We start from the raw sequence: 144,179 nt of genomic DNA, 5'->3' as shown, positions 1-144,179 counted from the left end.
CTTCTTGTTGGCCTAGGACTTTCTCATATCCTTTACTTCTCTCCCTATCTCTTTGACTACTGACTCGTGTTATACCAAGGTAGACATAGTAATGTTCTAGTTATCTAGGAACTTCTTCAATGTATCTTTAAATGTCAGGGGGAAACGGAGGTATCTGAGTAGTATATTGTGCTGCAATAGTACTGGATAAGCTAGAAAGGCTTGCAGTTGCTTTATGCATCCATTTGTTGAGGCTCACCAACATCTGGGAGACTTGCAGTGCAGAAAGTGGGGCAGTAGGTATGGGCACCAGCTTCAAAGCCGGAGTGGATGTTGTGGTGGGAGCTGCAGTAGGGGTTGTGGATGATGGAGGAGGCATAGCTGCGACACTGGAGGTGGGCTCGGCTGAAGTGGATGGAACATCAACTGCCTCAGCAGCTACCATAGTTGGCTTATCAGACTGGCCCATACCCATTTAGGAACAATGAATTATTCTCAGAACTTTCCGTTGATACAATGAGGCTGAACTTTCTTCTTCGGATTGTTTGTATCCATCAGTGAATACCAAGTGAAAGGCTTATTTGGCTTCACTTTTGTGTCATAATCTCTTAGCTCTACCCTTGCATCCGTGAGATATTCTTTAGTAGTGTTGGGATATTTGTAGGACGGGTTATCTTGCCGAGCAATCACTAAGATTTTTGTTGACATCATGACACCCACATTGACAGGGTACCCGGCCATAATAGAAGCAACCAAGACATCCCGAGGAATTGGAAGATAAGTCTCATTCTTGCTCGGGTCCAGTCTGTTGTAGACAAAGGTTTGCCACCCCTTCGCCTTGAAACTCAAAGTGCTTCTATGGATAGGAATCCCAGTAGAAATCCATGGTGTTGGTGGCCTTGGTGCTGCTAGAATCTCGGCAAACCAAGGCCGAGTTGGGTCTCCCATTTCAAACTTGTCCAAATATTTGTTTGGCTCAACATCTTCGATGCCCAAGTACGTGTTGAGTGTAAGCTGATCAAATCGCACTTTGAGGTTATGCACTTTTGTTACCTTTGTCCCCTTTTTATATGTTCCATATTGTCATAGAATTCTCAAGGTACTCTTTGGAATCCACTACACTCTAGGTGAACCACATCCACCCCTTGCATTCCTTGAACTGCCACACAACTGCTGGATTGTACCTCTCCAACTCTTTCAACTAAAACTATTGCTCAAGAGTAAGAGACCTCACTGGCCACCAAGTACAAAAGCTAGTAAAGTTGGTCAGCCTAATAAAATGGTCATCCAAAACCTCTTTCTTCTTCAATCTTTCAACACCGGAAGTTGTAGCATCTTCCCCCAGCCATCATCGGGGATATCCTGAACTGTTGTATCTTGTGTATCAGGGAAAGGTATAGTCGACGGATCAGAAGCCTGACTAGCACTTTCCACTCCCTTAGAAGTGTTGTGAGATGAGGATGACTCATCCCTGAGTTGGTATATCCATTACGACCTTGTTTGTACGGCCATCTGCTCCTAAACAGAGGCTGAGTTGCTCTCTGATGCCTCCCTAGACGGGAAATAAGAGCTCATCCCTAAGAGATTTGCACCTCTCCCTCGGTCAACTGTAGCTTTTTGTGTAATTGTCCTTTGTTGGTTGAGGGGTACGGGACTCTTGCCTCGACCACAAGAAGGTTCACCCCTCCCATTAAAAGTGTCGCCTCTGCCTCTATATCGAACCATTGTCTGTAGCAAGCAAAGGCGATTGTTAGTTGAAATTCAATGTTCAGATATACAAGAAGATATGCAAGTATACACCAGGAAACACAGTGAGGTTCACAATTAAAATATGCTTGCAGGATAAGGATCTACGGTCTGTACAATTTTCTTGCGGCTGCATTTGAGGCCTTGCGGACCGTACAATTTTATTTTGTGGCCGCAAAAGTGAAGTGCGGTATGTAAAATTTCACTTTCGGTTGCATCTCAGAAACCTAAAATATGCCAACTCTTTGATGACAGAGAATTGTCTAATGTGCAACTACCACATAATTTCTGCGGTCCGCACAATTAGACCTGTGACCGCACATTTGAGTCACTAAGTGTAGACTCTCTGATGATAATAAAAGGGTTGTTCTGTGGCCATAATGGTAATTCTATGGTTTGCATATTTTACCTTGTGGCCGTAGACCCCTTCTTCACTAATGATGCCCTAGAATCAATTTCTGCGGACCGCACAATTTCAGGTGCAGCCGCAGAATTCAAAAACTTTAAACAGTTCAGTTTGGTCATTCTAGGTTTATCAATTTTTTGTGCAATTTGACATGTTAACATCATAAAGGTATGAAAATATGTTGACTCGGTCCCCATAGATCATGTATTAGTTAACCTATTACAGATTTACCCCCACATGAATACAAAATTGAATTCTATTGACAAATGGCCTAAAAATGACTAAAAATCTACAAATTAAAAGAAAACTATTAACAATAAGTTGAAGCATACCTGATAAATGAGTGTGATGAGTGACTTAACAAAGATGTTGTGTTTGGACAGATAGATTCACCAAGAAATTTCAAGAGAGTGCTATTTTTTGTGCTCAGAGAGTGAAAACTGTAATCGTTGCCCTTGCCCTTCTATTTATACTTATGGTCTATGAAAGGGGGAAGAAGGTCGAATGCAGCCGCATATTTTCATGTGTGATCTGCACTCTTTTACATAGGGCTTAATTTTTTGTTCTCCATCTACGGTCTGCAAAATTTTGTATGCGGCTACAGATTTCTTGTTGCGGCTGTAGATTTCCTCTTGTGGTCGCACATCGACCTTTTCTTTGACAAACCAAACTTCAGAGAGTTTGCATTTTTAAACCTTCATTTTTTTCGTCTGCAAGTTAATTATGCGGCCGTAGTGCACTTTTGCTGTAGTAACTATTAATGTGTGGTCCACATAATTCAATTGCGGTCCACAATTCTTGCAACACTTATCCAGATTTCTGTCCACAATTACTGTAAGTCACATTCAATCCAGTAGCACACTTCAAATCAAGTTAGCACAAAAATAACACCTAACTGCAAAAGAATAAAGGAAAAGAAACATGGGTTGCCTCCCAAAAAGCGCCTGATTTAATGTCGCGGCACGACGCAGAATATCATCAACAGAAATGAATGACTACCACGACGTGGCTATCTCCAACTTTTCCCAAATAGTGCTTCACCCGATGACCATTGACTCGGAATACTTCATCATTTTTTTTCTACAAGTCCAATGCACCAAAAGGTGTCACACCTACAATTTCAAAAGGACCGCTCCATTTAGACTTTAGCTTCTCGGTAAACATCCTCAACCTTGAGTTAAACAACAACATAAGATTGCCCACCTTGAAATCTTTGTTCAAAATATATTTTTCATGAAGATATTTCATTTTTTTTCTTTTTACAAGGATGAACGTGCATAAGCATGGTACCGAAACTCATCCAATTCATTTAAATGTGCAACCCACAAGTTAGCAGCTATATCCCAATCAAGGTTCAACTTATTTAGAGCCCACATTACCTTGTGCTCAAGTTCCACCAAAAGATGACAAGCTTTTCCGAACACCAACCAGTATGGCAACATTCCGATAGGTGTTTGGTAAGATGTCCGATAAGCCCATAATGCATCATCAAGCTTCTTGGACAAATATGTCTGGTTAGCATTCACAAATTTAGACAAAATACTCTTTATCTCTCGATTGGAGACTTCCACTTCACTGCTAGCTTGTGGATGATAGTGAGTTGTGACTTTATAAGTAACACCATACTTACTAAGTAAAGTGTAGAAAGCCTTGTTATAAAAATGTGACCCCTCATCGCTTATAATAGCCAGCGCTGTGCCAAACCTTGTGAAAATATTATTCTTCAAGAATGCCACCACACTTCTCGCCTCATTGTTGGGTAGAGCAACGACCTCAACCCATTTAGACACATAATCCACTGTGACCAAGATGTAGGTGTTTCCACAAGAACCCATAAAAGGACCTATGAAGTCAATACCCCATCCATCAAAAATATAAATCTCCAAAATGGTAGTGAGAGGCATTTCATTTTTCTTTGAAATTCCACTAGCCCGTTGACATTCATCACATTTTTTCACTAGATCACTAGCATCCTTGTAAAGAGTGGGCCAATAGAAACTGCAATTTAGCATTTTGGCCGTCATTCTTGCTCCACCATGATGACCACCATATAACAAAGAATGACAAGCCCCAAGAATATCACCTTGCTCTTCCTCCGGTACACGTCTTTTAATCACCCCATCACTATAAATTCGTAAAAGGTATGGCTCATCCCACTAATAATCTTGACAATCCCATTTGAGCTTCATCCTTTGGTTTGAAGAAAACTCATTCGGGATGATTCCACACATAAGGAAATTTGCTAGATCTGCGAACATGGCACCTATTTCATTGAAATAGTCAAGCGTCTCTCATCCGGGAAGGATTCATTAATTTCAAGGCCATCATGCGGCCTCCCCTCCTTCTTCAAACGAGACAAGTGGTCCGCTACTTGGTTTTCACTCGCTTTTCTATCTTAGATGTAAATATCAAACTCATGCAAGAAAATCACCCATCTTATCAAACAAGCTTTGGAGTCCTTCTTGCTCATAAGATACTTGCATGATCCGTGTGGACAATGACCTTTGCACCCATCAAGTACCGGCGGAACTTCTCAATTGCAAACATTAGGGGAAGGAGCTCTTTCTCCGTAATGGTGTGGTTAACTTGGTCATTATTTATGGTCTTACTAGCATAGTAAACCGGGTTAAAAATCTTATTGATGCACTGCCCCAAAACAGCCCCAATTTCTACGTCACTTGCATCACACATGAGTTCAAAAGGGACACTCCAATTTGGAGCAGTGATGACAGGAGTAGTTGTCAACTTGAACTTTAACAATTCAAAGGCTCTCATGTAATGATCATTGAAGTTGAACTAAGCATTCTTCTCAAGAAAGCATGCACAACGGGTTCACCACCTTAGAGAAATCTTTGATGAAGAGCTGGTAGAAACCCGTGTGGCCTAAGAAACTCCGCACACCCTTCACTGATGTTGGAAGTGGAAGAATAGAAATCACCTCCCAATTCTTTGAGATTTTGTGGCCAAGGACAATGCCTTCCTCGACCATGAAATGACACTTCTCCCAATTGAGCACCAAATTTATTTCTTCACATATTGCCAAAACTCTATCCAAATTTGCAAGACAATAATCGAAAGAATCTCCAACCACTGAGAAGTCATCCATGAAAACCTCAAGGTGGTCCTCCACCATGTCCGTGAAAATAGCCATCATATACCTTTGAAAAATCGCCAGTCCATTGCACAAACCAAATGACATCCGCTTGAAGGCTAAAGTACCATAAAGACAAGTAAAGTTTATTTTTCTTGATCCTCCAGAGCAATAAGAATTTAGTTGTAGCCCGAATACCCATTAAGAAAGCAATAGAAAGCATAGCCAGCCAATCTATCGAGCATTTGATCTATGAAAGGAAGTGGAAAGTTATCCTTCCTTGTGACTTTGTTGAGCTTGCAATAGTCCATACATACTCTCCAACCAATCATCGTTCTTGTAGGAATTGACCATTGCCATACCCCTTTCTTCGGGACACATTAAACCGAAGAAGTCCATGAACTATCGGAGATGTGGTAGACACCCCCGGCATCCAACAACTTGATAATCTTCTTTTTGAAAACTTCTTGCAAAGCCTCATTGTGTCCCTTTTGATGTTTAATAGATGGTTTGGTGCCCTCCTCCAAGTTGAGTTTCCACTGAGAATACTAATAAAATAGTAAGTAAATAAGACAGGGAGTTTTACATGGAAAAATCCCTCCCCAAGTGGATAAAAAACCACCACCTAGACTGGTAGGATTTCAACTTCACTATGAGAAACTTTTAGATTACAACCTATTCTATCTAGTAATTAAGCTCTTAATCTCTCACTAACTCGTAATACACTTATTACAAGCCACTTTGCAATACACCTATTACAAACACTTTAACTCATGACTAACTCTAGTCACGACACAAACACAAGGGGTTTATGGTTTAACAAAGGGGTTCCTAAGCAATGCTTATAGCTAAGCAATTTAGGAATTACAATGAAGAAAAATTACAAAGTTACAACTCAACTAAAGTTAACAAATTACTAGTTTAGGAACTGGTCCGTAGTAGCGTTAAACTTTATTCTTGAGGCACTTGAGAATTGAATTCACTATCTTAGAAGGCTTGAATGCTTGGAGTAAATTCTCTAGTGTTCAAATGATGTTTTGTTTTAATACTCTTGTTAATACACCTTTGATTACACACTTGAATGATGTAAGCACTTGGTTGGTCAAAGGAAAAGTGACTGCAGAATTGTGCTGCACTGTGTGCACTATTTCTGTGGCACTCACTTTCAAGTTGTACACAGTTGACTTTTTGTACTGCTGACAAGTAAACACAAGGGATCAGGTCCATGTGTTGGTTCTCTATCTTCCACAGTTGCAACAATTCACATTAGCTGGAGTCCGTTGATTAGCAGTGTATACCAAATGTGTCAGGTTCCCTTTCTGGTTCTTGATAATAAGTTTGTTAGATCGTCAAAACATAAAGCTAAGACATTGAAAACCCATCAATTTTCCCATTTTTGATGATGACAAACTTAGATATTGATAACATATTTTTAGAACAGAAATAACCAGATGAAGCAACATGAACTTCATATGTTCCTGCTGACTTTATGCTTACCCCTTAGTCAGATCCATGTTTCAATTATACTTCCCCCTTTTGGCATCATTAAAAATACACAAGCAGGCAATCAGTATAAAGAAGTCTAGCCCTGCTAACTCATGCCACGTATGTGCACACAACATGATAGAAAAAAGAAATAGAGAACATAAGCATTTACATAGAAAGAGAGGATAGTTTTTATATACCAAACATATGTCGTTGCTTATAAAGCAAAGGAAAAGATTGGACTATTGAAATCGAGAGCAGTACTAAAACATCTCATCCACATCAAAACAAAAGAAACAAAAACAACTGCCAAGTCATTAAAAGAAAAACAGAAAATCCAGAAATTGGTCACTGAAAGGGTTGCTTAGAGGGCACTAGGAGTAGAGGGCTTGGAAGCTACAGAAGGGTTTGGAGAATTAGGTCTATTCGGGCATTTGCCGACTTTTTCTGGGTGAGCAGTTCTGCTTTCAGGTTCTCCACTTATGCCCTGAGATCAGCATTTTCTTTTGTGAAACGAGTTATCTCCACATTTGACTCTGGGGCCACTTGGGCATACTGACCTTCCAGGATAGCGTTCCTCGCCTTCATTCTTCGAAACTCCTTAGTTGCATTGTTTTGTGCATTGATGAGCTGAGAGATTGTCAATGTGCTTCCTACCTACCCACCCCCACTCTTCTCGATGCACTCACATTCCTCCAAAGTTGTGTGAGAGAAAGGTCTGCTTCTTGGTACCTACTTTGCACTGTCATAGTGGCACTTTGAAGAACTTAAACACATTGCAATCCTTGAAAGTGTCTACCTTCTGCATGTGCTCAATCATGATAGCAAGCAGATTCATAGGTGAAAATCCTTCTAGTGCCTCCATTAGATACGGGTCTGATTTTGAAGTCATGGATCTCCCCTCAACACGGGGTAGGAGAACTTTGTTCACTAGCTCAAACAACATTTGATAAACAGGAAAGAAAGCTTTCTTGTGAACCCGTTCCCATTGCTGGTTCACCCCTTCCTTTACAATTACATTCCTAAAGTTTGCACCACCCACATCCTTTACAGAAGACACACCAATAGTATGGACTTTATGAATATCCCCAAGCAGAGCCACATCATAGACAATATCCACCCCATTCACTAAGGCACAAATGTGGTCGGTATCAACAGGAAAGAGGTCAGCATAGAAGCTTCAAACCTCATCCTCATACATTTTGGGCGTATCTATTTGGAACAGATGCTCCCACCGTTGAAATTCAACCATCTCAATTACTTGTCGCATACCAGCCATATCAATGATTGTTGGGTCAAAAGTGTGACCCAACAAGAACTTTTGGTGCCTCAAACGTTCTGAAGCAGAACTACTTTCACTTCTCACCCTCTTTACAGAAATAGCTTCCTTCGCAGGTTCCAACTTTCTCTTGCCAGACTTCACAAAACCTAATTTTTCTTTTCTACTCGACTTGACCGAAACATTCTCATCAGAAATTGATGGGTCACGCACAACATCTTTTAATTTTCCACTTTTCGCAGCAGATTTCAACTTTGAACTGGGGGTTGTAACATTTTCAACTGAAGTAGATTGCTTCTTCTTCTGGGACTTTTTCACTAAGTAACTAGGTTCCTCTATTGCTTCCTCATGAACTTCCACCACAGGGACATCCGTCTCACACACTATTTCACCATTTTTCACCAACCTCTTCTTTTTCTTCTAAATGCTCTTTTTGCCCTTTTGAATGACAGAGTCATAAGCTTCCTTCGCTTGCAACCTAGTAGTAGGTCACTTAGTAGAAGACTCACGAGTGATTATTGCTCTTCGCTTGACTATAAATGCATCAAAAGCAATGTTGTCTTAATCTTCCTCATAACTAGACCTCATCTCAGGAACCAGAATGTCCAAGGGCTTAACAACAAAGTGTGGAGAAGGTGCAGGAGCAGAACTATCCTAGGAGTGGAAACCTTGACCTGTTTCCTTCGAAAGGGGTCAGGTCCATCATGACAAGGCCAGTAGTTTCTGCTGGTGGAGAGCCTTCAACAAGAAACATGGCTCCTTCTTCCACTAGCCCCTGTGTTTCATTCATCTAAGATCTGGGTACACCAGAAATTACCTCATGCAATATTCCATCTGCAGATACAACAAAGATGGTCGTGACGGTTTCATCCTCGATATGCTCCATGGACACCACAGAATCTGAAGTAAGAATGGAGGATGGTTGATCAACCCTGGCCCCTGAAACTTCTATAGACTTTGGGACTTATCCCTGTTCTCCACTTTTGCCTTGGTTGGTGAGAATCTTAGTCGATAGAGACAAAGGATCATCGATTTTAGGGTTTTGTGAGTCCTCAGCACTTAGAAAGACTTTTGGGGTTTCTGAGATAGTTGCATTAGGATAGGAGAGTGAAGGGAAATCTAGGTTAGAGGTTGTTTCAGTGGTTAAGACTGAAATGGTAACAGAGGGTTCATCGGGGACGAAGGATTTAAGGGTTTTCTATAGGTTAAACTTGACTGAGGAAGGGATTTTGGAGTGATTGTCAGCCATTGAAAGGGTTGAGTAGAGGATTCTTTGGAGATGGTCTAATGAGGGAGTATGTCCAGTGAAGAGAAGAGAGGGTTTTAATGAGAGAAGATAATTATGAGGAGAGAGATAGGAACCGGTTCTGAAACGGCGGTAGTGCTTGGGGAGTTGCAACATTTCAGAAGGAGATGGAAAGGATTTGAAATGAAAAGATGTGACAGCAGAGTCTGAAAAGGTGGATGACATGGCAGTTGAGATTTTTACCTTTTCAAAATGTGTATTAAAGAATGCACAAAACTACTAACCTTTGGTACAAAAACCAGGTTCTTGACCTGTCTTTGAAAATTTCAATCCTCTTTCACCACCCATGAAATGCATCTACAGCTTCAAAAATCATCATGCGTGTTTACCTACAATTGTATTGAAGTGAGTTAGACTTGGCCAGAAAACACTTTAGCTAATTTTACATGAAGGTGATTTTCATAGCCAACTGATGGGAATCAAGTACTCAATAATGCTTCAATAGCCCCAACATCACCTTCTTTCTTTCCAAATGCTCCATACTTAATTCTTTGGTGAAGATATCTGCACTTTGGTCTTCTGTACTTCAAAACTTCATACAGATAAGCCCTTTTATCCACATTGTCTCACATCAATGTGCTTGGTTATTTTGTGTTGAACTGGATTCTTGGCCATGTTGAGAGCACTGGTGTTATCACATAGAAGAGGCATACAATCAGTGTATACACCAAAATCTTCCAATTATTGCTTGATCCATAGGAGCTGAGCACAACAAGAAGTTGCAGCTACATATTTTGCTTCAGCTGTTGAAAGAGCCACTGAGTTTTGCTTCCTTGTGCCCCATGAGATGAGACAAGATCCTAGAAAGTGAGCCATTCTAGAAGTACTTTTTCTGTCTACAAGATAACAAACATAGTCAGCATCAACATACCCAACAAGATTATAATTGTCATATGAGGGGTAGTACAGGACCAGGTCCTATGTTCCCTTTTGATATCTCAAAATTCTTTTGGAAGCCTCCAGATGAGATTCCTTGGGATTCGACTGAAACCTTGAACGCCCCACACTAAAGACAATATCATGTCTTCTGGCAGTGAGATAGAGAAGAGACCCAATAATGCCTCTATACATAGTTTGATTCATAGGAGATCTAGACTCATCCATGTCCAGTCGAGTAGCCATTGCAATGGGAGTGTCTATAACTTTTGATGACTCCATATCAAACCTCTTCAAGAGCTCTTTGATGTATTTCTACTAGCAAATGAATGTACCCTTTGTGGACTGCTTCAGTTGAAGACCCAAGAAGAAATTTAACTCACCCATCATGCTCATTTCAAACTCACTTCCCATGAGTTTTGCAAATTCTTCACACAGTGAATCAGCTGTTGCCCCAAAAATGATATCATCAACATACACCTGAACAATGAGTAGGTTCCTCCCCCATTTCTTCAAGAAGAATGTATTGTCTATTTTCCCTCTTGTAAAGCCGTTTTCTAGGAGAAACTTTGACATCCTTTCATACCAAGCACAAGGAGCGTGCTTCAATCCATACAATGCCTTTTCCAGTTTAAACACATATCTAGGGTGTTCATGACATTCAAACTCTAGTTGCTTTACATATTCTTCTTCCTTAAGAAGTCCATTCGAAAATGCATTTTTGACATACATTTGGAGCAGAGTGAATTCCATATGAGATGCAAAAGCGATTAGGATTCTAATAGCTTCCATGCCAGCAACTGAAGCAAATGTCTCATCATAATCAATTCCTTCCTCCTGAGTGTAACCTTGAACCACTAGCCTAGCCTTGTTCCTTATAGTGTTTCCATGTTCATCAAGCTTATTCCTGAATACCCACCTGGTTCCTATAATGGTTCGATCTGAGTCTCTAGGTACCAGGTTCCATACATTGTTCCTTTCGAATTGATGCAACTCATCTTTCACGGTTGTAATCCAGTCTGCATCCTTCAAGGCTTCCTTGATGTTTTGGGTTCTATTTGGGAAAGAAAGGATAAGAAGGCAACTGAATTTCTGTCTTTTGATCTGGTTTGCACTCCAGAATCTAGAGGGGTAATTATATTGTCAAGAGGATGAGAGCTTTTGTGTTTCTAGTTGGGTATTTGAGACTCATTTATAGAGGAGCTAGGTATATCTAACTGGTTCCCTTGTGGTCTTCTCCCAACTACTTGTGGAGTACCACTTCATCAACCACTCTTTCTTCAACTTCAGTTGTTGTAATTGAGGTACCTGGTTCCCTTGAGGAAGAAGTTGCATTGTCTCCACTTGGATCCTTCACTTGACTCACCATGTCTGCCTTTCCATTTGTAATGTCGATGACTTCACCTAGAACCAGTAAGGGCTCCCCATTTTGATCATCCTTGTTGATTTTCTCATAGGAGGGATAGGACTCGTCAAAGATTACATGAACACTTTCCTCAACACATTGAGTTCGCTTGTTGTATATCTTGTAAGCTTTGCTTTGAGAAGAATACCCCAAAAAGATTCCTTCATCACGTTTGGCATCAAGTTTAACAAGGTGATCCTTTCCATTGAAGAGAACATAACATTTGCTCCCAAAATGTTCTTAGATGAGTCAGCTTGGGTTTCTTTCCATTTAGCAACTTATAGGGGGTTTTGTTCAGGAGAGATCTGATCATGCACATATTCACCAAGTAGTAAGCAGTGTTGTCAGCTTCAGCCCAGAAGTTCTTTGCAATCCCACTATCGATCAACATTGTTCTTGCCATTTCCTCAAGAGTTCTATTCTTCCGTTACAGAACTCTATTTGTTGGGGAGTTCATGGGTTTGAGAAGTTGTGGGTAATGCCATTTTCATTATAGAGCTCATCAAATTTGGCATTATCAAAAATTCTGTTCCATGATCTGATCTACTACATACTACTCTAGACTCCATCTTCACCTGGATTTCCCTCATAAAGGTCACAAATACCTCAAGGTTTCATCTTTTATTCTATGAAAGAGAGTTCATATGAATATGGAGTAGTCATCCACTATCACAAAGATGTATCTTTTTCCTCCCCTACTTTGCACTCTCATAGGTCCACACAGATCCATATGAAGAATATTGAGTGGCTTTGAGGTGCTGACATCCTTTTTAGACTTAAATGAAGACTTCACATGCTTCCTAGTAGTACTTGGATCATAGACTTTCTGTTCTTTGAACTTTGAAATGGGCACAACACGGACCAGGTCCTTCTGAATTAGTTTATTCAGAAGAGAAAAGCTTGCGTGCCCCGGTCTTTTGTGCCATAGTTCAGCATCATCATCAATAGCTTTCAAGCAACTCAGATCACCACTTTGTATAGACTAAAAATCAGCAACATAGATGTTCTTGTATCTATTGGCCACAAGTACCACTTCACTAGTTACCAGATTAGTAACTGTGAATATTTCGGACAAGAACTCCACCTTGTTTCTTTTATCAATGATCTGAGAAACACTCAAGAGAATGTACTTAAGACCATTGACATATTACACATTCTCAATTGAGTGAGTGAGTGATTTCCCGACTTTTCCAACTCTGAGAATGTACCCCTTTTCCCATTACCAAAGGATACACTCCCTCCTTGTAGGGCTTTTAGTGAAAGAAAGTCCATGGTGTTCCCAGTCATGTACTTTTAATATCCACTATCCATGAACCATTGTTGATTGCTTTCTTTCACTATTCCCTGCACAAGGAAATCAAGAGTTAGTTTTAGGAACCCAAAAAAGTTTGGGTCCCTTGTAGTAGGCAAGAGGATGAATAAGAGCTCTCTTAGTCCATGCAAGTAGCATATGTTTTTTTATAGGTGGCACCCGCTCCCTTTTTAGTAGTTACCTTTTCAGCAAACACTTTATTTTTCTGAATAGACTGGACCCTGCCTTGGCAATTTTCCTTGAAATGCCCATTGTTCCACAGTGGGTACACATCTAGTTATTCGGTACAATAACATACTTGTTATGGGGTTGTAAGGAGTTTTCTCCTTTTGAAACCCTATTCCCTGCATGTTTCCACCATTATTAACATACATGGCAGTAATAGCTTTTGAGGACCAGGTCCACTTAAGGGACTTTTTAAGATCATTTTTCACTCTTTCCAATTAAGTTTGGAGATGCTTGTTTTTCTCAGTTTCAAAACACATGCTGGTTTTCACAGCTTTCAACTTGTTTTCAAGCCTAATGTGTGCCTCACTGGCTGCATATTTTCCTTTCTCAGAATTTCCAGGTCTAGACTCAGTTCCTGGTCCCTCTATAGTTTCTCTCAGGTCTGCAATCACTATCAAGAGATCATCTTTATCCTCCTCAATTTTAGTCACTCTCTTCACTAAGACCTCTTTTTCTTTACTGAAATTCTCAATGGTTTCCTTATAGTCAATAGCTACAACAACCAAGTCATCTCTTTCATGTTCTATGCAAGCAATTTTTTCAGTTAAAACAATTTTATCATTTTCCAAATCAATTATGGTTTCCTTCAGATCAACTACACACACTACCAAATCATCTCTAGTTTGTTCTGCTTCTCCTAGCTCTAAGATCAAAGCATCTTTATCCTTTACAAGACTATGATAGGCATCAATTAATACACTAACTAAAGATATGAGTTTCTTATAGGAGTAGGATTTTAGATTTCTCTTAACATCCCTGAAGTTTACCTCACTATGTGAAATCCTCTATATGCTTACAACTTGAATTGCTCTCGTATGTGCCCATTATCCTAAATGGCAAGGTTAATATCAAAAGTGGAAATGATGTAGAACGTAAGTTATAAAATGTGGCCTAGTGCCACGTATGATATGATAATTGTGGCCCCAAGTGCCGATGAACTGATATATATGTAATAAAGATTGAAATGAGATGACTGATGGAAAAGGGAAAAACGTCTTGATAAGATGGTCTAGCCGATCGGTTCGTGATCGGATGCCATGCTGCACACATAGTGGTATTGTGCTGATATTGAAACGAAAAAGTAATAATGAAATTGTGACTGAGGTACATGTCTCAAATGAGGCAACCTAGCCGATCGGGTCGTGATCGGACTCCGTGCAAGAAAGTGGTGGTATTGTGAATGATGATGCAATAGTATGAAATGTCCCAACCTAAAGTTATGGAAATTCTATTAAAGCTATGTGAACCCTCTTACTTGATGATGTGGTGATTGTTTGAAGCTTCTATTAGTCTTTATGTTTCCTTTATTCTTATATGGTTGTTCTTTCTAATGAGATGATATCTAGTTATACATACTAGTACTATTTTTTTTTCAATCCGCTAGGCAAGCGCCTGGGGCTAGTTTTTTATTAAAAATAGAAAAGAAAATACAATAATTAGGAAATTGTCATTGTCTTCCTTCAATGAAAGGAAATAGACTTTGCACTCTAATGTAACGTACTTTCAAAATTGAGTATAATACTCAAATTTATATCACATTATGCCTACTAAAACTTTGTAGTTGTCAAAACAGCCCAAGCGAGTCCATGTCGATGTTGTATCTACAATCCAAAGCGTCCCAGTTGTAGAGTTAAATTTGATTTGCATGAATAGCCCCTTTTCAGCAACTTCACGTCGACTCCACCAATTTGGTAGCTTGGCTATGTAGCATACGGCACTGTAGCGTACAACACTGTAGCATACGGCACTGTAGCATACAACACTGTATGTGCCCATTCTTGAAGACTTTAGGCTTGCTTCCCAAAGCACATGCCTTCCTCTTGCTTCTGCCCATTCTTTCTCCAAGGAGCATGCTGTGATTCTTCCAAGGATCATGCTTTGAGGCTTGTGTATACCAAGATTGGGAGATGATCCATGTATTAAAAATTGTACCAACTCCTCCACCCAATGTTAGCTTTTTTAAAATTCCAATATGGCCTTGTTTGTACAGACCAAGTGGACTCCAATCCTCCTTCCCATATATTATTATAGGCGTGCAAATTAATACTAGTATGGGATTTATTTAATGTTCATTTGACTCCTCAAAATTCCTCCAACTCCACATGTATCATGCTTCCTTCTCGATCATCAACAATTTGCAGATTCCAAGCTTGCAAACTTATGTGATGGTGTGAGCATCACCTCGATCCAGCGTTACCATTGACTCCTTGTCGAGACATCTTTTCCAGTAGCTCTATTTTTCTGCGTGACATTGCCAAGCTTTTGTATACTTTTGACTGTTTTTGTGCCTCTATGCCTGCCTTGATTGACGAAAGCCCATGTAGAATCATGCTTCCATTAAAAAAATCCATAAACAAGCATGCAAACTAGCTGTTGGACGAAGGATGCTTTAATATAAAAATCAAAAAACTGCATTGGCCTTTGTTGCCACCTTTTCTCGAAGACATTCTTTCTGCACATGCTAGTTGTGTTTCCAATGCGTTTTGGTTCTTGTTGTGCTCAAAAATTCTTAGATCCTTTCTCGAACTGAACCATGCGTGTGTTTTGCCCCTTTAAAATTGCATTTCCTGCTTCTGTACAAATGTATGTAAAGTAGTAAATCTCGGCTTTAGTCCAAGCTATTAAAAGATGTGTTTGCTTTTGTTCAAATGGCATATTCTCCTCGAAATTAAGCACTTCTGCACCATGCTGGTTGTATATCCAAGGAATTGAAAGCACGCGATCACCCCATACTGGTTGGGTTTCCAATGCCATTAGTCTTTGTTGTTGTGCTCGATTTATTGATGTGTTTTTGTTCTTTAGCAAAGGTTATCTCGAAAAGTTGTTGCATTGAGTGCCATAAGCAAATGTAGTGGCACCTCCTACTCATCCTTTTCTCTTTGCTTCTTATCTCCTGTCCACCTTCACCATTAGCCTTGGGCATTGCATCTTATCTTCATTAACTAACCTCCTTCCCTGTGCATCTAGATGCTAGAATTGTTGGCATTCTATTTCTCCATGATCTAAAGCATAATTAGCCAAGTGATCTGCCAGCTTGTTTCCCTCCCTATGAATATGAGTAATTGTGTAATTGCCCCCATTCATTAGTTGCATCATTTCCTCTACCTGCTAAAATATGATCCATGGTGGTTTTCAGATCCCATCCATTTTCTTTTTTAATAACATTGAGTCAGTTTGAAGCCATACATTAGAGTATTGTTGAAATCAGCAGAACCTTAGTGCTTCTACCATGGCCTTCGCTTCAGCTACTATGTTTGTTATCTCCTCAATCTCCTTCCCTACTAACTTGACTATGTCACCATTTTCATTTCTTATACAAAAACCTATTGAGCTCCTGCCTGGATTTCCCCTCGATGCACCATCCGTATTAACTTTTAGCCATCCTGCACTTGGAAGTTCCCACATGACTTTGGTAACCTTAAGTTTAGGAGTGAAATTTTCCATCATAGCTAATAGATCTTGCCATTTGTGAGGTACCATTTCTATCCCAGGCTTTCTCACTTTCACCAATGCCTGTAGACTTGATAAAACTTGATAAATCACCCTGCTAGTTGTCACAGCATCACCATACTTCATACTATTTCTTCTTTTCCAGAGTTCCCAGACTACACACGAGGGGAGTGCTTGCATTACTGGTTGAGACTTAAGTACACATTTACAGTCCAACATTTTGTGATTGCTTGGTGCAAAGTAAGTCCCTCCACAGCTATTCCTGCCCTCGATAGAAAATACTTCCAAGTTGTCCTTGCAGTTTCTGTTCTAAAAAACAAGTGCTGAAGAGATTCCTCGTCAGGCTGTACACAACACCAACATTTTGATGGCATGCAGTAGCCTACCCTTTTCAAGAAATCATCTAAAGGTAGCTTTTCTTTCCACACTTTCCACATGAAAAATGATATTTTAAAAGGCAGTCCCTTTACCCAAATCATCCTATAAGCTGTTCTTGGTTAGGCTCTTCTTCTCATATAATCCCATGCTTACTTAACACTGAAATATCCTCTTGTTTCCAGCATCCAACAAGGCATGTCAAGAACCTGCTGAGGTGAAGGTGGTTTGATTTTCTCCAGAATGTGTACTGCTAAATCTTCAGGAAGCATTTCAAATAGTCTGTCCACATCCCACTCACCATCTAAGGTTCATCATGTACATTATGTACAGTTTCATCAATGCCAAAGTCCTGAGGAACTAAAATAGTGAGGATCCCTTTTTTGTTTGCCAAAAGATTTGATGTTCAATAAGATCTCTGCATTCCAACATTTTTCTCCAAATGTGAGACACCCTTTTCCATGGAACAATTACAAAATTCAATTTTTTACAGTAATTTTGACATACGAAAGAGCTCCATAGGCTTGGTTTTGTTCTGAAATTCCACCACAACTTGCTGAATAATGCCTTTTCTACATCATGCAATGACCTGAAACCTATTCCTCCTTACTCAACTGGCATGCATAAGGTATTCCATGAAGCCCAATGCCTACTAGTTCCTCCTACAGAGCTGCTCCAGAAAAACTGAGCGAACAATTTGTGCAACCTATTTATCACATAATTTGGAGGGTTTACAGCTGATAATAGATGCATAGGCATGCTTTGCAGTACATGGGATATGAGAACTGCCCTGCCCCCTACTGATAATAACTTACCCTGGCATGATTGCAGTTTGTCCATTACCTTAGTAATTAGGGGCTGATAGTATTCCAGCTTTCTCCTTGCATAAAATATAGGACAACCTAGATATATGATAGGAAAATCATTCCTATGAATGCCTGTGATCCTTTCCACCCTGCTGACCACTTCCATGTCTGTTAAATGATGCAGGTACACAACTGATTTGGTCTTGTTAACAAGCTGCCCAGATGCATCTTCATATGCATTCAGCACTTGCATAATCAGCATCAGAGATGTTTCATCTAAGGATGAGAAAATAATCATGTCATCTACATATTCCAAATGATTGATCTTTAGACTCCACTATGGCATCTCAAATCCACAAAAATACAGGTTAGTATGTAGTGCATTGAGACCCCTAGATAATGCTTCTGCTGCCAAGATAATCAAAGTTGGAGATACCGGATCACCTTGTTTACTCCCCTTGAGGACTTAAAGAACCCATGAGCTTGACCATTGATTAGAATAGAATACCAATTGTTGGAAACTAATCCAAAGACAATCCCTATCAACCTTTCTGTGAATCCCATCTTTCTCAGTACCTTGGTTATGAATAGCCAAGATAATCTATCATAAGCTTTGGTCATATCTAGCTTTAGGATGACAAATAGGTTCAGCCTTAGTTCTAAGCCTACTGTCAGTCACTATCTCCTGAGTTAGAAGGATGTTTTCTACTATATTCCTGCCCTTAACAAAACCTGACTGTTCCTCCAATATCAGACTTGGGAGAAATTTCACTAGCCTTTCATGTACCACCCTCGATATAACCTTATTTGAAAAGTTACTGAGGCTTATTGGTCTTAAATCAGAAAAATGGCAGCTTCTTTTTTCGTTCGTAGCAGAACTATGTTGGTGTGTGTTATACACTTGGGTAGATCATGACCATTAAAAAAATCCCTCACCATGTGGTACATGTCATCCCTTATTATGTCCCAACAAGAATGATAGAATTTTCTTGTCATACCATCTGGGCCCCCAACACTATCACCATTAAGTCCGAGTACTGTCACTTTAACCTCCTCTTTTATTGGTTGCTTAATCAATTCTGCATTCTGCTCAGCGTTAACCAGATTAGGAACATGCTCTATGATATCAAATGACGAAGGAGTAGCTGCTTCTGTGAACTGTTCCTCGTAGAATTTGATAGCCTCTTCTGCAATTTCTTGTTCTTCTTCAATCCAGGTTCCTCCACTATTTTGAATTCAGTTAAGCTGAAGTCTATTCCTCCTACCTCTCACTTGTGTGTGGAAGAACTTAGTGTTCCTATCCCCTTCCTTGAACCAAGTCATGCCTGCCTTTTGTTGCCAATATTTCTCCTCTAGTGCAAGACATTTGATCAATTCTGCCTGAACCTTTTGTAGCCTTTCCCTGTTCATCCCTGTAAGATTTGCTTCAAATCCTGCTTCATGAACCATCACTACCTCCTCCATGCTTGCTATATTTTGGAAAATATCTCCAAATGTAGCCTTTCTCCACAATGAAAGGGCCTTCTTTAATTTTTTTAACTTGTGATTAAAAAGAATATAAGGATTTGCACTGAAATCAGCTGTCCAATTCTCTTTCACCACATCTTTAAAAGTCGCATGCTCCACCCAAAAATTCAAGAACTTAAAAAGCTTTTTTATTGGTGAAGTCTCAATATCACACTTCAGATACATTGGACTATGATCGGAACCAGTCTTTGACAAATGTTGCACCTCTATTCCTGGAAATATTTGTTGGAACTGAACATTGGCCAAGCATCTGTCTAGCCTTTTGAATATACAGTCTTCCTCTGCTCTCCCATTCCACCATGTAAATATGCTACCTTTAAATCCAAGGTCGAAGAGAATGCACGTGTTGATGCAGTGTCGAAAATCATCAATTTCATTCAAAGACATCGGTAACCCACCAAACTTCTCTTCTTCGTCCCATATTACATTGAAATCTCCTCCTACAAGCCATGGTGCATCCATATCCCTTGCCATTGCATATAATGAATTCCATAATTCTATCCTCTTAATTGCATCACATTTAGCATATATCAATGCTAGGACAAACTCCACATGCTTTTCAGTATGAAATAATCGTAGTGTTAATTGTTGTACGATATTGTACATAACAGCTACCTCAAATACCTCATCTATGAAAGCCCAGATCTTTTTGGAAACATTTGAAATTGCTTGTGCAAGTCCTATCTTGTTTCTGTACCTTTCCAGTTCTTTTGCTTGTTGTTTTGGCTCCATTAATCCTACAAATTCATTGTGATTTTTCCTGTGCATTTTTGTCAATCTTTCAAAGGCCTGCTGTGTGTTGACTGACCTTATATTCCAAATGAGAGCATTCATCACTGATTGTTTGATTTAGTTAGTGTTTTCCTTGTGTGAACCCCATGTTTTGGTGCTCCAAAATTATTTTTTTGTTGCTTCTTCTTACCTTTTACTGCTAATTTTGCCTTTTCCACTTGCGTAGGTGATAAGTCATCTTGCCATACAGCATTCATAAGGTGTTGGGTAGTTGATTACTAAGGTAAATGGATGAGCCCCATGGTACTAACGTCATTTTTTTCGGGGGCGCTACATCTTTTAAATGGATGTAGATAGTTCCATAGTAGACAGTGTCGATCGAAGGTAGTGGAGCATCCTTCTCTCAGAAATCTTGGTGAGCCCCTTTTCTTCAAGAGGTTATATTGTACATCTTTTGAAGTTGGGTCCACTCGATTGAGCGCTGATCGCGCCTCCCGAGGTTGGGCGTGACAATTGTATTCAACAGGTCCTATTGCACTCACCAAAATTTTCTAGGCAAGAAAAGTTTTCTCAACAGCTTTCTTGTCTGCGTCAGTATATTCTTTTCTGGTCTTTGGCATTGACAATGGAAGGTCTCCGACATTCTTTGTTGGGATGTAAGGACCATCACATATGATGTCCCATAACTCAGAGTCTTCAGTCGTGATAAAATCATGCATTCTTGTTTTTAACCATCCATAGTATTGCCTATTAAACATGTGTGGTCTATACGTAGACTGACCTTCTTCAAAATTTGGTGGAGCAGCTATAAGGATCCGTCCTAGGTGTTAGCCTGATAGGAGGAACCCACTCTGATACTAATTGATAGTTATATGAGTCCACCAAACTATAGAGCCAAGTCTTCTATGAGTTTCCACTAAGAATACGAATAAAATAGTAAGTAAATAAGACAAGGAGTTTTACGTGGAAAAATCCCTGCTCAAGGAGATAAAAGATCACGACCTACACTAGTAGGATTTCAAATTCACTATGAGCAACTTTTAGATTACAATCTATGCAATCTAGGAATTAAAATCCTAATCCCTCACTAACTCGTAATACACCTATTACAAGCCACTTTGCAATACATCTATTACAAAGACTTCAACTTATGACTAACTCTAGTCACGACATAAACACAAGGGGTTCATAGTTTTACAAAGGGGTTCATAAGAAATGCTTCTAGCTAAGCAATTTAGGAATTACAATAAAGAACAATTTCAAAGTAACAACTCAACTAAGGAGAACAAAATATTAGATTTAGGAACTGGTCCGTAGTAGCGTTAAACTTTGTTCTTAAGGCACCTGAGAATTGAGTTCGCTGTCTCAGAAGGCTTGAATGCTTGGAGTAAATTCTCAAGTGTTCAAATGATGTTTTGTGGTAATACTCTTGTTAATACACCTTTGATGACATCACTTGAATTTTGTAAGCACTTGGTTGGTTAAAAGACAAGTGACTGGAGAACTATGCTGCACTGTGTGCACTATTTCTATGGTAGTCACTTTCAAGCTGTACATAATTGACTTTTCGTACTGATGTCAGGGAAACACGAGGGATCAGGTCCTTGTGTTGATTCTCTAACTTCTACAGTTGCAGTATTTCACTCTAGCTGATGTCCGTTAATTAGCAATGTATACCAAGTATGTCAGGTTCCCTGTCTGGTTCTTGACAATAAGTTTGTTAGATCATCAAAACATTAAGCTAAGACATTGAAAACCCATCAGGGGCTTAACCCCCAATATCTGCCAATGTCCACCAAATAACCTTCTTTCTCTTTTGTAGCACCACCAAAGTGGAGTCTACCTACATGTTAGTCAAACAAGAGAAAAGAATAACCGGAAAAAGTAGAACAAGGACCAAGAAATTTATACCGAAGATGTGGACGCAATGGCTTCAATTCCAAGGTATGAGGCTCTTCAATAGAAAGCTTTGTAGTAGGAGTTGTCCTATTTTCAAAGATTTCACCCATTTCATGAATCCATCCATCTCATCATCATCAAAGTTGAGCAAGAAGGCCTCCAACATATCACCAACATTGATTGTGGCACTCGTATCATCAACAATAACATCGGTCACCAAGTCCATAAAAGAGCACACATCATTACTATTTTGTTGATGAATGGACTTACATATATGGAAAACAATTTGTTTATCACCAACCCAGAAGGTAAGTTCTCCAACTTCAATATCACAAAGATCCTTCCCCATAGAAAGGAGAGGTCATCCAGAATAGTCAGCCCGTCATAATCAACTTCACAATCTAGAATGACAAAATCCTCCGGAAGAATGAATTTATCAACACAAACCAATACATCTTCAATCACTCCAAAAGGTCTCTTTATAGTATGATTGGCCATTTGCAGTCTCATAGAGGTGGGTCTTGGTTTCCCAATTCCCAAGGTCTTGAAAACCGAATAAGGCATCAAATTGATACTTGCCCCAAGATCACAAAGATCTTTAGCAAACTCGACGCTTCCTATTGTAAAAGGAATCATGAAAGCACTGAGATCCTCCAACTTAGGAGCCACTGAATGCACAATTGCACTCACTTGATGAGCGACTTTGATGGTTTCAAAATTTATTGAGTGCTTCTTTGTCACAAGATCCTTCATAAATTTTGCATAGCTAGATATTTCTTCCAAAGCTTCAATTAATGGCACATTGATTGAGAGACTCTTTATCATTTGAATGAACTTCTTGAATTAATTCTCGCCATTTTTCTTGGCAAGTCTTTAAGGGTATGGAGGTGGAGGCTTAGGTAATGGTGCCTTAGCCTTTTGCACTACCAGCTCCGGTATGTCTATATTGTGATCCCTAGAAGGGTTTACCTCCTCTTGAATCTCTTCTACACTATCATCAATATCAATCCAAACTCTATCATTTGATTCCACCACATTGTTTGGGACCTCTTCTTCTTGTACAACTTGCTCATTGCCAACAAATTTCCTTTGATTTGAGGTGGGTTCATTCCCACCTCTTCCACTTCTTGTAGTAACATCCATGGCATGCCCCGTGTTGTTTCCACCCTTTGGGTTTACTACCGTGTCACTTCCTAGTGCCCTATAGGACTAGAATAAAAGCTTGAGAGATTTTCCCCATTTGAATTTCTAAGTTGCGGATCGATGTGTTGTGTGAGGTAAGTTAGGCATCCGAATCAGCAATATTTTCCATCATTTCTTGACCATATTCTCAATACACCCCATCTCATTATTTGAAGAACATGGACCATGGGAAGGATAAGGAGGCGGGTTGCTTGGTTGTTGATAAATCGGGGGCCTTTGAAAACCCGACCCCTGGTTGCCTTGATTACTATTCCATCCACCTTGACTATTAATCCCCCTCCCCCCAATTTCCTTGATTATTCCACTCCAATTCCCTTGATTTTTATTGTTATGCCAATTCCCTTGATTTTTGCCACCACTCCAATTTCCTTGGTTGTTAGAATTCCAATTGCCTTGATTGTTTTGAGGTCGCCATTGTTGTTAGTTTGGGACTTGGAAGTTGTTTCTTTGCCCTTGAAAGTTTTTCACATATTGCACATCCTCTTCTTGTTCATTATAAGAATCATCTTGATCAAAATCACAATCCTCTTGCACATAAAGCTCCACTCGATTTTGCACTTGTGGACCCTTGGTCCTTTTTTTATTTACCATCATGTCAACCCCTTCTGTGGAATTAAATTGCTTAGGATTTTGCATTTGTTGAAGTTGAGCCTTTGTTAGCTGAATCATGGTGGTAGTCAATTTGGCAATGGCTTGCCCATGGTCATGCAACTCTTTTTGAAGGTGGATCACGTTCAGATCACCTTGTGGACCATTAGTCCGGGATTGACAAGCCAATGATATTTCTGCCATTTCATCTAAAATCTCACAACACTCCGCATAAGGCGTACTCATAAAGTTCCCACCAGCAAGTTGATTCACTACACATTGGTTGGTTATGTTAATCCCACAATACAAAGTTTGTTGAATCATGTTATCTATCATATCGTTGTTGGGACATTTCTTAACCATTGTTCTATAACATTCCCATATCTCTTGTAGTGTTTCATTAAGCTCTTCCTTGAATGCCAAAATCTCATCCCTAAGTGTAGCCACATGCCCCGGAGAGAAAAATTTAGATATAAACTTTTCTGCCAACTCATCCCAAGTGTAAATTGAATGATTCGGCAAACGTTCCAACCAATATAAAGTTTTCCCCCGTAGAGAGAAGGGAAAAGCCCTTATCCTCAATGCATTTTTGGATACATTTGTTTGTATGCTCCCCCAACAAGTGTCCAACAACACCTTCAAATGTTTGTATGCATTTTGACTTGGAGCACTGGAAGAAACCTCATTTCTCTAGCAAAGTGAGCATCACATTGGTGATTTGAAGTTTGCCCGCCCTAATACGGTGAGGGACTATAGCACTAGTATATCCTTCATTGGGTAACACCCAGTGTGGAGCCTCTTGTGGTGGAGGTAGGGGTGGAGCAGGACATTGTCATGAGTCACTCGGCTTCTTCTATTGGCTTGAGGTTCAAGAGGAACCTCATCAACTTGCTCATCCTCGATGTCCACATCCTCTAAAGGGAAAGTTTTGAGCTCATTGTTCACCATAGTTGTACCTACAATTTCCCAAACAAGTTAATAACACGGGAGGAAAAGAAGATATTCCATAAACACACCCAAATATATAGCTAACAAGGTTTTTATCTCCCATATAATGGCGCCAAAATTGATCATATCACCTCAATAGAGATATGAAATGGTCGTATACAATAATAAATACCCAACTAGGAGTCGGGGTCAAATCCACTGGGAGTTCGGGGTATATATTTTAAATGAGCAATTAGACTATCTAGATTGCACTTTCACAACAAGGTTTTGCTTTATATTTCTTCTGTTAATCTTCTGATTGCAAGATAAACAAAATAGACTAGAGATGAATATTTTTAAGGTTTTTCTAAAGGGGTAAAAGGCATAGGGATGTGACCATAACCTAGGTGTTTTCCTAATGGGATAAAGACGTTAATGCTTGTTTTATTGATTGAGGTGTATTATAGCACTCAACTCCACGTTACCCACTCAATATCTTAGAGAGTGGTTTTGCGCAATTTCGCTTTCTCAAGACCAAATCGGTATCACGCAAAATAGTTGATAAGAGCTCAAGTCGGGTTATTACTATCTCTAAGTTAAACGCTTTAATTGGGTCAATTAATCTCTCAATTGACCCAGTTTCTTGTTAGCTAAGTTATCCTAGACTAGGTCCTTCTTTCTCAAGTAGAGACTAAGTCAAATAGGCATGAATTAATGTTCATAATCGTTAATTATATAATTAAAGCATGAACTAAGCTAAATAATCAACACGTAATTATAAATAAGCACTAAATTAGATACGCAGAAAATTTACACACTAGGGTCGGGTCACAACCCTAGTAAAAGTCTAGCTACTCGTGCTGGAAGTTGAAGAAAATAAGGATGAGAAACAAATTAAACTCATAATAAAAGATTAAAATGATGAAATCTAATATAAATATACTAAAATAATATAAAACTTCCTAAAGTGGTAAAGAAAAATAGCTACAGCAACTTTAGATGTTCAAAACTTGACCTAATTTTGTGAAACTCGCCTATTTATACATGGCCAAAAATCTCGGACAAAAATGCCCCTCGGGAGGTTATGTAGCCGCACAATTCCATGTGCGATCCACATATTTCTTCATCTGGAAGGAAGTGGAGTTACCTGGCCTGGACAATTTTGAACTACTGTCGTGAGGCAATCTTCTGCGACCTCACATTTCTAGACTGCTGCCGCAAGGCTATCTTCAGCGTCCATACAATTCTTGTGTGGTCCGCAATTCACAAAGGATCCTAGACTTGATCTTTTTGCATATCTCAAATCTTTGACCCTTAGCTCGGTTATGCAGCTGCACAATTCATTTGCAATCCACACATTGCTGAAATCTCTGGTAGATTTTCCTTCTTGGTTTGCGGCCACAGATGGAATTCTGTGGTGCGCAATTCCTTTTGCAGCCGCAGAATTCATTTTGCGGATCGTACTCTTGTGCTTCTGCGCTTTATTGCTTTGTGCTTCAGAACACTCCATTTGGTGTCAAATTTTATCATGGGCGGCCAAACTTCTAGTATTCCTGTAATTTGCACAATTTTATTAGTTTCGGGAATATAATTCACTACTTTTGGACTGAAACAAAAGCTAAAAGGTGCTAATAAGTAGTCAAAATCCCCATCTATCAACATACGAAAGGAGGAAACAAGATACGATAGCTACAACAGGAATGAAAATAAAAAGAAAATTAATAATGGATAAGCAAAATGAATAAAGACGCACGACATCACCCATCGAGCTTTTACTCTCAGCCTCACTATGAAACGATAAATATGGAACGACATCACCCTTCATGATTTTACTCTTAGCCTCTCCATGAAACGATAAATACGGCACGACATCATCCTTAGTGATTCTACTCTCTTCCTCAATATGTATTAATCAATAAATGAAGCAATAAACGACATGAGATCACCCTTCGTGCTTCAACACTCTCCCTTACCACGTAATAATGAATATAAAAATTTTGGGAGATAGATAAGAATAAATCTTACATCTATAATGGTTCCACGATGCTAAACCTCAGCTTCCAAATATACTCAACCATCACAATTAAATTCATAAATGAGAAAGAACGATCAATTAAGAAATAAAATAATCTATGCATGAATATCATAAGCAAAGAAGGCAATAAATTACAAGAAAACAAGTCCCACCCGTATGCTTTAACCCAACAATAATGCATAACTACTCATCACCTCACATATACGTTGTACCCACACATTTAAACACATATCAAATAAGCAAAAAGTCCTAATCCTTCAAGTCAAGGTTTTGACATTTACCTCACTCCTAGCCAACTCAGAGCTCTACCAAGGCCTTTCCTCAAGAATCCGCCTCCAAACCAATCGTACCAAACAAAAAATTGACTCGATTACGTTACTAATGCCAAGGGAATCAATTTCAATGCATAAAGTTAGGATTTTTACACTTTTTCCAAAAACTAAAAGAAAGTTAACCCCAGGCTCGCTTGGTTAAAACCCTAGAACCAGACCAAAACCCATTTACCCATTCAACCCGGAGCCCGATTATGTAATTAGTTCCAAAATCCGACTCTAAATTTAGGTCTAAATCACGAATTTGTAACCTCCTCCCCCCAACTCTTCCTAAATCCCTAGTTTTCTACCATGGAAGAACAATGATTAAGGCTAGAAATTAATTTGTGATGTTAGAAATGGAAGAAAATGAGTTAAAGTAAACTAACCTATGAATTGGTGATGAATTTTCTTTTCAAAATCGCCTCTATGCCGAGCTCTAATGGAAAGATGGTGAAAATGGGTGAAATCCCGTATTTGAAATGTTTAAAAGACTAGGCGTTAGGTGTTTAGCATGATCACGAGAAACCTGACGCGTTAGAGAAGAGCACAACCTATTTGGCTTATGCAATCCCGAGGTACTCTACGCGTTCGCGTAGGTTTAGTCCCCCACACCTCCGCATTCATGAGCCTGGGCTCGCGTTCGCGCAAAGTAAAACACTAGCCCATTCCCATGTCCAAATCCCTACGCGTTCACGAGAGCGGGTTGCATTCGCGAAGGGTAAGTCCCCCATTGCTCAGTGTTCGCGAATAAGGAAGTCCACCCCAGCCCTATTTACTCTTCGCGATTGCGGGAGTGCCTTCACACCCGCAAAGAAGAAGACACCAAAAGCTAAAGAAAACCAGAATTTTCTAAGTTCAAACCATTTGTAGTCTACCCAAAACACACCTGAGCCCTCGCGTCTCCAACCCAAATATGCACACAAGTCAAAAAATATTATACAAACTCGCTCGTGTGATGAAAACACCTAAATAACACCTAGAACTATGAAGCGGACTCCAAAACGAATAAAGTTTTCAATAAAACATATGAACATTCATTTTAGCAATCGGACGTCCGAACCATATCAATTCAACATCGTTTTTTACCAAATTTTGCAAACGAGCCATAAATATACTAATGAACGTATACCATGTTCGGAAACCAAAATCCGGTCCTGGTAGGAACAAAGTCAAACTTCTGTCAAATTTATAAATTCTTTAAACCTTTAAAGTTTAAATTTTCAACAAATTCTGGTCACTCGAGCTAGGGACCTCCGAATTCGATTTCGGGCCTACGCCCAAGTCCCAAATAATGATATTTACCCACTAGGACTGTCAAAACATAGATTCGGGTCCGTTTGCTCAAAATGTTGACCGAAGTCAACGCAAATGAATTTTAAGGCATAAATTCATATTTTAATCAATTTCCACATAAAAGCCTTCTAGAAAAGGACATGGACTATGCAGACAAATTAAGGAAGGTAAAAGGAGCTATTTGATGTTACAAAACACAAGATTAAGGGTTAAAACTCTAGATGACTTATCGAGCCATCACATTCTCCACCTTTAAAACAAATTTTCATCCTCAAACAGACATATAAAAGTACCTGGACTAGTGAAAAGGTGTGGATATTTACTCCGCATGTCCGACTCGGACTCCTAAGTGGCTGCCTCGATCGGCTGACCTCTCCACTACACTCGAACTGAAGAATAACTCATTGACCTCAACTGTCGGACCTGCCGGGCTAGAATAGCCACCAGATTCTCCTCATAAGTCAAATCCTTGTCCAACTGGTCTGAGCTGAAATCTTACACATGAGCCGTGATACTTCTGGAGCAGAGACACATAGAACACCGGATGGGATGCTAATAAAATATGTTGCAATGCGAGCTTGTAGGCCACCTCACCCACTCTCTCAAGAATATCAAAAAACCCGATGTACCTAGGGCTCAACTTGCCTTTCTTTTCGAACCTCTTCACACTTTCCATGGGTGAAACACGTAGCAACACCCTCTCCCCCACCGTGAATGCAACATTATGAACTCTATGATTGGTGTAACTCTTCTTCCTAGACTGAGCTATGCAAAGTCGATCCTGAATAATCTTGAACTTATCCAAAGCATCCGGTACCAAATTTGTACCCAACAACTGAGCCTTCCCCAGCTCAAACCATCCAACTAGCGAGCAACAACGCCTCCCATATAATGCCTCAAAGGGAGCCATCTGAATGTTTGAATGGTAGTTGTTGTTGGAAAACTCTGCAAGTGGAAAGAACTGGTCCCAAAAACCCTCAAAATCCATAACACAAGCGTGAATCATGTCCTCCAATATCTTAATAGTACGCTCGGACTGTCCATCTATTTAGGGATGAAATGTTGTGATGAAATGCCGCAATATGTCCCTGAGGACAAGCAAATGAGGGTCATCATACTTTCACTCTCTGATACACTCATAGAAGAAGACTGAGCGACTATACTAGCTAGAACACGACTGGGCTCTGAAACATCTAATATCACGAACTGATCGGCCAAAGCCTGAACATCTGATTCAAGCAATCTCTCTCCAACTAGAATGTACGCAAGGCTGCCTATACTCATTGCCTATCTACTCAAGGCACCGGCCACCATATTGGCCTTCCCGGGATGATAGAAAAATGGTGATATCATAGTCTTTAAACAACTCCAACCACCTTATTTGCCTCAAGTTGAGATCCTTTTGCTTGAAGAAATATTATAGACTCCGATGATCCGTGAATACCTCACACGACACATCGAAAAGATAGTGCCTCCAAATGTTTAGCACAAGAAAAATAGTTGCCAACTCTAAGTCATGAATAGGGTAATTCTTCTCATGAACCTTCAACTGTCGTGATGCATATGAAATCACCCTGCCATCCTGCATTAATATTGCACCGAGCCCAATACGAGATTCATCACAATACACCGTGTAAGATCCTAAGCCTGTGGGCGACACCAACACTGGCATTATAGTCAAAGTAGTCTTGAGCTTCTGAAAGCTCATCTCACACCTACCTGACCATCTGAACGGGGTACCCCTCTAGGTCAATCTGGTCAAGAGGTCTACTATAGATGAAAACTCTTCCATGAATCTGCGGTAATAACTCGCCATATCCAGGAAACTCTAGATCTTTGTAGTTGAAGTGGGTCTAGGCCAGTTCTGAATTGCTTTAACCTTCTTGGGATCCACCTTCATGCCTTTTGTCGATACGACGTGTCCCAAAACAACGACCGACTCTAACCAGAACTTGCACTTTGAAAACTTGGCATATAACTAGCCATCTCTTAGAGTTTGAAATACAATTTGAAGATGTTGCTTCTGTGCCTCTCGACTGCAGGAGTAGATCAAGATATTATAAATAAATACAATCACAAAGGAATCTAAGTAGGTCTTGAACACCTAGTTCATCAAATCCATAAATGTTGTTGGGGCATTGTCAGTCCAAATAACATCACTAGAAACTCATAATGCCCATACCGAGTTTAAAAAGTTGTCTTAGGGACATTGGATGCCCTAATCCTCAACTGATAGTAGCAGACCTCAAATCAATCTTTGAAAACACCTTGACACCCTGAAGTTGATCAATCAAGTCATCAATCCTCAGCATGGATACTTATTCTTGATGATCATTTTGTTCAATTGACGATAATCTATGCACATCCTTATCGATCCATCTTTCTTCTTCACGAACAACATGGGCGCACCCCAGGGCAAGACACTAGGTCTAATGAATCCCTTATCAAGTAAATCTTGCAACTACTCCTTTAATTCTTTCAACTCTGGCGGGGCCATACGGTATAGCATAATAGAAATGGGTTGAGTGCCCGAAGCCAAATCAATGCACAAGTCAATATCTTTGTCGGGTGGCATCCCCTGGAAATTTGTAGAAAACACCTCTGGAAACTCAAGAACAACTGGTACTGAATCCATGGAAGGAATCTCTATACTAGAATCGCGAATATAGCCAAATAAGCTAGAGACCCCTTCTCAATTATACGTCGAGCCTTCACATAAGAGATAACTTTACTGGTAGAATGGCCAAGAATCCCCCTCATCACTAATCGAGGCAACCCCGGAAAGGCTAAGGTCATCGGTTTGGTGTGACAATCCAATATAGCATGATAAGGTGACATCCGATCCATATCCAAGATGACATCAAAATCTACCATATCTAGAAATAGGAGATATACACTAGTCTTAAAACTCCCAATAGAATTCACACACGAGCGATAGACACGATCTAGTATAATAGAGCCTCTCATAGGTGTGGAAACATACATAGGAGAACTTAAAGAATCACGAGGCACAATAAGATATGAAGAAAAATAGGATGACACGTAGGAATAAGTAGAGGTCGGATCAAATAGAATTGAAGTATCTCTATGGAAAATGGAACAATTACCTATGATAACAGCATTAGATGACTCAACCTTAGGTCTAGCTGGGAAAACATAAAATTGAGGTTGGGCCCCACAACTCTAAACCATATCTCTGGTCTCTAACAGGCTGGCCTCCACCTCTAACGGCCTGGCCCTACCTCTAGCGGCCTGACCTCCACCTCTGGCAGCTTGAACCTTCCTTTAGCTGGTTGAACAAGCGGTGAAGCAATCAGTGCCTGAACCATGGCATGAGGACCATGCTACTGTGTGTTGCCCGTGCTAGTGGGCAAAATCTAGTAATATGACTCGGATCACCACAAGTATAACTAGCCCTCGGCTATTGTGACTGCTGACCCCGGAACTAACCATATTAACCTGGGTAATCACCCTGAAAACTATGGAGCGGAGGTGCACTAATAGGAGATGGTGGTACACTATAGGCTAGTTGGTCGGGATGAGACATATAAGGGCCATGACTACCTGATGCACTATGAGATGCCTAGAGCGCTGACTGGAACTTCCTCTACTAAAAGGTACCCTTGCCTCCAGACGAGGCACCACTGAACCCACCGAAATGATGAGGCCTCTTATAAGACCCATGCCCCCATTCCTGTGCAAGAACTATCTGTGAGCACATGATTTTTGCCTCGCATGAATTACTCCTACAAAATCTCCAAAATTAGGATTTTTCTTTTATTATTTGGTTTTTAGGAATTAATTGCTCAATTTTCGTGTTTTGTTTACATTTTGTGTGCATAATTAATTTTAATTAAATCATGAAAAATAACAAAACAAAATTACGCACTGCATTTAGGATTTAATTTTACATTTTTTAGATTAATTAGTAAATTAGTTTGTTTTATAAGATATGAAAATCACAAAAATAGTTCATTTTGCATTTTAATTCTTTAATTTTGAATTTTATAGTTTTTCTTTGAATTTAAGGTTTAATTAATTATTGTAATTACTATGATGAGTGATTAATCTAATTTGATAGGTTAATTTGGTTTTAAAAATTAATTTTAGTTTATTTTAATTTTAAACGAAAAAGGATTTGAAATTGAAAAAGAAAAAGAAAAGAATTTGAATAAAGAGTCTGTTTGGGCCATTTTTATTTAAAATACCCCAGGCCCAAACGATTATGCCTCATTACCCGTCTAGAACCGGCCCAGATCCGGGTCCAACCCGGTCCAAAGCCCCTAGTAACCGAAACGACGTCGTTTAATCACCATTTGATCACGACCGTTGGATCTCCTTAATCCAATGGTCCGGAACTGGGAAATCAATAATATATATATATATGTCCAAACGTTACCCTACCCCCTCGTTTCATCTCCCTACCTCACCCTTCTCTGGAGACCCTAACCCAAAACCCTAACGCCGCCGCGAAATCCCACTGCCTCAGGCTGGCGGCGCCGGTCCCAATCAACACAAGTTCAACATCCCAGACTCCCCTTCACCTCCCCGTTCCGAATCCTCACTTCTTTTCTTTCAAATCTGTCCGAAACGCCTCGAATCTTGATTTAAGAGGGAAACCCTAGTGCAGCCCTTGTTCTCTCCGGCGGCGGCGCCACCCTTGTTCAACCCCAAATTAACACCATGCAACTCCCATGACCCTCTCACACCAAATCCATAACTATTTTCCTTCAAATCACCCCAGAACTCTTCGAATTTTAAATCAAAGGTTTGAACCCTAAAATCCCAAACCCAAGTCAGTTGAGTTTAATGAAGGTTTAAGGCCGAAATTGGTTTTATTCGTGTGTTTTCGTTTGAGAACACACGATTAAGGCCCATTTCGTTCAAAAATCGAAGTTTCCTTTGATGATTTTCAGGACTTTGTCCACCGGGTGTAGGTATTTTTCTGTTCTTTTCCGTTCTTTCATTTTGTTCGCTTAAGTTCTAGTCTCCATCTCCTCTTATTTCGTCTCTTCTGTTTTGTCTACATTTTTAATTATTTCTATTTGTGTGTGTTAAAGTCGAGTTTGTTCATGCATGTCGTTTTAATTTCTGTGTTTCTTTGTGTTACTTCATTTTTTGGTTTTTAAAGAAAAGAAGCTAAAGAAGAAAATAATGATTAGCTAATAAAAGTGTAAAAAGATCATTTTTTGTTAATGTCTCACCAATGTTCATTGTTGGGATTATGAGTATATCTAGTCAGTTTACACACAACATAGGTTATATCAGGCCTTGTAAAATTTATTAAATGCATCGGACTCCTAATAATCTGAGCATATTCAGACTGAGCAACTGGATCACCATTATTCTTTTTCAACTGAGAGTTAGCATCAAAAGGAGTGCTTACAGATGTGACATTAAAATATTCAAACTTCTTTAGAAGTCTTTGAACATAATGGTCTTGTGATGAGATTATGACATCTTCACTCCTTATAACTTTAACTCTCAATATTATATTTATTTCACCTAGATCTGTCATATCGAAATAAGCAGATAAAAATAATTTAATACTTTGTACAATATTTAAACTTGTACCAAACATAAGCATATCATCAACATATATACATATTATCACATAATCATTGTCTACCACTTTAGTATAAACATATTTATCCACATCCATTGAAGAAAAATTGTCTCTCAGTAAGACTTGTTCAAATTTCGCATACCACTGCTTAGGATCTTGTTTAAGGACATATAGAGATTTAATTAATTTATAAACTTTATTTTCTTGTCCATGAATAACAAAACCTTCAGGTTGAACCATATAAATTTCTTCTTCTAAATCACCATCTAGAAAAGCAGTTGTGACATCTATTTGGTGGATAAAAATACTTATGAATTGAAGCTAAGGCAATTAAAACTCGTATGGAAGAAATTCCAGTCACCGGTGCAAATTTATCAAAATAATCTATATTTTATTTTTTGAGAAAATCTTTTTCTACTAACCGAGCTTTATATTTATCTAAAGATCCATCAGGATTAAGTTTTCATTTGAAAATCTATTGACAACCAATAGGTTTTGCACCAGGAGGTAAATTTGTTAAAATCCATGTATTATATTTCATGATAAAATCAATTTCAACTTTTACTGCCTCTTTCCAATAATTAGCTTCTGAAGAAGATATAGCTTCAAAATAATTTGATGGTTCATTATCGACAAGAGAAGTTTGAAAATCATTTCCATAAGAAAAAAAATCCTTTGCTAGGCCTTTTGCTCCTTCTCAATTCCTCGTTAGAGGTAATCTTATTATTTGTTTCAACATGTGTATGAGAATTGATTTTCAGACAGTGGAAAAGTATGTTCAAAGAACTCAGCATTCTTTGTCTCAATTATAGTATTGCAATCAAGCACATCACTTTTTAAAACAAGAAATCTCTATGCAACACTATGTTCAGCATATCCAATAAGCATACAGTCATTAATAGTTTTAGAACCTATTTTTCTCTTTCTGGGTTCAGGCAAAAGAACTTTTTCAAGGCACCCACACTTTTAAGTATTTCAAGTTAGGTTTATAACCCTTCCATAATTCATACGGAGTTTTGCCAATTTTTTTATGTGGTATTCTATTTTGTAAGTGTCAATGCAGATAATGTAGCTCAAAAATTATCAAGAGCATTAGAACTAACTAATATAGATTTCATCATCCCTTGTAATGACCTATTTTTCCTTTCAGCTGCTCTATTTCATTTAGGTGAATAAGGCGGAGTTACTTCATGAATTATTCCTTTTTTTCACAAAAATCATTCAAAAACAAGTACTTTCCACCTCTATCAGATCTAATTCTCTTGATTTTTTTACTAAGTTGATTTTCAATCTCAGTTTTATAAGAAATAAAAGCATTAAAGGCATCATCTTTATTTCTAAGCAAATACAACTTAGTAAATTTAGAAAAATCATCAATAAAAGTCACATAATGTCTTTTACCACCTCTAGTCATAGTCTACTTTAAATCACCAAAATCAGTGTGAATCAAGGATAAAAATTCAGTTTTCTATTTATAGAAAAATAAGTCTTTCTAGTAATTTTAGCTTCAGCATATATTTCACTCCTGTCAATAATATTTGATTCTAAACCAGATATTAATCCTATCGATTGTATTTGGTAAGCCTATATTTTTAAATTGAATAATTGGGTCAATTTGAACCCATGTTCTATCCAGGTTCTTAAGTTAAAATACAGGGGTAACTAAGGGTTATTTTGGGTAATGTACTGAGAGAATATCTCAAGTAACTGCCTGAGAAGCTTCCCAGAAGCTGCATAATATACTTACTTGACCAACAAGTCAATAAATGAAGGACTAGGCAGCAATAAGGAAAATTTGAAAAGGACTAAAATGATAAAACTGAACTCTTAAGGCTGCCCTAGTAACTTGCCTATAAAGTCATAGTTACTTGGGTTTCCATTCAGATAGAGAGATTTTTAGAAGGTTAAGAAAACTCAGAAAAAGAGAACGGCTAAAATTTGAAGAAAAATCACTGTTCCATTGAGTTCCACTTCTGATTTTTGAAATTTCAGCTTGCTAAGGCAATTCTTGGTTCAGCTAGTGTGTGAAATGGCTAGAACATGTTCTTTTTTTTAGAGTTTGGGGTTGAGTTATGGGTCAAGGTCACTGTTTCATTGGTGTTTGAGTTTGAATTCACCATGTATTTGGTTGAATCTGGGACCGTGCTTGCTGCTGTTGAGTTCTACTATTTTGGTTTTTGCTGTTGTTGGATCTGTTGCATTACTGTTGCAGATGTTTGTTGCCCTCACCTTTTTTCCTTTGTGTAATTTCCAGGTACATATTCTGTAACCTGCGTAATGTGAACTTCAAGTTGAAAGTGAAATGAAAAATAAAAGTTAAGAGTTTGATGTTCAGTCGTGTATGTTGTCCATGTGCCTAGTTTACTATTTGAATCCTTACTCTGTGTAAATCTTAGGTTGTTATGCTGAATAGCAAGTTTGTTTAAGATCTTGTGCATCTAATATGCATAATGTTTGAATGGCTTTTTCGATTGTTGAGGTTATACAGATTCTACTGCTGCTATAGATGCAGCTTTGGTATTGCCCACTTAGTAGTTTGTTAGAGATATGTTTAGTTGTAATAAGGGAACTCATGTCACTTTTGAAGTTCGGAAACTATGAAGTATTAATTATAGGCTACATTGTAGTATAGCATCAACTTTCTAGTTCATAGTTTTATTTTCCTGTCTTTCTGAACTCCCTTGTTATAATTCGTTTGATGCATTGTGCTTGATTGGCTGCTAACAGCACACTCTTAAGAACAATATTTGGCTTGTGTTTAGTGTGGAATTCAATCTTCTATCGAGCATATTATAGCTAGGCAATCATTGAGTTTTTTTTAAATTGTTCGAAGGTTTGTAGATGTAGCTGTAGTTTTAAAATCAGATTTGAAAACCTGTGAGTTCTATGTTGAGCCCTTTGCATATGTGAGGTCAATTAATTATGGACATAAGTTTAAGGTTAGGCATGTTACATTGATGATCGTACAAGCTTGTTTTATGGGTGAGGATAATAGTGCCTAAAGTAAAATTGGGAATCGATAGCAAGGTGTAGTATTAAATGGTTTGCTTTCGTCAAGTGATAAATAACACAATAGGCATATCTCTTTGGTTCGCACACCTGTTTGCCTCTATTGGGGTTCGATTCCAAATTCTACGCCTGCAGCCTATTCTCACCAATATTTGGGCACCTTTCTTGGGATTGAGTATCGAATTTTTTTTAAGTTGAAGGGAGGCCCATTGCACTTGGGCAACCTCTCGATTTGAAGACCTGAAGTTGGGCGTCATTTTACGAACAGTTGTAATTTCTTTAAGTAGTCGGTAGGGTTGAGCCATATTAGCAACACGAATAGTCTACGGCCCTCCGAATTTTGGTTTGAATACCCTTTTAAAATAGAATCGAGGTGCGCCGCACCAAATAGAATCTCAAAATGCGTGGCCCTCACTTAATTATATCTTTGAAAATTCTTAGAAATCGAGGCTTGCCATTTAGCAAATTTTCATGGCCCTGGCAAATTTAAAAATGCGTAGTTGCTTTAGGCACGTATTTTAATAATATTACCATCCTAAACTCGGGTGTGAATTTCATATGACCCAAATGCTTATCTCAACAACGTTAAATAAAATGTCTCGTGGACCGCGGGTGCATTTCACGTGGCCTGGTTCAAGGCGTATTTTAAATAACGTTGAATCTTCCTAAAAATGATTAAAAGCGGTTTATTAAGTTAAAATTATACCATAGGTTAAAACAAGTATTAAAATCAGATAATAGGCCAATTATAATAGTTTAAGCGACCTTGCTAGAACCAGGGAATCCGGGGGTACCTAACACCTTCCCTCAGGTTAACAGAATTCCTTACTTAGAATTTCTGGTTCGCAGACTTCAAAAGGAAAGTTGAAATCTTCCTCGATTTGGGATTTAAAAATAAAACGGTGACTTGGGACACCAGAAAACAAACCATCCCAAGTGGCGACTCTGAACAAAAAATGAATAATTAATCCCATTTCGAATAATGTCACTTAAATTGGAAAAACTCCCTTGTATACCTCTCGGGGTGTAAAAAAGGAGGTGTGACAGCTCTAGCGACTCTGCTGGGGATGCCAAACCCAGAATCTCTGGTTGAGGGTTCAAGAATACGAGCTTAGAACAACTGTTATGATTGGCTTTATCTATTATCTGATTTTCTGCATGTTTGAGCCTAATGTGCTAAATGCTTTACCGCTTTGATATTTTGTGAAATGTATATAAATTGCTACGAAACCATTTCTTCTCTCTGAGTCTTTTAAATCATGGAGAAGGGTGCACTTCGTGTGGCTTATCTTCTATCTAGAGTCTTTTCCCATTTTAGAACGAGGTTCGGATAAGTTGCTAAGCCGATGAAGCTTCTGTATTCCTGGTACGCTCCCCCCCCCCCCCCCCGGCCTGAGTTGTCCGCTCGGGTAAACCCATGTTTTACACCTAGTTTAACAAATCCTCATGCCGGATCCCTAGTGGGAACACTTGTTTGCATCACGTGCATTTGACCTTGGAGACTCAACACAGGGGTTGGGTCTGTCTAGGACAGGTGTACCTAAAATGGAAAGACAATCCTGATGCATCTTACTTGCTACTTGTGCATTTATTTGCTTCGATTTGCATGTTGACCGACTTATGAATAATAGGAAAAAATTTGGGAAAAAGAAACTCAATGTGAGGGCTCGGAGAGATAATTACTTGTTTTGAGAAATCAGTGTCCAAAATATACTAAAACCCTGCCAAACTTTTGAAAAAAAAAACAAAAAACAAAAGAAAAAGAAAAAAGAAAGTTTTGTTTTTTGAATTAGTTGGTTTATTTTCGTCCAATCTCCCCGAACTACGCCAGTTTGATTCTCACCGGATGTGGGATACGTAGGCTACCCTCATTGGGTCCAACTTTCCTTTTTCAAAAATAGCCCAAAAACAACAAAATTTTAATTTTTGTCACAAATAAGTCGGGTGATGCCATTCTTGTTTAAAATAAGCTGAATGTCCCCAAAAGGGCGCCGGAAGGCTGTATTTGCAAGAATAGCCACCTTGGTTCATTTTTAATGGTTAACAGGCACAGCCTTAAAATCTTCTTCCCCGAAGTGCTGAAAGGTCGTATCTGCAAAACCGGGTTTTATTTTTGAATTAAAACTTTGAAAAATGGTGTTTCTCTTTTGGGTCAAAATGAGTTATTAAATCACCTTAATAAATGTGCAGGATGAGCACAAATGAAATTGAACCCTTCACAGTCCTTGATGAGATCCCCTTAAAGCTCTACATATGGTGGAATGATCTAGGAAAAGGAAGAAGAGGAACAGTGGTAAGAGTTCTAGGAGGCCTTGTCGGACTATTGAACGTCAAGCCAAGGTCGGACATAATTGAAGCTTTAATACCTTTTTGGGACCTGACTCGCAATGTGTTCCATTTCTCTGACTTTGAGATCACACATACATTGGAGGAGGTTGCAGGTTATGCGGGCCTTAATGGAAACCTTAGAAGTCGATATCCATTGTCACCAAGACCGGTATCTCCACACAAATTTCTGGATTTGCTAAGTATTAGTCGGGATACTCGAGACGAAAACTTATCTGAGGGGTATTGCACGCTCCAGTGCTTGTATCATCGATACGGTAACCCCCGGGGTTTTGAAGAGCCGAACACTGGTCTAACCCATGCCGGAAATAAAGACAGATGGGAGGCAAGGCACTTATGGTAGCCTTCTTGGGTGTTATAGTTTGTCCGCGAAAAGATGGTAATATAGAGATAGGACTTGTGGGAATGATCGATGTGGAGATCAAGAAAACCAACGGTACTGTGGTTCCTCTGATCTTATCTGAAATTTACCGAGCCTTGACTATTTGTCGGGAAGGGGGAAAGTTCTTCCATGGCTGCAATCTGCTACTACAGTTATGGGTGCAAGAACATCTCTACCACCGGGTCGGGTATATGAATTACGGTTTGACTAGTTTGAGTTGCATTGAAGAGTTTGAAAGCCGAGTGGTAGGTATTGAATTCCCCGAAGGTACTGAAGCTAGGCTTGCACATTTGAGATCTTTGACTGACGATAAAATTGAGTGGGCATTCGGATGGCTTCCTGCCACCGAAGCAGTGTACATGTCAGCTGAAGTGTGTTACCTCCTCCTGATGGGCATCCGGAGCATCTAGCCTTATGCTCCACATAGGTTTTTGTGCCAATTGTGAAGGTTTCAAACCATCCAAAATGATGAACATTTGAGTAAACATGTCAATAAATTGGGCCCGAAAGCGACATTTCCAGAAGGGAAAATTCGCCAAGTATGGAATGAATGTAGATTTCTTGAACCTAAGACCATGGTGTGAGATATAGCCAGAGATGAAGTGGACCTTAAGTATATTGTCTAGTTCGGCAAAAGATTCTAGATTCCTAAAAGGCCCGCAAAAAGACCCCATGTCCAACATTTCACCGATGGGGCCCAGGTGCAGTGGGACTGGTTGACCAAAGAAAATGAGTACAGGGCCAAAATAAGCCAGTTGGAAAGGAGAGCCATGGAGCTTCAGTTTGAAAATGGTGTTCAAGCCGTTGCAGACGAGGGAGAAAAGAAAAAACTAACTCAGGAAAATGAGGACCTCAGAGCTCAGATCCGGAAGATGAAAATAGCTGCCAGAAACCCGGAAAGAAGACGGGTTGACGAAAGAATTAAAAGCGGTCTTAAAAAGAAAGCCCTCGAATGTCAAGAAGACTTGGAAAAGTCTGAAGCTAGTCTAGCAAAAATCCGGGCACAATGGACAAAGAAGGCAGAAGAGCGGGCACGGTTTGTGAAACAAATGAAGAGGAACTATGAAGGGACTATCACTAGCCTAAGAAGAAAGGTAACTACTCTCGAGAACGAGGCAGCCAAGCAGGCTAAAGATTTCAAAGCCAATAGAGAATACTGTTATGATTTGGTGGCTCAAATGGAGGAAGGAATGCAACAGTTGTAAGATCAACACCTTCATGACTCTTAAAGGGCGGTTGCTTCAGGAAAAAGGCAGAATTAGAGAAAGGATCAAAACCATCGTTGAACACATTACCATGAAATGCCAAGCGTGCGAAGACATGACTCGTACCACCTTTTTCACTGCACTGACGACTTTTGTCCGCCAAGTTATGCATGATTTGGAGCGACTGCAAGTGGATCTCGCATTTAGGCCCGCATCGAGACCGAATGATGTCCCGCGGGCACCAGGAGCATTAATGTATTCTTGATTTTACTTGAGTCTGTATCTTTCTTTTCCGTTGAAGTCTGTTAGTTTATTTTCGATTCGGTATTTTTCTTTTGTCAGAGTCTGTTAAGTCAGTTCATGAGTTTGTATTGTCATTGTGTTTTTTGAGTCTGTTGTTTTCCTTTTTGAGTCTTTTAGCTTTAAATCATTGTAATCCAAAGTATTTCCTTTTTATGGAGAATTGAAAATTCCAAAATATTCTATTATTTATTTTTACATCTTAACGCCCCCAGAACTACACTTGGTCTGATTCATGCGGGATCATGATACGTAGGAAATCTACAAAGGATTCGATCATAACCCAAAAAAAAGTAGTAAGTAAAGCTGGGATGAAACATGCAACCATTGCAAAACATGTAGAAACACATTTAACAGTATATGGTGCATCACACCCTAACATGTGATTACCTGTTTGTTATTTTTTTCAAACTAACCATTTGCTGTTGTATCCAGTCCAGGTTTTTATAGAACGGTGGTTGGTTTTTGTGGTAACCTGGCTTCACACCCATACTTTACTAGATCAAAGGGGAGCATCAGAATGTCTTCAGAAATGACTCTACCAACAATTTCCATCACGGATGATAGCCCCACCTCGGGCATCCCGACCTCAAAATCGGCAGACGCCGAAGAAAATAGAATCTTGAATCTTCGGGTTATGGAGATGTGGGACGCTAGGGAAAATGGAAGAGAACCACCAAGCGCCATCCCGGGATTCCCCGAACTCTTTACTAGAGCAAGCGGTACCTCCACCATTCTGATCAGTCACCCAAATACCCCACTAGAACACCCAACTATTTCAACTCATTTTGTGGGAACACCTTATAAGGTTCGCCCCCAGGTGTCAATGTCTGGTGTAGCTTCGAATATCTTCACCGCTCCGCCATGCTCGGCCACGGCACAACCTACACTGCCTAGGCTCAGTTTTGACCCCTCAGCTTTCACCTTCCAAACACCCACCTTCCAAATGGAACCTCCTCGGTTTCCTGCTTATACTTACCCTCAGCCGCCCCAATTTGAGTTCATTGCGGGGAAAGAAAAGACCACCAAAATTCCTGAGCAAGAAGATATTGTGAGAAATATGAGGAGTATGGAACAGAGTCTCAAAAGCACACAAGGCCTGAGTGGACAGAAAAGTGTATCCTATGTCGACTTGTGCATGTTCCCCCATGTTCACCTACCATTGGGATTCAAACCTCAAAAATTTGAGAAGTACGACGGGCACGGTGATCCAATTGCTCATCTCAAGAAATATTGCAATCAATTGCGAGGGGCCGGTGGTAAGGAAGAGCTGCTCATGGCCTATTTCGGAGAAAGTCTGGTTGGCATCGCTTCTGAGTGGTATATGGACTAGGATATATCCCGCTGGAACATCTGGGATGATCTTGCTAGAGACTTCGTCAGGCAATTCCAATACAACATTGATATTGCTCTAGATAGGAACTCGTTGACGAACTTGAAAAAGAAATCCTCGGAAAGCTTCCGGGAGTACGCAGTTAAATGGCAAGAGCAGGCATCTAGGGTAAAACCTCCGATGGATAAGGTCGAAATGGTCACAGTCTTCTTACAAGCTCAAGAAGCCGAATACTTCCAAAATATGATGTCTGCCATGGGTAAACCGTTCGCTGAAGCCATCAAGATTGGCGAAATGGTTGAAAACGGGTCAAATTCTAAGCCAATCCGCTATCAGAGCTACTTCCCAAGCCATTCAGGGTGGGTCCAGAGGAATAGCAAAAGGCAAGAAAAAGGAAGAAACATCCATGGCAGTGTCGGGTACAAGAAAACACCGTACTCCTAGATCCCTTCTCCCAGAAAGGACCCCGCAACACTATTACCCCCACCAAGACATGGCGTATGCTCCTCATCCATACACGATTATGAATGCCCAACCTTATGTCCGTCCACAACAACAAGCCAACCGTAACCAAGCTCCATTTCCTAGAAACGAGCCTCCTAACAAAAACCACTACAACCCCCGTCCTCCACAAAACAATTTCCCCCTCGTGAGCCACCTAGAAGGCCAAATTTCACACCAATCGGCGAATCCTACTCTATTCTATTTCCAAAGCTTGTCCAAATAGGTCTGCCACAGCCGGTTCTTCAAACCAAGCAAAACCCAGCATCACCCACTTACAGAGCCGGTACCCCATGTTCCTATCACTCAGGGGCAGAAGGGCATGACACGGATGACTGTTGGACTCTGAAGAGAGCCGTGGAAAACTTGATAGAACAAAGGAAGATAGTGCTAAGGGATGAAGATATTCCCAATGTGACTAACAACCCGCTACCGGCCCACAACAATGGGCCGGTAATCGAAATGATTTGTGAGGACAAGGAATTTTACCGGCATTGAAGGCTATCATTGCCATTGCTAACGTAGAAAAAAAACAAAAGCTGCCCCGAAGCAAGACAAAGGGGAGAAAAAGAACAAAAACACCCCTCCAAAATTAGAGAAGAAAGTTGAAGCGGGAATTGGGGAAGCACCTCTCAAAGATGTTGTTCTCTATGTCCCTCGGGGCCGCAAAGAAAAACAGATGACTTTAAGTCCTCCTAGGAGATTCGAGCTGAACAAGGCAGCCCAAATGTATATTCCCAAGGGAGCCTATATGATGCAGGGGCCAATTAACCCACCAAGGCTGAGTGAACCCGTGGTTATTGGATGCGCGCCACAGAGGCCCATGACAGGTCATACCGTTGTGCCCTGGAACTACAACAAAACGGTGGTGACCTATATAAGCAAAGTAATCTCAGGAGAAGTTCAAGAAACAAACCCTGTTGAAAAGTATTCTAACTTGGAAGAGGTGAAAAATGCCACTCGAAAGCGCTTCCTATCTAAGAAGGTAGTGAGTGCCGAAGAAGCGGAGACTTTCTTTCAAAAGATGAAAATGACGGATTCTGAGGTGATCGACCAGCTTTAAAAATTTCTCGAACAAGTCTCCTTGTTGGCTTTACTGATGGACTCCACCGAACATCAGAAGGTATTGATCAAGACCCTTAACGAAGCATATGTTCCTGTTGAGACTTCCGTAGAACAATTGGAGAGGATGGCAGAAAGGTTTTTCGCAATTAACCAGATTTCCTTCAGCAAAAATGACTTACCCCCAGAAGGGGTCGTGCATAAGAAAGCCCTACACCTGACAGTCAAATGCGAAGCGTACTATGTGAAAAGGGTTATTTGGACGGAGGATCTGGGGTAGAGATCTGCCCACTCTCAACTCTACAGTGCATGGAAATCGAGACCGAAATAATTCGACTCAACAATGTTTGTGTACGGGCTTTTGATGGTATAAAAAGGGACACAATTGGAGAGATCGATCTGATTCTGACCATCGGCCCAGTAGACTTTGAAGTAACCTTCCAGGTTATGGACATGGACACATCCTACAATTTTCTCTTGGGAAGGCCATGGATTCATGCAGCAGGGGTTGTACCCTCTACCCTCCATCAGATGGTAAAATTTGAGCATGAAGATCAAGAGATTGTGGTCCACGGGGAAGACAAGTAATAAATTTATCGGGACCCATCAATCTCATGCCTTGAAGTGAGAGAGGGGAGTGAGCACATAGTTTACGAAGCCTTTGAAATTGTGGTCGCAGACCAGTAAGAATAGGGAAACCCTTGCCCTCAACCCTTTCTTTCTAATGCATCAATCATGGTGGCCAAAGAAATGATCAGATATGGCTTCAAGCCGGGGAAGGGTCTCGGGAAGTCATTGAATGGAATAACGGAACCTGTCACCCTGACCGCCAGTGAAAAGTTCTTTGGGATAGGCTTCCGACCCACTCCAGCTGATGTAAAATGGGCAAATGATAGAATGAGTGATGGTTGGGTCTTGCCTCAGCCGGTGCCGTATATGTACAGAACATTTGTCAAGCCAAAATACCATGAGGAAGAAGAATATGAGGTCTTCACGGCCGAAGAGATTGAAGAGATCTGTGGGGTGATGAGGAAGATATTGTATGAAGCCCACATGGTTTAGCCAGGTGAAGGCTCAAGCACCGCTGAGGTGCTGTATATGGGACCTAACGCTAAGCTACAAAATTGGAAAGCTACGCCGTTCCCGATCAGGAGGGAGTCCTGGTAGACCTGTCCTGCCACCTTTTCTGCATCACGAGTTATTTCAGGGTGTAACTCGGATGTTTCCTTTAGCTTCTTGTCTTTTAATTTTCCAATGTAAACCTTGTTGTCTTCAAATTCCAAGAAATGAAATCAATATTTCATCGTTCATCTTTCTTTATTCTTTCTAATTTTGTCATTTTTCTCTTTTCTTTCAGTTCTAATAATGCGGCTTTAAATAACATGACATGCTTGCGGACTTCATGCCCAGATCCAAACATGCTGTCTAATTGTGATATAATGAACCAAGAGCCGGAATACGATGAAGAGGAGGCTTTTAGGGAAATAAATCGAGAATTGGAACAATTTGAGAATAAACCTAAGTCAAACTTAAATGAAACTGAACCAGTTAATTTGGGTAGTTCTGAAGAAATCAGGGAAACCAAGATAAGCATTTTCACAGATGGAAAAACTCGAGACGCATTAATCCAACTCCTATTTGAGTTCAAATATATGTTTGCTTGGTCATATGACAACATGCTAGGGCTGAGTGTTGATTTGGTGTTTCACAAGTTGCCAACATACCCTGATTGTCCCTCAGTCCAGCAAAAGCAAAGGAAGTTCAAAACTGATATCAGTGACAAGATCAAAGAAGAGGTCACGAAGCAGTTGAAAGCAGGGGTGATCCGAGTGGTCCGGTACACCACATGGTTAGCTAATGTAGTCCCAGTTCCAAAGAAAGACGGGAAGACCCGAGTATGTGTGGATTACAGAGATTTAAACAAGGCATGTCCCAAAGACAACTTCCCTTTGCCGAACATTCATATCCTTGTTGATAACTGCGCCAAACATGAGACACGATCCTTCGTGGATTGTTACGCAGGATATCACCAGGTATTGATGGATGAAGAATATGCAGAGAAGACAGGTTTTACCACACCTTGGGGTACATACTGTTACAGAGTCAATTCCATTTGGTCTCAAGAATGCTGGGGCAACCTATATGTGGGCCATGACTGCCATTTTTCACGATATGATGAACCAAGAGATAGAGGTGTATGTGGACGATGTAATCATTAAATCCAAAACCCATGGCAACCACGTTCGGGACTTGAGAAAGTTTTTTGAGCGGCTGCACAAATATGATTTGAAGCTGAACCCAGCCAAATGTGCATTTAGGGTACCATCCGGCAAACTCTTGGGATTCATCGTCAGTCGAAGGGGCATCGAGTTAGACCCAATAAAGATAAAGTCTATTCGAGATTTGCCTCCTCCTAAAACCAAGAAGGATGTTATGATTCTGTTGGGTAGATTGAATTACATCAGCCGATTCATTTCCCAGCTAACATCCACATGTGAACCCATATTCAAATTACTGAAGAAAGATGCAGCAGTCAAGTGGATAGATGAATGTCAAGGAGCTTTTGATAAAATCAAGGAATATTTGTCGAATCCGCCAGTCTTGGTCCTACCCGAGCCAGGGAGGACTTTGTTCTTGTACCTGACAGTCTTGGAAAATTCTTTCGGCTGCATCCTCGGGCAACACGATGTGACCGAAAAGAGAGAGCAGGCTATTTACTATCTGAGCAAGAAATTCACCGGTTATGAAGCCAAATACATTTTGGTGGAAAGGACCTGCTACGCTTTGATATGGGTCGCTCAGAAGCTGAGGTATTATTTGCAAGGCCACGCCACTTACCTCATAAGAAGGTTGGATCCTTTAAAATACATATTCCATAAGCCAATGCCCACTGGGAGACTAGCAAAGTGGCAGATCATGCTTATGGAATTCGACATAGTATATGTCACTCGCACGACAATGAAAGCCCAGGCGTTAGAAGATCATTTGGCTGAAAATTCGGTCTATGATGAATACCAACCTTTGAATATTTACTTCTCGGATGAAGAGGTAAACTTAGTTGAGGCAATATCCGAAGACATCAATGCTTGGAAAATGTTCTTCAATGGAGTGGTAAACGCAAAAGGTGTTAGAATTTGGGCAATCTTGATCTCTCCCACCGGCCAGCATTACCCGGCCACCGCTAGGCTTCGGTTTTTCTGCACAAACAACACTGCCAAGTACGAAGCTTGCATTATGGGCATGAACATGGCAATCGACCTAGATGTTGAAGAACTGCTAATCATGGGAGACTCAGATTTGATTATCCGACAAGCTCAGGGAGAATGGGAAAAAAGAGAGGTGAAGGTTATTCCTTATAGGCAACATATGGAAGAACTTGGCAAACGATTCAAGTCAATAGATTTCAGGTACATTCCTCGCTGCCACAATGAACTAGCTGATGCACTTGCCACTTTAGCCTCAATGTTGTCGTACCCATGCAATACCTACATTGATCCATTGGAAATCCAAATTCGGGAAAGGCATGGTTATTGTAATACGGTTGAAACAGCACTAAATATCCAACCATGGTATCATGACATCAAAAGGTTTTTGAAAACACACGAATATCCCAAGCAAGCCAGTGGAGACCAGAAGAGAACCATTAGGCGGCACGCAAGTGGTTTCTTTTTGAGTGGTGATGTATTGTACAAGATAATTCCGGACCTCAACTTGTTGAGATGTGTTGACGCGAAAGAGGCTGGAAGAATCATGCATGAGGTATACATGAGATTATGCGGACCCCACATGAACGAGCATGTTTTAGCAAAGAAAATCTTTCGAGCGGGCTATTACTGGATGACCATGGAAAAGGACTGTTTCAGCTTTGTCCGGAAGTGTCATAAGTGTCAGGTGCACGGTAATTTGATTCATGCACCTCCCACAGAACTGCATCCCATGTCAGCACCTTGGCCATTTGTTGCTTGGGTTATAGACGTCATTGGACAAATCGAGCCAAAAGCCTCAAATGGGCACAGATTCATACTAGTTGCCATTGACTACTTCACGAAATGGGTTGAAGCCATCACTCTCAAATCCGTCACTAAGAAAGCTGTGGTAGATTTCGTGCATTGCAATCTTATCTACCGTTTTGGCATTCCTGCAACTCTTATCACCGACAATGCTGCCAACTTGAATAGTCATTTGATGGGAGAGATATGTGAACAATTCAAGATAATGCACCGGAACTCTACCCCTTATTGGCCCAAAGCCAATGGTGCCGTCGAAGCAGCAAACAAAAACATCAAAAAGATTTTGAGAAAGATGATTCAAAGTTCCAGGAAGTGGCATGAAAAGTTACCATTTGCATTGTTGGGATATTGCACTACTGTGCGCACATCATATGGAGCCACCCCGTATCTTTTGGTTTATGGCACCGAAGCCGTAATACCCGCGGAGGTTGAAATCCCCTCTCTCCGGATCATCGTTGAAGCTGAAATTGAATATATTGAGTGGGTTAAAACCCGGAAGGAACAATTAATCTTGATTGATGAAAAGCAAATGGTCGCGGTCTGCCACGGGCAGCTGTACCAACAAAGAATGGCCCGTGCCTACAACAAGAAAGTGTGGCCTAGAAATTTCGAAGTAGGGCAACTCATGTTAAGGCGCATCCTTCCCCATCACCAGGAAGCAAAAGGAAAATTTGCTCCTAATTGGAAGGGCCCATACATCATCAGAAAAATATTGCCAAAAGGGGCATTGTATCTGGGCGATATTGAAGGGAATAATCCCGAAGCAGCTGTAAATGCCGATGCAGTGAAAAGGTATTATGTTTAGCTTTTCTGCAGTGACAACTTTGTCCGATTGGGATGATGAAGGCTTTCATTCTCGCTATCCAAACACTCCCCACCCTTTGCAAGCCCATTTGAGCCAGTTACTCTTCTTTGATTACCCTTTTGGGAATCGTAAAGTGTTAAAAAAGAGAGAAAAGCAAGCAAAAACAACAAAACAAATGTTTCCCTGAACTACGTTCGACTTGATTCCGAAAGGATACGTAGGCATCCTCTCTTTGGGTTTCATTCACACCAAAACAAAAATCCAATTTTTCCCAAAAGTGAAACTAGGGCAGATGTTATAATGGTTCGGCAATGAGCCTACCTGAATGGTTCCAAAGTTGTAATTTCATCCAGATTCTTTTTACCCCAACCTTGTTCAAGTCTTATGATCAATCAGCAAAGGTGTCGGAATTAGAAAACACAAATGTTTGGATCCGATGCAATCAAACGAGAGAAATAAAATGAGAGAGTCTTATTGGTAAAAACCTCATACGGGCACCATGAGGCGATGGCAAGTAGAGAAATGAAAAATGAGAGAGTCTTGTTAGTGAAAACTCGTAAAGAGCACTATAAGGCGACGGTGAGAAGAGAAATGAGAGAGGTCGATTGGCGAAAACCTGCAAAGGGCGTCGTTGATCGAACAGAAGAAATCCCTCACCACCATTGGTATTGAAAGAGTTCTGGCAAGGTTTCTCGATTTAAAAACACGTGCCGCAATGGGTATGTGAGAAGTTGGATAGTTGTGCGGATCGGGCATCTAGTCCCAGAAGCATGTCCTGTCTATTGAATATTCACCCGAGATAAGTCTGTCCTTCCTTCCCGAAAGGGACACTTCTCTCTAAATTCATTTTGTTGCCTTTTGCGTACTTTTCCTTGAATCCCTTTCGATCTAACTCTATTTTCGAAACTAATACAAAGAAAAGGTAACAAGATTGGCTTTATAGGGTCCTGCCTAACAGAAGCTAAAGAAAAGTACCCAGCCTCAACGTGTGCATCAAGTCGATCCCGACTGGCCATGATGGCTGATGCTTTGAAATCAAATTTATTGAAAGGGAAAAGAAAGCCAAAGGCAAAAGCCTAAAGGCAGAATAAAGTGAAAGGGTCGAAGCCCCTCGTGGGTAAGGCGTCATGAAATCATAAAAGCTAAGTCCCTCGGTTTGAACGATAGATCAATCTTCAGAAAACCACTAAGCGGCAGAGATTCTCAACAAAGGTTTGGCCCGAGATCGATTGATTGAGACAATCAAGGCCACAAAAACCAACCACCGTTTCAAACTAACAATTGTTCTTTGTTTGAAAAAAAATTGAAATAGGTGCAATCCAGAGCAACCGCACAAGAAGGAAAAGATGCACAAAAGCTAGAAACAGCTTTGCAGCAAATAATCAATCCAAAAAGGGAAATTTCCTCCAAGTTCTTTTCTGCATTTTATTAAAAAAGGAAATGAAAATGAAAAAAAAAAGAAAAAGAAGAAAATCTATACAAAATGATAGCTTAGATTCCCAACCTCAATCTGTTACTCTTTTGCCAACATTAGGGCTCCAATCCCTGAGTTGAGCCTTTTAGACATAGGGCCTCCATTCCCTAGTCGCTTTTTGCCAATATTAGGGCTCCAATCCCTGAGTTGAACCTTTTAGACATAGGGCCTCCATTCCCTAGACGCCTTTTGCCAACATTAGAGCTCCAATCCTTGAGTTGAGCTTTTTAGACATAGGGCCTCCATTCCCTAGTCGCCTTTTTGCCATTATTAGGGCTCCAACTCCTGAGTTGAGCCTTTTAGACATAGGGCCTACATTCCATAGTCGCCTTTTGCCAACATTAGGGCTCTAATCCCTGAGTTGAGCCTTTTAGACATAGGGCCTTCATTCCCTAGTCGGCTTTTGCCAACATTAGGGCTCCAATACCTGAGTTGAGCCTTTTTAGACATAGGGTCTCCATTCCCTAGTCGCCCTTTGCCAACATTAGGGCTCCAATCCCTGAGTTGAGCCTTTTAGACATAGGGCCACCATTCCCTAATCGCCTTTTGCCAACATTAGGGATCCAATCCCTGCGTTAAGCTTTTTAGACATAGGGCCTCCATTCCCTAGTCACCTTTTTGCCAACATTAGGGCTCCAACCCCAGAGTTGAGCCTTTTAGACATAGGGCCTCCATTCCCTAGTTGCCTTTTTACCAACATTAGGGCTCCAATCCCTGAGTTGAGCCTTTTAGACATATGGCCTCCAGTCCCTAGTCGCCTTTTGCCAACATTAGGGCTCCAATCCCTGAGTTGAGCCTTTTAGACATAGTGCCTCCGTTCCTTAATCGCCTTTTGCCAACATTAGGGCTCCAATCCCTGAGTTGAGCGTTTTAGACATAGGGCGTCCATTCCATTATCGCCTTTTTCCAACATTAGGGCTCCTATCTCTGAGTTGAGCCTTTTTAGATATATGGCATCCATTCCCTAGTCGACTCTTATCCCAACATTAGGGCTCCAATCCCTGAGTTGAGCCTTTTAGACATAGGGCCTCCAGTCCCTAGTCGCCTTTTGCCAACATTAGGGCTCCAATCCCTGTGTTGAGCCTTTTAAACATAGGGCCTCCATTCCCTAATCGCCTTTTGCCAACATTAGGGCTCCAATACCTGAGTTGAGCCTTTTAGACATAGGGCCTCCATTCCCTAGTCGCCTTTTACCAACATTAGGGCTCATATCCCTGAGTTGAGCCTTTTAGACATAGGGCATCCATTCCCTAGTCGACTCTTTTGCTAACATTAGGGCTCCAATCCCTGAGTTGAGCCTTTTAGACATAGGGCCTCCATTCCCTAGTCGCCTTTTCTCCAACATTAGGGCCCCAATCCCTGAGTTGACATTTTAGATATAAGGCTCCATCCCCTTAATAGTTTAGATTTTGTTGCAAATAACTCACGAAAATTTCCTAACGAAAACTAGGGCAGAAAAGTTTCGTTCGTTTGTTTGTTTTTGGTGTCTGAGCAGGTTGTACCTCGAGACACAGGGTTCGAGATGACCGAAAGAATGAGTCTCAATTCATAATAAAGAAAGAAGAAAAATAACAAAAGGAGTGAATTCAAAAGGTTGAAACGGAGGAAGATGCGGACTGCTCAAGAAATAATTGAAGTCACAAGCTTCGCCTGTCCCACCTTGATCCAATGATGAAGAAAGAATCAGCACCTACAGCTTGCGAGCATCAAGATTTAGATCGGGGTCCACAGCAAAATCAGCTAAGACTCAAGATCAAATTTTAAAGAAATTTATAGATAGGAATTTTTTAACTCGTAGCTGATAGGCCTAGCTAACTTAGCTTTAGATTTTCCTTTTCGGTGTAATAAGGAGGTCAGCAAACAGTAGCAGTGAAATCATAGCTCCCGGTAGTCCCAGCTACCGAAATTTCCAGAACTACACTGACCTGATTCCTTTATAGCCAAGGATATGTAGGCAACCTTTGAAGCTTTGAGCAAAGAGGGGAAGCTTTGAGCACGTGATTTTTGCCTTGCATGAATTACTCCTACAGAATCTCCAAAATTAGGATTTTTCTTTTATTATTTGGTTTTTAGGAATTAATTGCTCAATTTTCGTGTTTTGTTTACATTTTGTGTGCATAATTAATTTTATTTAAATCATGAAAAATAACAAAAAATATCACGCACTTCATTTAGGATTTAATATTATATTTTTTAGATTAATTAGTAAATTAGTTTGTTTTACAAGATATGAAAATCACAAAAATAGTTCATTTTGCATTTTAACTCTTTAATTTTGAATTTTATAGTTTTTCTTTGAATTTAAGGTTTAATTAACTATTGTAAATACTATGATGAGTAATTAATCTAATTGGGTAGTTTAATTTTGTTTTAAAAATTAATTTTGGTTTATTTTAATTTAAAAAGAAAAACGATTTGAACCGGCCATTTTTATTTAAAATTCCCCAGGCCCAAACGATTATGCCTCATTACCCGTCTAGAACCGGCCCAAATCCGGGTCCAACTCGGTCTAAACCCCCAAGTAACTGAAACGACGTTGTTTGATTACCCTTTGATCACGGTCGTTGGATCTCCTTAATCCAACGGTCCAGAACTAGGGAATCAATAATGTATATATATATGTCCAAACGTTACCCTACCCCATCGTTTCATATCCCTCGCCTCACCCTTCTCCGGAGACCCTTACCCAAAACCCTAACGCCGCCCCGAAATCCCACCGCCTCAGGCTGGCGGCGCCGGTCCCAATCAACACCAGATCAACATCCCAGACTCCCCTTCACCTCCCCGTTCTGAATCCTCACTTCTTTTCTTTCGAATCTGTCTGGAATGCCTCGAATCTTTATTTAAAAGGGAAACCCTAACACCGCCCTTGTTCTCTCTGTCGGCGGTGCCACCCCTGTTCAACCCCAAGTTAACACCCTCCAACTCCCATGACCCCCTCACACCAAATCCATAACCCTTTTCCTTCAAATCACCCCAGAACTCTTCGAATTTTAAATCAAAGGTTTGAACCCTAAAATTCCAAACCCAAGTCAGTTGAGTTTAACGAAGGTTTAAGGCTGAAATTGGTTTTATTCGTGTGTTTTGGTTTGAGAACACACGATTAAGGCCTATTTCGTTCAAAAATCGAAGTTTCCTTTGAAGCTTTTCAAGACTTTGTCCACCGGGTTTAGGTATTTTTCAGTTCTTTTCCCTTATTTCATTTTGTTCGCTTAAGTTCTAGTCTCCATCTCCTCTTATTTCGTCTCTTCTGTTTCGGAAAGAGATTCAATCTAGTCTGGTAGGCCTAGATTTTTGAATTGAATAATTGGGTCAATTTGGACCCATGTTCTGTCTAGGTTCTTAAGTTAAAATACAGGGGTAACTAAGGGTTATTTTGGGTAATGTACTGAGAGAATCTCTCAAGAAACTGCCTGAGAAGCTTCCCAGAAGGCCATCATTGCCATTGCTAACGTAGAAAAAAAACAAAAGCTGCCCCGAAGCAAGACAAAGGGGAGAAAAAGAACAAAAACACCCCTCCAAAATTAGAGAAGAAAGTTGAAGCGGGAATTGGGGAAGCACCTCTCAAAGATGTTGTTCTCTATGTCCCTCGGGGCCGCAAAGAAAAACAGATGACTTTAAGTCCTCCTAGGAGATTCGAGCTGAACAAGGCAGCCCAAATGTATATTCCCAAGGGAGCCTATATGATGCAGGGGCCAATTAACCCACCAAGGCTGAGTGAACCCGTGGTTATTGGATGCGCGCCACAGAGGCCCATGACAGGTCATACCGTTGTGCCCTGGAACTACAACAAAACGGTGGTGACCTTTATAAGCAAAGTAATCTCAGGAGAAGTTCAAGAAACAAACCCTGTTGAAAAGTATTCTAACTTGAAAGAGGTGAAAAATGCCACTCGAAAGCGCTTCCTATCTAAGAAGGCCGTGAGTACCGAAGAAGCGGAGACTTTCTTTCAAAAGATGAAAATGGCGGATTCTGAGGTGATCGACCAGCTTCAAAAATTTCTCGAACAAGTCTCCTTGTTGGCTTTGCTGATGGACTCCACCGAACATCAGAAGGTATTGATCAAGACCCTTAACGAAGCATATGTTCCTGTTGAGACTTCCGTAGAACAGTTGGAGAGGATGGCAGAAAGGTTTTTCGCAATTAACCAGATTTCCTTCAGCAAAAATGACTTACCCCCAGAAGGGGTCGTGCATAAGAAAGCCCTACACCTGACAGTCAAATGCGAAGCGTACTATGTGAAAAGGGTTATTTGGACGGAGGATCTGGGGTAGAGATCTGCCCACTCTCAACTCTACAGCGCATGGAAATCGAGACCGAAATAATTCGACTCAACAATGTTTGTGTACGGGCTTTTGATGGTATAAAAAGGGACACAATTGGAGAGATCAATCTGATTCTGACCATCGGCCCAATAGACTTTGAAGTAACCTTCCAGGTTCTGGACATGGACACATCCTACAATTTTCTCTTGGGAAGGCCATGGATTCATGCAGCAGGGGCTGTACCCTCTACCCTCCATCAGATGGTAAAATTTGAGCATGAAGATCAAGAGATTGTGGTCCACGGGGAAGACAAGCAATAAATTTATCGGGACCCATCAATCTCATGCCTTGAAGTGAGAGAGGGGAGTGAGCACATAGTTTACGAAGCCTTTGAAATTGTGGTCGCAGACCAGTATGAATAGGGAAACCCTTGCCCTCAACCCTTTCTTTCTAATGCATCAATCATGGTGGCCAAAGAAATGATCAGACATGGCTTCAAGCCGGGGAAGGGTCTCGGGAAGTCATTGAATGGAATAACGGAACCTGTCACCCTGACCGCCAGTGAAAAGTTCTTTGGGATAGGCTTCCAACCCACTCCAGCTGATGTAAAATGGGCAAATGATAGAATGAATGATGGTTGGGTCTTGCCTCAGCCGGTGCCGTATATGTACAGAACATTTGTCAAGCCAAAATACCATGAGGAAGAAGAATATGAGGTCTTCACGGCCGAAGAGATTGAAGAGATCTGTGGGGTGATGAGGAAGATATTGTATGAAGCCCACATGGTTTAGCCAGGTGAAGGCTCAAGCACCGCTGAGGTGCTGTATATGGGACCTAACGCTAAGCTACAAAATTGGAAAGCTACGCCGTTCCCGATCAGGAGGGAGTCCTGGTAGACCTGTCCTGCCACCTTTTCTGCATCACGAGTTATTTCAGGGTGTAACTCGGATGTTTCCTTTAGCTTCTTGTCTTTTAATTTTCCAATGTAAACCTTGTTGTCTTCAAATTCCAAGAAATGAAATCAATATTTCATCGTTCATCTTTCTTTATTCTTTCTAATTTTGTCATTTTTCTCTTTTCTTTCAGTTCTAATAATGCGGCTTTAAATAACATGACATGCTTGCGGACTTCATGCCCAGATCCAAACATGCTGTCTAATTGTGATATAATGAACCAAGAGCCGGAATACGATGAAGAGGAGGCTTTTAGGGAAATAAATCGAGAATTGGAACAATTTGAGAATAAACCTAAGTCAAACTTAAATGAAACTGAACCAGTTAATTTGGGTAGTTCTGAAGAAATCAGGGAAACCAAGATAAGCATTTTCACAGATGGAAAAACTCGAGACGCATTAATCCAACTCCTGTTTGAGTTCAAAGATATGTTTGCTTGGTCATATGACAACATGCTAGGGCTGAGTGTTGATTTGGTGTTTCACAAGTTGCCAACATACCCTGATTGTCCCCCAGTCCAGCAAAAGCAAAGGAAGTTCAAAACTGATATCAGTGACAAGATCAAAGAAGAGGTCACGAAGCAGTTGAAAGCAGGGGTGATCCGAGTGGTCCGGTACACCACATGGTTAGCTAATGTAGTCCCAGTTCCAAAGAAAGACGGGAAGACCCGAGTATGTGTGGATTACAGAGATTTAAACAAGGCATGTCCCAAAGACAACTTCCCTTTGCCGAACATTCATATCCTTGTTGATAACTGCGCCAAACATGAGACACGATCCTTCGTGGATTGTTACGCAGGATATCACCAGGTATTGATGGATGAAGAATATGCAGAGAAGACAGGTTTTACCACACCTTGGGGTACATACTGTTACAGAGTCATTCCATTTGGTCTCAAGAATGCCGGGGCAACCTATATGTGGGCCATGACTGCCATTTTTCACGATATGATGAACCAAGAGATAGAGGTGTATGTGGACGATGTAATCATTAAATCCAAAACCCATGGCAACCACGTTCGGGACTTGAGAAAGTTTTTTGAGCGGCTGCACAAATATGATTTGAAGCTGAACCCAGCCAAATGTGCATTTAGGGTACCATCCGGCAAACTCTTGGGATTCATCGTCAGTCGAAGGGGCATCGAGTTAGACCCAATAAAGATAAAGTCTATTCGAGATTTGCCTCCTCCTAAAACCAAGAAGGATGTTATGATTCTGTTGGGTAGATTGAATTACATCAGCCGATTCATTTCCCAGGTAACATCCACATGTGAACCCATATTCAAATTACTGAAGAAAGATGCAGCAGTCAAGTGGATAGATGAATGTCAAGGAGCTTTTGATAAAATCAAGGAATATTTGTCGAATCCGCCAGTCTTGGTCCCACCCGAGCCAGGGAGGACTTTGTTCTTGTACCTGACAGTCTTGGAAAATTCTTTCGGTTGCGTCCTCGGGCAACACGATGTGACCGAAAAGAGAGAGCAGGCTATTTACTATCTGAGCAAGAAATTCACCGGTTATGAAGCCAAATACATTTTGTTGGAAAGGACCTGCTACGCTTTGATATGGGTCGCTCAGAAGCTGAGGTATTATTTGCAAGGCCACGCCACTTACCTCATAAGAAGGTTGGATCCTTTAAAATACATATTCCATAAGCCAATGCCCACTGGGAGACTAGCAAAGTGGCAGATCCTGCTTATGGAATTCGACATAGTATATGTCACTCGCACGACAATGAAAGCCCAGGCGTTAGAAGATCATTTGGCTGAAAATTCGGTCTATGATGAATACCAACCTTTGAATATTTACTTCTCGGATGAAGAGGTAAACTTAGTTGAGGCAATATCCGAAGACATCAATGCTTGGAAAATGTTCTTCAATGGAGTGGTAAACGCAAAAGGTGTTGGAATTTGGGCAATCTTGATCTCTCCTACCGGCCAGCATTACCCGGCCACCGCTAGGCTTCGGTTTTTCTGCACAAACAACACTGCCAAGTACGAAGCTTGCATTATGGGCATGAACATGGCAATCGACCTAGATGTTGAAGAACTGCTAATCATGGGAGACTCAGATTTGATTATCCGACAAGCTCAGGGAGAATGGGAAAAAAGAGAGGTGAAGGTTATTCCTTATAGGCAACATATGGAAGAACTTGGCAAACGATTCAAGTCAATAGATTTCAGGTACATTCCTCGCTGCCACAATGAACTAGCTGATGCACTTGCCACTTTAGCCTCAATGCTGTCGTACCCATGCAATACCTACATTGATCCATTGGAAATCCAAATTTGGGAAAGGCATGGTTATTGTAATACGGTTGAAACAGCACTAAATATCCAACCATGGTATCATGACATCAAAAGGTTTTTGAAAACACACGAATATCCCAAGCAAGCCAGTGGAGACCAGAAGAGAACCATTAGGCGGCACGCAAGTGGTTTCTTTTTGAGTGGTGATGTATTGTACAAGATAATTCCGGACCTCAACTTGTTGAGATGTGTTGACGCGAAAGAGGCTGGAAGAATCATGCATGAGGTATACATGAGATTATGCGGACCCCACATGAACGAGCATGTTTTAGCAAAGAAAATCTTTCGAGCGGGCTATTACTGGATGACCATGGAAAAGGACTGTTTCAGCTTTGTCCGGAAGTGTCATAAGTGTCAGGTGCACGGTAATTTGATTCATGCACCTCCCACAGAACTGCATCCCATGTCAGCACCTTGGCCATTTGTTGCTTGGGATATAGACGTCATTGGACAAATCGAGCCAAAAGCCTCAAATGGGCACAGATTCATACTAGTTGCCATTGACTACTTCACGAAATGGGTTGAAGCCATCACTCTCAAATCCGTCACTAAGAAAGCTGTGGTAGATTTCGTGCATTGCAATCTTATCTACCGTTTTGGCATTCCTGCAACTCTTATCACCGACAATGCTGCCAACTTGAATAGTCATTTGATGGGAGAGATATGTGAACAATTCAAGATAATGCACCGGAACTCTACCCCTTATTGGCCCAAAGCCAATGGTGCCGTCGAAGCAGCAAACAAAAACATCAAAAAGATTTTGAGAAAGATGATTCAAAGTTCCAGGAAGTGGCATGAAAAGTTACCATTTGCATTGTTGGGATATTGCACTACTGTGCGCACATCATATGGAGCCACCCCGTATCTTTTGGTTTATGGCACCGAAGCCGTAATACCCGCGGAGGTTGAAATCCCCTCTCTCCGGATCATCGTTGAAGCTGAAATTGAATATATTGAGTGGGTTAAAACCCGGAAGGAACAATTAATCTTGATTGATGAAAAGCAAATGGTCGCGGTCTGCCACGGGAAGCTGTACCAACAAAGAATGGCCCGTGCCTACAACAAGAAAGTGTGGCCTAGAAATTTCGAAGTAGGGCAACTCATGTTAAGGCGCATCCTTCCCCATCACCAGGAAGCAAAAGGAAAATTTGCTCCTAATTGGAAGGGCCCATACATCATCAGAAAAATATTGCCAAAAGGGGCATTGTATCTGGGCGATATTGAAGGGAATAATCCCGAAGCAGCTGTAAATGCCGATGCAGTGAAAAGGTATTATGTTTAGCTTTTCTGCAGTGACAACTTTGTCCGATTGGGATGATGAAGGCTTTCATTCTCGCTATCCAAACACTCCCCACCCTTTGCAAGCCCATTTGAGCCAGTTACTCTTCTTTGATTACCCTTTTGGGAACCGTAAAGTGTTAAAAAAGAGAGAAAAGCAAGCAAAAACAACAAAACAAATGTTTCCCTGAACTACGTTCGACTTGATTCCGAAAGGATACGTAGGCATCCTCTCCTTGGGTTTCATTCACACCAAAACAAAAATCCAATTTTTCCCAAAAGTGAAACTAGGCCAGATGTTATAATGGTTCGGCAATGAGCCTACCTGAATGGTTCCAAAGTTGTAATTTCATCCAGATTCTTTTTACCCAAACCTTGTTCAAGTCTTATGATCAATCAGCAAAGGTGTCGGAATTAGAAAACACAAATGTTTGGATCCGATGCAATCAAACGAGAGAAATAAAATGAGAGAGTCTTATTGGTAAAAACCTCATACGGGCACCATGAGGCGATGGCAAGTAGAGAAATGAAAAATGAGAGAGTCTTGTTAGTGAAAACTCGTAAAGAGCACTATAAGGCGACGGTGAGAAGAGAAATGAGAGAGGTCGATTGGCGAAAACCTGCAAAGGGCGTCGTTGATCGAACAGAAGAAATCCCTCACCACCATTGGTATTGAAAGAGTTCTGGCAAGGTTTCTCGATTTAAAAACACATGCCGCAATGGGTATGTGAGAAGTTGGATAGTTGTGCGGATCGGGCATCTAGTCCCAGAAGCATGTCCTGTCTATTGAATATTCACCCGAGATAAGTCTGTCCTTCCTTCCCGAAAGGGACACTTCTCTCTAAATTCATTTTGTTGCCTTTTGCGTACTTTTCCTTGAATCCCTTTCGATCTAACTCTGTTTTCGAAACTAATACAAAGAAAAGGTAACAAGATTGGCTTTATAGGGTCCTGCCTAACAGAATCTAAAGAAAAGTACCCAGCCTCAACGTGTGCATCAAGTCGATCCCGACTGGCCATGATGGCTGATGCTTTGAAATCAAATTTATTGAAAGGGAAAAGAAAGCCAAAGGCAAAAGCCTAAAGGCAGAATAAAGTGAAAGGGTCGAAGCCCCTCGTGGGTAAGGCGTCATGAAATCATAAAAGCTAAGTCCCTCGGTTTGAACGATAGATCAATCTTCAGAAAACCACTAAGCGGCAGAGATTCTCAACAAAGGTTTGGCCCGAGATCGATTGATTGAGACAATCAAGGCCACAAAAACCAACCACCGTTTCAAACTAACAATTGTTCTTTGTTTGAAAAAAAATTGAAATAGGTGCAATCCAGAGCAACCGCACAAGAAGGAAAAGATGCACAAAAGCTAGAAACAGCTTTGCAGCAAATAATCAATCCAAAAAGGGAAATTTCCTCAAAGTTCTTTTCTGCATTTTATTAAAAAAGGAAATGAAAATGAAAAAAAAAAGAAAAAGAAGAAAATCTATACAGAATGATAGCTTAGATTCCCAACCTCAATCTGTTACTCTTTTGCCAACATTAGGGCTCCAATCCCTGAGTTGAGCCTTTTAGACATAGGGCCTCCATTCCCTAGTCGCTTTTTGCCAACATTAGGGCTCCAATCCCTGAGTTGAACATTTTAGACATAGGGCCTTCATTTCCTAGACGCCTTTTGCCAACATTAGAGCTCCAATCCTTGAGTTGAGCTTTTTAGACATAGGGCCTCCATTCCTTAGTCGCCTTTTTGCCATTATTAGGGCTCCAACTCCTGAGTTGAGCCTTTTAGACATAGGGACTACATTCCATAGTCGCCTTTTGCCAACATTAGGGCTCCAATACCTGAGTTGAGCCTTTTTAGACATAGGGTCTCCATTCCCTAGTCGCCCTTTACCAACATTAGGGCTCCAATCCCTGAGTTGAGCCTTTTAGACATAGGGCCACCATTCCCTAATCGCCTTTTGCCAACATTAGGGATCCAATCCCTGCGTTAAGCTTTTTAGACATAGGGCCTCCATTCCCTAGTCGCGTTTTTGCCAACATTAGGGCTCCAACCCCAGAGTTGAGCCTTTTAGACATAGGGCCTCCATTCCCTAGTCGCCTTTTTACCAACATTAGGGCTCCAATCCCTGAGTTGAGCCTTTTAGACATATGGCCTCCAGTCCCTAGTCGCCTTTTCCAACATTAGGGCTCCAATCCCTGAGTTGAGCCTTTTAGACATAGTGCCTCCGTTCCTTAATCGCCTTTTGCCAACATTAGGGCTCCAATCCCTGAGTTGAGCGTTTTAGACATAGGGCGTCCATTCCATTATCGCCTTTTTCCAACATTAGGGCTCCTATCTCTGAGTTGAGCCTTTTTAGATATATGGCATCCATTCCCTAGTCGACTCTTATCCCAACATTAGGGCTCCAATCCCTGAGTTGAGCCTTTTAGACATAGGGCCTCCAGTCCCTAGTCGCCTTTTGCCAACATTAGGGCTCCAATCCCTGTGTTGAGCCTTTTAAACATAGGGCCTCCATTCCCTAATCGCCTTTTGCCAATTTTAGGGCTCCAATACCTGAGTTGAGCCTTTTAGACATAGGGCCTCCATTCCCTAGTCGCCTTTTACCAACATTAGGGCTCATATCCCTGAGTTGAGCCTTTTAGACATAGGGCATCCATTCCCTAGTCGACTCTTTTGCTAACATTAGGGCTCCAATCCCTGAGTTGAGCCTTTTAGACATAGGGCCTCATTCCCTAGTCGCCTTTTCTCCAACACTAGGGCCCCAATCCCTGAGTTGACATTTTAGATATAAGGCTCCATCCCCTTAATAGTTTAGATTTTGTTGCAAATAACTCACGAAAATTTCCTAACGAAAACTAGGGCAGAAAAGTTTCGTTCGTTTGTTTGTTTTTTGTGTCTGAGCAGGTTGTACCTCGAGACACAGGGTTCGAGATGACCGAAAGAATGAGTCTCAATTCATAATAAAGAAAGAAGAAAAATAACAAAAGGAGTGAATTCAAAAGGTTCAAACGGAGGAAGATGCGGACTGCTCAAGAAATAATTGAAGTCACAAGATTCGCCTGTCCCACCTTGATCCAATGATGAAGAAAGAATCAGCACCTACAGCTTGCGAGCATCAAGATTTAGATCGGGGTCCACAGCAAAATCAGCTAAGACTCAAGATCAAATTTTAAAGAGATTTATAGATAGGAATTTTTTAAATCGTAGCTGATAGGCCTAGCTAACTTAGCTTTAGATTTTCCTTTTCGGTGTAATAAGGAGGTCAGCAAACAGTAGCAGTGAAATCATAGCTCCCGGTAGTCCCAGCTACCGAAATTTCCAGAACTACACTGACTTGATTCCTTTATAGCCAAGGATATGTAGGCAACCTTTGAAGCTTTGAGCAAAGAGGGGAAGCTTTGAGCACGTGATTTTTGCCTTGCATGAATTACTCCTACAGAATCTCCAAAATTAGGATTTTTCTTTTATTATTTGGTTTTTAGGAATTAATTGCTCAATTTTCGTGTTTTGTTTACATTTTGTGCATAATTAATTTTATTTAAATCATGAAAAATAACAAAAAATATCACGCACTTCATTTAGGATTTAATATTATATTTTTTAGATTAATTAGTAAATTAGTTTGTTTTACAAGATATGAAAATCACAAAAATAGTTCATTTTGCATTTTAACTCTTTAATTTTGAATTTTATAGTTTTTCTTTGAATTTAAGGTTTAATTAACTATTGTAAATACTATGATGAGTAATTAATCTAATTGGGTAGTTTAATTTTGTTTTAAAAATTAATTTTGGTTTATTTTAATTTAAAAAGAAAAACGATTTGAACTGGCCATTTTTATTTAAAATTCCCCAGGCCCAAACGATTATGCCTCATTACCCGTCTAGAACCGGCCCAAATCCGGGTCCAACTCGGTCTAAACCCCCAAGTAACTGAAACGACGTTGTTTGATTACCCTTTGATCACGGTCGTTGGATCTCCTTAATCCAACGGTCCAGAACTAGGGAATCAATAATGTATATATATATATGTCCAAACGTTACCCTACCCCCTCGTTTCATATCCCTCGCCTCACCCTTCTCCGGAGACCCTTACCCAAAACCCTAACGCCGCCGCGAAATCCCACCGCCTCAGGCTGGCGGCGCCGGTCCCAATCAACACCAGATCAACATCCCAGACTCCCCTTCACCTCCCCGTTCCGAATCCTCACTTCTTTTCTTTCGAATCTGTCTGGAATGCCTCGAATCTTTATTTAAAAGGGAAACCCTAACACCGCCCTTGTTCTCTCCGTCGGCGGTGCCACCCCTGTTCAACCCCAAGTTAACACCCTGCAACTCCCATGACCCCCTCACACCAAATCCATAACCCTTTTCCTTCAAATCACCCCAGAACTCTTCGAATTTTAAATCAAAGGTTTGAACCCTAAAATTCCAAACCCAAGTCAGTTGAGTTTATCGAAGGTTTAAGGCTGAAATTGGTTTTATTCGTGTGTTTTGGTTTGAGAACACACGATTAGGCCTATTTCGTTCAAAAATCGAAGTTTCCTTTGAAGCTTTTCAAGACTTTGTCCACCGGGTTTAGGTATTTTTCAGTTCTTTTCCCTTATTTCATTTTGTTCGCTTAAGTTCTAGTCTCCATCTCCTCTTATTTCGTCTCTTCTGTTTCGGAAAGAGATTCAATCTAGTCTGGTAGGCCTAGATTTTTGAATTGAATAATTGCGTCAATTTGGACCCATGTTCTGTCTAGGTTCTTAAGTTAAAATACAGGGGTAACTAAGGGTTATTTTGGGTAATGTACTGAGAGAATCTCTCAAGTAACTGCCTGAGAAGCTTCCCAGAAGCTGCATGATAAACTTACTTGATCAACAAGTCAATAGATGAAGGACTAGGCAGCAATAAGGAAAATTTGAAAAGGACTAAAATGATAACACTGAACCCTTAAGGTTGCCCTAGTAACTTGCCTATAAAAGCATAATTACTTGGGTTTCCATTCAGAAGAGAGATTTTTAGAAGGTTAAGAAAACTCAGAAAAAGAGAATGGCTAAAATTTGGAGAAAAATCATTGTTCCATTGAGTTCCACTTATAATTTTTGAAATTTCAACTTGCTAAGGCAATCCTTGGTTCAGCTGGTATGTGAAATGGCTTGAACTTGTTCTTCTTTTAGAGTTTGGGGTTGAGTTCTGGGTCAAGGTCACTGTTTCATTGGTGTTTGAGTTTGAGTTCACCGTGTATTTGGTTTAATTTGGGACCCTGCTTGCTGCTGTTGAGTTCTACTATTTTGGTTTTTGCTGTTGCTGGATCTGTTGCACTACTGCTGCAGCTGTTTGTTGCTATCACCTCTTTTCCTTTGTGAAATTTCCAGGTACATATTCTAAAACCTGCGTAACGTGAACTTCAAGTTGAAAGTGAAATGAAAAATGGAAGTTAAGAGTTTGATGTTCAACGTGTATGCTGTTCATGTGCCTAGTTTACTATTTGAATCCTACCTATGTGTAAATCTTAGCCTGTTATGCTGAATAGCAAGTTTGCTCAAGATCCTATGCATCTAATGTGCATAATGTTTGAATGGTTTTTTCTATTGTTGAGGTTATACAGATTCTACTGCTGCTATAGATGCAGATTTGGTATTGCCCACTTAGTAGTTTGTTAGAGATATGTTTAGTTGTAACAAGAGAACTCCTGTCACTTTTGAAGTATGGAAACTATGAAGTATTAATTATAGGCTACATAGTAGCGTAGCATCAACTTTCTAGTTCATAGTTTTATTTTCTTGTCTTTCTGAACTCCCTTGTCATGATTCGTTTGATGCATTGTGTTTGATTGGTTGCTAATAGCACACTCTTAAGAACTATATTTGGCTTGTGTTTAGTGTGGAATTCAATCTTCTATCGATCATATTATTGCTAGGTGATCATTGAGTTTTTTTTTAAAGTGTTCGAAGGGCTGTAGATGTAGCTGTAATTTTAAAATCAGATTTGAAAACCTGTGAGTTCTATGTTGAGCCCTTTGCATATGTGAGGTCAATTAATTATGGACATAAGTTTAAGGTTAGGCATTTTACATTGATGATCGTACAAGCTTGTTTTATGGGTGAGGGTAATAGTGCCTAAAGTAAAATTGGGAATTGATAGCAAGGTGTAGTATTAAATGGTTTGCTTTCGTCAAGTGATAAATAACACAATAGGCCTATCTCTTTGGTTCGCACACATGTTTGCCTCTATTGGGGTTCGATTCTTAATTCTACGCCTGCAGCCTATGCTCGCCAATATTTGGGCACCTTTCTTGGGCCTGAGTATCGAATTTTTCTTATGCTGAAGGGAGGCCCATTACAGTTGGGCAGCCTCTCGATTTGAAGACCTGAAGTTGGGCATCATTTTACGAACAGTTGTAATTTCTTTAAGTAGTCAGTGGGGTTGAGCCATATTAGCAACACGAATAGTCTATGACCCTCCGAATTTTGGTTTGAATACCCTTTTAAAATAGAATCGAGGTGCGCCGCACCAAATAGAATCTCAAAATCCGTGGCCCTCACATAATTATATCTTTTAAAATTCTTAGAAATCGAGGCGTGCCATTTAGCAAATTTTCATGGCCCTTGCAAATTTAAAAATGCGTAGTTGCTTTAGGCGCGTATTTTAATAATATTACCTTCCTAACTTGGGTGTGCATTTCATGTGATCCAAATCCAAATCTCAACAATGTTAAATAAAATGTGTCGTGGACCGCAGGTGCATTTCATGTGGCGTGGTTCAAGGCGTATTTTAAATAACGTTGAATCTTCCTAAAAATGATTAAAAGCGGTTTATTAAGTTAAAATTATACCATAGGTTAAAACATGTATTAAAATCAAATAATAGGACAATTATAATAGTTTAAGCGACCGTGCTAGAACCACGGAATCCGGGGGTGCCTAACACCTTCCCTCGGGTTAACATAATTCCTTACTTAGAATTTCTGGTTCGCAGACTTCAAAGGGGAAGTCGAAATCTTCCTCAATTTGGGATTTAAAAATAAACCGGTGACTTGGGACACCAGAAAACAAACCATCCCATGTGGCGACTCTGAACAAAAAATAAATAATTAATCCTATTTGAATAATGTCACTTAAATTGGAAAAACTCCCTTGTATACCTCTCGGGGTGTAAAAAGAAGGTGTGACACTATCTCGATCCACCTAGCAACATTTGCAGCCATCTGAAAGGAAATATCACCCCTGGTCTCCTTGGCCATATTTAGCCTGATAGTGTAAGTGAGTCCATCAATAAATCTCCTCACCTTCTACCTCTAAATGGGAAGCAAGATAAGGGAATGACGAGCTAGATCCACGTAATGGGTCTCTTACTGATTAACAGTCATACTACCCTGCTGGAGATACTCAAACTGCCTGCGGTAATCCTCTCTTAGTGTGATAGGGAGGAACTTCTCAAGAAATAGTTGTGAGAATTGATCCTAAGTAAGTGCAGGCAACCTAGCTAGTTTCCTTGGCCATATTTAGTTTGATAGTGTAAGTGAGTCCATCAATAAATCTCCTCACCTTCTACATCTCAGTGGGAAGCAATATAAGGGAATGACAAGCCAGATCCACGAAAATGGTCTCGTACTGAGTAACAGTCATACTGCCCTGCTGGAGATAGTCAAACTGCCTGCAATAATCCTTTCTTAGTATGATTGGGAGGAATTTCTCTAGAAATAGCTGTGAGAATTGATCCCAATTAAGCACAGGCAACCCAGTTGGTCTGGTAAATGATAATCTCTCCACCACCTCTTGGCAGAACCCGTCATCTAAAACACTGCAAAATTGACCCCATTAGTGTCAACTATACCCATGATCTGCAACACCTCATGGCAACGGTCAAGATAATCATGTGGGTCCTCAGAAGGTGCACCATTGAAGTGAACTGGAAAGAGCTTAGTAAACTTGTCCAATCTCAATAAAGCCTTCAAAGACATGGCAGTCCTATCACTAGCCTGTGCAGCAACAACCGACTGAACTACCCCAATTGGGAGGGCTATTGGAGTCTGATACTAGGGAGCTATCTACTTTGGAGTATGAGTAGTGGGAGTTTGTGCTCCTTCCCCAGCCTGGGAGATGGTTGGTGCCACCGAAAATGTGCTGGCCTGGGCCAGACTCTCCATAAGGCCCACCAAACGGACTAGAGCATCCTGAAGCACTGGAGTAGTGATGAACCCTGTCGGGGCCTGAGTTGGTCCAATAGGAATGGTCTGAGCTGGAACCTTCGCATCAAAATCTACCTGAGGCTCCACTACTGATGGTGCTGCTCGATCTATAGGTTGAGCTCTACTTTTCCTCGGCCTTGATCTCTACCCCTAGTAGGAGCTGCCACTAGAGGCTCCGGCTGCTGTCTAGATATAGATGTAGTACGTGTTCTTGTCATCTATGAGAGAACAAGAATTGAAGAGTTCAATCATCAATGATAGCATAAAATCACATGACATAGAAGAATAGAAGTGAAATTGTTTCTAAACTCCATAGCCTCTTGAAAATAAGTACAGATGTCTCCGTACCGATTCTCCAGACTCTACTAAGCCTGCTCGTGACTCGTGATACCTAGGCAACTTAGTGCTCTAATACCAACTTGTTACGATCCAGAAATCCCACCTTCGGGACCGTGATGACGCCTAACATCTCACTAGCAAGGCAAGCTAACGTTAGAGTAAATTATATGCCATTTTCATCAATTCAAGTAATTAAAACGCATTTAAACTTAAATAAAACTAGAATAATGTGAAAAAGGTAAAATAACCAAAAATATCTAAGCACAATCCTGGATCTGGAGTCACAAGTGCACGAGCTACTAGAAGTTTTACAAACACGGTCTAAAATAAATACAACTGTTTCGAATGAAATAAATAGTAAATGAGGAAAGAGGAAGGGGACTTCAACATCTACTGACGCTAGCAGATCTACCTCGAGTCTCCAAATGTGATAATCCGAGCTGATGCCCCACACGTACAGCTGGGACCAGTACGAAAATCTGCAAAAGAAGCGTAGAGTGTAGTATGAGTACAACAAACCCAATATACTCCGTAAGTGCCGAACCTAACCTCGACGAGGTAGTGACGAGGAACGGATAGGACACTCACGTAATTTAACCTGCACAAACGTAGATATATGTGCAACATAGTAACAAATAAAGATTTAATATGTACGATTGGGAGGGGACATGTAAAAGGGGAAAACAAGATATGATAGCCACAACAGGAATGACAACTCTCTTCCTTACTATGTATTAATGAATAATGAAACAATAAATGGAACGACATCAACCTTAGACTTAAACACTCTCCCTTACCATGTAATAATGAGTAAACAAATTGGGAGATAGATAATGCAAGAATAAACTTTACGTCTATAATGGTTCCACGATGCTAAACCTCAACTTCCAATTATACTTAGCCATCACAATTTAATTCATAAATGTGGAAAGAACGGTCAATTAAAAAATAAACTAATCTAAACATGGATATCATAAGTAAAGAAGGCAATAAATTACAAGAAAACAAGTCCCATCCATAAGTTTTAACCCAACAACAACACATAAGTACTTGTCACCTCACAATACATCATACCCACACATTTAAACATGTAGCAAATAGGCAACAAGTCCTAATCCCTCAAGTCAAGGTTAACCACAATATTTACCTCACTCCGCAGTCAACTTAGAGCTCTATCGGGGCCTTTCCTCTAGAACCCGCCTCAAAACCAATCGTATCTAACCAAAATAAACTCGATTATGTCAAATAATGCTAAGGGAATCAATTTCAATACATAAAGTTACGATTTTTACACATTTACCAAAAAGTCAAAAAGGTCAACCCTAGGTTCACATGGTCAAACCTAAGATTCGGACGAAAACTCATTTACCCATTCACCCCTAGCCTAGTTATGTAATTAGTTTGGAAATCTGATCCCAAATTGAGGCCTAAATGTCGAATTCGTAACCCCCCCCCCCCCAATTCTTCCTAAATTCCTAGTTTTCTACAATGGAAGAACAGAGATTATGCTAGAAATTAATGTATGTTGTATGAAATGGAAGAAAATGAGTTAAAGTATACTAACATATGAATTGGTGATGAATTTTCTCTTCAAAATCACCTTTATGCCGAGCTATAATGGAAATATGGTGAAAAATGGGTGAAATCCTATTTTTGAAATGTTTACATAACTGCGCGTCGGGTGTTAATCGCAATCGCGAGAAACCTGACACGTTTGCGAAGAGCATTGCCTATTTGGCTTACGTGATCACAAGGTACTCTACGTGTTCGCGTAGCTTTAGTCCTCCAAACCTCTGCATTCATGAGCCTGGGCTCACGTTCACGTAGAGTAACACACTGGACCCCTCCCCAGGTCAAAAGCCCTGCACATTCGTGAGAAGCTGGTCGTGTTTGCGAAGGGTAAGTCCCTTATTGGTCCGCGTTTGCGACCCATCTATCACGTTCGCAATTAAGGAAGTCCACCCCTAGCCCTGTTTACTCTTTGTGAGGGTAGGAGTACCTCGAGATCACGAAGAAGAAGACACCAGATGATAGCAGAAGCTAAAGAAAACCAGAACTTTCTAAGTTCAAACCATTTGTAGCCTACCCGAGCCCTCAAGGCTCCAAACCAAACATGTACACAAGTATAAAAATGTTATACGAACTCGCTCGCTCGATAAAAATACCAAAATAACACTTAAAACTATGAATCAAAGACCAAAAAAAAATGAGATTTTCAATAAAACATAAGAACTTTCATTTAAACAATCGGTCATCCGAACCACGTCAATTCAACTCCGTTTTTCACCAAATTTTGCAGAAAGGTCCTAAATACAGTAATGAATGTATAGCAAGTTCCGGAACTAAAATCTATACCCGGTAGCAATAAAGTCAAATTTCGCTCAAATTTATAAACTATTTAAACCTTTAAACTTCAAATTTTCAACAAATTGCGATAACTCGAGCTAGAGACCTCTGAATTCGATTCTGGACATATGCCCAAGTACCAAATCATGATACAAACCCTTTAGGACCATCAAAATATGGATCTGGGTCCGTTTACTTAAAATGTTGACCAAAGTCAACTCAAATAAATTTTAAGGCATGGATTCACATTTTAATCATTTTTACGTAAAAGCCTTCCAGAAAAAAACACAGACTGCGCACACAAATTGAAAAAATCTAAAAGGATCTATTTAAAGTTTCAAAACAAAAATTAAGATATAAAACTCTAGATGACCTATCGGGTCATCGCTACATTATTTGTATAAACCTCTTCACCTCTAGTTTGATTTTTTCTTTTACTTTTGAAATCAGCTGGATAGCCAATTATTTTAAAACAATTTTTCTTAAGACGACCTGTATATCTAAAATGCTCACAAATGATACCTGGAGCTTTACCTTTTAAATCTTAGCCCCATCCTGCCAGCATGGTAAGTGGTTCTCTATGTGTATCAACTACACCTAAGGACCTTTGACTATCATCCTGAGTAACTATTGCATACCCTTCATTAACAGTCACTACATGCCTCTTTCCTAGCACATTATCTATGGCTTTATTCAATCCCATGAGGAATTGCAGCAAACATTGTGACTTCTAGTGTTCAACCGAAGGTCTAGACTCCTCATAATCACACGAGGATAGGGCGCTAATACATCAAGTTCATCCCATAAATCCATTATTTTATAGCAGGAAGTAATCACAGAGTCAGTATCTTGTCTCAAATGTTGCTATGGTTGTCCAAAGTTGATAAATCCTAGTAAATTTGATCTATCAAACCTCTCCTGAAAATCGCTCCAGACTTTTCTCGCATCTGAAGCATAGACAATGCTTGGCATCAATTCACTTGATACAGTACTTCCTATCTATGACAAAATAATTGCATTGCATTTTTCCCATTGTTCTGCCAATTTGCCTTTCTACTGCTCTACACACAAGTTCCATCCACAAACATTAGTTTACTCTTTCCCCAGATTGCTAATTTCATTGCTCTGCTCCACAACGCGTAATTTTCCGGCCCTGTGAGCTAGAACGATATTAGGACAAGTCCAAGAGCATATGAGGGTTGCAAAAATAACGAATGATTGTGATATAGTGAGATGACCTTATTTCCTACCATATCTGATCATATCGGAGTTCCGACGAGCTTTGATCCTTCAAATTGCTTCCTAATTTCGATTAATTCACTATCACCTCTCTGATACCACAATATATTCAGCTCAATTCATTGAGATAAGTAGGCATGTAAACAATCAGTATCGAAGGAGAAGGAGAGAAGGAGTAGAGAGATACAGAGATGAGGTGAAAAAGATGAGTTGGTATTACTTTTTGTAGGAACATTACATGTGAGTGGTCCCTCTTATAAACTCCACTTAACAGACTCCAACTAATTCATTATTCCTATTTAAACTTTAGTCCCTCAACTAGTTACAAGCGCATCCTAGCCTAGTCTATGCAACGATCAAATATATATCTAATATTTATATTAATATCACAAACGCCCTTCGAAAAATGTCGTTCGCTTTTTTACCCTTTAAAAATTAATTTTGCACTAGACAAAATATCCATTTAAATCGTTTCCCTAATATTTAGGACAAAAAATTAATTACTATACTTTATGTATTAAATTCTTCCTTATTTAAACTACGTAGAAAACCCTAAAATTTAGAATCTTAAAATCAACTAAACTTTTACCTTATTCACAGTCCACAACCATGCAACAATCTGCTCCTAGGAGCTCCCAGTCTCCAAATACATAGAACACATGAACACCATATCTGATCCCAACTCCACTGCCTGAACGTCTTACACAACTCTCATACACGATCATCCCGCGAAGAATACTTCTATAATTCTTCTGTGCCACAAAGCAAAATTTGAACACTACCAGTAGAAACCATCAAGAACTCTCCGAAACCTATTTGCACATAACCAAACCATTAGAACTAAATCTCTCTAACTCAACCAAGCCACGTAGGCCACCAAAACCAAAGAGTACCTCCATAAAACACCTGTAGAAACTCACTACCTCATAAGGACCAAAAGAGGCAATCGCATCCATTACCATGCCAATCCAACCTACTACCAAGCTGTTTTATTTATCCTAGTTCCTTCTGAATTACCTTCATATTGATAATTCTCCTTGCCATGATACCATAATCCTCATATAGGACTCGTCACACGAGACCCTAGCATAAACAACATCGCCCTAAGGATCATAAGCCTTTGAATGCTCTCTTAATTACCCCAAAAGTACCACAACCTAGATACCCACTCTGAAGAGACCTTTTATGAATCTAAAGCCATTACCTTCACCTTCCTGATATTGATATGTAGAATCCATAATGATATAGAAACGTCATAAGTCCTAACATCCTCCAATATAAATCTCAGTTTCTAGCCAAATACACATCCTGAAAATTCCCAATTGCCACGCTCAAATCTTGAAGTCATTTGAACCATTCTTGAGAGTCTTCCACTCTGCTCAATTCTCAATTAGACTGACCAAATGGACCGAACGACCGGTGCCCCATTAACACTCGAACACCTAAGGAAGTAACTACACCTTAATGCAACCAAATAAATTCTTGCTCCATACACTTTACATCCTTCACCAATAACAACTCAAATTGTTTTGTAATTCTCATATACTCATAAAGTTTACCCAGAATTTCCTTTACTCAAGTCATCCTCGATCTCACCCTCTGCAGAATATAAGTCATTCACAAGTATACCTCAAACCAAAACTAATATATATAATTCATTCACAAGTATACCTCAAACCAAAACTAATACAACACATAACTGTGAAATCAACTTATCAATAGTGGATTCCCCCACTTGGCTCAAAGCCATTGATCAAAAAACACCATAACTCCCAATGCACATACTTTGTTACTGCCAAAATACTATAGTGAGATTCAACTAAATCCTTCATAAGCTCATGCAACATAAACCATCTATTATTTCAAATCATCTGCAAATCTCGCATTCACCCTTGTAATAATCAATCCCACTCTCATAAGCGATCCAAACTCAAATTGCGACACATATATTTCACTGGTAAAAGAGAACTCCCAACAAACAACATAAGGGTCACACAAACCTCAGGACAACCCGCAAGAGATAACACACCTTCTTTGCCTCAAACTAACATCTCCTTATACCCTTCCATAGTCATAACCATTACGCAATCACTTAATCTTCCCGAGTCTGAACTCATATCACGACATGAAATCTACTTCACTCCTCAACTAAACAACATGAAAAGATCATTAAACATACCCATAACTCGGGGCTATACTTCAAATCAAGATGGAAATCAAGCACCAAATAGTTCTTTCTACAGCTCAAGCAGACTCTTGTCATCACATTCAAATCATATGAGCACATCTCATAGTCACATCATACTCATCACGTAGCCATCCAGCCATAAATTCCACTAATAGGTATACTACCGGACATATAAGTCCAAAAGTGCGTACTCACTCAATCAACACCACAGTGTTCAAACTACAGTCAAAACCCGACATCAAGTCCTCTAGACTGGACTATCATCAGCATACCAAAATCACATCTTGCACCTCTTCCATGGAATAACGAGCCGTCGACGCACACCTGATACCGAGCGCTCACATGTGCATACAAATGCGTGGATGAAATTCAAAGAATTAAGCTTCAAGTTGAATCAATGTCGCACGATAAGGAAAGAAAGATGGGAAGTATATCCTAAATGTCCTATAGCCTATCGAAGATAGATATGGACGTCATCATTGTTGATACCCAATTTTTTCTCATCCTATTTATAAATTTGCATATATACCTTAAAAATCACTTTTTATAATAAAAGGTATTTTACATAATTTTTCCATATTATTAATTAATTTATTTTTTAATTTATTCAGTACTTTATATCCAATAATTATTCATAAATTACATTACAAGTAATTTCAAAGTATTTCTTAGCTCAATATATCATTTTTTAATCCTATTAGGATTTAATTATTTCACAAATTATCCAATTTGGCATTGTTTGGCTATAATTACAAACATTTTGCAATTATAGCCTAATTGTATACTTTATGCTATTTTAATTCAATAATCAGTTATTTTATATTTTAAATATTAGTTAATTACCTTAATTTCACCCATTTAACTTTAATTTCATTTTATCTAATTATTAGTTGTTTTTATTAATTATTTATCTAATTTTGATAGGTATTTAACAACTAGCCATTCTTATTTAAATTATAACCTAATTAAATCTGGTCCAAATTAAATAACCCACCAGACCCCAATCCCAATACTCTATCCTACCCGGCCGAATCCCCATTCCCTATGAGCCGTTGATTATTTTGAATCAACGGTCCAGATTAGCCCCTTCGTAATTTAACACCCAATGACTACCCCGTCTCTCATTTCCCCCCACCCTCTCATTCTCTCTCAACTGGTCTCTCTATCTGGTTCTCTCTAGAACCTTATCTTCTCCCCTCCTCTCCGATGGACCCTGTCCACCTTCTTCGGCCACCTCCCTCGCTGGAAACCATCACCTCTCATAATCTCCTAGCCTCTACTTCACCCCATGCCGGTTTGACACTACCCTGAGGTCCTCAGGTGAACCTGGAGCAGTTCAACTCCTACCATGGTCCTTCATGCCCTTATCCGACAACCTCCAGTTGTTCGAGTAAGATCTATGACTTTTGCGGCTAAAACCGGTAACATTTTGAGGTTTTCTCGTCTTCTTTGGGCTCTCTGAAACCTTAAATCTTAAGATTTTTCGATTTCTTTTAGATTTGTCTTAGATATGTGTATATTATGAGCTTTTTTTATTTTCCGCAAAGAGTTTTTCCGATTTTTCTAAAGTAACTCTTCGTCTTCAAGACTAGAGTTTCTTTACCCCTTTTTAAAATGACTTCTCCTTTGATTTTCAGTATTATCATATGATTTTTACTATGTTTAAACAGTTTACTTAAGTTTTTCTTTTACCTGATTCATCATGTTGAAAACTCTAATTATTTTGGTTTTATCCTGTGTTCTGGAACTGGCTTTGCTTATCTAATTGGTATGTATACCTATTTCTCCTGCATATGTTCTGATTTTCTACCTCCTCGTGCTCATTTGGGTTTCTGATTTTGCTTCTCCTGCCTATATCGTGTTTACTTTGTTCGTTGATGGAAATTTGTGGTGATTTCTTCTAATTAATACTATTTTAGTTAAATCATTGATCTCCTGTGATTGGTACCTTTTACTGATTTCCTGTGATTGATACCCTTGATAATTTTCGACCTTTAAATCATTCTCTTGCCATATTACGTGATTGACTATGCTGTTGATTGATTCTTATGCTATTTCCTTAATTAGAACCTTATGAACTTATCCCTAATTGTTTACCCTATACCTACTGTATTTGAAATTTGTCCTTATTGGTTGTACATTAATTTCTTTCCTTATTTTGTTACTTAACTTCTTAATTAAAGGGAAATACTTACACTGACTTGATTATAATTAGTACATAGTTCCATAATTGTTGTTGAACTATGATTCTTGCCTTATTTACTAACCAGCTTTCAAACAATTATATATACTGTCTTCTCTTTTCATTATACACGAACACAGTAGTTTAAAACCCTCTCTCACACAAAAAGAAAACATTCTTCTGCTCTTTCTTTTCTCTGGTTATTTGCAATTGTTCTAAGTCAGCCTGCTTCAAGCCATGGCTGATTACTCTACTCTCTTTCCCCTCACTTTGTGTTTACTTCTTTACTGGTATGTTCTGATTTCAATTCAAGTTTCAAAACAATGTATTTCTTTTACTGTTTCATTACATCCTGTTTCTAGTATGTTTTCACATACAGTTCTGTTGATTCAACTTGTAACTGATATGTTTACTTCATCACTCCATCAGCATGTTTCTGAAGGTCTCCCCTCTATTAGACTCATCATGTTTAAAAAGGGTCAGTCCCCCTCCTGATATACCCCAATGTGGCCCTTCCCTACTTGTGTTTCTCTGATTTCTAGCATGAACCTCTCCGTGCAAAATAGTTGGATATCCTTAATTTACATGATTCTATGTTAAATCTAAAGTTCTCCAACCCCTTTAGCATATTGCTGATTCTATACTTAAGTACTCCTGCAACTATGTATTTACTTATGTGGCCTATGTATCCCCAAATCCCACTACCTCTGTTTGTGGTTGTTGAATATACCTTGATCCTATGTTCCCTAGTTATGTGTGAGCCTGTTTTGGGTGTTGTGTTTGGACTATTACTCTGCTCTCTTTTCAAAACTGCCCTATTGAACAACTCCCCCCCCCCTGTTGTTTTACAAAAATGTTTCAAACAAGTCTTTCAAAATGTCCTCCTGCTTAAATCTTTTCAACACTATGACAAGCACTCTCACTCTACTCTGACACCACTAAGTTCTGCCCCTTTTGTGTGAGCCTTGCCTTGGGACCCTTGAGCTCCCTATGAGCTTGGACACATGAAAGCTGGCCTTTCCACACTGCACTTACTCTGTCTTGGCTATTAAATCTGGGTGTGAGCACTTCCCGAGATCCTTTGAGGTCCTTAGGGAACTCCGACACACCCATATATGAGAAAGGCTATGAAACAATCTTGGCATTTGAGGTGTTGGCATTAGATTTATTACATAGCTCAGAGAGGAAGTCCCAATCAGGTGCTGAAAATCTAGGCCTATTTTCAGGCTCTCCATAGTGCAACTTTTTATTTTTTTCTACTTAGGTAATTCATTTCAGTATTGCTCTATATTAATCTGTTGTAAACGAGTATTGGGGCTGGCTAGTGAAAATGGGAGGGTAGTTATGTATGCTACCAACATCAATGGGTAGAAACCATGTCTTAGGTTTACATTTCCTATATGTGTAATAGAATCCATGTGTAATATCAACCCATTCAAAGCATGTCATGCATTAGAAACCATGTTCTTAGGTTTACCCATTCAACATCTAATTTGGCATCACTTTACCACTTAGAAATCATGTTTTAGGCTAAATAACAACATCAACTTAAAGTTGTTACTCCTGCACATCTTGAAGTCATGCTATAATACTTTGGGCATTTAGAAATCATATGTGCACGTTAGATACCCTGTTTTAGGATCTTGTTCACACTCGCTCAGTCACACCTAGTTAAACTACTGATGCATGAAAAAAGGACATAAAATAGTCTTATGTTTGATTATCCTATTTAAGTGGAGCTGGTCACAATCCCTGTATGTCTTTGCAATATTTAGAACAACATGCTTTAGGTGAAATAAATTACAAACTATTTTAATAATTCTGGTAATTGCTGCATATTATTTTACGCCTATGAAAGCCTTAGGTAATCGACTCTAAAATAAAAACCAGAATCATCTTTGTAATTATAGGACTTCTTAATTATAGGTAATTATAGCATGTTAAAATCAGTAGGCAAGCTTAATTAGGACTTCTTCTCTGAGTCATGTTATAAATCTGACTATACTGTTATCACTAAGATACCATGCTTAGGATCTGAATTTAGACCTTAATTATGTATGAGTCATGTTGTTTATGTGTACTATGTGTGGAGGTATATCTGAGCCTTTCACTGGTCTTCCATGCTCCCCTTAATTGAAGTCCTACTTGTTTATTATATTTCGCTTTTTTATTATACCTTTAAACTTGAGGGTCTGCCTAGAACCCCCTTTTATAGGATAGGAGTCCTAAATTCCTTCGGGACTGATAGGAAGGGGAGGGTAACAGCATGCAATAGCAGTCAAGACCAACCCTATCTTTAATTACCTTCATAGGGCGGGAAAAGGTAGATATGGATATGATGACCGGTGCGTTAATACCACGTGTAGCCCCTCTTTGAGGAGTGTCATACTGGGTATTCCATTGATGTGATCTATATTATAAACAAACCTAGGACACCCCCCTTTACATTCACAAATATGCTTGGATTGTAATTCTTTTTAAAATCTTGCTTTTCATTCATTATTTTTTTCAAACACCTATATAAACTTAAATCCTCTACTATTTGAGCCATACTTGTTTATTTTCTAATTGTGCAAATTCACAAAAAACTGTTTGGTCGGGAACCACACTAGTGGATCCTGAGGAGTTCCTAACACCTTCCCCTTAGAATAATTTCAAGCCCTTACCCTATCTCTGGTTACCAAATGTAGTTATAAATTCACCCTATAGATGCCCTAACGCACCTTAAAATTGTTAGGTGGCAACTCTTCAAAAATGCAAACCCCCTTTCCAAAAGGAAAGAGTTGTTCCAACCAAAAATGTCATCAACCTGATTTCGCGAGAAAATGGGGGTGCGACAGCATGGCAACTATGCTGGGGATATTCAGGCTTTTACCATTTCATACCGTTTTTGTGAATTTATACCCCCTATGTGCAATCATTTGCGTTTAATTTCTTCTTCAAAAGCAAAACTGACATATCTTTCTTGTTTCCTTCCTTTATAACTGCTTTAAATTATAAAACTGCTGTATTTATTGCTTTCTTAACGTGCAAATACATGTCAACATGCTTTTAATTATTGCATAATCATGCTCAACATCATACTCCAATTGCGCCAAACAAATACTATAGTAACGTTTCATGAGTGGTTGCGCCCTTCATATATCATTACCCTATAAATTCGGAAAGTCTTATTTACGGTAAAACTAGTAGATTAACGGTGCAGTTGACAGTTCCATGCCTTCCACCTTGAGTTGTCCACTTAAGGGTACCAGTCTAAAACTCATATAAACCTTACTCTATTTAAATTGTGCATGCATCATGGTCAAACCTAGTCGGGTCAGTTGTGTTGTCCACATAATGATCCTTTAAGATAAAAACCTATCTAAAATCCATCGGGTTTTCCATAATCCCAACGGATGCCAAAGCTAGCAAAAAGTTGGAATATTTGGAATACAATCTGCTGGAATTGAAAGGAAAAGTGAGGAAGGGAGTCACCGACTGCCAGAACATTGAGGGAAATGAAAGAGAACACCTAGCAAAGGCATTTTTACTGGTGAACCTACACGAACTGGAGGATTTGATCAACGAGAGCATTCAACCCGAGAAAGGTCCTTCTGAGGCCAAATAGATTAGGTTTACTCGCTTTCCAAATATAATAAGGCCAAGCGCCAGTAGTGACTTATTATTATTTTAGTATCATTTTGGGATTTGTTTATTTTTATATTATGAAATGAAACATCTATTGGCATTCGAAGTTCTCCAAGTCTATTTGTTGCTAGGCCTACCTCGACCACAAAGAGGTTTCCAAATTAGGACACGCTTTACATTTCCGCACTATGCGTTTAAATATTGCAATACTTTTTATAATCCTCACTGACTTGATTACCTTTTGTTTTATTTTTGTTTTTATTATTCCCCTCCCCAAAAGTTAGTTCGTGCACTCTGGCATCATCATCTCATTTCACAAGATCTAAGGGCCCTCCACCCACTCCTCTTCTTAGTCCCTCTAACACAAGAACAAAGGTAAGAATAAAATGAAAGATTTAAACAACATCAAGAGGGATAACACAGCTGAATGGGTAGAGGCCATTGATGGCCAGGGTATTCGGGTTCCTAACGAGAATGTGTCACAACTTGAACACAAACTGTTGAAATTCCAGGAAGAGCTCGATCAAGTTCGGAATCTGGAAAACCCATCATTTTCCCTCAACACCCCAGATATCAACTTCCCTAATGCTCAAAACCCTACACCTCCTCCAAATATCCCAAAACAGCAAAATCATCCCGCGCCTCACCATCACGTTGCTCCACCAAAGAACCAATGTAACACCTGCCATACCCCGAACAACAATCCACTGATCATCCTAGAATCTCAGAACTCCACAAATGACCATTTCCACACCCATACACCAGGACACCATAACAATCTTATCTACATGGAGACCATGCCACAGTCCACCCAACCTATCTCACGCACACCTGTGTCTGATGAAAAGGATTTGCTTATCAGGAACTTGGTCGGGTAACTTAAGAAACTGACCAGCCAGATTCAGGGCATTAAGGGAAGCAAAGGAATCGAGGGGCTAAACTATAAGGACCTTTGCATACAGCCTGATGTAGAACTGCCTGAGGGGTACAAACCTTCTAAGTTCAAAATATTTGATGGTACGAGTGATCCAAGGGTCCATCTGAGGATATATTGCGACAAGATAGTTGGAGTAGGGAAGGATGAAAGGATCCGCATGAAGTTGTTCATGAGGAGCTTCAAAAGGGATGTACTATCTTGGTACATCACCCAAGATCCCAAGAAGTGGCCAAGCTGAGTAGGCATGGCATCTAACTTTATGGACAGATTCATGTTTAATACAAAGAATGCACCAGACGTGTTCTATATCCAGAATTTGAAGAAGAAGCCTACGGAGACATTTCGCGAGTATGTTACTCGCTGGAGGTCCGAAGCTACTAAGGTCAGACCCGCCTTAGAAGAGGAGAAAATCTATAAGTTCTTTATCCGGGCGCAGGACCCGCAGTACTATGAACGACTGATGATGATTAAGAACCACAAGTTCTCCAACATTATCAAATTAGGTGAAATAATTGAAGAATGTATTAAAAGTGGTATAGTTACAAATTTCGAAGCCTTGCAAGCTACGAATATGGCTTTATAGTCTGGTGGTGTGTCTAATAAAAGGGATGTAGTGGCTATGATGGTTGCACAAAGGACCAAGTCTCCCCTTAAATACCAAGCTTACCTAACACCTCCACTTACATACCAGCCAACCCCAAATTACCAAGCTCCGCCACCAAATTATCAGTTATCTCCACCTCCTAGATATCAACCTACTTCACCCAGATACTCCTAACCTACTCATGTCTACCAAACTTATAATTCTCAACCATCCCATTAGACACCACCCCTTGAACGCCAAAATTTCCCTAGACCCTGACCTAATTTTGATCGCAGACCTCCAAAACAATATACATCCATCGTTGAACCCATCGATCAGCTGTATGAGAGGCTCAAAGTTGCTGGTTATGTCGCCCATATCCCTGCTGCAACCTCTGAGAATCCTTCTCAATGGGTTAACCCAAACAAGTATTATGCATACCACTCTGGCATGAAAGGGCACACCATCGATAAATGTCGCTCCTTGAAAGACAAGATAGAGTATTTGATTGATAACATGATCATTGTAGCAAAGGAGCCCACTCCAAACGTCTGCAAGTAGAAGATGACTGGGATCCCGAGGGATCAATCGGGTTGATCGTAGAAGGTGATGACCCAAAGAAACCAATAATTACTCTCAATCTAATCATAGTCCAGATCCAATCGTCTGAGGACGGTGAGGTGAATATATCTATACCTCTTGAGTTTGAAGCAGCTCCATCCGCAAAGACACCGGCACCAATTGAGGTTGAATTCGTGTCTCCGGCAAATGCACCCGCACTATTTGAGGTTTTAGTCTTGCCACAAAGTCACACGTTCCATTCGAAGTGAGGATAGCCGCGCCGATCCCAGTGGCAATGTCTACCATGCCACCATTCTATACAAATGTTGTACCTTGGGACTATATAAATGAGGCGAGAAGGAAGGGCAAGGTCAGGATTGAAGAAACTGTCGCAGCACAGGGTTTGACAAGAACTGGTAGAGTTTATACCCCTGAACATCTGGCTGACTCAAGCAAGCAAGCCTCCAATCGGCCACCCCTCATTGAGATAGGTCAGGACGAACTTTGGAGGTAAATATAGGACAAGGAATATTCGGTCATCGACTAGTTAAACAAGACGCCAGCATAAATATCCATTCTCTCTTTGCTGCAAAATTCTGAGACACACAAGAATGCTCTATTAAAGGTGCTAAATGAACCATACATACCAAGTAGCATCACTAGCGGGGAAGTGGATAATATGGTAGAACAAGTACTGGAGAGCCGTAAGATCACCTTTCATGAGGACGAGCTGCTACCTGAAGGGCTGGGGCACGACAAAGCATTGCACATCACTGTGCAATGCAGAGATTATTTCATCACCAGAATCCTGATCGATGGAGGTTCCAGTCTTAACATTTGTCCGCTAGTAACACTCAAGAAGTTGGTTAAAGGGATGTATGAGATAAATGATGGAGCAATCAATGTGAAAGCCTTCGATGGTTCTCAGAGGTCCACCATTGATGAGATTAGTCTATGCCTACAGATGGGACCAACCTGGTTCGAGGTAAATTTCCAGGTAATAGATGTACCAGCATATTACAACTTGTTGCTGGGACGGTCATGGATTCATGCTGCTGGGGCCATAGCATCAACGCTGCATCAGGCAGTAAAGTTCGAATGGAATCATCAGGAAGTGATCAACCACGGAGACGGTAGCAACCCTATATATAGTCGCCAGACCATTTCGGCAATCAAGGGAAAAAGGAAGCTAGGTGGAGAAACTTACCACCACATTGAGCGGGTCAATTCTATTGAAAAAGACAAATGGTGGGATAGAAAAATTGAGAGTATACTGAGTTGGAGTGGATACAAACCTGGCAAAGGGCTCGGCAAGAACCTCCAAGGAATCTCTAAACCCATAATACTCAGGAAACATGGCACAACCTCCGGTTTTGGATAAGAATACACCTGGAAAGAATTCAATAGTTGGTCGCCACACTGGCGCGGTACTTACTACCCACTAGAGTAGCCAATACCGCATCTGCAGAAGACCTTCTAACAGGCCAACATTATTTATGGGCCATATGAAGAAGAAGCACTTGCAACAGTGATGGACTTATTTCTAGAGGACAGTGAGATGGACTGTTGCGTTATTCTCAAGGAGGAGGGGGAGGAAGGTCGTTCCATACAAGCTGTGAGCAGAGGGGAACATCTCAAGAATTGGACCATCAGGTCAACCAAAGCACGACGAGCCTCGGGGTAGCATTCACCTATCGCCATCTAAGAAGAAAGAATACACAGAATTTCTAAAGGAGTATGAGGATATATTCTCCTGGTCATATGATGACATGACTAGTCTGAGTACGTCTATTGTGGCCCACAACTGCCAACTGATCCAATGTGTCCACCGGTGAAGCAAAAGCTTAGAAAGTTCAAACCTGATATGAGTTTGAAAATCAAAGAAGAAGTCACCAAGCAGATCAACGCTAAGGTTCTCAGGGTAGTAGAATACCCAACAAGGTTAGCCAACATTGTGCTAATTCCAAAGAATGATGGGAAGGTCAGAGTTTATGTTGACTATCGGGATCTCAACCGGGCCAGTCCAAAAGATGACTTCCTTTTGCCAAATATACAAATCCCAATTGACAATTGCACCAAGCATGAGGTACATTCATTTGTAGATTGCTTCGCTGGTTCTCATCAGATCTGGATGGATGAGGAAGATGCTGAGATAACAGCTTTCATTACGCTGTGGGGAGTGTACTGTTACAAGATGATGCCAATCGGCCTGAAGAATGCAGGGGCCACCTACATGAGGGCCATGACTACCATCTTCCATGATATGATACACAAGGAGATAGAGGTATATATAGATGATGTTATTATCAAATCCAAGAAGGCCAATGACCACATAGAAGATCTGAGGAAGTGCTTCAATAGACTACGGAGATACAACCTGAAACTAAACCCTGCAAAGTGCGCATTAGGGGTTCCTGCTGGGAAATTGCTTGTGTTTATTGTGAGCTGCCGAGGAATAGAACTGGATCCAAAAGCCATTCAAGAACTACCACCACAAAGGAACAAGAAGTATGTGATGAGTTTCTTAGGAAGGCTTAACTATATCAGTCGATTCATAGCACAATGTTCAATTATCTGTGAGCCAATCTTTAAGATGTTAAAGAAGAACGCCGCCACCAAATGGACCGATGACTACCAAAAGGCCTTCGACAAAATCAAGGAGTACCTACAACACCACCAGTATTAGTCCCGCCCGAGCCAGGTAGACCCTTATTACTCTACCTTTTAGTTTTAGATGGAGCTTTTGGCTGTGTTCTAGGGCAACACGATGAAACAGGGAGGAAGGAACAAGCCATTTATTATCTCAGTAAGAAGTTCCCCCCATACGAGGCCCGGTATTCTATTTAGGAATGCACCTGTTGTGCTTTGACTTGGGTAGCTAAGAAGCTGAAACATTACTTCTGCGATAATACCACATATCTCATATCGAGAATGGATCTCTTGAAGTACATCTTTCAGAAGACCATGCCCACCGGCAAGCTAGCGAAGTGGCAAATCCTGTTGAGTGAGTTTGACATTCTTTACGTGACTCAAATAGCGATCAAGGGACAGGCACTGGCAGACCACCTTGCTGAAAACTCCATGGATGGAGGATACGAACCCCTGAAAATGTATTTTCCTAATGAAGAGGTATCATTCATAGGAGAAGACATTACGGAATCCTATGACGGTTGGAGAATGTTCTTCGATGGAGCAACAAACTTCAAAGGAGTTGGCATAGGAGTAGTCCTAATATCAGAAACTAGTCAGCATTATCCAGTGTCTTCCAAACTCAGGTTCCCCTACACCAATAATATGGCCGAGTATGAAGCCTGCATTTTAGGACTCAAAATGGCCATTGACATGAACGTTCAAGAGCTGCTAGTGATTGGAGATTCTGACTTGCTTATATATCAGATACGAGGAGAATGGATGACTAAGAACTCCATGATACTCCCGTATATGTATCATGTACAGGAATTTAGAAAGAGGTTCACGAAGACGGAATTCCAGCATGTTCCTAGAATCCAGAATGAGTTCGCTGATGCATTGGCTACCTTATCATCTATGATACAGCACACTGACAAGAATATCATTGATCCCATTCCGGTGAATATCCATAACCAGCCAGCTTACTGTGCCCATGTTAAAAGGGAAGCAAACAGAAGGCCATGGTTTCATGATATCAAGGAATATTTAGGGTCCATGTATGGTTCACCAGGTTTTGATAGGAGGAGCCCTCATACTTGCAGAAATGGACGGAGAAGTCTGACCAAAGCCGATCAATTCAGATGCAATCAAGCGTTACTATATGTAATCTTTATGCTTTCCTTATATGAAGTAAATTGAACTATGTCTGGCCTGATTCCCGTTTAAAAGGGGATACGTAGGCATCCCTATGGGTTCAGTCACAATTCAATAAAAAAATCCCCCCCCCCCCCCCCCCCCGCAATTGGAAACTGGGGCAGAATTTTGAGGACCCTAAAAATTTCAAAGTAATATTAATCGATCGCCACACGAGCAACAGTTAGAAATGTCAACCCATCAAACTAGAGCAGAATTTTGAGGAGGAACCTCAAAATTCCGTAGCAGGATAGGTTGCAATGTCCTGAACTACATAGTCGTCGATTCATCTAAAAGTTATTTTTAATTTATATCATACTTTTACAAAATCATGCATGTTATTATTGAAACTACTTTTTTTAGCAGCGCTACCCCCCAATAATACAGATGGTATCACCAGATCAAAGCTGAATGACTCAAGCAAAAGCCAGCGGGGATGCAAACTAACCTCCTCCCTTACAAAACTCATGATTTTTCTTTGAATGTAGGTACTAGGATTGTGAAATCATTAAACATATTGTACACCCATGGGACAAGCATTGTTCTAAAATACGATTCTCAGAACAGTTGCACTTGCCAACATTTGCTATCAGCACACACCAATGATGTTTCATATGTCACAATGCACCCAGTAATCACAACGCCGCAGTCTGCTATCAGCTAAGAAAACTCTACTGTCATTTGTTATCTTATTTCTTGAATAAGGCTACCATTATGCATTTCAAGACTAAACACTATCTCCATCTACATCTGTATTGCATAAGGCTACCATTCTGCCTTTCGACTTGCATAAGGCTACCATTCTGCCTTCTATGACTAAACGTTGTCTCCATCTGCATCTGCATTGCATAAGGCTACTATTCTGCCTTCAAATTTGTATAAGGCTACCATTATGCCTTTCGAGGTTATACTCTATCTCCATCTGCATCTGAATTACATAAGGCTACTATTCTGCCTTCCAATCTGCACAAGGCTACCATTTTTCCTTCCAAGGTTAAGCTCTACGTCCACCTGCATTCGCATTTTTGCATAAGGCTATTCTCCTACCTTTCGAGGCTAAGATCTGTCTGTAATTTTCTTCGAAACTAAGAGCTATCCCAAGCACTATTTATCTCTCTTCTCTCACAGGCTAAGCTCTACCCTTCAATTCGCAAGACAGAGCTCTGTCTTGTCTGCATCATACTACTGCATCCTTCATCGGCTGAAATATCACCAACTCATCCAAAGGCTTCATCGTTCGGAGGAACCATCTTCATAGCCTGAGAACTCCATGTAATGGCCTGAGATCTCTTTCAATCTTTTGCATATCATTATTCAAAGATGTCATGGTTCGAAGGCACCATCCTCATAGCCCGAGAACATCATTTCATGGCCTGCAAATCCTGTATCAAACAACCCATGGCCCAGGACATCATGGTTTGTGGACGTCATTCCTAACTGTCTAAAGACAACATTCCTGATCCGACGGGAATTTGCATCATGTTTAAATTTATGCACAATATACGCTTGTATTGCTTCTATTTGCAGTCAAGCCAGCGAGAAATGGCTATCCCAGCAGGAGCGATCCCACTCCAGTTCCCTCAAGCCATATCAAACCTAACCATTCCCATAAATCATTCACTCACCCAGCCCTAGATGTTGCGTCCGTTCTTGAAATGGCTTCATCGGCATACTCCGCCGATGGATCCTGAACTACATATGGCCTGATTCCCATAAATCATTCACTCACCCAGCACTAAATCAGTCATTTTATATTTTAAATATTAGTTAATTACCTTAATTTTACCTATTTAACTTTACTTTGATTTTATCTAATTATTAGTTATTTTTATTAATTATTTATCTAATTTTGATGGGTATTTAACAAATAGCCCTTCTTATTTAAATTATAACCTAATTAACCTGGTCCAAATTAAATACCCACCAGACCCAAGCCCAATACCCTATCCTACCTGGCCCAATCCCCATTCCATCTGAGTCGTTTATTATTTTGAATCAATGGTCCAAATCAGCCCCTTCCTAATTTAACCCCCTAATGACTACCCCCATATCTCATCCCCCCCTATTCTCTCTTAACCGGTGTAAGGACCCAAAATGTTTTTCAAGTAATTTAGTATTTCGTGGTGCTAGGTAGGCTAATTATAATATTTTATGTGTTATTAACATGATGGGCATCAATTGAATTTGGTAAATAAGTGTATAAGTCTTATAATGTGTAATGTGGGGTCTAATGGGAAGCCTAAGTCTAAGTCAAATTGGAAAATTTCATACTAGGCAAAATTCCAAATGAGTTCGCACAAGTCTATACATTGGACGAGCATATATATATATATAAGGTTTTATGTGGTGAAAAACCTATCAAATGAAAGGTCTTCGAGTCTAGTTTCTAACGCTTCTAACCGTTCATCGGTTAGAAGCGTTAGAAACTAGACTCGAAGACCTTTCATTTGATAGGTTTTTCACCACATAAAACCTTATATATATATATATGCTATATATATATATATAAGGTTTTATGTGGTGAAAAACCTATCAAATGAAAGGTCTTCGAGTCTAGTTTCTAACGCTTCAAACCGTTCATCATTTGGATATTCCTACACAAAGTTATGATCAAATTACCAAAGGCTGGATTTACGACCGATTTTACGATCGCAAAACGACTATGCAGACCTCATATGCGTGCATAGTGAAGCAGTGTCAGGCAAAACGTTATGCTATCGCATGTTGATTATGCTGTAGCATAATCGATTATTTTGTCGATTATGTTATCGCATAACGATTATGCTGCAAGAATGTTGCCCATATTTCGATTATGCTATAGCATAATTGCACCACATATTTGACTTTGGGGGTCATTTTTGGAAATTTTCATATCCGAACCTACTTTGATAAATAAGCTTTGGGGCTTCATTTGGGACAATTTTACACTAAATCTAAAGAGAGGTGAGAGAATTTAGAGAGAGAAAAAGGGAACCTAGCCTCCTAATCATCAATCTTGCACAAACCCTCAAGAATCAAGCATGCTAATCTCTAGCTCAATATCTTCCTACTTCTAATATTTCATATATGAGATTATGAGTTCAAAAATATAATATGGGGTTAGAAATAGGCCATGCATGTGACACTAAGCTATAGTATGTGGGATTAATGAACTATTTTGGGTAGTTCTTGATGAAATTGGATGAGGGAAGAAGGAATATCCATTGTAGAACCTTGTAGTCTATTTCACATGATTAGGTGTTTGATAAAATTCCTAAGAGAGTTACACTATGGGAAATCCTTCTAAATTATTAATTGATTTCGTTTTCTCCTTATAGATTGTTATTGCTAGAGGTGTTGGTGGATTATTGAAACTTAAGAAAAGTTTAAAACAAGGTATGTATGGCTAAAAACCCCTCTTCTTAGAAATTGAGCTCCTATGGTGTCCCCGCCTATGTTGTACGTCCGAAATTTTATTTATGTAGTATTTATTATTTCAAAGGTTTTGGTGTTTCAAGAATATATGTGAAAGGTGTGTCTCAATGTGTTCAATGTGCTATTCTTGGTAAATTGGTGATATGTGAAGAATTTGAACTATATCCTAAATTGCCTAGATTTCATGTCAAGTTTAAATTGTGATTATTATGTCGAATGATGAGAATTCCTCTCTATGTTTACAACTTGAATTGCTCTTGTATGTGCCCATTATCTTAAATTGCAAGTTTGATGTTGAAAGTGAAAGTGATGTGGAATGTGAGTTATGAAATGTGGCCTAATGCCAAGTATGATATGATAATTGTGGCCCTGAGTGCCTATGAATTGATATATATGAAATAAAGATTGAAATGAGATGATGAATGAGAAAGGAACAATGCATTGGTAAGACGGCCTAGCCGATCGGGCCATGATCAGATGCCATGCCGCACACGTTGTGGTATTGTGCTGATATTGAATTCCGAAAAGTGAGAATGAGATTATGATTGAGGTACATGTCTCAAATGAGGCAACCTAGCCGATCGGGTCGTAATCGGACTCCGCTTAAGAAAGTGGTGGTATTGTGAATGATAATGAACAATATTAAATGCCCCAAACTAAAGGTATGGAATTATGTAAAAGCTATGTAATTCCTTTTATTTGATGATGTGGTGATTGTTTAAAGCTTTTGTTGAATATTTATGATTTCTTTGTTCTTGTATGGTTGTTCTTTCTAATGAGATGGTGTTTAGTTATACATACTAGTGCTATTCGATGGTACTAACGTACCTTTTGCTGGGGGAGCTATGTCTTTAAATGGATGTAGGTGGTTCTATAGCAGGCTGTGGTGGTCGCAGCTAGTGACACATCTTCATTTTAGCTGATATGCTGAGCCCCACTTCATTTCGGTGTCCTATATCAATTGTTTATCATGTACTTTGTATTTTAAAGTATAGTCGGAGCCTTGTTGCCAGCATTTCCATATTACTCATCAATCGTATTTAGAGGCTTCGTAGACAGGTTGTGGGTGGTGTTTGATAATGGGGAATTGAGTTAGAAATCTTGATATTTGGCAAAGATTTATAAAACTTGTAATATTTTGATAATTAATAATTAAGTTGCTAATGGAAATAAAATGGAAGTTGTTATTGAAATACTTACAAAGTATGATTAATGGAGTCCTTCTCCTATTTATTCTTGAATTAGTTTGGGTAGAATGAAACCTAACAGGCTTGCTCAGTCAGGTTTACTCAAATGAGCGTCGGTTGCGCTCCTCAGTTTTTGAGGCATGACAACCGGTCTCTCTATTTCCCTCTCTCTATCTCTGGTTCTCTATAGAACTTTCTCTTCTCCTCTCCTCTCCGATGGACCCTGTACACCTTCTCCGGCCACCTCCCTCACCGGAAACCATGGCCTCTCATCATCTTTTGGCCTCTACTTCACCCCACGTCGGTTTGATACTACCTTGAGGTCCTCAGGTGAACCTGGAGTGGTTCAAGTCCTACCCATGGTCCTTCATGCCCCTTTTCGACCACCTCCGGCCGTTCGAGTAAGATCTATGACTTTTACGGCTGTGTATATTATGAGCTTTTGTGTTTTTTTCCTCAAAGATTTTTCCCGATTTTTCTAAAGTAACTCTTCGTCTTCAAGACTAGGGTTTCTTAACCTTTTTTTAAAATGACTTCTCCTCTAATTTTCAATATTATCATATGATTTTTACTATGTTTAAACGATTTACTTAAGTTTTTCTTTTACCTAATTCATCATGTTGAAAGACCTAATTATTTTGGTTTTATTCGGGGTTCTAAAACTGGCTCTGCTTATCTTATTGGTATGTATACATGTTTCTCCTGCATATGTTCTGATCTACTATGATTTTCTACCTCCTCGTGCTCATTTGGGTTTCTGATTTTGCTTCTCCCGTCTATATCGTGTTTACTTTGTTTGTGGATGGAAATTTGTGGTGATTTCTTCTAATTAGTACTATTTTAGTTAAATCCTTGATCTCCTGTGATTGATACCTTTTACTGATTTCCTACGATTGATGCCCTAGCTGATTTCCGACCTTTAAATCATTCTCTTGCCTTATTACTTGATTGACTATGCAGTTGATTGATTCTTATGCTATTTCCTTAATTAGAACCTTAAGAACTTAGACCTAATTGTTTAACCTATACCTGTTGTATTTGAAGTTTGTCCTTATTGGTCGTACATTGATTTTATTCCTTATTTTGTTACTTAACTCCTTAATTAAAGGGAAGTACTTACACTGACTTGATTATAATTAGTACATAGTTCCATAATTATTATTGAACTATGATTCTTGCCTTATTTTCTACCCAGCTTTCAAACTATTATATATACTCTGTTCTCTTTTCATTAGACATGAACATAGTAGTTCAAAACCTTCTCTCACACAAAAAGAAAACATTCTTCTACTCTCTCTTTTCTCTGGTTATTTGCTATTGTTCTAAGTCCGCTGGCTGCAACCCAAGGTTGATTACTCTACTCTCTTACCCCTCACTTTGTGTTTACTTATTTATTGGTATGTTCTGATTTCAATTCAAGTTTCAAAACAATGTGTTTCTTTTACTGTTTCATTTCATCCTGTTTCTAGTATGTTTTCACTTACGGTTCTGTTGATTCAACTTATAATTGATATGTTTACTTCATCACTCCATCAACGTGCTTCTGAAGGTCTACCCTCCCTTAGACTCATCATGTTTAAAAAGGGTCATTCCCCCTCCTAATATACCCCAATGTGGCCCTTCCCTACTTATGTTTCTCTGATTTCTAGCATGAACCTCTTTGTGCAAAATAGTTGGATATCCTTAAGTTACATGATTCTGTATTAAATCTAAGGTTCTCTAACCCCTTTAGCATATTGCTGATTCTATACTTAAGTACTCCTGCAACGATGTATTTACTTACGTGACCTATTTTGTCCCCAAATCCCACTACCTCATTTTGTGGTTGTTGAATCTGCCTTGGTCCTTTGTTCCCTGGTTATGTGTGAGCCTATTTTGGGTGTTGTGTTTGGACTATTACTCTACTCTCTTTTCAAAATTGCCCTATTGAAAAACTCCCCCTTGTTGTTTTAAAAAACCGTTTCAAACTGTCTTCCTGCTTAAATCTTTTCAACACTATGACAAGCACTCTCACTCTACTCTTAGACCACTAAGTTCTACCCCTTTTGTGTGAGCCTTGCCTTGGGACCCTTGAGCTCCCTTTGAACTTGGACACATGAAAGTTGGCCTTTCCACACTACACTTACTCTGTCTTGGATATGAAATCTGGGTGTGAGCACTACCCCGGATCCCTTGATGAACTTAGGGAACTCTAACACACCCAGATATGAGAAAGGCTATGAAACAATCTTGGCGTTTGAGGTATTGGAGTTAGATTTATTACATAACTCAGAGAGGAAGTCCTAATGAGGTGCTGAAAATCTGGGCTTGTTTGCAGGCTCTCCATAGTGCAACTTTTTGTTTTTCTTTTCTACTTATGTAATTCATTTCTGTAATTGTTTGTAATAATCTGTTGTAAAAAACGTATTGGGACTTGTTAGTGAAAATGGGAGGGTAGCTATGTATTCTACCAACATCAATGGGTAGAAACCATGTCTTAGGTTTTCTTATATGTGCATTAAAATCCATGTGTAAGATCAACCCATTTAAAGTGTGTCATGCATTAGAAACCATGTTCTTAGGTTTACTGATTCAACATCTCATTTGGTATCACTTTACCACGTAGAAATCCTACTTTTGGCTAAATAACAACATCAACTTAAAACTGTTGCTCCTGCACGTCTTGAAGTCATGCTATAATTCTTTGGGCATTTAGAAATCATGCTTCAGGAATTCTGCAATCATTCTGCATTTTTCATATGTGCACGTTTTATACCCTGTTTTAGGATCTTGTTCACACTTGCTCAATCACACCTAGTTAAACTACTGATGCATGAAAAAGGACATAAAACAGTATCATGTTTGATTATCCTATTTAAGTGAAACTGGTCACAATCCCTACATGTTTTTGCAACATTTAGAACAACATGCTTTAGGTGAAATAACTTCCAAACTATTTTAATAATTCTGATAACTGCTGCATATTATTTTGTGCTTAGGCAAGCCTTAAGTAATCGAATTTAAAATAAAAACCAGAACCGTCTTTGTGATTATTGTTTAACTGTCAACATGCTAAAATCAGTAGGCAAGCTTGATTAGGACTTCTTCTTTGAGTCATGTTATAAATCTAACTCTGTTGTTATCACTTAGATACCATACTTAGGATCTGAATTTAGACCTTAATTGTGTATGAGTCATGTTGTTTTATGTGTACTGTGTGTGGAGGTATATCTGATCCTTTCACTAGTCTTCCATGCTCCCCTTAATTGATGTCCTACTTGTTTATTATATGCCGCCTTAGTATTTTACCTTTAAACTTGAGGGTCTTCTTAGAACCCCATTTTATAGGATAAGAGTCCTAAATTCCTCCAAGACTGATAGGAAGGGATGGGTAACAGCATGCAACAGGGGTCGAGACCAACCCTCTCTTTAATTACCTTCACGGGACGGGAAAGGATAGATATGGATATGATGACTGATGCGTTAATACCACGTGTAGCCCCTCTTTGAAGAGTGTCATACCGAGTATTGCATTGATGTGATCCATAATATACACAAACCTTGGACACCCCCCTTTACATTCACAAATATGTTTAGATTGTAATTGTTTTTAAAATCTTGCTTTTCATTAATTGTTTTTTTTTCAAACACCTGTGTATTTAAAATTAAATCCCCTACTATTTGAGTCATACTTGTTTATTTGCTAATTGTACAAATTCACAAAAAACTGTTTGGCCGGGAACCACAGTAGTGGATCCTGAGGTGTGCCTAACACCTTCCCCTTAGGATATTATTCAAGCTCTTACCCAGTCTCTAGTTACCAAACATAGTTATAAATAAACTCTATAGGTCCCCTAACGCACCTTAAAATTGTAAGGTGGCGACACTTCAAAAATGCAAACCACCTTTCCAAAAGGAAAGAGTAGTCCCAACCAAAAATGTTATAAACCCGATTTCACGAGAAAAAGGGGGCGCGACAATCATACCGATCCGCAAGACTCTACTAGACACTTGCTCATGACTTGTAGAACTTATGAACTTAGAGCTCTAATATCAATCTGTCACGACCCAAAATACTCCAGTCGTGATGGCACCTAACCTAACCCGCTAGGTAAGCTAATTAACAATTATACAATTCTATTTAACTTAATAAAACATTTAAACAATAGAATTATATAAATATTCTACATTTCCCAAGGACTGGTAGTACAAATCATGAGCTTCTAAGAATAGAGTTTACAAAGCAGTTATGAAGAAAATACATCTTTTGTTTGAAAAGTACATAAACAAAATTTTATGTCTAAGGCTATCGTGAAGAATAGGCAGCCACAACAGGAACACAAGTACGCCTTCAAATCCATCAACCATCGATTGTAGTAGCATCAGGATTCAGGGCCTGCACACAATGTGCAGAAAGTCCAATATGAGTACGAACGACCCCATGTACTCAAAAAGTAACAAACCTAACATCAAGTTGAAAGTAGTGACGAGCTAGTACATAGGTCGGGTCCAACACACATAACCAATGAAAGTGCTTAGCCTTTTTCATAGTTTTCCAAAAATAGTTCCACTTTTCAAGTATACCAATGAAAGCCCAAATCCTCAATCGTTAAGAATATGAGTAAGTTTTGAAAACTGTAACTTTTTCCTGAAACTCCTTTCCACAATAGGTATACATGTTTCATTTCCTTTTCCAAATAACAAGTGTGAAATACCACTCTATGCCCACATACCAATGTATAAAAGTCATGAATGATGCGACACCATACAACATGAGGAAAAATGCGTCTCTATGCATCTATGCCAAATATGCATGCTAATGCCATATATCTCGGAGATGAATCGTGTACGCACACTCTCAAAGTACTCAACCTAACTGTATCACACTTTCTACTATCATACTCAACAACTCAATAATGTATATGGCCTATACGACCCAGGGAAAATCCATCCCAAAATATATATACATCATTGACCCTCGGTCCTTCAGTACAAAGGAAGGCGAATCCGACCCCATGGAGAAGATCCGTCTCCAGGTGTATAAATGCTTTAGACAAGATCCATGTCCAGGGAAGAACCATCCTTCAAAATAATCAGTCGCGCCCACTGTGGGTGTGTAGACTCTAGAGAGGCTCCTATGGCCCAAGTGCTATAACAAGCTAATCAGCCCAAGTGCCATAACATGCCAATCATGGCATAAATCAATATAACCGTTGCGGCGTGCAGCCCGATCCCATAACTGCCACTCAAAATTAGGCCCTCAGACTCACTCAGTCATCAATCTCTCCAGTCTCACCCACGGGCTCACAATGTCATAAAACTGACCTGGAACAATGATATGATGTATCAATAAGTAACAATTGAGATTGAGATTTGATATGGATGCATGAATGTGATTGTGTACAAAATATCAATGGATTCAATGAGATGACAGCAAGAAATGATCACTATGGGTCCCAACAATAACAGCATAAAGCCTAAACATGATATGTAGTATGATTTGACAGCTCACATACTTAATCACATGGTCACAATACATCTATCAACAAGAATAAGGCCATTTTTCAGTGCCCTGGGAACAACAGAGTCCTCATCCACAGGGTGAACGCCCATACACCCATCACCTAGCATGTGTCACCTTAATACTAATCACATAGCACATAATTCGGGGTTTTATACCCTCAACACTAAGTTTAGAAGAGTTACTTGTCTTAAACAAGCCTATTTCGACACTGAACAAGCCAAGCGATGCTCCAAGAATCCCATCACACATGTTCCGACCTTGAAACGTCCCGAAACTAATCAAATACAACTCAAATACATCAAACAAAGCTAAAGACAACCAATCTCAAACGAAAAAAGGTTGAATCTTTAATAAAAAGCCCAAAATCAGCCAAAAATCCCAACCCACGCCCAAACATCGGAACCCGACATAACTCACAAACCAATCCATTCAGTTACGAGTTCAACCATACTAGTTTCACTCAAATTTGACTCTGAATCGGTGTTCAAAACTCAAAAATTCATATTATGAAACTTTAGGCCAAAACCCCCAATTTCTTCTTGAAAATTCATTAATCAAAAGCTAAAATCGAAGATAGATTCACGAAATATAACCAAAATCGAGTAGAGAGCACTTACCTAAATTTATATGCTGAAAATTGCCTCGATAATTTCCCAATTCCGACTACCCAACTCAAAATATGTTAAATGCACAAAACCCCTGTTTTAACATTGTTCTGCCTCGTTTCTTGTACCAAAAATCTCTAAACTCACTTTTTATTCCTCCAATGGATTCCTTGTGAAATTTTAGTTAAGTTAGGTTCTTTAATCACTTCATTTAATATTATATTAAAGGAGATATGTTGGTTTCAATATTTGAAAATAGTGTAGATTTTTAAATACGTAGAAGTTGCAATTTCGTAATTAATCTGAAAAATCTGGCAACCCAATTTTTAGTAAAATGTACATAAACTCCTCATACGATGTCTAAATTTGATGATTCTTTTTGCTATGGCTCTGTCATTACGATACGGATCTAATGCTTCAATCAAAATAGAAATCATAGCTCATTTGTTCAATGTGGTACCCCTTTATTCTTGAAGAAACGACATCAAAACATAAAAAAAACGAGTACAACACAAGGAAACCTATCTGAAACTCACCTGACCCCTCGGGGCCTCGTCAAAACATAACAACAAGTTCTATATCATAATACAGACCTATGTGAGTCCTTAAAACACATAATAATATCGAAACGATGAAACACACCTCAAATCAAACTTAATGAATTTTCGAACTTTTGACTTCTAAAAACTCACACCGAAACATATCAAATCAACTTAGAATGAACCCAAATTTTACACACAAGCCCTAACACATCATACGAGCTACTCGTGCCCCTAAACTACCGAGCGAAGTGCAAATTCTCAAAATGACCGATCAGGTCGTTACGTTCTCCCCCACTTAAATATATGTTCGTCTTCGAACGTGCCCAGAGTTGTTCCAAAAGCCATCAGATCTCTATATAACCTCACTATGCACATACCTGGATGTGATCCCACGTCACCCTATCCCATATAGATCTGATAACACAACATAACTGAAATTTCTTAATCCAACCTAGCCCATAAGTCTTAGAACCCCATTTCTAACATCTAGAATTTTCTATAAGATCAGAATCTCACATCGAGACACTGTATAAGTCTGAACAAGCTATATCAAACCAAACCTATAACCCAAGATGTAATCACATGATATACCACATAACTCAAACACCCATAGCGATAACTTCTAATCTCACTAGCTGCTCAAAATAATCCAATACTGGTAATAAACCTCATATCAAACAAAGCCTCATTCTAACACCTTCATATACTGCCAATGATGAAAGAAACACATAGAAACTCATAACCATTCGTCATACTAACAAGTTGTGGAACTCCCTCTCCTTTGATAAGAACTATAGTAAATTTCTAAGCCGGTCAGCATCAATATCCTTCCAAATATACCACAATCTGTCTGATAGCACCCATTCTAGGTACGATGACCTCATCCCATCTAACATAATCACTCTAGTGACATGTCATTTATACAGCTTAAAGCCACAACCCGTGCAACCTGCGCACCAAATAGCAACATTACAAATGTACTCAATCCTGAAAATGCCTCAAACGAAAGGACTATACCGCCAGTTTAACAAGTACCATCACAACACCGTTCTAAGAGCCTAGCACACACCATAGAACCACAACACACAAATCCCACACAAAGGATCATATCTCAACATAACTTTACTGTAATGCGTGACCTCATCCAAACGCCGGTCCAATTTATATTCCTCGAGCTGCCTTGCTCAAAATCAATAACCACACTAAATTTGACATCAAGTACCCAAAGTGCATTACCATAACCACGTAGAGCACCACGACCCGAAAAGGATATAGCCAACGTGCAATCAATCATGCAATACCCAAATATTCATCCCACTAAAATCCCGATATGAAGCCCAAATAAAACCACAGAATGTGTGCATATAACCAACGAATCACAACCCTCCGTAGCGTAGAAGAGTAACTCATAGATCATCTCGGAAAACGAATAAGCTTACAATAACCGAATGACATATACCTCAGCAATAACAGTATGGAGCCAACCAATTCTACTCGGTGCAGAACACACATCGATATCAGGCCTACCAATGTATACCAAATCAACTCTGGTCACCCACAAATAGATAAATAATCCTCTGAAAGTCCACAATGACTAAATCATAACACATACTATCACCTGGCTAGCATTGGCCACACTTCACAGTCCAAAACCATGCAACAATCTGCTCCTGAGAGCTCCTAGTCTCCAAATCCATAGAACACATGAATCACCATATCTGATCCCAACTCGACCGCCTGAATGTCTAACACATCTCTCATACACGATCATCTCACGAGGAATACTTCTATAATTCTTCTATGCCACAAAGAAAGATTTGAACACCAGCAGTCAATAAACTAGGAGAGTGCTGCAATACCAATGAAGTATCCATAAATCAAAACACATCCCCCTTCTGAAATGTATACTCTCATCAAGCCATACCAAATAGTAATGCTATCTACCTAGTCATCTGAAACTGTCCATGTTGACTAAGGACTCATGACCTCCCCTTCAAAACTGAATTATGATCTTACACATGCAAATCTTAAACCTACATAACACATTGCATATACTTTCCATCATATGAAATATACGAGAACTTCGTAATCCACTTCGAATCACAAGCAACTACTCACTCAATTAGCCAAGAACTTTCCATTTGATTTAATTTGGAGAAAATCACTATACATCACATGCTCCTCACGCCAATAGAAAATATACATCTCAAACTGTGGTAGAAACCATCAAGAACTCTCCGAAACCCATTTGCACAAAACAAAGCCGTCAGAACTGGATCTCTCTAACTTAAACAATCCACGCAGGCCACCAAAACCCAAGAGTACCACCACAAAACACCTGTAGAAACTCACTACCTCATGAGGACCAAAAGAGCCAATCCTATCCATTACCATGCCGATCCAACCTACTACCAAGCTATCCTATTTGTCCTAGTTACTTCTGAATTACCTTAAAATTGATATTTCTCCTCACCATAATACCATAATTCTCAACCAAGACTCACCATAAGAGACCCTAGCATAAACCACACCGCCCTAAGGCTCATAAGCCGCTGAAAGCTCTCTTAATCACCCCAAAAGTACCACAACCGAGATACCCACTCTGAATAGACCTTATAGGAATCTAAACCAATTACCTTTGCCTTCCTAATACTGATATGTAGAATCTATAATGATATAAAAATGCCACAAGTCATGACATCCTCTAATATAAATCTTAGTTTCTAGCCAAATATACATCCTGAAGATTCCCAATTGCCATGCTCAAATCTTGAATTCATTTGAACCATTATCGAGAGTCTTCTGCTCTGCTCAAATCTCAATTAAAGTGACCAAATGGACCGAATGACTGGTGTTCCATTAGCACTCCAACACCCAAGGAAGTAACTCTAACTTAATGCAACCAAATAAATTCCTGCTCCTTACACATAACATCCTTCACTAATAACAATTCAAATCGTTCTGTGATTCTAATATACTCACAAAGTTTACCTAGAATTTCCTTTACTCAAGTCATCCTCGATCTCACCCTCTATAGAACATAACTCATTCACAAGTTTACCTCAAACCAAAACCAATACAACACATAACTGTGAAATCAACTTATCAATATGGGACTCTCCCACTTGGCCAAAGCCATAGATTAAAACACACCATAACTCCCAATGCCATACTATTTACTGCCATAATACCATAAAGAGATTCAACTAAATCCTTCATAAGCTCATGCAACACAAACCATCCAGTATTTCAAATCATCTACAAATCTCGCATTCACCAGTGTAACAGTCAAGCTCACTCTCATATGCGATCCAAACTCAAATTGTGACACATATATTACACTGGTAAAAGAGAACTCCCAACAAACAACATAAGGGTAACAAAAACCTCAGTACACCCCGCAGGAGACAACCCATCTGCTTCGCCTCAAACTAACATCTCCGTATAGCCTTCCACAGTCATAACCATTACGGAATCACTTAATCTCCTTGAGTTTGAACTCATATCATGATAAGAAACCTACTTCACTCCTCAACTAAACAACATGAAAAGATCATTCAACACACCCATAACACGGGGCTATACCTCAAATCAAGATGGTAATCAAGCACCAAATAGTTCTTTCTACACCTCAAGTAGACCCTTCTCATCACATTCAAATCATATTAACACATCTCGTAGTCATATCATACTCATCACGTAGCCATCCCGCTACAAATTCCACTAAAAGGGATACTATCGGATATTTAAGTCCAAAAGTGCGTGCTCACACAATCAACAACTCTGTGCTCAAACTACAGCCAAAACTTTATGCTCAAACTACAGCCAAAACCCAACAAAATCACATCTTGTATATACATCACTGACCATCAGTCACTCAGTACCGAGGAAGACCAATCCGGCCCATGGAGAAGATCCATCTCCAGGTGTATAAATGCTTCGTACAAGATCCATGTCTAGGGAATATCCATCCTTCAAAATAATCAGCTGCGCCCATTTTGGGTGTGCAGACTCCGGAGGGGCTCCTATAGCCCAAGCGTTATAACAAGCCAATCATGGCATAAATCAATCAGGCCCTCCACCTTACTTCAAAATCAATAAAACATGTTGCGGCGTGAACCCCGATCCCATAACTGTCACTCATTATCAGGCTCTCAGCCTCACTCGGTCATCAATCTCTCTAGTCTCACCCACAGGCTCAAAATGTCATGAAAATTGATCTAGAACAATGATATGATGTATCAATAAGTAACAACTGAGACTGAGATATGATATGGATGCATTAAATGTGACTGAGTATAAAATATCAAAGAAAATTCAATAAGATGACAACAATAAATGACCACTATGGGTCCCCAACAATACCATCATAAAGCCTAAGCATGATATCTAGCATGATTTGACAGCTCGGATACTTAATCACATGGCGAAAATACAGATATCAATAAGAATATGGCCATTATTCAGTGCCCTAGGAACAACAGAGTCCACATTCACAGGGTGCACACCCACACGCCCGTCACCTAGCATGTGTGTCACCCCAACACCAATCATATAGCACATAATTCGGATTTTATACCCTCGGCCCTAAGTTTAGAAGAGTTACTTATCTTAAACAAGCCAATTCTGACACCGAGCAAGCCAAGCGCTGCTCCAAGAATCCCATCACGCATGTTTCAACCTCTGAACGGCTCGAAACTAATTAAAAATAACTCAAATACATCAAACAATGCTAAAGGAACCAATCTCAATTGAAAAAGGTCAAATCTTTAATCAAAAGCCCAAAATCGGCCAAAAAGCCCAACCCGGGCCCACACCTCAGAACCCGACAAAACTCACAAAATCCATCAACCCATTCAATTATGAGTTTAACCATACTAGTGTCACTCAAATCCGACTCCGAATCGGTTTTCACAACTCAAAATTTCATATTATGAAACTTTAGGCCAAAACCCACAATTTCTTCTTTAAAATTCATCAACCAAAAGTTAAAATCGAAGATAAATTCACAACATATAACTAAACCCGAATAGAGAACACTTACCCCAATTATTATGCTGAAAGCTGCCTCGAAAATTGCCCAATTTCAAACTCCCCAACTCAAAATATGTTAACTGCACAAAACCCTTGTTTTAATATTTTTTTGCCTTGTTTCTTGTATCAAAAGATCTCTAAACTCACTATTGATGCATCCAATGGATTCCTTGTAAAATTCTAGTCAAGTTAGACTCTTGAATCATTCCATTTGAACTTATATTGAAGGAAATATGTTGGTTTCAATATTTGGAAATAGTGCAGACTTTTAAATACGCAGCAGTGACAATTTCGTAATTAATCTGAAAAATTTGGCAACCCAGTTTTTAGTAAAATAACGATAAAATCCTCATACGATGTCCAAATTTGACGATTCTTTTTGGTATGGATTCGTAATTACGATATGGATCTTATGTTTCAATCAAAATAGAAATCGAAGATCATTTGTTCAATGCGATACCATTTATGCTTGAAGAAACGACGTTGAAACATAAGAAAAATGAGTGCAACACAACCAAAACATATCTGAAACTCATTTGAGCCCTTGGGACCCCGTCGAAACATACCAATGAGTTCCATATCATAATACGGACCTACGCGAGGCCTCAATACACACATAACAATATCGAAACGACGAAACGCACCTCAAATCAAACTTAATGAACTTTTGAACTTTCAACTTCCAAAAACTCATGCCGAAGCATATCAAATCAACTCGGAATGAACCCAAAATTTCACACAAGTCCTAATATATCATACGAAGCTACTCGTGCCCCCAAACTACCGAACGAAGTACAAATGCTCAAAATGACCGGTCGGGTCGTTACAATACCACTGGATGAAGATCTAAGAAAATTTATTTAAAGAACAACTTCATCATGACTGGCCAACCTTGCTTGATAGCCACAACAACTAGGGTCTTAAAAATGGACATTTTGACAACAGGGGAGAAAGTCGCATGGAAGCCAACACCATCCACCTGAGTATCACCCCTTACAACTAGTCTGGCCTCATACCTCTTTATATTCTCATCAGCTTTATACTTTACCTTGTAAACTATAACGACCCGGCCTGTTATTTTGAGAAGTAACACTTCTATCCCCTATTAACTGCTTTCCTCATTTTTTTTTTGCAATTTTGATTTGTCGGGATGGTTCATATTGAGTTTCGAAGCGTTTTAGGACACTTAGTCCCTAAATGAGAGTTTAAGTCCTAGAATTTGGACCGTAGTTGGAGCAATGTGAAGACGGCTTCGAAATGGAATTCTATCAATTCTGTTAGCTCCGTTGGGTGATTTCGGGCTTAGGGGCATGTCCGGATTGTGTTTTAGAGGTTCATAGCTTATTTAGGGTTGAAATGGCGAAAGTTGAATTTTTGGACTTTCGGGCCGATAGTGGAATTTTGATATCAGGGTCAAAATTTGATTCCGAAAGTTGAAATAGGTCCGTAGTTGTAAATATGACTTGTGTTCAATGTTTGGGGTCAATCAGACATGGTTTGTTTGGTTTTGGCATCAGTTGTAGAATTTTGAAATTTCAAGTTCATTAAGTTTAGATTGGAAGGCGATTCATAGTTTTATCATTGTTTGATGTGATTTGAGGGATCGACTAAGTTCGTATGATGTAGTAGGATTGGTTTTCATGTTTGGTTGAGGTACTGGGGGCTTCGACTGAGTTTTTGATGCTTAACAGATTTGGTTTGGGACTAAGGTATTTTTTTAATTTATGCACCTGTTGTTTTCGCACCTGCGGATTTTGGACCGAAGATGCAGTGTCGCATGAGTGGCTAGGTAGTCGCATAAGTGGAAATGCATCTAGGCAGCAAGGACCGCATGTGAGACTAGGGAAGCACAGAAGCGGGACCGCAAATGCGGCCCCAATCTGGATAAGTGACCTTTGCACCTGCAATGATTTTTCCGCAGATGCGGCCCAATGAGCGCAGATGCAGAAATCGTTGGGTAAAAAAGAGGATTTCGAAGGTTTGAAATTTCATTACACAAAATTGGATTTGGAGCTCGGTATGAGGCAATTTCTTGAGGGATTTTGAAGGAGAACTATTAGGTAACAAATTCTAACTCTAATTTGATCCTAATACATTAATCTATTATTGTTTTCCTCATTGTATACGGCGAAATCAGAGGGTCCAATTTCTCGTCATTAAGGCATTTCAGGAAATCATCTCGAGACCTCGAGGCTGCAAGGTTATGGTCGAGCTCCCTCCCTCGAGGTTCGTTAGTGCCCGACCTAACAACAATGTTGGACGTGGTCATGATGGGAATGGGGAATTCCCTAGGCATGCAACTAGTACTAGCAGAACCTGGTGCCATCTAGTTGTCACATCCACCTATCTTTGTAATTAATGCTTTTGTACTATGTTGGGATTCCCCTCCTATATTAAGGGGGTCCTTGACATTTAGTAAACTCTCTATTGCTCCAGCTGCTCCATAAGAAATATAGAAGAACATTCTCTTTGCTCTCTCACACACTCTCTTGATATTATTGCTTTCATTTATTATCTTCATATTTTTTCATCATTTATTGCTTATCATTGGCTATAAAGAGCCTCTATTTATTTTATTATAATTGTTAGTCACATAACAGTTGTCTTCAATAGCTCGTAATCGAACTCCGGGATCGACCTTGAGGCCCAGAATCGACGAGCTCGAGTCCCCAACTATTGGCCCTATCCTTAATTCTTATTTCATTTCTAAGACTCACATACATAGCATCAAATGCTTAACAAACTAGCATAAAAATAGATAACGTATTTTTAGAGTCCCATCAACAAATTTAATTGTTATTACCATTTTCACAGTAAACAGTTTGGCGCCCACCGTGGGGCTAAAAATAATAGTGATTATTTTCTTGGTGGTTTCATCACTCAACACAAGTTATCTTTCACTCTTTTTCTTGTCCAAGATCTTCGATTTTAGGTCAATATGTCTAACTCAGTGAATGGAGGCAAAAACAACAATCTCAAGGACCACGGGGAGAACGGTGTTGATATTCCGGGTGTTGGTGTGCTACCTCAAAACCCTAGGAATGTGCTTGAACCAATCCACATGGACGCGGTCTCGTGCGATGCCTAACGCATCGATATATGCTTGCATACCGATAGGAGCGTGCGTCAAGGAGATCCACAAGAAGCTCAGAAAATCCCATCCAGGGAAGAACGTAAGGTTAGCCTTCACCTTATTTTTGAAATGTTGCAGGCACAATAACTAGCTATTGATCCGCTGTAAATTCACAAGAAAACTCCCAGCACGGTAGCACCGGGGACAGCTCCCCCGGCTGAATAGGTACCGGAGAGATCAAGCAATAACGGGTCGATGACCGATCCCTCCATCGTAAAAATGCTCGAGGACCTCACCAGGAGGATCGAGTCGAGCGAGAAGATGATAGAAGCCAATGACAAAAAGGTTGAAACCTACAACTCTAGGGTCGACCAAATCCTGGGAGCACGCCCGGTCCAAAAAGGTGTGGATTCGAAGAAGTTCATACAAAGGTCGTTCCCCGAGGAGGCGGCCCCAAAACCCATCCCAAAGAAGTTAAGAATGCTAGAACTCCCAAAGTACAATGGTACCTCAGACCCCAACGAACACGTTACTGCCTACACCTATTTGGTAAAAGGCAACGACATAAAAGACGACAAAGTCGAGTCCGTCTCGTTAAAGAAGCTCGGGGAAACACTCTCGAAGAGAGCCATGATGTGGTATCACAACCTAGCTCCCAACTCCATAGACTCATTTGCCATGCTGGCAGATTCCTTCATAAAGGCACATGTCGGTTCCATCAAAGTAGCAACAAGGAAATCTGACGTGTTCAAGATCAAGCAAAGGGATAACAAAATGCTACGTGAGTTCGTGTCCCGCTTCCAAACTGAACGACTGGAAATACCGCCAGTATCTGACGACTGGGCGGTGCAGGCCTTCACTCAATGCTTGAATGAATGAAGCTCGGTGGCTTCGAGATAGTTGAAAAAGAATCTGGTCAAATATCCCGCCGTGACCTGGTCGGACGTCCATAACCGATACCACTCAAAAATTAGGTTCGAGGATGACTAGCTGGGAGCCCCTTCGGGCTCAGTATATCCAAGAAGGCTCTTGGCGAATGAGTCAAAGACAAACAAAGAAAAATACCAACCATACACCAAAGACAGAAGGAATGCTCCGAGGCGCAACCCACCTCACAACGATCGAAGGATAGACCGAGGACAGAATCCTCAGGGAATCATCAACAGAGCCGGATTCGATAGGAATGCGGGGCCAACAGAGGCACCTCGCTTATCATAATACAACTTCAATGCCGATGTATCGGACATCGTGTTCGTCATCAGCAAGATCAGAGACGCCATATGGCCTAGACCTGTACAATCGGATCCTATGCAAAGAAACTACAACTTAGTATGCGAATTTCACAACACGAACGGGCATAGGACCGAAGATTACCGACAAGTCCTCAGCGACCGAGCCAAAAATTGGTCCCTAGAAAAGGAAACGACCAAAAGGGATAAGGCAGACGAGCCGCAACATGTCATCCACATGATCTTTTAAGATGTCCACCACTAACCGAAGCACCTAAATCCCCTCCAACAAAGGGACTAAGAGATAAATCGACAAGAAAATAGAAACTGTAAGACCATCTCCGAGGTTCGAAAGCGCCATCACCATTGAGGTATAGCCATCTCCATTTTCATTTTATATTTCACACTAACCTTCATGCAGGCACCCGATCGAAGCAGTCAAAGCACTAAGCCAGCCCGAATAGCTTAAGGTTTTAAAGCATCCATTACACTCTTTTCCTTCGACCAAGTTTTTTTTATCCCAGGGTTTTAACCAGCAAGGTTTTTAACGAGGCAACATCCACATGCTACCTAAGGAAGACTCGACAAGTATTCTAGGATTATTTTGCAATCAACCCCAAATACTAGAGGGTATCCCCCCATGGTCCCATTAGTAAAATGATGTATCAGGCCTAACGGTTGAACGAACTGTGCCTATATAGTCGGTCCCCCGACAACGAAACTATTTATACTTGTGTCAAGCGATCAAAGAATATCTTTTGTCAAAGCATCTCATACTCTAAAGGAAACTCAGCATTTTTGCTAAAATGATTCCTCCATCAAAGATGTCCCGAATACTCGGAGACTAGCGTCAACAATTCGATTACCCCATGACCTCAGGGTCGGAACTCCAATCTCATAAGCCCTCAATGAGGCAACATGAAAAGCACAAAACATCTCCAAGGTCAAAAGTGTTCCAAACACTCGGGGACTAGCCCCGATATCTCCAAAAATGCACGACCTCAGGGTTGGGATCTCTAAAATCGTAAGCCCTCGATGAGGCAATACAAAGTTTGCTAATAATGGCTCCCGAGTCAAGAAACCCTTGATGACTCAGGGACTGCTGTCAAGTGCCACCTCTATCGATTTATCAAAACCTAAGGCCGTAAAACCCCGAACGGGCAGACACGGTCTCGTAAGACCTACATAAGGCAGCAACAATAACTGTAAGACCTCAACGACATGTAAAATTGTAACACCTCAATGGCATGTAAAACTTGTAAGAACTCACTAAAGGCATAGACCCAATCCCAAAGTTTCGGCTATAAATCGAACTTGTAAGACCCCTAAAAAGGCATACCCTCGATATAGACACTGAAACTACTTCACTCAGGACTCAAAGGCTCCGACCAAAAATAAGTGACTCCGGTCACACCGCTATACCAGCCGAACTAACGCAACTTGAGGACGCCCAACTATCGCTGCAAAATCATAGGCCTTCAATTAATCCGAATCTACTTCAAAAGAACCGATTAAACAGGCTACCCTCGGGATAGGCAAAAGAGCTTCAACCATGTCAGCTCCAAATCATAGGCTTCAAGCTACTCAGCCTCCAAGCCAAACCTCCTGAGTTTCTCGAACATCACCTCAAGTTACCTGAAATTAAGGTTCTTCCCGAACCGACGACGGGTCAAGAAAAAATTACTTCAAAAGCCCTTAACAAAAGGATAATAAAGCCTACGTAAATGGTCATATTGACCAAGCGGGTAAGAGCCACTATCGCTAGCCTAATAAGCCTCAGGGCCACACACATAAAAGCTCGCTTTGACCCAAGGTGTAAGAGTCACTATCGTCAACCTGAAATTTGAAAACTTGAGGGTCAAAATGAGCTCGAGTCATAACCCGATTCGGAGACTAGACCCAAAATAGTTAACCAAATATGCCTAAGGGCAAAAGTGTAAGAGTTATTGTCGCCAACCCACATACACTAAAAGGTCGCATCGGCCCAAGGCATAAGAGCCATTGTCGCCAGCCCACATACACTAAAAGGCCACATCAGCCCAAGGCGTAAGAGCCATTGTCACCAACCCATATACACTAAAAGGCCGAATTGGCCCAAGGCATAACATCCATTGTCACCATCCCACATACATCAAAAGACCGCATTAGCCTAAGGCGTCAGAGCCATTGTCGCCAGCCCACATACACTAAAAGGCCACATTAGCCCAAGGCGTAAGAGCCATTGTCACCATCCCACATATACCAAAAGGTCGCATCGACCTAAACTATAAGAGCCAATCGCCAACCTAAATTTCGGCCATTTTAAGGTCAAATAAGCTCAAGTCGATGCCCAACTCCGAGACTAAACCCAAAATGGTTGAATAAAAGTATAAGATCTCAAACACCAACTTATACTAAAGGTCACATCGACCAAGCACGTAAGATTCCCCGAGCCAGCCTAATGAGCCATAGGGTCGTATCATCAAATTTTAAAACTCCTACTAACCCAAAGGGTCGAATTGATCTACCTAAAATCTTGGCAAACAGAAACCCAGAAGATATAAAACCGTGAGGTTTCCCTCTTATACATACAGGTAATGGTATACAAGATCCTTTTACAACATACTACGAAAGGTATATACACAAGAATGAGAAGAAAGTAAAACATCCCCTTTGGGGACTACGGCCGAACAGCCCCGTCCTCGCCATCCTCGGCGTCGGACAAAAGGAACTTGGTATCATACTCATTCGCCTTGGCTTTCTCAATCTCCTCCAAAATACTAAAACCTCTAGCATGAACTTCCTCAAGAGTTTCCCTCCAAGATTTGCACTTTGCGTACTCGTTACTGCTGCTTACATGACTGAGAGTTCTCCTTATCTCAGCTCTAGCACTGGCAGCACTCTTCAAATAGGCCGCCACCCTCTGATTCGCCCTAGTGTTGCTCATCACAGCCTCGGCCCTGGCATTGACCACCTTGGCCGACGCCTTGAGTCATCGAGCGGAGAGTTTAGGGAGTTTGGCTTATTAACCAGTCACAGAGAAGCCCATGATGAAGGATGTTCAGGCCTTAGCGAGCCAATTTGTGAGATTGGATATTTCGGAGCCCAGTCGGGTCCTAGCTTGTGTGGTTTCTGTGTCTTCCTTGTTTGATCATATCAAAGAACGTCAGTATGATGACCCTCATTTGCTTGTCCTAAAGGACAAGGTACTACAAGATAAAGCTAGAGATGTGACCATTGGTGATGACGGGGTGTTGAGGATGTAGGGTCGAATATGTGTACCCAATGTTAATGGGCTTCAGGAGTTGATTCTAGAGGAGGCCCATAGTTCTCAGTGTTCCATCCATTCGGATGCTGCAATGATGTACTAGGATTTGAGGCAGCACTATTGGTGGAGGAGGATGAAGAAGGATATAGTTGGGATTGTAGGCTGATACCTCAATTGTCACAGGTGAAATATAAGCATCAGAGACAGGGTGGGTCGCTTTAACAAATAGAGATTCCAGAGTGTAATTGGGAGAGGATCGCCATGGATTTCGTGGTTCGACTCCCACGGACTTTGAGGAAGCTCAAAGCCATTTGGGTAATTGTGGATCCGCTGACCAAGTCTGTGCACTTCATTCCGGTGTGTACTACCTATTTTTTAGAACGGTTGGCAGAGATTTATATCCGAGAGATTGTTCGTCTGCATGGTATTCCAGTTTCCATCATTTTAGATAGAGGTACTCAATTTACGTCACGATTCGAGAGAGCCATACAACATGAGTTGGGTAATTGAGTGGAGTTGGGCACAACATTCACCCCCAGACGGACGGATAGTTTGAGCGCATTATTCAGATTTTTGAGGATATGCTACACGTGTGTGTGAAGGAGTTTGGAGGTTCTTGGGATCGGTTCTTACAACTTGCGGAGTTTGCCTACAACTACAGTTATCAGTCCAGCATTTAGATAGCACCGTTTGAGGCACTGTATTGTAGATGGTGTAGATCCCCGATGGGTTGGTTTGAGTCGGACGAGGCTATATTATTGGGCATAGACTTGGTTCAGGATGCTATGGAGAAGGTTAAGGTGATTTAGGATTGACTCTGCTTAGCCCAGTCCAGATAGAAGAGCTATGCATACCGGAGGTTGGCGATGTGTCTTTTATGGTGGAAGAGTGGGTCTTGCTTTGGGTTTCGCCTATGAAGGGCGTTATGAGGTTTGGAAAGAAGGGCAAGTTAAGCCCAAGTTTTATTGGTCCCTTTGAGGTGTTGTGGCATGTTGGGGAGATTGCTTACGAGCTTGCCTTACCTCCCAGCTTAGCAGGAGTTCATCTGGTATTTCATGTTTCGATGCTCTGGAGGTATCACGACGACTCGTCTCACATGTTGGATTTCAGTTCAGTCCAGTTGGACAAGGTCCTATCTTATGTTGAGGAGCCAATGGCTATATTGGACAGGCAGATTCGAAAGCTGAGGTCAAAGAACACTGCATTAGTAAAGGTTCAGTGTTGGGGTCAGTCGTTCGAGGAGGTGACTTGGGAGACCGAGCAGGATATGTGCAACAATTATACTCATCTTTTTACCACTTCATGTATGTATCTACGCTCGTTAGAGGACGAACGAATGTTTTTAAGAGCGGGAGGATGTAATGACCCGGTCGGTCGTTTTGAGAATTAACAGCTCGATCCTCTATTAATTGCTTTCCCAGTGTCTTTTTCTGGTATTGTGATTTGCCGGGATGGTTCATCTTTAGTTTCGAAGTGTTTTGGGATACTTATTCCCTAAATGAGAGTTTAAGACCTAGAATATGGGGCATAGTCGGAGCAATGTGAAGACGGTTCTAGAATGGAATTTCGTCGATTTTGTTAGCTCCTTTGGGTGATTTCGGGTTTAGAGGTATGTTCAGATTGTGTTTTGGCAGTCTATAGCTTATTTAGGCTTGAAATGGAGAAAGTTGAATTTTTGAAGTTTTGGGCTGATTGTGGAATTTTGATATCGGGGTCGTAATCCAATTCCGAGAGTTGGAATAGGTCATTAGTGGTAAATATGACTTTTTCCAAAATTTGGGGTCAATAGGACATGGTTTGGTTGGTTTCGGCATCGGTTGTAGAATTTTGGAATTTCAAGTTCATTAAATTTGGATTGGAGGTTGATTCATAGTTTTAGCGTTGTTTGATGTGATTTGAGGGCTCGACTAAGTTTGTATGATGTTTTAGGATTGGTTGGTATGTTTGGTTGAGGTCCCGGGGGCCTCGGGTGAGTTTCAGATGCTTAACAAATTTGGTTTGGGACTTAGGCTTTTTCTGAAGTCGTTGCACTTGTTGTTTTCACACTTGGGTATTTTGGACCGTAAAAGCGGCTGGGCAGTCGCAAAAGGCAAGCCACTTACCTCGAACCAAGCTCAAAATGAATGCGAAATCACGCTCTTGCCACGAATATCCAACTCTGAGTGGCTCAAATCTAATCAACTCACTTACATAACATAAATATAGCTACAAGCAACTAATTTAGCAAATGAATTCAAAGCTAAGGCCAGAAAATAGGAAAACGCCCAAAAATCCTCCCCAGGCCCACATCTCGGGATTGGGTAAAAGTCATAAATTACGAACAACAATTCACTCATGAGTTCACTTGTACAAAAATCATCCCAATCCGACGTCAAATTCCTATTCAAACCCTAGATTTTCAGTTGGGGAACTTTTTCCCCCATTTCTAAACTTCCACCCTCAAATTCCTTAATTAGATGAGGAAAACAACAATAAATTCTAAAGGAGGCCCACAGTGTGCGGTATTCCATCCATCCGGGTGCCTCAAAGATGTACCAGGATTTGAGGTAGCACTATTGGTGGAGGAGGATGAAGAAGGATATAGTTGGGTTTGTAACTCGATGCCTCAATTGTCAGCAGGTGAATTATGAGCATCAAAGACCGGGTGGGTTGCTTCAGCAGATAGAGATTCTGAAGTGGAAGTTTGAGCAGATCACCATGGATTTCATAGTTGGACTCCCACAGACTTTAAGGAAGTTCGATGCTATTTGGGTGATTGTGGATGGGCTGACCAAGTCTGTGCACTTCATTCATGTGTGTACTACCTATTCTTCAGAGTGGTTGGCGGAAATTTATATCCGAGATATTGTTCATCTGCATGGTATTCCAGTTTCCATTATTTCAAATAGAGGTACTCAGTTTACATCACGATTCTGGATAATCATATAGTATGAGTTGGGTACTCGGATGGAGTTGAGCACAACACTTCACCCCTAGACGGACGGACAGTCCGAGTGCACTATTCAGATTCTTAAGGATATGCTCCATGCATGTGTAATGGAGTGTGGAGGTTCTTGGGATCAGTTCTTACCACTTGCGGAGTTTCCCTACAACAACAGTTATCATTCCAGCATTCGATTAGCACCGTATGAGGCTTTGTATGGTAGGCGGTGTAGAATCCCCGATGGGTTGGTTCGAGCCGGGCGAGGCTAGATTATTGGGCACAGACTTGGTTCAGGATACTTTGGAGAAGGTTAAGTTGATTCAGGATAAACTACGCACAACCCAATCTAGATAGAAGAGTTATGCAGACTAGAAGGTTCGTGATGTGTCATTTATGGTGGAAGAGCGGGTCTTGCTTCTGGTTTTGACTATCAAGGGCGTTATAAGGTTAGGAAAGAAGAGCAAGTTTAGCCCAAGGTTTATTGGTCCCTTTGAGGTGTTGTGGCATGTTTGGGGGTTGCTTATGAGCTTGCCTTACCTCCAGCTTGGAAGGAGTTCAACCGGTATTTCATAGTTCGATGCTTCAGAGATATCACGGCGACCCATCTCACGTGTTGGATTTTAGTTCAGTCCAGTTGGACAAGGACCTATCTTATGTTAAGGAGCCAGTGGCTTTATTGGATAGGCAGATTCGAAAGTTGAGGTCAAAGAATATTGCATCAGTTAAATTTTCAGTGGCGGGGTCAGCCGGTCGAGGAGGCGACTTGGGAGATCGAGCAGGATATGCGCAGCCGTTATCCTCATCTTTTCACCACTTTACGTATGTCCCTATGCTCATTCGAGGACGAACGAATGTTTTAAGAGGGAGAGGATGTAACGACTCAGCCATTTGTTTTGAGAATTAACACCCCGATCCCCTACTAACTGCTTTCCCTATGTCTTTTTCTTCTATTGTGATTAGTCACGATGATTTATCTTGAGTTTTGGGGTGTTTTGGGACACTTAGTCCCTATATGAGAGTTTAAGTCCTAGAATTTGGACCGTAGTCGGAGCAGTGTGAAGATGGCTCCGGAATGGAATTTCATCAATTATGTTAGCTCCGTTGGGTGATTTCACGCTTAGGGACGTGTCCGGACTTTGTTTTGGAGGTCCGTAGCTTATTTGGGCTTGAAATGGTGAAAATTGAATTTTTGGAGTTTCGGGCCGATGGTGGAATTTTGATATCGATGTTGGAATCTGATTGCGGAAGTTGGAATAGGTCCGTAGTAGTAAATATGACTTGTGTGCAAAATTTGGGGTCAATCGGACATGGTTTGGTTGGTTTCGGCATCGGTTGTAAAAGTTTGGAATTTAAAGTTCATTAAGTTTGGATTGGAGGGTGATTCATAGTTTTAGCGTTGTTTGACGTGATTTAAGGACTTGACTAAGTTCGTATGATGTTTTAGGATTGATTGATATGTTTGGTTGAGATCCCGGAGGCCTCGAGTGAGTTTCGGATGCTTAACGGATTTCGTCTGGGACTTAGGCATTTTCTGAAGTTGTTGCACCTGTTATTTTTGTACCTGCGGATTTTGGACCGCAAGTACGGTGCCGTAGAAGCGGCTGGGTAGTCGCAGAAGCGGAAATGGATCTAGGAGGCAAGGACTGCAGGTGCAGTTCGGGGACCGCCAAAAGCGGGATCACAGATATGGCCCAGTGACCGAGATGCGGCCCCCGCTGGGATAAGTGACCTTCGCACCTATGATGATTTTTCCGCAGTTGCGGGATTGCGGATGTGGCCCCATGAATGCAGATGCGGAAATCGTTGGGCAGAAAAGAGAATTTCGAGGGTTTGAAATTTCATAACAGAAAATTTGATTTGGAGCTCGGTAGGAGGTAATTTCTTGAGGGATTTTGAAGGAGAACTATTGGGTAATGAATTCGAAATCTAATTTGATCATAATCCATCAATCTATTGTTGTTTTCCTCATCTAATTAAGGAATTTGAGAGTGGAAGTTTGGAAATGGGGGAAAAAGTTCCCCAATTGAAAATCTAGGGTTTGAATAGGAATTCGACGTCAGATTGGTATAATTTTTGTTCGAGTGAACTCGTGAGTGAATGGGTGTTCATAATTTGTGAGTTTTACCCGATTCTAAGATGTGGGATCGGTTCCAAACATGCACTACTATAGAGTAGCAAGGATGGTCGAAGTAGTTTTACCCAACAAAGGTCGGGATGGAATCCATAGGGAGTTAATGAGTTTGGAGTTAGGTTTATATCCGAGTAGAGATGCGTGTTTTGCTCTTAATTGTACTTCTACAAATGGTTGGTTTTGTTTTCTACTTCTACTTCTATTCTATAACATGCAATAGTTAAAGCTAAGTACAATTTTTTTGTTGGTTGTTTTCAAGGATTAAAAGAGACTAGGATAGTGACTTCCGCCTAGGTGAATATCTAATGGGTATTGAGAATTTAGGGCAAGCTTGTTATGATTAGAGTCGTGATATAACCATCACATATTAGTGCTCACTCTATACCTCTCGGTAGCTTGAGTGACTTTGCCCAATTTGGCTTTCTCAAGTCCAAATGGGTGCTCATGCATAACAAATGATATTGGCCCAAGTCGGGAATTACTATCTCTAGATTTAACCCTTTAATTGGGGCTATCAATCTCTTGAATGCACCCAAATTCCTTATTAGCCTAATTTTCCTAGACTTAGTCCCTCTTTCTCAAGAAGAGTCTAAGTCATAAAGGCATGAATCAGTGTTTGCAACCACCAATTCTACAATTAATGTATGAATTAGGCCAAATATCACTAACCCATAAATATTTAAGCCCTAATATTCAAGACTCATTAAATATCCACACTAGGGTTGGGTCACAACCCTAGCTATGGGGTCTAGCTACTCATGAAAATAGCAGAAATCAAAGCTGAAGATAAAATATAAGCCATAATATTCAGATACAAGATGAAAATATTAAGATTGAAGATAAATCTACTCTAAAATTACTCAAAAAGGTAAAAACCAGTCGTTCACTTGTTCTGTCTAACAAAACTTAACCTAAAAATGTGAAAAAGATCTATTTATACTAGGCTGAAATTCCGAACAAAAATGCCCCTACGGAGATTTCGCGGACGCGTAATTCTGACCGCGTCTACGCTTGAGCTATCGCGGCCCCGTAATAATGACCACGGTCAGCGTTTCTCCATATTTGAATCTGGAATGGGAGCTATTTCGCGGACAGCATAAAATCCACCGTGTCCGCGTTAGGTTAAATCGCAGCCGCGTAATTTGGACGTGGAATGCATTCTTCAGTCAAGCTTAACTTGCAGGGTCTCTGAACCTCAAAGTACGCTCTCAGCGAAAATACCATCGCGACCACGCTAGATATTCCATGGTCGCTCTTTTCCATCGCTGTCAATAGTCAATCTTATGCCCAAAACAGCTTCTCTGAATCTCATTTTTGCGGGCCATGTATTTGTGGTCTCCTCAGCGGTGGTCCTTACGGGGCCGCTCTTTTCTGCCGCTATCAGCACTCCAGTCCCAGCTTTGGATTTGTGTAAGTTTAACTCCTTCATGAGTTGATTATGGCTTCTTTGCCTCATTTTGACCAAAGCGTGCAAGCAAGCACATTAAGTCAGTTTTCGGGAATACCTTTGCGCATTTGCGACCCAAAACCTAAGAAAAAGAGAGGAGATAATAGGTTAAAATCCATAGTTATCAAATGTAGATATTAGAGAAGAAGAATGGCAGACAAAATCTTTAAGATAAGTAGGGGGATTATGGGGTCTAGAAGATCTTCTCAAAGGAAGATCAAAAGTAGGAGAGGAAGAAGTAGGAGGATGGGGAGAGGGTGAAGGAAGATCAGAAGGAGAAGGAGGAAAAGTAACAGGGGAGGAAGAAGTAGGGGTAAAACAAGAAGATGGGGAAGATAAAGAAGAAAAAAGGAGAGGAGGAAGGATAAGGGTCAAAAGTGGCTGAAGAGATAAGAGAGAAAAAGGTGTGTAAGTGTCACGACCCAAACCGATGGGCCGTGACAGGTGCCCGAGTCCTGCCTGTCAAACACCCTAACCCTGCGTCTAAGATATAAACCTGAATGACATCTACTGAATTACGATAATAATGTACATGAAGAAAATCTGCCCAAAAAGGCATACATACATATACGTACAACATACGTAGGGCAAGCAACCAAGGTTGCTATAGACAACTATACATCTCAAAACTGAAAGCCGGCAAGGCCAGATACTATCCAACTAGATATATTGTCTACAGACCTCTAATAGAAACATAATTGTATAAAGATGGGACTAAGCCACATCATAACCTTATACATATACAAACATATCGTACCAAAATCAAAAGCAACTCCGGATCAAGTGGGGCACGCCAACTCTTGCTGATCAGGGATCCTAAAAAGGGGGACTATAAGCTTGCCTACCTACACCTACGGGCATGAAATGCAGGCCCCGTAAAACAGGGCATCAGTAGGAAAAATGTACTGAGTATATAAGGAATGAAAATTAGTACGTAAAAGACAAAGATGAAACATGGAATATGGAAACACGTCTTTAAATATGTATAACTTTATGAATTCTAAAACATTTATAATGTCATGCACTGTAACGACCCGACTGGTTGTTTTACTTTTTAGAACCACGTCCCCATAAATAAAACTTCCCATGCTTGCTTTAACTAATTTATGACCTGCGGGGATGATTCGTTCGGGATTTGGAAGAGTTTGGGTTAAAATAGGCTCATTTGATTCCTTAAGATTTTCTTAAAAGGCTAAGTTTGACTTTGGTCAACATTTTTAGCAAACGGACCCAGATTCATGTTTTGATGGTCCTGGAAGGGACCTGGGCGTATGTCTGGAATCGAATTTCGAGGTCCCTAGCCGGAGTAATGAATTTTTATTAGAAATTATTAAACTGAGATTGTAAGGATTTAAATAAACTAAATAATGATTGATCACTTTGGTATCGGTCTTGTATGTTAGTTTTGGAGCCCGGTACAGGTCCAATATAACATTTAAGACTTGCCCGCAAAATTTGGTGTCAATCCGAGTAGTATAAGTACGTTTCGACACGTTAGAAGTGAATTGAGGAACTTTAAGTTCATAAGTTTGATTCAATTGGTTTTAGGGGGTGATTCTTAGATTTAGCATTGTTTTGGGCATTCTAAAGTTTCGAGCGGGTCCGTTTCATAATTTCAGACTTGTCGGTATGTTCGGGCGGGGACCAAGAGCCCCGAGCGTCAGTCGAACGAGGCCCGAGTGAAGTTGGAAAATTTGGGAAGAGCTGAAGCTTCAGGTTTCTGTCATAACCGCACATGTGGTTGGTTAGCTGCAGGTGCAAGACCGCAGAAGTGGTCGTCCTCTCGCAGATGCGGCCAAGCCAAAGCCGCAGAATCGGCTCCTTAGCCGCAGAATCGGCTCCTTAGCCGCAGAAGCGGCTTCAAGACCGTAGGAGCGGTCCCAGCTCGCTTGGCCAATTCTGCAGATGTGGCCTTCCTCTCGCAGATGTGGTCCCCTGACCGCAGATGCGAAAATCACTAAAGTAGTGAGCTTCATTTAATACGGGCTCCAGTCATTTTTTTCCCATTTTGCACTCGTGTATTGGTCGATTTTGGGGCTCTTGAGAGAAGATTTCCACCTAGCATCTTGAGGTAAGTTCATCCCCCTTATTTCTAAGTTTAATACTTGAGTTTTGGGTAAATTAACACATAAAGATTAGGAAAAATCAAGGGATTAGAGTAAAACCTAGGATTTTGATAAAACTCAGATTTTACCACGGAATTGGTTATGAAATGAAGTAGAAATCATATATTATTGATCCTTAGGTTATAAAGAACAACCTTCTTCGAAAAATTTCGGAATTCGGGCACGTGGGCCCGGGGTCAAATTTTAGGAAACTTGTGTTTAAGGTTGGAAAATTGCTTAAATAATTAGAATGAGATCTTGTGAGCTTGTATTGACTAGTTCCTACCTCGTTTATCTAATTTTGGATCGTTCGGCTCCAAATTGAGAGTTTGAGCTCGTTCTTGGTAGTAGAAGTATGTTTTGGAGTGAGGTGAGTCTCTTATCTAACCTTGTAAAAGGAAATTATCCCCATAGGTGATATAATCAAACAATTTTCCATTAAATGCGGGGGCTACGCACGCACTAGGTGACGAGAGTCCGTGCGTAGCTACTATTATGCTAAGTCCGGGTAGTCTAGGATCAAAGCATGCTTTAAGTAATATTCTTGTAACTTTATGTTTAATTTAGATTGTTTAAATCATGTTGATTATGATAAATGAGACTAGTAAGAGGAGCATTATCTTTCTTGGACTTTTAAAGAGAAGTTGATATTTCTGTGAGTAATTGCTCCCCAGATATATATATTCTTGTCTGCTTGTTGTTGTGTTTAATTACATTTGACCGCGTCGCATATTTGATGCGCGAGTGGGGTAATAGATGCATTTATGGTTCGCGTCGTTCGACCTTCGGCAGTGCACAATTTACTTTTATGGTGGATCGATCCGTACAACCTTGGCACTACTTGCGCATGCTTTTACTCAGTATTTTCCTGTGGATTGAGCTTTGTTATATGCCCTAAAATGTAAGAGGCCAACTGTGATATTATCTAGGAAAAGACATATTAATTTCCTGCTATAAACTGTTATATATTTGTACTATCCATGATTAGTATAACACTTTCTCATATTATTTGACCCTAGTAAGTGTCAAGTCGACCTCTCGTCTCTACTTCTTCGAGATTAGACAGGATACTTACTGGGTACATATTATTTATGTACTCATACTACACTTCTATACTTAATTGTATAGGATCTAAGGCAGGTACATCTGGTGCACATTCTTTGTCATTGTCCGAGACTTCACGGTGAGTTGCTCCCTTCATGTGCCGTTCAACAGCAATGATGGAGTCTCTCTTTATTTTGGTTGTCTATTCTATTTCAGATAGTAGGATAGATTTATTCTTTTGTATATTCTACTAGTTGCCCATAAACTTGTGACACCAGGTCTTGGCACACACTTTGGTAGACTATTTTTTTGGGGATTGTATAATTATTTTTGTACGTCCTAATTATCACATGTTTTTAACTTCAAATTTAGAAATTTCTGTACTTGTTTTTAGTAAAGTGAAAATGAGAGCTTATTAATACTTCCGCGTTGGCTTGCCTGAACAAGGGTGTTGGGCACCAACATGACCTATAATGGAATTGGGTCGTGACATGCACGTGTGTATAAATGTCGTGCAATGCATAGGTATGGGTGTACATTATATAATCAAGCCACTGAGGGCATCCCATCATATTGTCTCGGCCACTGTGGGCAACATCAACATATACCAGCTGATCAGGTGGTGGTGCATATAAAACGTCGTAACCTTTTCCCATATCCCATATACATATATATACATATATATGCGTATATAACGACATCTAGTCATGGGTCAATGTACATGTATAAATGCATGAAATGCATGAAAAAAGCGTAATAATCTCAATATTCCTTCTGGATAAACTTTTTAAACTGTGTATTATTCTAAGACCCATTAATAGAAAATAATAATAATTCTCATAGGAAATCAAGAATATAGACACCCCTAGTATTTCTATGAATAGAGTAATTTATGGAAACTGTGTGTTTACTCGTTTCTTCAGTATATTTTGGACCATGCCAAAAGAAAGAAAGGATGGCCTTAACATACCTAGAGCAAGAAAAACTCCGTATAATATTCTTAAAGATTGCACCGTACACTTTTATAACAGCAAAATTTTAATGGAATTATGTTGAACTACTTTTAACAGAAATAGGCTTACGCTTCTGCTTCTTTAATCTTTTGAACGAAAAGAGCTTAGAACATCTCCTCACATTTTAATCTAACCTTCACCTTAGGATCAGAATGTTTTTATGAGATAAGACTTAAAATGTTTATGAGATAAGACTTTATATTCAAGTCTTATTTGGTTACATTTTTAATAAGCTCTTACATAGCCCCATGGCATAATGACTAATGAGTCATTTTTTTGTCATGGTGGCTTTTTGCCACATTTTAGATAGGTATATTTTACAAAATTTTATTCACTTATTAGTTAACTAGGTAATGTCATGTTACCCGGTAATTAATTAATTACCCACATAATTTAAAAATTATTTCGAATTACTTAAAATTCTACTTATTTTTAATATACTTTATACATTATACTACAGTGGTCATATGGTACCTTGCGTTTTACTAATTCATAATTATCGGGTATTATCGTTCGACCCGTATTTTATTCCAAATTGGCCACTTTCAACGAAACTCATTTTTTTCAATTCGATCATAATAACAATTCAAGCCATTATTTTTGAATAGATAATCGAAACCAACAGCGGAAATAAAGATACAACCTCCCAAGACTGGTAGTACTGAGTCACAAACTCTAACTGAATACATGAAATAATATGAAGGAAATTAAATATACAATACTGCTCGAATAATAATTGGTAGTATGATAAAAGGGAAAGACTCCAAGGGACTGCGACGACCAAGCAGCTCTACCTTGAATCCTTGCGATCACATTCTAACTCTATCTGAGTTCGATATCCCCAATACCTTGCTCTGTACAAAAATGTACATAAATGTAGTATGAGTACACCACAACGGTACCCATTAAGTATCAAAACTAACCCCGGTAGAGTAGTGATGAGGTACAGTCAAGACACTCACTAGTCTAATAATCTATGCAGTATAGCTTATAAAAATAATAGGAAACAATAACAATGAGGGAAAAAACAATAAACTAGTGATATAAACAGCAAGGCAACAAGAACCTCATGAATATTGCTCAGCAAATAATGAATACAAGTACAACCAATTAATCAAGTCCTTCAAATATAAATCTTTAGCCTATAAATCTTCCCAACATAAATCTTTAGGATAGAATACCTTTCGACAAATGTATTTCGACTATACTTCCTTAAAATAAATATCTTTCAAATATATTTCTTTCAAATAACCATCATTCGAATACAATTCCTTCAAGTAAATACCTTCCTAATATAGTTCTTTCAAATAAATATCTTTCGAATATAATTCTTTCAAACTAATATCTTCCAAATATAATTCTTTTAAATAATATTTTTCAAACATAATTCTTTCAAATAAAAGTCAACATGTGACACCTCATTCCATAATCATAAAAATACGGGTCTTAGCCCATTTTCATATTTTCACGGCACCTCGTACCAATATTTCTATCAATTGCACGGACAACTCACGTGCCAATATCGTCATCATTTATTCACTGCACCTCATAACCACATTTCATATCACGGCCGTACGGAGAATTCACGTGCCAATTTCATTTTCATTATATAACCACGGCATATTGTGCCCATATTTCATATCATAATTGTACGAACAATTCACGTACCAATAATAAATTCATCGTTTATCCTCGGCACCTCGTGCCCATATCATAATCCACCCGAAAAATATCCACAGGCTCATAATTTCAACATATATCTGACTATTCTCAAATTTACAGGATTTATAATATGAATTATTATTTAGTGTTGTCGTGGTAATATCTGTGTAAACTGTTGTGTGAATTGGGTTACTGTTATGCGGCGGATAAGGGTGGCATTTCACTATTGATATTATGTGCGTATAAGGGTGGCATTTCACTATGTCACGACCCTAAAACTGGCCCGGTCGTGATGGCGCCTATTGTGAAACTAGGCCAGCCGACACAAAACCCCAAATCTAACCACTATTTTATAAAAGTCATTTTTCATCTATTAATTAAAAGAATATCATAACATAAGTCTAAATAACTAGTGCGGAATTATAACACAAGACCCACATCGGGGTATCACAAGTCACGAGCAACTACAACTCTATCTCAGTACAAGAAAAAGCTATCATAGTCCGGAGATAAGATTCTAAGAACAATCTGAGTAAGGTAAGAAGGAGAAATGCAGGGCTGCAAACGCCAAGCAGCTACCTTGCCAACTCCGAAGACCTACTGGAAGAACGATCAGCACTCACTATCACGACCCGCAACTCTTGGATCTGCACACAAGGTGCAGGGAGTAATGTGAGTACGCCAACTCAATAAGTAATAAAAGTAAATAAAAGTTAAGCAGTAAGAAGACAGATAATTCCACATCATAGCACTACAGCAAATACAGTACATTCCAAAATAGTACAGAAATCAATTATCGCGTAAAACAAACTCAAATTCTGTAAAATCTTTTCTTTTAAAAACATCTTTCAATAGTTTCAAACAAGTGATGAAACAGTGAGTAAAATGATAGAAACGTAAACATCCCCTTGGGCAAGGCATGTACGGCCATCGGGCAAAATATCATCAGAACTAACCCCTCGGTCTACCTTACAATCACTCCCAATCAGCCCCTCGGGCGACAACATGAATCAACAACAGTCCCTCGGGCAACATCACATCACTCACATAGGGTACCCGCGATCACTAGGGGTGTTCAGACTCCGGAGAGACTCCTGCAGCCCAAACGCTATAACAAGCCATCTCCTGACATAATAAATCAGGCCCTCGGCCTGTCATATATCACAAATTTGTACAACAAGCTACAATGCGTAGCCCGATCCCATGATATCCTCACAACACAGGCCCTCGGCCTCACTCAGTCAGAAACCTCTCAAGCCACTCGAGCTATAGTAAAACAGGGTGCTCAGCCCAAAATATCATTTGTAATACCAAATGGAGTAAATGAGACTGAGTTATGAAATCAGTAAAATACTGCATGACTGAGTACAGATATTAAATCAAACACAGTGAGGAATAGTAGTAAAAAGCCCCTAAGGGTCCAAAACAGTTGGTACGAGGCCCAAATATTGCATTCATCCCCAAACATAGTAATACTTTCCAAAACCACAATAGTATCAAATAGTTTTCAATCAAATATGCGACTCGTAAGGAACGGATCAAGTCACAATCCCCAATGGTGCACGCCTCCACACTCGTCATCTAGCGTGTGCATCACCTCAAAGTAGTGAAACGATTACAATCATTACTTACCTCAAACCGGTCCAAACTCTAACCTGCGATACCTATGCCTCTCGACTCGGCCTCCAAATTCTCCATATCTACCCAAAACCAGTATATTATCATCAATATATGCTAGAGAAACAAACCCCAAGCGAAAATAATCAAATTAACTAAAAAACCCCGAAATTGGTCAAACCCGACCCCCGGGCCCACGTCTCGGAATTCAATAAAAATCACATCACAAGAATCGTTATCCCCTTATGAGTCTATAAATACCAAAATTACCTAAATCAGACCTCAAATGGTCTATCAAATCCCCAATTTAAACTCTCTAATTACATGCCCTAATTCTTCAATTTATACCCAAATTACCCACAAATTTCATGTCTAACCAGTCAGAAATCACCATAGAATCGAATATTGAGTTAAAAAACCTTACCTCCAGGCATTACCCCTAGAATCCCACTTCAATTCCTCTCAAAAAGCTCCAAGTCCGAACACAAATAGTGAAAAAATGACCAAATTTCGCGAAGGCAAGAATTTATATGTTTAGCCCAGGGGTTCTGCATCTACGGCCCCTGCACCTGCGACCAAACACCCGTATCTGCGGACTTCACTTAGGGAACCTACTTCCGCAAGCTACCGCAGAAGTGAAGAACCAGTAGCTCCCAGAAACAGCAGCAATTTCATCCAACAATCGACTCTGTTAACGTTCTGAAATCCACCCGAGGCCCTCGGGACTTTAAAAAAATATACCAACATGTCCCAAAGTACAATACAAACTTAATCGTGGCTTTAAACCATGTTAAACAACACTAAAATATTGAATCGCGCCATGAATCAAATTATGAGTTTTCAAATCTTTCAACTTCTATATTGTGCGCCGAAATATATCAAATCAATCCGGAATGAATTCAAATTTTGCACGCGAGTCATAAATAACATAACGGAACTGTTCCAATTTCTGGAATCGAAATCCAACCTCGTTATCAAAATTTCAACCTTTGGTCGAATTTTTAAAAAATCTCATATTTTTCAACTTTCGCCAAAATGCGTCGGATTGTCCTACGGACTTCCAAATCCAAATCCGAACATACGACTAAGTCCGAATTCACCATATGAAGCTATTGACATCATCAAATATCCATTCTGAGGTCGTTTGCTCAAAAGTCAACTCTCCAGTCAACTCTTTCTGTTTAAGCTTCAAAAATGAGAATTTTTCTTTAAATTAAATTCCGAATCTTCCGAAAACTAAACTCGACCACACATGTGAGTTATAATACATATTACGAAGGTGCTCGAGACCTTAAGTTGTTAAATGGGGCATTAATTCCTAAAACGACAAATACGGTCGTTACATCCTCCCCCTTTTAAAACATATGTTCGTCCTCGAACGTGCCAAGAATTATTCTGAGGACTTCAAATTGTTGAGTGCCTCATGTCGTACATACTCACGGGTGATTCTACGTCACTGTAAATTTAACATGGGTCTGACACCATCTCCATTGAGATTATTTCTTTTATCCCCATTTATAAACTTTAAAGCCAATTTCTTACACTACAATTAATTTCAAATGGCCCATTTTCCATATTAAAACACTATGTTAGTCTCAATCGGTGGTTACAATTTTGTGCTAATGAACACATTATACGTATGCCCATAATCACATCTCTGGTCATGATAACTATTCATAATTAATTCCAGCATCCTCAATTAATCTCATATTCACCAAAAGTCTTGTTTCAAATTTCCAGAACACTGACAGCAACACGTGAGGCATGAAGACCTCATAATTATTTATCTGAATAACGAGTCACATTTAACGCCACCTTGACACTCATCCTATAGGCTAAAACTCATTATTTACAACACAAATATAGCTAAATATGTACAAAAACACATAAAATAATTATCAAATAAGCCTAATAGGCATGACTCCCTATTAATACTAGAGCACCAATTTTTTTAATTTTTACACATGGAGAATTTAAACTCATAAATATTTTTCACAATCAAGACCTCGTCTTTATATAACTTCCATCGCAGCTTGCAGCCCAGTTTAAATATATCACATTATATAAAAATGTGAGGATCCCGTCCTCGACTCTGAATCACAAATATTTTGCACATTGTACAAATTGAAATTTTCCATGTCCTTTGTTTCTTTATTTCTTTTTAAAAAAATTTTGTAAACAACATTCACAACACATAGCAAACCCCCATACCGATAAGGCATATAATTCATAAAATTGAAATCAATTATTCTAAAATCAAATCAAAACCCACTGTAGTGAGCAAAAAAAGTCACTTTTGGACACATCGCCCTCAATAGTGTACAAAACAATAGACACAGACTAACATCATCAAATTTCCCAACAGGGATAAACATATAAGCGGGTCATAAAATTACGAACCTCATTTATAGCGGAGCATAATAGGAGGACTCGCCTCAATATTCAGAACTGAATCGAATTCAGGAAGATATCCTTTTATAACAAATCGATATTATACCTGCAACGACACCATCAGGTGTAGTGGTCCTCAGCCAAATCATAGCAATTATATCAACGGGTCAGGCCTCCACCTCTTAGGCGCCCTCTACCCGCCTGTCCTCCACCTCTAACTGGCTGTGTACGTGGGGTAGTAACTGCATTGGGGCCCATAGCCTGAGTGTTCTGATAAAATCCACCTCTCCCAAGTTTGGGACAATCTCTCATGATATGCCTAGTATCACCACACTCATAGCAACCCCTCTACGGTCGCGGCTGCTCGTACTCAGTCTGTGCCGGAAAACTGGAATAACCACTATGAGAACCTCGTGCCGGTGGTGCACTAATAGAACTTATTGGAGCACCCCGAGTAATCTGATGTGCGGACTGAGTTGGCCAACTACTAGAGCCTACGCCATAAGGCTTCATGGCTAAAGAGTCAAATCCACCGAACCCTCCAGAACTTCGAGACGTTTTAGTCACCTTAGACTCCTTTTCCTCACCTAGTACACCCTCGATTCTCCTCGCAACCTCCACTACTTGTTGAAATGGAGTATTTGTTTGCAACTCCCGAGCCATGCTTATTTTAATATCATAATCGAGTCCCTCAATGAATTTGTAGAACCGTTCTTTGAAGGTAGTAACCAAAGTAGGTGCATGACGAGCTAACTCACTAAACCTGATGGCATATTCTGACACTGTCATGGTGCCTTGACGTAACCATTCAAATTTTGTATGCCACATATCTTGGAGAGTCTTAGGAACAAACTATTTCAAAAATATTTTTGAAAATTGAGCCCAAGTTGGTGGCATTGCATCGGCTGGTCTAGCTTCTTCATAGACTTGCCACCACTGATACGCTACTCCTAACAGCTAAAATGTAGTAAAGGCGACTCTACTCACTTCCACAATACCCATGGTGCAGAGAATAAGGTGACACTTTCTAGAAATCCTTGAGCATCGTCTGTAGTTGTGCCACTAAAAGTAGGTGGGTCATACATCTTAAACCACTCAAGTCTCTTTTGTTCTTTTTCTGATTCCCCTGGACTGACCTCAGGCTGAACCAGAATGATAGGCTGTATCGGTACTATACCCGGAACTTGACCAATGTGAACCTGCTGCTCTAGAGTACAGGTTGTAGGAGTCTGAGCTACTCCTCCAATCTGTGAAATATTTGGTGAAATAGAGATTAGTCCTGCCAGAGTTAATGTACCAAACATGTTTAGGAACTATACTAAAGTCTTCTGAAGTCCGAGGGTAACCACAGGTGTTTCTGATACTTGTCCCCCAATTGGAGCTATTAGCGGCTCCTCAACTACTGCTCTGACTGGTATTCTAGTTGTGACACGTGCTCTTCCTCCGCCTTTACCTCGACCCCGACCTCTTAAGGCCCTAGCAGTATGCACGGGTGTTTTCTCTGCTGACCTAGTAGCACGTATCCTCACCATCCTTGAGAGAATAAAGATACAAAGGCTCAAACTCCACAATCAACAAATACGCACAAAAAGAATAAAAGAAGTGGAAATTTCCTAATAGTTCTGTAGCCTCTCGAAGATAAGTACAGACGTCTCTGTACCAATCCGCAAGACTATCCTAAACTCATTCGTAACCCATAGAACATATGAACGTAGAACTCTGATACCAACTTGTCACGACCCAAAATGCCATCACAAGTGTCGAGATGGCACTTAGTTTCTAAGACTAAGTAAGTCGATCATAATAACAATTTAAGCCATTGTTTTTAAATAGAAAATTGAAACCAACAGCGGAAATAAAGATACAACCTCCCAAGACTGGTAGTACCGAGTCACGAACTATCACAACCCTAAACCCGAACCCGGTCGTGATGGTGCCTCTCGTGAAGACAAGGCCAGCCGACACTTCCCATTTTCCAATTTATTAACAATTAAGCATTAAGAAACAGTCGAAACATGATAAAATAATCCAAAGTAGCAGATAACATCATAAACACGCAGAAGAACAACCCAATCACATCCTGATACCGAGGTGTCACTAGTCATGAGCATTTATGAATCCTGACACAAATCTAAAAAGTCTACAAACTATTACAAAATGTCTGATAAGAGATAGAAATGATAAAGAGGGAGAAACAAGGGACTACGGACGTCAAGTAGCTACCTAGTGAACTCTGAATGTCCGCTGGGAGCTCTCAACTCGCACTAGAAGGATCAGTCATGCCTGAATCTGCACACAGGGGTGCAGGGAGTAAAGTGAGTACTCCAACTCAGTGAGTAACAAATGTAAATAAATACTGAAAGCAAGAAATCACGTAAAGCACAAAGCATTCTATAATGAAGCAGTAAAACTATTTAAAAGCAGTAAAAGATAGTTAAAATCCTTTAACTCAAATGTGTTTTCATGAAAAGCCTTTTTCAATACTTAAGCAAGTAATTGACAGTTAATTATGAAAAGCAAACACATAAAGGCTCACCCCTCGGGCATAGTATCAACAAATCTGTTGCTCGGGCAACATCTTAAAATAGTACCAGCCCCTCGGGCAACATCATAAAACAGTACCAGACCCTCGGGCTATCACATAGAACAATACCATCTCCTCGGGCTCAATCTCACATCACAATAGGTACTCGCACTCATTGGGGGTATACAGACTCCTGGAGGGGCCCCTTACGACCCTAGCGCAACATCAAGCCACCTTGTGGCATCATCACTAGGCCCTTGGCCTCATATAAATCAAGCCACCTCATGGCGTATGTATCTCAGGCCCTCGACCTCATAATCAGTATCAAATGTTCCCTCACAACATAGGCCCTCGGCCTTACTCGCTCAAAAATCCTCACAAGCCACTCGGGCAATAGTAAAACAGGGTTTCTCAGCCCAAACATCATTTAAAATATCATTTAAGCATTAAAACTGAGTAAACATGGCTGAGCATGAAAACAGTGGAAAAATAACATGACTGAGTTCAAGTATAAAGTCAAAATAGTGGGGAAATATAAATAAAAATCCCCGAATGGTTCAAATAGCTGGCACGAAGTCCAAATATGGTATTCAGCCCAAATAATGATGATAGTAAATAGATTTCAGTCAAATACGTGGTAAAACCATCACTCGGGATGGACCAAGTCACAATCCCCGATAGTGCACGACCCTACGCTCATCATCAAGCGTGTGCCTCACCTCAAAATAGCACTACGATGTGAAATCCAGGGTTTCAAACCCTCAGAACATCATTTACAATCATTACTCGCCTCGAACCGGTCAAATCTCTAGCTCGTTATGCCTTTGACCCTCGAATCAGCCTCCACTCACATCGAATCTATCCAAAATCAGAACGAGGACGTCAAAATAGGCTAAGGGAACAAGGCCCAAGTGAAAATAATCAAAATCCTACACAAATCCCGAAATTATCAAAACCTGACCCCCGGGCCCTTGTCTGGGAATTCAATAATTTTTGCATCAATAGATTCCTTATCTCCCCATGAGTTTATACATATCAAAAGTTCTCAAATCCGACCCCAAATGGTCCTTCAAATCCTCAATTGAAGGTCTAAATTTTCAAGCCCTAGTTCTTCAATTTTTGGCTTAATTTCCATGATTTTCTAGGTGGAATTCACATAATAATCGATTTTTAAGTCCAAGAATTTTACCTCCAAGTGATTCCCCTTGAATTCCCTTTCAATCTCCTTCAAAAAGCTCCAAAAACGACCAACTATGGAGGAAATAAACCCCACATTCGCGGACAAGACGATGTCGATACACAATTTTTCCCTATATTTTTCAATATGCAAAATACTTTAAAATAGCATATATATATATATGCATATATAAGCATATCCAAATGTTTTATTATTTTTCCATGATTTCTAAAGGCTTTTAAATCAATTTGTTTCCCTCTTTTATCCATAAAAACCCAATAATTATTTTCAAAATTATTATTTTGGTAATTCATCTATTGGATTTTCATCTTTATGCCAATGTATGGCTAAGGTAAATTTTACATATTTTTACAATTTTATTTAGTATTTTTTAAAGCTAATTGCACATAATTGCAATATTAGCCTTGTTAAGATTTAATTGTGTTTTATATTCATAAAATTAAGACATATATTTTTAAATTGTTATTTACATGCTTTGAATAATTTTAGAGCTTTAAATTTATTTCCAAAAATTTATTTACTATTTTTTATAATTTAAAAAGGGGAAAATTGGCTATTTAAATAACAGCCCATTTGTATTTAATTTTTAGCCTAAATTGAACCCCAAACCAGACCCAATTCCCCCGGCCCAATTCAAATTAAACCCACCCTAACCCAATTTCAACCAACCCAAACCCATATTCCCCACCTACCCGTTTAATCCAGGCTGTTGATCATTTAGATCAACGGCCACCGTTCACCCTTCCGAAAATAAACCTAAACGACCCCTTACCCTAATTCATTCTCCACCAAACGCTGACCTTGAATCCCTATTCTCTCAATTCTCTCTGCAGCCTCACATGAACCCTAGCCGCCGCCATCTAATTCTACCCTAATCCACCTCAACCCCTGCCTAATCCATGGCCTCTCATGGCCATTTGAGATGTGTATCGGCCTCCTATGGCTCCTGGGTGTTTGTTCCATGATTTCATGGCTAGATCTCAAAGAGATCTGGTCCAATCTTTGCTCAGCCTCTGTCTCTGGTCTTTCTCCGGCCAGCAATGGCCGTTTAAGTCAGATCATTGACTTTTCTAGTTAGATCAGTAACTTTCAAACCCTTTCTCACCTTTTCTGGGTTCTCTGAAACTCTAGCTTTAAGGTCTTTTAATTTTCTTTCAGATCTATCTTAGATTTGTGCTTATTATGAACTTCTTAAGTGTTTTATTGAAGGTTCTTCGATTTTCTTTCAAACGGACTTTCATTTCTCAACGATTAGGGTTTCTCTTAACTTCTTTAAAAGATCTCTCTGATTTCTGGTGTTGTTTTACGATTTTACCATGTTCAAACAACTTGTTATGATTTCCTTCTACTTGAGTCAGCATGTTGAAAACCGTAGTTCCTTTTTGGTCTCATCCGAGTTCTGAAACCATTTGTTTAAATGTGTACTTGTTCGATTAAGTTCTTTGCTTTGAATCCCTTTTCCTTATTTGACTTATCCGATTTGAGTTCTTATCGTCTCTTAAACTCGACTACTGTCGAAGCCCTAATTTATTAAAAGAGTTTTCCTCACTTGTTACTGTGAGACCTTTACTCACTTCTGACTCTCTTACCTGTTACTATGTTCTTTAATGTTGATTCTATGTGATTACTTGACCTACTTGACTATTGTGCTTCGAATATTTTCTTACTGCTGAATCCTAGCTTACCCCTACTACTATTGTATGTTTGTGTTGTTTCTTTTGGTCAATATGTTTGACCCTGCATGCCTGTTCATTCCTTACTATTTATATGTTGAGGTGTAGAATCATTGATTGTTTCTGACTCCCTCAATGTTGCGTCTGATTGCAAAAGCTTTCTTATGAACCCTAATCTTACTCGTTTGTTTGAATTAATTGATTCCACTCCTTTAATTATTGTGATGTTTTACTTTACTGAATCTTTTCCTAAAACCGAGCATACTTTTGTACTTAGTCTCAATAATTTACTTCATACTTTTACTGCCCCCTTATATGGCAAGAATCAATCTATTTAAAACCGATTTCTTTCCTTAATTAAACCTGTTAATATCCGTTAAGCAGGGATCCCTTAATTAAAGGGAATCACTTGTGTTAATTGATTCTGATTGTGATTATTTCCATGTTTGTGTTGAGACTTTACTTATTACCTTATTATTCACTCATTTTCAAAACTATAAATACCCACCCTCTCTTCTTTCAAACACACGAATAATTTTAGTTCAGAACACACACTTACACTCAAAAAACTCTCTCTTTCTTTACTACTACTTGTGCTACTGCTTTGTCTAGCCGGCTGAAAGCCAAGGCTAGACTGTAGAATCTTGCTTACTTTTCCTTTCTGCACTTTGCTTCTCTACTGGTAGTCCTAGTTAATTTTTAAAAGCCCCAACAACAACATGTTTCTTTGATTGTTCAAATTTCTTTCATTCTTGTCTACTCCTGCTTATGTTTCTGTAGTTAAGTTATATTACTAGCATATTGTAATATGTTCCCTTCACCTTTAAATTAATGCTTCCCTATATGTGTACTCTGTCAGTCACTTGTTATGTATTTGCTGACTTATGAATCCCAAACCCCCATATCCCCTCTATGTGTTTGTGTTCTCTGGCTGGTTTGTGGGGCATGCCAACATTAGCTATTGTTGTGCATGACCAAACCTGACCCCTACTGGGGTCATATGCTTCATACAATGTATTCCCAAAACCCCTTGACCTATTTGTGTGACTACTGATTCTGTGTGTTTGAGTTTTTTTCATTATTCCAACTGATTTCAAACACTTCTGCTACTGATTACTTTCAAAATGGACTTGCCAGTCTAGTTTTAAACAAACTCTTTTTTAAACTATGTTATGCACTTTCACTATATTCCTAGAATTTAGGTTCTGCCCCTCTTGTGAGAGCCTTGCCTTGGGACCCTTGAGCTCTCTTTGAACTGGGACACACAAGGGCTGGCCCTTTCACACTGCACTCATTTCTGTCTGGTTGTGCAAATCTGGGTGTGAGCACTGCCCGGGATCCCATGAGGTCCTTAGGGAACTTTGACACACCCAGGTATGAGAAAGGCTTTGAAAAATCATTGGCATTTGAGGTGGTTTATTCCATAACTCAGAGAGGAAGTCAGAATCAGGCTTTCTATGATTGTAACTTCTTATTTTGCACCTTTTCTGATGTAATTCAATCATTGGTCTATAATAGTTTGTAACAAATATTGGGGTTGGCTAGTGGAAAGGGATGGGGTGATTATACATGTTTTAGCTATTAGAACGGTAGATAACATGTCTATAGGGTGTATCTCGATATAATCTGTTAGAGAATATGCCTATAGGATCTGCTTTGGTTTAATGAAATTTTGCATGCTTTACTTTCACACAAATACAGATCATGCCTATAGGATTAAAAGTCACTTTTAATAGAAATCATGCCTATAGGAATTTCGCTTTGATCAAATAAATCCTGCCTACTTCACTTCATGTTCAATTAGATATCATGCCTATAGGACCAAAATAAGCCTTTAATACTTAGATACCATGTCTATTGGAATTAAAATCAGTTATAAGAGAGATCATGCCTATAGGATCTAAAACCAGCTTATTTAAAAATCAGTTTGACTCATGTCCGTCTAAATCAGATTAATAACCTACTCCTCTTAATTAATACGATTAGAAAGCATGCCTATAGGATCCAAATCGCTCATTTAAAAATTGATCACTGTCTTACTGTACTCTTAATCAGTGATAGATATCATGCTTATAAGGTATCAACATTACACGCCTAGGCAAGCCTTAGGTAATAATGATAAAACTGAATCTGCCTTTGTTAATTAGCAACGGCTACAACCAGCAGGCAGGCCTGATTCGGACTTCTTATCTGAGGTATGTAATAAATTTAGTCTGCTTCAACAATTTTAACACCCTACTTTAGTACTTTAAATTCTGACCCTAACTGTGTTTAAGTCTTGCTAATTTATATCCTGTACTTGTGGAGTTGTACATGAGCCTTTAAATTGTTTATATGTTTCCCCTAAAAATGCAGTCCTACATGTTTTGTATGTCACTCTAGCCTTTTACCTTTAAACCTAAGAGTCAGCCTAAAATTCTCCCTCTTATAGGAATAGTAGTCCTAAATCCCTCCGGGACTGATAGGAATGGGACGAGTAATAGCATGCAATAGAGATCGAGACCAGTCCGCGCTTTAATACCTTAACGGGGTGGGAAGGGTAGATATGGATATGATAATCGGTGTGCTAATACCGCGTGTATCCCCTCTTCTGAGGAGTGTCATATCGGGTATTGCATTGATGTGATCCATATTATAAACAAACCTAGGACCCCCCTCCTTTTTTACATTCTCAAGTTTGTGTAAACTGTAACTCCTTTTCAAAATTCATCCTTTAATAGTTGTTTTCAAACCCTTATGTGTTTAAACCTAAATCTCCTACTATTTGAGCCTATACTTGTCTATTTTCTAATTGTACGAAATTCACAAAACTATCTGGCCGGGAACCACACTAGTGGATCCTGAGGGGTGCCTAACAGCTTCCCCTTAGGATAAACTCAAGCCCTTATCCTATCTCTGGTTATCCAACAAACTTAGAAATGTACCCTATAGGTGTCGTAATGCACCTTAAATCATTAGGTGGCGACTCTTCAAATGCAAACCCAGTTCCCAAAATGAATGAGTTGTCACATACCCAAAATATCATAAACCCGATTTTCCGATGTGAAGAGGGAAAAAGGGAGCGCGATACCATGGAGACTCTGTTGGGGATTTTAGGCTTTTACCATTTCAGATTATTTTGTGAATTGGTACTCCCTTATGTGCAATTACTTGTTTAAATTTCTTTAAGCATTTAATTCCTTCTTCAATTACGAAACTGACATGTCTTCTTTGTTTCTTTCCTTTATTGCCGCTTTAAATTATGAAACTGTTGTATTTATTGCTTTATTAACGTGCAAATACATTCCAACATGCTTTTAGTTATTGCATAACCATGCTCAACATCATAGTCCACTCATGCCAAACAAATACTATAGAAACGCTTTTAACGAGTGGTTGTGCTCATCCTATATCATTACCCCCCAAATTCGGAAACACATATTTGCGGTAACACTAGTCGATCAGCGGTGCAGTCAAAAGTTTTGTGCCTTCCACCTTGAGTTGTTCGCTCAAGGGTACCAGTCTAAAACACCATAGAAATCTTACTCTATTTAAATTGTGCATGCATCATGGTCAAACCTAGCCGGGTCAGTTATGTTGTCCACATAATGATCTTTTAAGATAGCCTTGTCCAAATTCCACCGGGTTTCCCTAAACCCAAACAGACATCCTCATGTTTTGTGCATTTATTTGGAGAACTAAATGCTTCGTGTTAATTATTGATGTTAAATAGTCGAGTCTTGTGGGGGTACGGGCCTAACCATATTTGTCTTGCAGAAATATGAGGCACGAAGTCCCCAGATTCGGCATGGTCACTAACATCCACCCAAGATTGCTAAGCTGGTGGAGAGATCTACACTCTAGTGATCAAACTCTCGTTCGAAAATACTTTGGAAACCTACCATCCCTTCTGGAGGTCCAACCTAGAAGCTGCTACTCTGTTTTGGGATTATGAAAGGGTTGTGTTCCACTTTGTGGGCATTGAAATAACGCCTTTGCTGGAGGAGATAGGAGGATTGGCCGGTTTAGTGTGGGAAACTTCGGGTTTGCTAATGCTTGAGAACCGCAAAGGCAAGGGATTCCTCAAGATGATGAGTTTGAAGAAGAATACAGAACTGGCATGCCTGAAGGAATCATACATCTCTTTTGACTACTTATATGACAGGTACGGTCACAACAAATCCTACCATACCTACCCTAACGAGTTTGCCATCACGTCCTTGGGAAACATCTATCGTAGGGTTTTCGTCTTCATGTTTTGTTTTCTGGGGCTGATCGTGTTTCCAATGAAGAAAGGGAGAATCCATACCAGGCTGGCTATAGTAACTAAGACCCTAATATAAGGAATTGGTGGGCAGCCATTCAGCATCGTTCCCATGATCATAGCAGACATATACCAAGCCTTGGAAAAGTGTCAACAAGGAGAAAAACACTTCGAAGGTTGCAATTTATTACTTCAGCTCTAGCTCATGGAACACCTCCAAAAGGGCGAATACCGACAAGAGATTCAGCGAAAGGACTGGGATGATCACATCGCTTTTCACCATCCAAAGCGAATGAATTACATCCCCGACATGTTCGCCTAGCCGGATAATGCTAAAGAATGGGTCGAGCTTTTTGAAAATCTGACTGAAGAACAAGTTTAACGGATGTTCGAGTGGTACCAAGGAGTTCATCGCCCGATCCAGAGATGCACCTTTCCTGATACTGATTGGTCTAAGAGGAACATATCCCTATGTTCCTCTTCGAGTTATGACGCAAGCTGGTAGGAAGCAAATCATACCCAGGGTCGACAAGATAAGCCATTTAAGAGCTGACTTTCAAAATGATGATAGTCCCTACAAGTGCCAAGCTTAGCATATATGGCATTGCAAAATTGTAATGGGGAAGGACACCATCGAGACAGACAGATATCATGATGGTTGTGCTCCCTACTATTTAGGCTAGTTGGAAGACAATCATGATGGTCTAGGCCATCCTGGGTTTCACAGAATCATAGATGAAAAAGACGAGGCACAAGTCAAATACAACCAGTTGCGCAAAAGGATCCGTGAATGCAAGAGCAAACACCGCGAGATACAAGATTCCAACCAGAAGCTGATTGAGAAATGGAAGGATATGGCAGTCAGTGCCAACAAAAGGCTAGGATACTTGGAGAGAGGCATAGTAGAATTGGAGAGAAAATTTCTCAAAAGGATTGAAGATTGTCAAAAGGCTGAAGGAAATGAAGGCAGACATCTAGCCAGAACATACCTGTTGCTGGGACTTCGTGAGTTAGGAAAGCTATTCGACGGAGCCAATGATGCCAAATTTGGGGAAGGTCCTTCAGGGACCAAGTAGATATGAGTTTACATTTTCGCTTTATAAAATGTAATAAGGCCAATGGCCATTAGTGACATTTATTTTCCTATTTATTTAGTGTCAATTTGGGATTCATCTTATTTTCTATCAATAAAATGAGGCATTTAGCATTCTAAGTTCTCCAAAATAATTGTACGCTAGGACTACCTCGGGCACAAAGAGGTTCCCAGATTAGGACACGTTTTACATTTCGCACTATGTGTTTAAATACCACAATGCTTTTTATAATCCGCACTCACTTGATTACCTTTTGTTTTATTTTTTGTTTTATTATTACCCTACCCAAAGGTTAGTTCGTGCAATCTGGCATCATCATCTTATTCCACGAGATCCAGGGACCCTCCACCCACTCCTCCTCTTAGTCCTGTCCGAAACAAGAACAAAAGCAAAATGGAAGATCTGAACAACATTAGGAAGGAGAATCCAACTGAACGGGCAGAGGATACTAATGGCCATGGTACTTAGGTACCTTAGGAGAATGTATCCCAACTTGAACAGAAGCTGCTGAAATTCCAAGAAGTGCTCGATCAGGTTCGGAATCAGGCAAACCTGTCATTTTCCCTCAGGACCCCAGATATCAACTTCCCCAACACCTAGAACCCTACACCTCCTTAGAATATCCCAAAGCAACAAAATCATCCCGCTCCTCACCATCATACTATTCCACCAAAAACTCAATGCAACACCTGCCATATCCCAAACAACACTCCACTACTCATCCCAGAACCTCAAAACTCCACAAATGACTATTTCCACACCCACACACTAGGCCGCCATAACACCCCCATCTACGTGGAGACCATGCCATACTCCACCCAACCTATCCCAAGCACACCTGAGTAAGATGAAAAGAACCTACTTATCAGGAACCTAGCCGAGGAGCTCAAGAAACTGACTAGCCGGATTCAAGGCGTTGAAGGGAGCAAGGGAATTGAGGGGCTGAACTATAAGGATCTTTGCATTCAGCCCGATATCGAACTACCTAAGGGGTACAAACCTTCTAAGTTCAAAATGTTTGATGGTGTGGGTGATCCAAAGGTCCATCTGAGGAAATACTGCGACAAGCTGGTTGGAGTGCGGAAAGATGAGAGAATACGCATGAAGCTATTCATGAGGAGTTTGAAAGGAGATGCATTATCTTGGTACATCAGCCAAGATCCAAAGAAGTGGTCAAGTTGGGTAGGCATGGCATCTGACTTTATGGACAGGTTCAGGTTTAATACAAAGAATGCGCCTAACGTATTCTATATTCAGAATCTAAAGAAGAAGACTACAGAAACATTTCGCAAGTATGCTACTCGCTGGAGGTCCGAAGCTGCTAAGGTCAGACCTGCCTTAGAAAAGGAATAGATGAACAAGTTCTTTGTCCGAGCCCAAGACCCACAGTACTATAAGCGGCTGATGATGATTGAGAACCACAAATTCTCTAACATTATCAAATTGGGTGAAAGAATTGAAGAAGGTATCAAAAGAGGTATGGTTACAAACTTCGAGGCCTTGCAAGCTACCAATAAGGCTTTACAGTCAGGTGGTGCATCCAAGAAAAGGGACGTGGGGGCCGTAATGGTTGCACGGAGGACTAAATCTCCCATCAAATACCAAACTTACCCAATACCTCCACTCACATATCAGCCAACTCCGAACTACCAAGCACCCTCACCCTCATGCCAAGCTCCACCACCAACTTATTTGTCACCTCCACCTCCTACATATCAACCTACTTCACCATGATACTCCTAACCCGCTCATGTATACTAAACCTACAATGCTCAACCATCCCATTACCAATTACCTCCTGTACGCCAAAGCTTCCCTAGACCTCGACCTAATTTTGATCGCAGACCTCTAAAACAATATACCGCTATTGCTGAATCCATTGACCAGTTATATGAGACTCAAAACCACTGGTTATGTCACCCCTATCCCTGCTGCAACCCCTGAGAATCCTTCTCAGTGGGTTAACCAAATAAATCATGTGCATACCACTCGGGCATAAAAGGACACACCATCGATGAATGTCGCTCCTTGAAGGACAAGATATAGTCCTTGATTGATAACAAGATTATTGTAGTGAATGAACCCTCTCCAAATGTCCGCAACAACCCTCTACTAGACCATAAGGGTGGAGGTATCCACATGATTGAAATAGAAGATGACTAGGATCCGGAAGGATCAATCGGGTTGATCGTAGAAGGTGATGACCCAAAGAAGCCAATAATCACTCTCAATCCAATCATAGTCCAGATTCAACCATCTGAGAATGTTGAGGTCAATATGTTTATACCACTTGAATTTGAAGCAACATCATCTACAAAGGCACCAGCACCAATTGAAGTTGAATTCATGTCTCCGGCAAATGCGCTCGCACCATTTGAGGTTGCAGTTTTGCCACCCAAGGCACATGCTCTGTTCGGAGTAAGGATAGCCACACAGATCCCAATGGCAATGTCAACCATGACTCCATTCCATACAAAGGTTGTACCTTAGGACTATACGGTCAAGGCGAAGAGGAAAGGCAAGGTCAGGACAGAAGAGACTGTTGCGACGCAGGGTATGACAAGAATTGGTAGAGTTTATACCCCTTAACATCTGGCTGAGTCAAGTAAGTATACCTCCAATCGTCCACCCATCATTGAGACAGGCCCAGATGACCTCTAGACGAAGATACAGGCCAAGGAGTATTCGGTCATCGACTAGCTAAACAAAATGCCAGCACAAATATCCATTCTCTCCTTGCTGCAAAATTCTGAGGTACACAAGAATGCTCTATTAAAGGTACTAAGTGAAGCATATGTGCCAAGTAACATCACTGGCGGGGAAATGGATAACATGGTAGGACAAATGTTGGAGATCCATAAGATCACTTTTCATGAGGACGAGCTGCCAACTGAAGGGTTGGGGCACAACAAAGCACTGCACATCACCATGCAATGCGAGGACTATTTTATCACCAGAATCCTGATCGACGGGGGTTCCAGTCTCAATATTTGTCTGCTTGTAACACTCAAAAAGCTGGGTAAAGGACTACACGAGATCAAAGATGGAGCAATCAATGTGAAAGCCTTTGATAGTTCTCAGAGATCCACCATTGGTGAGATTGTCCTATGCTTGCAAATGGTACCAACATGGTTCGATGTCGACTTCCAGATGATAGATGTGTCAGCATCTTACAACTTACTGTTAGGACGACCATGGATTCATGCTGCTGCGGCCGTAGCATCAACACTACATCAGGCCGTAAAGTTTGAATGGAATCACCAGGAAGTGATCATTCACGGTGATGGTAGCAACCTTATATACAGTCGCCAGACCATTCCAGCAATCAAGGGAAGAAGAAAGCTGGGTGGAGAGACTTACCACCAGATCGAACAGGTCAATGCTATTGACAAAGACATATGGTGGGATTACAAAATTGAGAGTATACGAAATTGGAGTGGGTAAGAACATGGTAAGGGGCTCGGCAAGAACCTCCAAGGAATCGCTAAGCCCATAAAACTCAAGAAACATGGCACTAATTTCGGTCTGGGATATGAATATACCTGGGAAGATTTCAACAATTGGTCACCGCCATGGTGCGGTCCTTACTATCGACTGGAGCAGCCAATACCATGTTTGGAGCAAACTTTCAAATAGGCCGACATTGTTTATGGGTTAGATGAAGAAGAAGCGCTTGTAGCGGTGAAGAATTTGTTCCTATAAGACAATGACATGGACTGTTGTGTTGTTATCGAGGAGGAGGGGGAGGAAGGCCCTTCCATACAGGCTGTAAGCAGAGGAGCACACCTCAATAACTGGACCATCAAGACAACTAGAGCCCGACGAGCCTCGGGGTATCAAGGCTAAAACAAGCATTACCCATTGTTTTTAATAAATGATTTTCTTTTCGTATTTTTTTTCTATAAGATCTTCAATGTTCAAAATAGTTATTCAATTCATCAAAATAATTTTTTATTTTTCTTATGAATCAATAATTATTGCTATCGTTTTCTCTCATTACTTTACCTATACAACATTACTATTACTTGTCTTGATGAACCAATGACTGTGACATGCAATGAGACAACGCAACAAAGGGACATAGATTCAGAAGAAGATGACATACCTGATGAGATTGTTAAAGAAGTTGAGAATTTTGAAAATAGATCAAAGTCCAACCTGGACGAGACCAAAATATTCAATCTGGGAGATGCAGAAAACGTCAAGGAAACACGAATCAGCATTTATCTATCATCGTCAGAAAAGAAAGAATACACAGAATTTCTAAAGGAATATGAGGACATATTCGCCTGGTCGTATGATGACATGACTGGTCTGAGCACGTCCATCGTAGCTCACAAACTACCAAGCGACCTGACGTGCCCATCATTAAAGCAAAAGCTCAAAAAGTTCAAACCTGATATTAGTCTGAAAATCAAGGAAGAAGTCACCAAGTAGGTCAAAGCTAAGGTTCTCATGGTAGTAGAATACCCTACATGGTTAGCCAACATTGTGTCAGTACCAAAGAAGGATAGGAAGGTCAGAGTCTATGTCGACTACCAGGATCTCAACCGGACTAGTCCAAAAGACGACTTCCCTTTGTCGAACATACATATCCTGATTGACAATTGCGCCAAGCATGAGCTGTAGTCATTTGTAGATTGCTTCGCTGGTTATCATCAAATCTGGATGGATGAAGAAGATGCTAAGAAAATGGCTTTCATTACGCCATGGGGAATGTACTGTTACAAGATGATGTTGTTCGGACTGAAGAATGTAGGGGCCACCTACATGAGGGCCATGACTACCATTTTCCATGATATGATAAACAAGGAGATCGAGGTATATGTGGACGATGTTATCATCAAATCCAACAAGACCACTGATCACATGGAAGATCTAAGGAAGTTCTTCAATAGACTGCGAAGGTACAACCTGAAACTGAACCCCGCGAAGTGCGGATGTGGGGTTCCTACTGGGAAATTTCTTAGGTTTATTGTGATTCGCCGAGGAATAGAACTGGATCCATCAAAATTCATAGCCATTCAAGAACTTCCACCGCCAAATAACAAGAAGGATTTGATGAGTTTCTTGGGTAGACTTAACTGCATCAGCCGGTTCATAACACAATCTACAGTTATCTGTGAGCCAATCTTTAAGATGTTGAAGAAGGATGCCACTACCAAATGGACCAACGACTGCCAAAAGGCCATCGACAGAATCAAAGAGTACCTGTAAACACCACCAGTCTTGGTCCCGCCCGAGCTAGGTAGGCCCTTATTACTCTACCTTGTAGTATTGGATGGAGCTTTTGGTTACGTTCTGGGGTAGCATGATGAAACAGGGAGGAAGGAGCAGACCATTTATTACCTTAGTAAGATGTTCACCCCGTATGAGGCTCGGTATTCTCTATTAGAGCGCACCTGTTGTGCTTTAACTTGGGTAGCCAAGAAGCTGAGACATTACTTCTGTGCCTATACTATATATCTCATATCAAGGATGGATCCTTTGAAGTACATCTTTCAGAAGCCCATGCCCACTGGCAAACTGGCCAAGTGGCAAATCCTGTTGAGTGAGTTTGACATCGTATACATGACTAAGAAAGCAATCAAGGGACAAGCACTAGCAGATCACCTTGCTGAAAATCCCGTGGATGAAGAATATGAACCCTTGAAAATGTATTTTCCTGATGAAGAGGTATCATTCAGAGGAGAAGACATTGCAGAATCCTATGACAGTTGGAAAATATTTTTCGATGGAGCAGCAAACTTCAAAGGAGTTGGCATAGGAGCAGTCCTAGTATCACAAATCGGTCAGCATTATCCGGTGTCTGCCAAACTCAGGTTCCCCTGCACCAACAATATGGCCGAATATGAATCCTGCATCTTAGGGCTCAAAATGTCCATTGACATGAACATTCAAGAGTTGCTAGTGATTGGAGATTCCGACCTACTTATACATTAGGTGCGAGAAGAATGGACAACCAAGAACTCCAAGATACTCATGTATCTGCATCATGTACAGGAATTAAGAAAGAGGTTCATGAAGATGGAGTTCCAACATATTCCCAGAGTCCAGAATGAATTCGTCGATGCATTGGATACCCCGTCATCTATGATACAGCATCCAGACAAAAATTTCATTGACCTCATTCCAGTAAAGATCCATGATCAGCCAGCTTATTATGCCCATGTTGAAGAAGAAGCAGACGGAAAGCCTTGGTTTCATGATATCAAGGAATATTTAGCAATAGGAGGGGACCTAGAGCTTTCAAATCCTACTAAAAAACTCACACTTCGGAGATTGTCTAATAACTTCTTTCATAGCGGAGGAATCCTGTATGGGAGGACTCCTGATTTGGGATTATTAAGGTGTGTCGACACAAAAGAAGCATCCAGGCTACTAGAGGAAATTCATGCTAGGACCTACGGTCCACATATGAATGGTTTTGTCTTAGCGAAGAAGATACTTTGGGCTGGTTACTTTTGGATGAAACGGACTGCATCCAGTATGTCCGAAAATGCCACCACTGTCAGATACATGCAGACATGATAAAGGTATCTCCAAATAAGCTTAATGCAATGAGCTTACCATGGTCGTTCGCCGCCTGGGGAATAGATGTTATTGGACCAATCGAGTCTGCCGCTTCCAACGGGCACAGGTTTATCCTAGTAGCAATCGACTATTTCACCAAATGGGTCGAAGCAACATCTTACAGAGTAGTAACTAAGAAAGTCATGGCAGACTTTGTCCGTGACTGCATTGTTTGTCGATTCGGGATTCTATAGTCGATCATTTCTGATAATGGCTCCAACCTCAACAGCGACTTTATCAGAGCTATGTGTGAAACTTTCCAGATCATACATAAGAATTCCACAGCCTATAGGCCTTAGATGAATGGAGTTGTGGAGGCCGCCAACAAGAATATCAAGAAGATATTAAGGAAAATGATAGAGAAGCATAAACAGTGGCACGAGAAGTTATTATTTGCTCTACTAGGGTATCGCACCATAGTCCGCACATCAACCGGGGAAACCCCCTATATGCTGGTTTAAGGTACAAAGGTTGTCATTCCCACTGAAGTAGAAATTCCTTCCCTAAGGATCATACTAGAAGCTGAGCTCGATGACGCAGAGTGGGTAAAAAGACGTTATGAGAAACTAGCCCTTATAGACGGAAAGAGAATGAAGGTAGTTTGCCATGGTCAACTCTATCAGAACAGAATGTCTAGAGTTTTCAACAAGAGAGTCAAGCCAAGACAGTTCACACCGAGGCAGCTGGTGTTAAAGAAAATTTTTCCGTATCAAGATGAAGCCAAGGGGAAGTTCTCTCCCAACTGGCAAGGTCCATACATGATTCACCGGGTTCTGACAGGAGGAGCCCTCATACTTGTAGAAATGGACGGAGAAGTCTGGCTGAAGCCGATTAATTCAGATGCAGTTAAGCGTTACTATATGTAATCTTTATGCTTTCCTTATATGATGTAAATTGAACTACGCCCAACCCGATTCCCATTTAATAGGGGATACGTAGACAGCCCTATGAGTTCGGTCACAATGCAATAAAAATTTCATTTCCCCCACAATTGAAAACTGAGGCAGAATTTTGAGGAGGACCCTCAAAATTCCAAAGTAATTTCAGCTAATCGCCATGAGCAACAGCCAGAAACGTCAACCCATCAAACTGGGGCAAAATTTTGAGGGGGACCCTCAAAATTCTGTAGCTGGAGAGGTTGCAATGTTCTGAGCTACGTCGCAGTCATCGATTCATCCAAAACGTTATTTTAGTTATATATTTATGTCATATTTTTACGAAATCATGCATGTTTATTACTGAAACTGCTTTGTTTAGCAACGCTACCCTAATGATACATATAGTATCACCAAATCAAAAGCCGAACAGGTCAAGCAAAGCTAGCGGGGATACGAACTAACCTCCTCCTTTACAAAACTCACGATTTTTCTTCAGCTGGAGGCAGTGGGATCGCAAAGTCATTAAACATATTGTACGCTCGCAGAACGAACGTTGTTCAAGAATACGACTCTCCAAACCATTGCACTCGCCAGCATTTGTTGTCCATTAATGATGTCCTGTATGTCACAATGCTCCCAGTAATCACAACACCCCAAACTGCTATCAGCTAAGAAAGCTCTACTACCAATTGTCATTTTATTTCTTGCATAAGGCTACTATTCTGCCTTCCGAGACTAAACGCTATCTCCATCTACATTTCTGCATAAG

The sequence above is a fragment of the Nicotiana tabacum genome, chromosome 5 (assembly GCF_000715075.1).
Source record: "Nicotiana tabacum cultivar K326 chromosome 5, ASM71507v2, whole genome shotgun sequence".
NCBI lineage: Eukaryota > Viridiplantae > Streptophyta > Magnoliopsida > Solanales > Solanaceae > Nicotiana > Nicotiana tabacum.
This window is presented reverse-complemented; position numbering follows the sequence as displayed.